The following is a 144,179-nucleotide window of genomic DNA, read 5'->3' as shown; positions in this document are numbered from 1 at the left end:
ATAAAATTTGCAGATTGTCTCGGTGGAGTTTAATAAACTCAGCCGTCTGCTCCTTGCTATCTAAAATATAACAGGACACTGAAGTAAATTCTGTACCATCACACACTTCTGTTTTCTGTTTATTCAGCTGTGTGAAAACTATAATTTTAATCTCAGTCAAACCAATTCACTCAGGAACAAATAAAACACTGAAAGCCAAACAATTACATTTTAATTGCTTATATCATGTATATATCATGTTTAACCTGAGTAGCAAAAAACTGTGCGGGGTCTGAAAACGATGTGCCGGGAGTTCACTGTTCTCGCCGGCTCTAGTGAGCCTTGAACCCCGGCTAGCTATCGAGCTGGTGGGTAACATCTCCGAAAATGTCAGAGCACTTTTGCAAATACATGATATCTTGATAAATCAAGCAGATATTTTAAGTTTACACAGCTACATTCTCGCCTGAAAATATTTTAAAAGTTTATTTCGTGACCCAGAAAGAGTAATATTAAAAGTAAGTAGTCGCTGCCATTGTTGGAAACTGGAATTGGCTGGGCCACACCATGAATTGTGGGATAGGTTGGGCCAGAAAGGACACACCTGACTCATCCTTCAATTCTGAGGAAAACTTGGACAGCCTTCGTTGCGTCGCTGTAACGTAACGTACAAATGCAGCCCCCCAAAGATCCGGCCCTTAAATTTGGACGCAGCTACGATACTGGAGACTGCTTCTTCTCCTTCTTCTTTGGCGTTTAACAGCAGCTGACATCCTTGTAGATGCATTGCTGCCATCTTCTGTCCATTATTACACTCCTGTCCATTATTACACTCCATTATTACACTCCTGTCCATTATTACACTCCATTATTACACTCCTACTACTTATTCCTGTCTTTCAGGATCTTACAAAGCTTCAAACGCAAAATTAAATTAGTCGTCGATGATTTTTGTAGTCGACAGTCTGTAAATGAGATCAGTGATATTGACACATTAAACTATGAGAACTCCCATGTTTTTGTTCAAAAACACAGATCTAATGAGGATAACTGAGAGTTTGCATTTTTACCTTTCAGATTTGTAGGGTAAGTTCTTATATTTTACAAAGTTGAAAACTTCCATGGAATACAAAAGTCTTGACCCAGCCCATGTTTCTTCCAAGAAGTCAGACTTGTAACGTTCTAAGTAGTATTAGCAGTATTTATATGGTTTTTCAGAAACACGGTGGCACAGGGGAAACCAGGAACGAAAAACAGGTCATGTGAAATCAGAGAAATAATAATAATATTCAACAGGAAATAAATACAGGATTTTAAAATTTAGCTAACAATAGGCATGATTTCAGGCTCCGCGGTGCACGAATACACTGAAAACTTAAATTTACTAACACCACTTAAGTAATTTATAAAACCGCCTGGTATAAAAACAGGAAACACAATTGTTTTTTAAAAATCTGTCAAATTATATTGTTTAAAAGTTAAAATTTGTTAAACCAAATTCACATTTTAATACTATTATATTTTTCTGTTCAGGAATGCATTTAAATAACTGTAATTTGACATTTAATAATTAAAAAGAAAAATTGATAATGTGCTTTACTACTGTTTTTTACTTTTTTGTAAAACACTTTGAATATTCACAGATAACAACACCAATTATAGTGTTAAAAATATAATTTCCATTAAAGAGCCTGCAGGAACATTAAAATATTATTTCTTTTTAATTTAGTAAATGTACATTGAGCGGTAATCTTATAAATTTGTTAAGTAAATATAATATTGCAGAAACAGCACATAACCATCAGAATATAATAAGAGTGAAGCAGAACAGCTCATTTTATTCATTCATTATAAATGACTTTATAATTTACTGCTGTAAGGTATAATAAAACACTTTGTTTTGTTTTCTAAAATGTCAAATGTAAATCTTCAAATATTTGTTAAAAGCTTTAAAGTAGGTGCAGCACAGTGCTGTAATGTGTGCTAATGTTTGCCTTCAGTATATAATTGAATAGCACCAGAAGGAACATGACACAGAAACTTAGTAAAAGTACATCAAAATCCTACCTCAGCACAAGAAATCTACTAAGATTTGTAAACAAAACCGTAAATCACTGAATACACATTTTTATTCTTGAATAATTTCATGCTAGCAAGAAAAAAAACACTGAAAAAGTTGTGACAGGAGCGTATTTACCACCATGTTATCAACCAGCTCGCTACTGTCAAATATGTCTGTATTTAGAGAAACCCTTTTATCGATTCTCCTCAATCTCATATTCAGTATTGTGCACAAGTCCTGAGCCATCCTCCAGTTCTTTATATTTTGCTTTAGAACTTTAGAAATGAGCAGTAGTTGAGCAGACTGGATTTGAATTATCTGGACCCTTTAAATAAACACTGTAAATAAAGGCTGAGGTCACAGTGTGCTGGGACAGCTCCAGAGGCTGGGCTGGTATTAATGATGACTTGGAGGCCAGGATCAGGAGTATGTTGTTAGCTGTAATGTATGAAAGAGCTATCAGAGCTACATGTGCAGTCTGTATCTGCATGTTAGCGTGCACGCCGTCAGTAAAGCATCAAAGTTTTAAAAGTTGGTTTCTGCTTATTTGAGAAATCCGCCTCTTTCTTGTTTTCTTTCATGACAACTGAAAATGTTGACCTTTGACCTACAAATATGTGCGTTCACCAGCTCGACCTTCTCAGAGTTTCTGTGGACATGAAAGCCCAGTGAGAGCTGAGCGCACGTTAACTTCATGTTTCATATCAGCAGCCTGGACTATGAACATACACAGAGAGACACACGTCTGCACTTAGAGTGTGGATTTAAAGGAGGATGTTTTAAATATTTCAGTATTTAATATGTTTAGTTTAATGTTTGAGTTGTACAAATAAGTGCAAATAAGAGTACAAATAGTTACACTCTCTTTTCCACACGTGATTATCTCTGTTTACTTTGTCACACTCTGCTGCCTCACCTGCGTCAGTTTGGTGGGCGGAGCCAAACCAAATCCACACGGCAACCTTAACTGACCCTGCAGCTCCACCCAGAGGTGGAGTGACAGACCTGATCGTTTGTGCCTGAGAGACCACATCCAGGGAAAAATGAACTCTTGAACACATTCATGAAAAGATGCTTTTTTAAAATTTTTGAGTTTGCTTCACAGGCTTTTCTTTGTTGTTCTTTACTTACCCCAGGGAGCTTGTCATTTTCTTCCATGTGGCTTTTGAAGCTTTTTAGTTTTTATTTATTTATTGAAATTTTATTTTATTTTATTTTAAATTTAGGTCACTAGAGCTCATTGATTGACTATTGTACATTTTATTCAATAAAAAAAATCCAGCAACTTTTTAAAAAATTGTATATAGTTATTTGTTATTCTATTTATAACTTCGACTTGTTTTATATTTTATTGTACTCTATACAGCAGCATTTTTATTCTATTTTTTTATTTAATGTAAATATATTAATTTATTATACTAAATTATTTTATCTTTAAGTTTATTTTAATATATCATTATTATTATTATTATTACGATTGTATTGATTTTTTTTATTTTCTCTCAGTGTAAATTAATATTTTGCTTGTTTGTTTTATTTCATTTTTATATTTTTTTCTTTTAGTTTTTCTTTTACTTTTTGTTTTATAATATTGCATTTTATTAAGCTATTAAGATAATCTATGTTTTTAACCATTATTTTTGTTGACTGATTTTCTGTTTTGACTTGAATTTGCAAACTTTTGCAGACCTTTGGCATATGTAAAGTAACCCATCTACTAGGTTAATTTTATCGTAGATATAAGTATATTCCAAAGAAGCATGGACTGCTGTCTGGCTGCACAGTTAGAGAAGCAATATACATGTCTGTAAACCTGAAAAGATCCACCATGGATTCATGAAAACACTGAGCACGGCTCTCTTTTTTTTTTCTCTCTTTGTACAAAGTTGTTTAGTAAACTTTACTATTATAAGAAAGTTGCAAAGATCCTGGCTAGAATGTTGCACTTTAAAAAACTTTGAGAAGCCATTAAAAAAAGCAAACATAAGAGCCATTTCAGTTTGATCATTTTTTATTTCACCCAAATGTGAAGATCACCTAAACTATTGCCTAAACTATGCAGTCGTCCACTCAGCTTGTTTGGCTGGATTTCAAAGGCTGCAGGATTAAAAAAAACAAAACTTCTTCAGTGAAAAAATAAAACGCTGAAACTACTGTAGCAGTGAGCTCAGTGTCAGGACAGAGCAACATACTTTCACTTTTAAGGCTCTTCAAAAGGACGGGCCTCTGCTGGTGGCCTGCTCTGCTGCCTGAGAGACACACAAAAAAACAGACAGCAGAGATTAAGCGACTTCAGCTTCTGCTCAAACTGCACATTGACTCGCAGAGGTTATAAGTTCGCAGGTCACGATGCAGGGTCTCACACTATACGGCCCGATGCTCTGATGCGACCTGAGTGCTCACACTGTGCGTCCATAAAAATGAAGGTTATAACAGAAAATCTGTCGCTCACTCTCCCTCTCTGTCTTTCACTCACACAGACACGCACACCACCATCATCAACTTTGCTAAATTGCTAATGAAAAACATTGATCAGGCAGCTGTGATTGAGCAGCAATGTAAATCCAACTATTTTCACGGTTGTTGTGGTCGTGATAATTTTGTGAGGCCACATCGAAAAGGCTCGGATGAGCTTTCCAAAGTTCTACAATTGCCTCCATCGCTTGTGTCCAGATCACACGCTGCACTGCTGTGCTACTCCGTCTTTTTCACTGACGTTTATGTCTTTGCGCGTGCGCAGTGTGAGCGGTTGCGGTGACACCCTCATGACGGTCGGGAGGATTTCAAACCTGTTTGAAATCAAGCGATTGATGATCGGGAGCTGGTCGTGAGGTGTTAATCGCTTCTCGTTACCCCACGTATACTACACGATGCACAACACACGATGAAGGCGAAACTCGGGCCGATCACCAAAACGGTCGCATGACTCAAAAATCGTGCCATCATAACATAAATAGTGCCGTCATTGCCAAACCTGGCCCACATCTGGTTGGCATACACTGTGCCATGACACCAGTCAGTCAGAAGTGCCAGCTAGATGCCAGATCCAGGGAAGCCCTTTTTTCTACGGGCCTGGGCCACATAAACCAAACCATAATCGAGCCAGATATGGCATGCCATCACATAAACAGTGCCATCTACGCCAGGCCTGGCCCATATCTGGATGACATACTTCTTATCATGCCAGAAGTCAGCCAGCAGTGCCGGCTTGATACCCGATCCGGGCCAGACCTGTTTGCTACGTGGGATGTCATTCAGCAGTAGTACGACTAATTCATCCACAAATCACTGGTTCAGGTTTCTGTTGTTTTTGTGTCTCACCTGGATTCACTGCACTACCAGTTTGGAGGCCCGTGGCCATGCCCACGCCCACGACCACGCCCACGACCGTGACCGTGACCATGACCACGGCTGGGGCTTCCGCTCCCATGACGATGCCTGTGTTTGCGCCCGTGTTTGCCATGTTTCCATGACCACCCTCGCCATCGCTGCCACTGCCACTGCCGCTGCCGCTCCCGCTCCCGCGGCGATGCCGACGAGGGCTGTGGTCGAGGTCATGTTCACGGTCACCATGGCGATCGGGGCTGCGTCTCCTCTGACTGCCATCATGGTCATTGCCGTGGCGATCACCTCCACGGTTGTCATCCCTATGGTGATCATCTCCATGGCGATCATCCCCTCCATGGCGACCATCTCCACCGTGGCGCCCCTCTTTTCCGTGGTCTCCTTCAGGCTTGTGGCCCCCACGAGACCCCTGGTCACCTGCCTGTGGGCCCAGGTTGTATCCCGAGGGGTGGTTGTCTGTGCGAACATCAGAAAATAATTTTTAAAAATTAAAAAATCAACTAGGTCAACATATTTTTTTGCACAAAACAAGCCAGCAGATTTGAGCTTTTTAAACGTTTAATGCATTCACCTGGAAAGGTGAGGCTTTTAATTTGTGCCCCACTGCACAGGATCAGGAAATGGGAGATAAGCTGCGTGTCTTACCTGTACTGGTGCTGAACATGCTTGTCAGTGTCAGACTTTGTGACGGATGATCCGCTTATTATGGTGCTAAATGAAAGAAAGCAGGGCGGGGACCCGTTCACTTCTCAGTTAAACCAGTTTGGCTGAATAGCTGTGTAATTATGGGTTTTGCAGCATGTTATTTCTGAACAGTGTCGATCTTTGTAGTAACCAAAGAGAGATTTTGTTGTTTCAATCATATGATCGTTCATGTTGTAGTTATTTTAAGTTTAGCAGTCAAAGAAAAAGTATAAACTTGAGATTGAATTATGACAAACAGCTGCATTTAGCTCTCTGCTGTGTTCAAGACTACTTCCAGCAGGTGCTGAATGTTAGTCTAATTAAAACTAAGTCTCTTACTCCCTCTGCAAGACAAATTTAGCTTGGATCTCTTGCTCTGCAAAACTTCCAGTACTTTTCCTTAAATATCAAACTCATAATGAAAGAAGATAAATGAGTGTACTTACTTGATGTGAAGGGCAGACACCAACTGTACTTTCTGTGAGTGTGCAACAGATGCTCTGAGGTTTATGGGCATGGGCTGGTTTGGCTGCATTTCTTTTTTTTCTTGCGTTAGTAAGGCAACAGGTAAAAAGAGAGGCGTTGTCTTTTATTTCACAAATTTGATTGATTGATTGATCATACTTTATTCATCCTGAGGGAAATTGGGTTAAGGCTGCCAGCCGTGCCAGTGCCATCTTACCCTTCCGACCATACATACATTACACAAACATCACATGGGGAAGACAGGTCAGAGAGGTATAACATGGAAAATGCACAACATGAGGAAAGATAAGGAGAAAAAAATAACTCCCCCCAGACTGAGCTCCAACAGGGAGATCAGTTTGAGAACAGAAAAAAAAACACCTCTGCACATAGCACATGAAAAAACTCTTAATACACCAAAGAAACACATGACAAGCAACAGGGATGGGTAATGGGTGAGAGACAGCCAATGTAGACAGTGCATCCGGGCCTGCAGCATATGCACTGGTCTCCATGATCCACCGTCAGCATCGGAAGGGAATAAACGTCGAAGGCGTTTGGAGGGGGGAGGGGAGGATGACTGTATATCTGCATGTGTATATGTCTGTGTGCGTGTGTGTGTATGTGTCCAGAGTTCAGCTGAGACAGTGTCCTTCGCCCTGCCAGGCTAAGTAAACAGTCTTCCAGCCAACCCAGGTGGCCTTGCGTAGGATAGGAAGAACAGTCTAAGCACAGTCTGTTATCAGGGTGTTTTTGTTCAGCTCCAGCCTTGACACCACAGCTGGCGCCGAGTGGTAGCCGCATGAAGTGATGATGGTTTTTACTTTAGTGCGAACAACTCATATAAAATGTCAAAGCTGTTCTAACAGTCCAACACTGGTCTCTCAATCTCCCGTTGGAGAGCCGTGAGCTTCTCCATGATGTTATCAAACTTACGCTCCGTGATGTTGTCATTCTTGTGCTCAAAGAGCCGATTCTGAGAACTCACGACCACAGTGAGCTTCTCCAAGATGTGATCCAATTTGCGCTCAGAGGTCTTATTCTGAGTGTTCACGGCAGCCGTAAGCTTCTCCAAGATCTTGGAGATATCCGTGCTGCACTCAATGAGCCCATTTTGAGAACTCACGCCTCTTCCCATTGTTTCAATCCCAGCGGGCAGTCTTGTGGGGGTTTGAACAGCCGGTTCCGCTTTCTTAATTCTTCGATAAGCCAGGGCCAAGCCAGCTCCGATCAGCAAGAACCCTGTTATCATGGTTCCGAATAGATAGATATCTTCAGCATCTTCGATCGACAGTCCCGCCAGGCACACAACCCTCCAGTTATGCCACCCGTCCATCGTGTATCCGGCAGGGAAAGTAGCTCCAGGACACTCAGGCTCACCCGAGCCCAGACTTCTCATTGAGAAAAGGGTGTCAATTGCATTCAGGGACCAGTTGATCAAATCCATAATTCCTCTTTTAGATTTTAGAGCTCCTCCACATCGAAAGGAGCCAGTTGAGGTGGTTCGGGCATCTGACAAGGATGCCCCCTGGGCGCCTCCTGGGTGAGGTGTTCCGGGCATGTCCCACCGGGAGGAGGCCCCGGGGCAGACCCAGGACGCGCTGGAGAGATTATATCTCTCGGCTGGCCTGGGAACGCCTTGGTGTTCCCCCGGATGAGCTGGAGGAGGTGGCTGGGGAGAGGGAGGTCTGGGCTTCTCTGCTTAGGCTGCTGCCCCCGCGACCCGACTTCGGATAAAGCGGATGAGGATGGATGGATGGATGGATGGATGAGGATGGATTTTAGAGAACAGACTGTTGGAAGACTGAGAGAGTGTTCCAGGGAAAAGTAATACAAAAAACACGAGACTAGACAAGGACACAAGAGGCTAAGCAGGGAAGCTAAGGGAGAGGAGAGGAGGAGAGGAGAAAAGTGCAACCGCTTTCATCAAGAGCAAGAGATAACCAGTTATCCTGCTTAACAAAGTTTACATCTTAGTTCAATCAAGTTTTCATATCTTAGTGAGGACACCTAATTGACATAATGCTTTCCCTAGCTACTTACCCTAACCATCAAAAATGAAGGCCTAACCCTAACCCTTGATACCAAAACTACATTTTGACCCTCAAAAATGCCTTCAAACTCATGGGGGCATTTTGTCCCCATAAGTAAGTGCTTCCCAACCTTTTGGAGCCACGGCACATATTTCACATTAGAAAAGTCACACGGCACTCCACCAAACAAAAATGTCACAAAAAGCATATTGATTATTTTCCCAATTCCACTATGCTCCAGGCATAGTGGAATTGGCTCAGTTTGTCCCCAATACACTGCATTCCAAATTAGTATGCAAATGATATTTCCCTCCGATTTTCCTAAACAGTCGATGCAAGTGACAGTCAGCATAATTTTCAAGTCATCAACCATTAGAGTATAATTCGAATGTTACTGAACAACCCTCCCAATGAAAACAGTATGTTTTACAAAAATAAAAAACTTAAAATGCACTGTTCCAAATGATTACACACAGAGTTCCAAAATATATTATAGGTTGTAATGAACTGAAAATGGTCATTTGTTGAATTTGCAGCATTAGGAGATCAGATTTACTGAAATCAAAAGCTATTTCAATCAAAAACATCTTAACAGGTCAAGTTACATATTTACATAGGAGCCCTTATTTGATAGCAGTTTCACAATTCTTGCATCCATGGAACTTGTGAGTTTTTGGAGAGTTTCTGCTTGAATGTCTGCAGGATGTCACAATAGCCTCCCAGAGCTGCTTTTTGGATGTGGATTCCTCCCACCCTCATAGATCTGTTGCTTGAGCATGCTCCAAAGGTTCTCAATAGGATTTAGGTTAGGGGAGGATGGGGGCCACACCATGAGTTTCTCTAATTTTATGCTGATAGCAGCCAATGATGCAGAGGTATTCCTTGCAGCCTGAGATGGTGCATTCTCATGCATGAAGATGATTTTGTTGTGGAAAGCACAGTTCTTCTTTTTGTATCATGGAAGAAAGTGGTCAGTGAGAAACTCCACATACTTTGCAGAGGTCATTTTCACACCTTCAGGGACCTTAAAGGGGCCAACCAGCTCTCTCCCCGTGATTCCGGCCGAAAACATCACCACCTCCTTGCTGACCTCGCAGCCTTGTTGGGACATGGTGGCCATCCACCAACCATCTACCACTCCATTGTTAAAACCTCCCAATTCTTTTAATCTTTGGGCTGAAGGAAGGACAATACTCGGTGTATAAATGCTCAATCAACAATTATTTATTTCCATACAATTCAACACTTTATGAGCATAGACCATCCGGATGGGGAGACATGCATGCAGAGGGTCACAGCAAATCTCGAAATGGTGGAGGGTTACTCAACCTCTTATAGCCTCTAGTGGCCCCCACCTAGTCGTAAAAATCTAAACCTTCACATGTTTTCGAATTCCTAGCGAGCCTGACTTATGGCCTTGGCTCCCTGTCTTTCTGCTCTCTGTAAAGGTGGGGGTATGGAATGTGGTCTGTCTCTTCTATCATCAGCACAAGGCCCTCTGCACCCAACATTCTCTTCATGGTTCAGCAGTATGAAATGTCAAGAAACAGTGTAACACATTCACAGCAGATCAATGGTACAGGATAATACACACCTATCTAACAAATCTAATGATTGTCACATTCTTTTAACTCAGAAGTATAAAGGAAACTAAACTGCATACACATCACACCATCTAGACCAGCGGTCCCCAACCTTTTTTGCGCCACAGATCGGTTTATGCCCGACAATATTTTCACGGACCGGCCTTTAAGGTGTCACGGATAAATACAACAAAATAAAACTAGTACCGGTACCGAAAAAAAGAAGATTTATTCATAACACACGTGAAAAGACCCAGGAAAACCGAGTTAACGATAACAACGATAACAAAATAACGCTGAAAACCAATAAAAACCCTGAAAAACATACATTTCACACCTGAGCCTCAACTCTAGCGGCCCGGTACCAAATGACTCACGGACCGGTACCGGTCCGAGGCCCGGGGGTTGGGGACCGCTGATCTAGACTAAAAGATGTAATATGACCTACAGCAGTATCACGATTCAACTACTTTGATTACAGATATAAGGTAACATATGATAGCATAATAATCTCACAATTCCCCCTTTTGATCTCTTAAAAAAGAGATCACTTACAACATACACTCCAGTGTTGCAAGGTCCAGTTCTTCTTGGTCCTGAGGCCCTCTGTCCCCCTTTAACGGGTTGACCATATGTGGGATGACCTCTGCGTTTCCGCAGTTCAGATGCAAGAAAAACTAGATTTACAACAATAACAGTAGTTACTAATGACACTCCCATCGCTCTCCAGTTCTCCCACAGCTTTATTTTGGTGCTCCCGTTTCCCACCCCCATTTTGGTGCCACCTTATACCTTTCCATGTCCATGCCGTGTCCCCCTTTTTACCAAGAGCCTCTCGAACCTCGTTGGTCTGGTGTTCCTGGACTTTTCGCCAACCCCTTCATGGTTATTGCTGTGCTTCTGGGATCCATCCTCTCGAGGTGACTAGCCGGAGCCCAAACTGCATGACCCAGTTGCTGTCCTGGTAGTCTCTATGTCTGTCTCTGCTACGAAGGATCCTCGTGTCTCCGTGACCTCATCTGGTGTCTGTTCCTTTCTCTCGTAAGGCAGAAAACCAAAACACCTCTCTGCCTAGCCTTGACAATCTAATGTTGTTATCCATTGTTCTTCTAGTGATTCAAATTTGGTTTAGAATATCATGTTCAGGACTCTCTGACCCAGGGACTTATTCTAATCATAATCTATGTGTGTAAGCATGTTTGCATTTACCCCTCTGCACTCAAAGCCAATACCTACAATATATCAGTCCGGACAATCACGCCGAACGAAGCTTATGACCTTCAAAAGACTGAGTGTCAACTCACTATGAGCACATTTGCAATGTGTGTATGAAAATGAACCTAACCGCTTAGTTTAGTAAAAGAAATCAAAAACAAATTAACCATTTTTAATTCTAACACATTATAAGCTTAAGTTTTACCATCGCTAAATTATTAAACACACAAATAAAGTCATAAAAATGTTCATATAACCATTGTTTGATGTTAAAACTCAACTTCTCAACTTCCCCCTTTTTGACACACTCCCATGTGTCAATTCACCGGAGCTAGAAAATTAAAAAGGTTAGTGACATCATATCTCAGAAAGCATCAGAAATTCTCCTCCCCAGTACCGTTGCTCCAGCCTTGTCATCCTGTGTTAGGGAATGAAAGCAATTTAATTATCATGTTAAATCTGTTAAACTCCTGGCTCCGCCCAGAGCCTGCATCTGCAGAACTGCCTAGAAACAAAACCTGTATTAATATGAACTTCATATTTGCAACTCCATTTTTCCCACTGTTTTTCCCTCATTGTCCACAGCAGGGGAATTTATGTCTTGATTCAGCCATGAATCCAGCTCACCTGATTCATCACTGAGCCCAACCGTCACTGGCATCTGACAGTGTGGCACTGCATATTATTCCCTCGATGTCACTATCTTCAATCTGTTAATTAGAGTCCTTAAACATGAAGTAGACTGCATCCACAACAAGTCAATATAGCTGTGAATGTGGCTAATTATCAATCTATTACCAATCAATAACAAAATGATAGCTTTTATTTTATGCATGCTTTAGTCAACCACTCACCCTGAGGATCTTCAATCCCAGAAAATTCCTTCTCCTCATTTAATAAAGTCTGTCATCCTTCCATGCCCTGGTAACTGGCCCCTCCAGAGCTGTATCACTTTGAAATGTACATACAACAAGCCAAACCACACCTTGGTTACACCAACCCTTTCTCCACCCTGAGGATGTCCAACGCCATCCTAGTCTGGACTGTGAAAGGTGACTTTAACGCCGACTGTTCTGACAATCCTGCTCATTACATTTCCTGGTCAGATTAGCCAACCCTTCCATACTAGAATAAACATAATCAACATGGTCAGCATTATATTGAGTGTTATTTCAAAATATTATAGATTCAAACCCTCCATCCTTATGTGGTTTGCCAAATTATGTTTATCCAGAACTCCGCTCTGTCTCTAAGTTTTGGAAAATTTTATGCTTGTTGTCAAAATTTGAAGAATTTTGACCATAAGTGAATTTTATGGTGTTATCACCCCCATCGGGGCTTACCTTTCCCACTTTTGGTGATATTCCTCCCTAGAATATTCGCAATTACCCTCCTTTAGGCGTGAAAACTGGTGGTGTGGTCAAGTGGGTGCCATAGGAAACAAAAGCTCAGGACAGAACAGCTATCAGTCATGTGCTTCATACAAAATTTGCATATGTTTTATCTCATATTGATCCTCTGAGTGTAATGGTACATTTTAATTTGAATTTATCAAAACTAAACGGAGGGCTTTCACTTCGGTGTCCTCAGAATCTCATCTCTGCTTTTTGCGGATGATGTGGTTCTGTTGGCTTCATCGGGTGAGGGCCTCCAGCTCGCACTGGAACGGTTCGCAGCCGAGTGTGAAGCAGCGGGAATGAGGATCAGCACCTCCAAATCTGAGGCCATGGTTCTCAGCCGGAAAAGGGTGGAGTGCCCACTCCGGGTCGGGGATGAGTTCCTGCCCCAAGTGGAGGAGTTTAAGTATCTCGGGGTCTTGTTTGCGAGTGATGGGAGAAGGGAGCCGGAGATCGACAGACGGATTGGTGCTGCGGCTGCAGTGATGCGGACGCTGCACCGGTCCGTCGTGGTGAAGAGGGAGCTAAGTGTAAAAGCGAAGCTCTCAGTTTACCGGTCGATCTACGTCCCTACCCTCACCTATGGCCACGAGCTGTGGGTAGTGACCGAAAGAACGAGATCGCGGATACAAGCGGCAGAAATTAGCTTCCTCCGAAGGGTGGCTGGCCTCTCCCTTAGAGATGGGGTGAGAAGTTCGGCCATCCGGGAGGGGCTCAGAGTAGAGCCGCTGCTCCTCCACATCGAAAGGAGCCAGTTGAGGTGGTTCGGGCATCTGACAAGGATGCCCCCTGGGCGCCTCCTGGGTGAGGTGTTCCGGGCATGTCCCACCGGGAGGAGGCCCCGGGGCAGACCCAGGACGCGCTGGAGAGATTATATCTCTCGGCTGGCCTGGGAACGCCTTGGTGTTCCCCCGGATGAGCTGGAGGAGGTGGCTGGGGAGAGGGAGGTCTGGGCTTCTCTGCTTAGGCTGCTGCCCCCGCGACCCGATCTCGGATAAAGTGGATGAGGATGGATGGATGGATGGATGGATGGAAAACTAAACACAATAGTTTTTCTTTCTTTACTTTGCTCTTGTTCTTTTGCAGTACCACATCCTATCACATGTCCCTGTTGGTTGTATTCTACTTTTAATAATCTACTATTTAAGGGGAAAAAACCTCGGTCACGTGGCCCAGTGTCTGTTATTACATAACTCTATTTTGAACATAAAAATTTACCTTTCCCGTTTATTTCACAAATATTGTTTTGATTTTGGCTATTTTCCTCTATGAAATTTAATTGACTTTTTACAGTGGCCTGCTATGGTTAATAGTAACATATTCCAATCATGAGTGAAATCAAACGTTTTCTCCACTGTAGCATTTGATATTCCCAACAATATAATGTGATACCTTAATCAAAACACCGCTAATAAAACACAGTTTTCTTAATGCAAACATCAGTAACTCAAAATTAGGAACCAAAGGGTTAAGTCTGCAGTTCCACACTCTCATGTGAAGCTACAGTCTCCTCCTCCAGTCTCTCTTATACTCCTGCTCCTGCAAAAACAAAACAAAACAAAGCGAAGCATCCACCCTTCTCTTGCCGGCTGGGTGAATTGTTTGTCGGCATTTACTAATCCTAAAGTTGGTGCAGTCTTTGTCTCAGTATCAAGTCAGTCCATCACCGTCCAGTCACATGCATGGTCCATCATGGGGGCGTGCATGGGGTGGGAGGGGTTGTCCATGATAGAAAGAAGCTTTTTGGGGCAGTTGGGGCAGTCCTTTCTCCAGTGTCCATGCTCACCGCAGGTGAAACCTGCATCTTCTTCTGTGCTCTGAGGTCCGTTCTGAGGTGCCTTTTGACCTCAGTTGCTCCTTCGGTCCCTGGCACGCCCTTTTTGCTGCCCGATCATGCGTGTTGGTCCGTCACTCTCCTGCACAGTGTTAATGCAGAGTTATCAATGTCAGCATTATGTTACTTGACCTCACTTTTCATTCGGGCTTGGCGGGCGTCTCGTCACAGCTCTGTCAGCTGAAGGTGTCTGAAATTTTTTCCCCCGTGTAGTGAAACGGGCCTTAGGTTTAGCGCTCTCCGTCTCCGCTGCATGAGATCCCTTTCCTGCAGCACTGTTGACATTTTCAGGTTGTTGTTGTGGGTCCAGCTGCTGCAGCATTTAGTCAGGGTCACATCGACGATGGGAGAGGGGAGAGCAGGAGTCCAGATCAGCTTCGGCTTTCAGGGCCGGCAAAGCAGCCTGTAATCAAGCATAAAGAGAAAAAACAAAAAACAAAACAAAAACAGACGAACAGGAAAATGATGTTGTTTTGGCTGTGTTATTCAGAGAGGGGAGAAACACCAGGCCAGGCCCTGTGTCAGCCTTCTCCCCCCCCCCCCCCCCCCCTTTTTTTTTTTCCTTTTTTTTCTTTTTTCTCACGATATAATCAACTCATAGCCCACCAAGTTGACAGGACAACATGCACATGTTCAAATTCTTAAGATCATGTTTAAACTCACAAAAGAGAAATTTCCTTCCGTCAGTAATCACTTGTGTTGTTCAATCAGCAGAAACACCACACCATCCATATGGACCATCCAGGGTTGCACGGCACTCATCAGTGAACAAGACTGTTTGTAGTTCATGTAGTTTTGGGCCCACTCTCAGCTTGTCTGCTTGTGAGCATTGGTTAGGGGTGGCTGAACAGTTTATGCATAACTGCAACTCTCTGGAGGATTCTACACCTTGACGTTTGTGGGACTCCAGAGGCATCAGCAGCTTCAAATATCTGTTTGCCGCTTTGTAATGACCTTTTAGCAGCTGCTGTCTTAATCCAGTGTATTTATCTGGCAGAAACCTTCCTCACTGTGCCTTTATCTGCACGAACCCGTGTGTGCTGTGACTCAGTCACAAATCTCTTAACAGTACGATGATCACGCTTAAGTTTTTGTGATATATCTAAGGTTTTCATTCATTGTCCAAGGCATTCAACTATTTCAGACTTTTGAGCAGCAGGGAGATCCTTTTTCTTTCCCATATTGCTTGAAAATGATGGTCTGCTTAATAGTTCGACTTCTGAAAGCAAAAGGCCGATGACTTGAAAGTCTCTACAAGAAAACCGGCCTTACTGTTCATAAGGAAATGTTTAATAATCATGTTCTGTTTTACAAGGAGCGTATCAATCAAACTAAATCTGCCTATTACTCTACCATTATCTGCTCAAGTGAAGATTCTATGAAGACACTGTTCTCACTATTCAATTCTTTTCTCAGGCCACCAGATTTTCTACCTGTTCATCTCTACTTGTCTAACTTCTGCCACTCTCCAATGCTATTCTTCACTGAAAAAAATCACAAGATACACCAAGATCTGGTTCCTGATGTTTCATGTAGCCCCTCCTCTGTAATCCCACCTCCATTACATTGCCTCTCTGCCTTCCAACTTCTATCTGTCACTGATATCTCTGATCTCATCTGCAAATCAAAGCCTTCTACCTGTCAGCTTGACCCTCTTCCTACAGTCCTAGTCAAAGCCTGTCTACCCTCTCTTATCCCCTCATATCTGCAATTATCCACTCTTCACTCACCACTTAAATTGTTCCTACTTCCTTCAAAGTTGCTGCCATTACCCCAATTCTGAAAAAAACAAAAAACAGGTCTAGATCTCAATAACCTTAATAACTTTCGTCCTATCTCCAATATACCATTTCTCTCAAAAATTCTTGAAGAAATAGTTGCTTCACAAGTTCACTTACACCTAACCAATAATAACCATCGGCCTCTCTCATACTCCACTAGCTTGGTTCAAATCATACCTGTCTGACCGCACTCAGTTCATTCAACTAAAATCCTTCACTTCTCAGCCTTTTCCTCTGTCTACTGGGGTGCCCCAGGGATCTGTTCTTGGGCCCCTCCAAACAAAAGACACATGCTACACCTAACTCCCTTACTGAAATAAACAGGAGAAGACAGTACAAGAGAATAATAAGGCAGCTCACCCCTTCTGTTTCAGTGTCTATTTACAATGTACTATTTACAAGTGAAGACTAATTTACACACTATATGCAAAGCTCAGTATATCTCAGGAACAACCCACGAATAACACAAGGTTTGGAAGCCAGGGTAAGGTCTGCTGCTGCTGTCAGTCACTGCCGCCAACAACTGCTGGTGAGGGATCTTTTAAAAACCGCCACATGATGAGGGGACCAATCAGCCGCCGCCAGCTCTCCAATCAGAAAGGACCTGTAGATTCTTAAAGACACAGACAGAAACAAACTCTAGACGGCCAGGGCTGTAACAATGGTTTTCTTCCAACTTTCTTAAACTCAACAGCAACAAATCAGAACTTCTCCTGGTTGGCTCTAAATCATTGCTATCTAGAACTACCTGTTTTTCTGTTACTATCAATAACCGGCCGGTTTCTATCTCTCCCTCTGTGAAAAGTTTGGGTGTCATTCTTGACAGTACACTATCCTTCAATTCACACATCAATAATGTCACTCGCTCAGCGTATTTCCATCTCTGTAACATCAATCGCCTCCGCCCCTTCCTCACTCCTCATGCCATTGCCATTCTCGTTCATAGCCTCGACTACTGTAATTAACTCTTATTTGGCCTTACACAAAAGTCCATCAATAAGCTTCAACGTGTCCAGAACTCGGCTACCCCTATTATCACTAAGACTCCCTCTACATACCACATCACCCCTATTCTGAAGCAGCTTCACTGGCTCCCGGTCAAATCTCGCATTAATTTTATAATACTCCTCCATAAATTTAAGGCTATTCATTCTCTCTCCCCACCATACCTTTCTGACTTGGTTCGGATGGCCATCCCATCCCGGTGCCTCAGATCATCCTCTTCCCTTTCTCTTGTTTCTTCCTCTCGTCTTGTTTCTATGGGGGGGGCTTTTAGTCACTCTGCCCCTCAACTTTGGAACTCCTTACCCCCTGACCTCAGAAACATCACTTCATTCCCTCTTTTTAAGTCCAAACTCAAAACCCACCTGTTTAAAATTGCCTACTCCATATAACTTATCCAAGATCTTAAACTTTCTATCTGCTATTTGTATTATTGTGTATATTTCATGTTTTTATGCCTGTTTTATTTGCTATACAGTGTCCTTGGGTGTTCTGAAAGGTGCTTTTAAATAAAATGTAAAATGTATTATTATAATGTGCAACATCTTTCTTTAGTAGTTTTTCATTTAATTGGGCTCACCTGGCAAACTAATTATTACAGGTGTCCGAGATTGATTTCAGTGATCCAAAGAGCCCTGAGACACGATGCCATCCATGAGTTTAATTGAAAAACAACATATTTAATCTTTATGACACTTAAATAATATTTACATAATAATTTGGAATGACATTTTTGCTTTCTTCTGACCGCTACTCATGCTAGGTCGGAATTTTCTCCAGGATCCCGGGCAGATTGACTACTTTTTCTTTTCAAATATTTATCTATTGCTATTACGCGCTGAGTTGTCGCATGACTATATGTTATTTCTTCTTCATCTCCTTCTGTTTTACTAGCAGTTGGCAACCCATTTAATTGGAGCAAGACGTTGTACTCCCCACCAGTGGAAGAGAATTTAATTGTTCTTCCTGTTACTCACATTCGCTTAGAGTACTAATCAGGTGAAACCAGATAATCTTCCACAGCACACCTTTGTGCTGCAGCACAGTGGTTACGAAACACTGCCATAAGTGACTGTTGGTCCCCAGAAGTATAGTAGCATGCCAATTTTCTGTCCTCACAAAGATGTCTAAACATGTACACACACTCACAAACACACTTGCCCAAGACATGTGCAACACTACAGAGCAATTTTGCACATCTATATAAACCTTGTATATTTGTACAATTGTATAGTTGGTATTTATATTTATAGTTAGCTATTTATTTGTTTTCATTTTTATTTATTCTAAATGCTGCTACCGGGGAGCTGCTTTTTGTTGAACCTCTGATGTTTAATGACAGTAAAAGGATTCTGATTTATCTGCTGTGACATGGTTTGCGATGGTTTCACATTCACATAGCCCGTCATCCGCCGGTTGGTGCTGTGCGATACTGCAAACTTTTGGTATCAATCCGATACCAAGTGAATACAGGTTTTGCAGATACCAATACCAATAGTTTTAACCTATAAAGGGAAAGCAGTGTGGAGACGTGGTTTGTAAATATGGCTCTCTCTAAGCCACTCTGGGTTAGTTACTGTTGTTTAAATGTCTTATAGGCTAGAAATACAATAGATGTGACAATCTGCATGTCCCTGGCCAATTAGTAGATTGCAGTCTGTTGACATCATGTTTTGGGCTTGACTAGGCTCGCTTGGGACTCCTAAAAAAGTATTTAAGTACTAAAGAAGTACCTAGTACAAGGTGCTAACACCTAATGGAAAACCCTAAAAACTGAGTCGAGCTGAACTAAGCCAAGCCGGCTACAGCCTAACATAGAGATGAAGAAGTGAACCATCACCTCCAGAGAGCAGCAGTCTGATGTTCAGTGTTCACTGCATCTGCTGATTTTCAGACCTTGAAGCTGTTTGTGAGTTCCCCTTTGACAGATCAGATCCACAGCAAAAACCAAAGAGAAACAGAACATGAGTGGCAGTTTGAGAAATTATGAAATCAGGATTTTTTATTTTTGTTTAAGCAGACGGTTAATGAGGAAGAGGAAGCAGGATGTGGAAATTAACAGACATGTCATTATTAGACCAGCAATGTTAAACTCATTTTACATTGTTGGCCACATACAGCCTACTTTAATCTTAAGTGTGCCAGACCTCTGAAACACCCTTTTCTATCAATATAAAGAAATTTAATTACACATTTATTTTCTGAGATATCTTAATATAAGAAAACAAAGGGCTATTTCAACATTAGGTTTCAGTTTTTTCCAAAGAAATGCTTCTGTAGTAAATGCATGAAAACTGCCAACTCTTAAATTGAAAACTCTTAAATTGTAAGACATACACATGTGAAATTAGAGAAAAAGTGTATCCATGTGTACAATGGAGAGTGTGCAGTGGATACACAGTGGATACATTGTGAAAAAACAAAAAAAACAAACCCAGAAATTTTTGTAGTGGTAAAAAAAAAAAACAGGAACTCCCAGCTTTACCCACATCCTCAAAAGATCTGAGGATCTACAAAAAAACTTGAATTTCACAGTGTTGGCAGTCAGGCTGCCCAAATTCACAGGCTGCATCCACCTGAGGACCCACCTAAATATAACAGGACACTGGCGTAAATTCTCGACCATCTCACACTTCTGTTTAATCAGTTTTCTGTTTGACGTTTATTCAGCTGTGTGAAAACCCCCGGAGGAACCCTACCAAGGGATTAATAAAGTTTTATTTAATCTAATCTAATAATTTTAATCTCAGCCAAACCGATTTACTCAGGAACAAATAAAACACTGAAAAAAGTAAAAAGCAATAACATTTTTAGGCTATCTAAGTGACTTATATATCATGTTTAACCTGAGTAGCGAAAGACCACGGGGGTTTGAAAACGATGTGCCGGGAGTTCGCTGTTCTCGCCGGCTCAGATATTTGAAGTTTACTCAGCTACATTCTCGCCTGAAAATATGCTAAAAGTTTAGTTTGCAACCCAGAAAGAGTAATAAGAGTAATATTAAACCTGAGTAGCTGCCGCCATTGTTGGAAACTGGAATTGGCTGGGCCATGCTATGAATTCTGGGATATGGTTTTTCATTTTTGTTGTCCGGGTAGAAAATCAGGAGAAATTCGGGAGAATGGTGGCTCCGGGAGATTTTCGGGAGGGGCACTGAAATTCAGGATTCTACCAGAAAAATCGGGAGGGTTGGCATGTATGCCTGTCGCCTTGACGTCTGTGGTCATGAAATCCCTTGAACACCTGGTGTTAGCCCATGTGAAGGACATTACAGGCCACCAGTTGGACCCTTTGCAGTTTGTCTACCGGTCAAACTGGTTGGTGGATGATGCACTGCTTTCAGCAACTTCATGATAGCCTCTAGAACAGGGTGGGGAACTCCAGGCCTCAACGTCCGGTGGGCTGGCCTGCAGGTTTTAGATATCACCCTGGGTCAACACACCTGAATCAAATGATTAGTTCATTACCGGGCCTCCAGAGAACTTCAAGACATATTGGGGAGGTAATTTAGCCATTTAAATCAGCTATGTTGGATCAACGACATGTCTAAGGACCTGGCCCTTGAGGTCTGGAGTTCCATCCATTCGCTTCCGCTTATCCTTTTCAGGGTCGCGGGGGGCGCTGGAGCCTATCCCAGCTGTTATAGGGCGAGAGGCGGGGTACGCCAGTCTGTCGCAGGGCTAACACACAGGGACAGACAACCATTCGCACCTAGTAGCAATTTGGATTATCCAATTAACCTATCCCCACAAGCTGCATGTCTTTGGACGGTGGGAGGAAGCCGGAGTACCCGGAGAGAACCTACGCAAACACGGGGAGAACATGCAAACTCCACACAGAAAGAACCCGGCCTGATGGTGGAATTGAACTCAGGACCTTCTTGCTGTGCGGCAACAGTGCTAACCACCGTGCCACCGTGCTGCAGGTCTGGAGTTCCACACCCCTATTTTAGAAGGTTCCTAGCATAGCACAAAGAAACAGGGAACCAACCCTTACTTCTACTAGGATAATAAGAAACAGGTGATTGATTTATTGAAATCTGTCATTCTTCAGAAATAGTTCTTCAGGTTTCTTGAAGAACATTCAAAGCTCTTCTTTGGATGTTTCTGCCTTTTGTTCTGTTCTCTGTCAACATGATCCCACACTGCTCCAATAATGTTGAGGTCCGGGCTCTGGGGAGGCCAATCCATGACTGATAGTGTTCCACTGTGTGTTTTTTCTATCCACGTATGTTTGTTGCATTGGCAGTGTGTTTGGGATCATTGTCATGAAGAAAAATTAAACTGTTTCCAATCAGATGCTTTCCAGATGGTATTGCATGCTGGATCAAAATGTGATGGTACTTTTCTATGTTGATAATTCATCAGTTTTTACAAAGATCTTCAACATCACTGACTGAAATGCAGCCCAAACAATGTCAGAGCCTCCACCATGTTTTACAGATGACTGTAAACACTCACTGTACCTCTTTTCTGCCTACCGGTCTGCATACTAATGATGATTAGAACCATAAACCATAAACATTCAGATCTGGATTCATCACTCCATTAGACCGGTTTCCACTTACTTTCAGTTCAGGCCTTTTCTTCCTGTTTCCCTTCCTGTTTAAGAATGGCTTCCTGACAGCCACCTTCTACTGAGACCATTTCTGATGAGGCTTCGGTGAACATTAGATGGATCAGCTGAAGGTCCAGATGCATCTACCACTTCTTTTTTTCCTCTGAAAGAATTAAGTGAAGTGAAAATTTAGCTAATGCCCAAAGAAAACCTTTGAGAGGTCTTTGGAAAGCCTGGGGAAATACTGCTCAAAACCACTTAGAAAATTACAGGAAATTCTGCTTCTTGGAAGAAATGTGGGCTGGGTCAAGGAAGTTTTCAACTTTGTAAAATATAAGAACTTACCTTACAAAGAAGTAATATTAGTGAAATAATTACGTTTTAAAACCGGTGATTTTTTGTTGTCGGTACAAGATTATAACTTTTTACGGAAGCGTAGAGCTGCCACCCAGGCAAAAGAAAAATAGAAGTATATCACGTTATAACGTGAAAAGTTTATTGTTCTAACAAGATACTTTTCATGTTTGTACAATATACTATCATGTTTGTACAATATACTACTATGTTTGTACAATATACTTTTGACGTTTGGACAATATAATATCACGTTATTACAATATGCATAATTATTACGTTCGTACAATATAAATATCACGTTCGTACAATATAAATATTGTACGAACGTGATATTTATGTATATTGTAATAACGTGATATTATGTTGTTCAAACGTCAAAAGTATATTGTACAAACATGAAAAGTATCTTGTTAGAACAATAAACTTTTCACGTTATAACGTGATATACTTCTATTTTTCTTTTGCCTGGGTGGCAGCTCTACGCTTCCGTAACTTTTGATATTTAGAGTGCAATAATTATTATTTTTTTCTAATTTTTTTTTAGTTTTTTGTTATGTTTTTTAAATGCGTCTTGTTTTAATCAGTTATTGTTTTCTTATTCCACAATTTTTGCACATGTCAACGATCAAACAGAACTTTTAAGTTAAGTTTCAGTTTCAGAGTTGTAGGCGTCCTTGCCGCTTTCTCTTTCTCTGAAAACACGTGGTCACTCTCGGCTCTTCTGTTTACTGACTTTCTCCCTCCGAAAAGCCTGCGTCATGTTGCTTTAAACTAGATTAAAAATACATTTTATGTACAGTGTCGTTCTCTTTAACTGTGTTCAATGACAAAATACATATTGACTCTTCATGTTATGCTTACAGGGGCAGCTTTAAATAAAAAAACACCCTCTGTGTATTTTTTTTTTAAGGCATGCTTGGTAGCTGTGAAGAACAGCCGTTTTTCCCTCTTTGTGATTGGCTGTCTCATGGAAAAGGGCGGGGGCTTGTCGTAAATGGTGTGCGGTGATTGGCTGATAGTGTTTCCGTAAAGTAAGCTGCGCCACTGGAGTAGAAAAAAGGTAGGAGAGCTGTGTGGCTTGTTTCTGGCACATTTAGGGACTCAAGCGTTTTCGGAAACACAACTTACTTCCTGTGGAAGCTTATACACGTTACCTTTACATTAAAGGTAAGTTACACGACTTACATGTTCAAAAGGTGACGTTGTTTTATATAAATCGCCTCTGTGACCTTTTATTTACACAGCAAGCCGTGCTAGGGGAGCATTTAAACTTGACGTTGCTAATCGGTAATGCTTAAAAAAACGACTCCTGGAAACACTTAACGGTAGTTTACGCGATATAAGCGTTCCTCTGTGTATGTTGTAATATTTGTGTATCTGTCCGTAGCCGTTATTTAAATCAAATCTTAACTTTTTACACGCTTATGTCCATACCGCCCACCATTAGGGGTCCGAAACGTAAATAATTACCCGTCAACCAAGTGTAAAATGGGATCTTAGTCGATGTGTAACACCAGATGAATTATTGTATATGCCGATCGCTCAGGTGAGGCACCAACATGTAGAGAATCTATTGAGTCTTGTATTGTTAGACGTTAAAATAAGGGCCTCTGCTTGAAATCCTTAAAAAGACACATTACCGATTAGAGTTTGGCTGAGGAGAGCTAGAAAGGACCACAGGGCTGCCTTAAGTGACTTGGGGAGCCAGAAAGGGATCATGCTCTAAAAATGAAAGCTGTGAAATTGACTTATTGGCTATGATCGTCTTGTGAATGTGGAATTAGGTCATATATCTAGATAGACATACGTTTAAATACTCTTAATGATATATTTTTAAACTGATGCTGGAGGCAAAGTTGCATTTGTGGGGAAACTGAAACCTAAGCTGACCTTAGACGCCTCCTACATTCAGGTTTAGCCACTTAGAACAAGATAAATACAGATAAGATTGAGTTTGATTTTTAAAAAAGTAAACAACAAAAAGGTTAATTTGTCTCTTCTTTAGCTGTCAAACAATCCTGTTTTACAATATGGGAATTAATCTGTGGAGCTAATTACAGCTTATGAGCTTCAGTGTCTATGAAATCCAGCTGCTTTTAACAGAAATCAGTGTTGGATGTTCCTTTACATCATCACACACATATCTTTCTTTGCTTTTACTTTCTGATCTTAAGTCAGAGCAGAACTGAGCCAGGAAGGAGGCAGGTGGCAGCCCGTGACAATCCTCGAGTCAGCACTTATAATTTCAGAATTTCTCACACTAAACAAGCAGCTGGTTTTCTGTAGTGAGATAAATGTTTCGGAGCTTCCTGACCTTTGTCTTCTGTCCACAGTGCTGCAAGGAGAGTCAGAAATAAAAAATTATTTTCAGTTAGACCTTCAAATTATTGAATTATCCTCATATATTTATGGGTTTAAGATGACTTCTTGGAAAACCAAGCTCTGAACAAATGACTAATAAATGTTTCCTTTATTTATTCAGGATTATTACACACATCTACATTGTATATAAACTTTAACTGGGTATCCACATCTAGCGAATTCTCAAAAAGCATAAATTCCCTTTAAAGGGTTTTTAAAAAGTCTCAGATTTCTGCCACTTTTATCTCACAGCCTCATGATAATAGATTCTGTATGTTTTTATTAACTGTTGTGTGTCTACAGCTGGAGACTGCAGACAGAAATGTGACATACATGTCAATAAATTCACACACATGATCTGCATTTGTGGGCATTTAATAATCCGGCTAGAGTTTTCTTCAATCTTTGATGACACACCAGTGAAAAAGTATATAAAATCAGACTTTTTCTGCTCATTTCCAGCTCCATATTTTCACTCCTGGACTCTGCTAGAGTAGCTTTGCATGATTCCCAGATCAGAATAGTCCTTATTTATCTCATACTTGGTCTCCAGTTCATCCTCTGTCTAAGCTGTTTTTGCTCCTTCACTTTTAAGCTGGCTTTCCTCTGATTGGCTGCCCCTCACTATCAAGACTTTTGTTGCACATGTTAAAGATATGTGCCCTCCATGACATAAAGATCAAAGAGTAGGAAAATAAATTATTGAAACTGAGTATTTAGAGCAGTCGGAGGCTACAGTGATTACTCGCACATACACTGTCCTCATTATTTGAAGCTCTGTTGGATGTTTCATATCAACATCCACCACAGAAACAGGCTATGTATGACAGCAAAACCACTTTAACATTTCTTATCTGTGACACTAAAATGGCAGATAATCTTGCCTGATGCTCGGTAGAAAAACCTGTATATATGTAGCCACCTTCTGTTTTTTTAGGAAAATCATGAAGCTGAGCATTTTGGCCACCACCTACCTGTTGATTTGAAACTGATTACCTCTTATTTCTGACACTAATACAGCTAAAAAGCAATAAAGTTAAGTTCATGTTATATTAGCAAGATGTGAAAGTACAGATTTAGGCAAATAAATTCACCAAGAGAGTTTATTTTATTGGCATCACTGAGCAGGGGAAGAGGCTACCTGCTGGTCATTAGTAAGAATGCAGCTTTTAGACTCTCCCGTCTTTTATGTAAGCTGTGGCACATCGTGCAAAAAACGTCCTGACAGAGCTGCTTTCATTCACCAGAAGATGGCGCAGTGGGGCCAGCTTCAGATGCTGGACAGCAAATACCTGGAGCAGGTGGATCAGCTGTACGATGACTCGTTCCCCATGGACATCCGGCAGTACCTGAGCAAGTGGATCGAAAGCATCGACTGGTAAGAAGTCCGAATAAAGGGCAGCGTCTTTTTTTTTTTGCCAAACGTTTCTCATCGACTCGTTTGAACCATTAAAAAGTTGTATTTATTGTAATACCTGTACTGATTTACCTAAATTTTTTTATCTGGCATATCCCCTCCATACAAAAAAAAAAATAGAGGAAAAACTAACACTGAAACAAGAAAATCAAAGGTTGCAAAGTAAATCAAAGCAAAGGTTAAACCGGATGTCCTGATGGAAAAGAAAATTGTAGGTGCATTTATATCGGGATCGTAGCCCAAACAGAAGCGAGCTCACACTTGTGGACGTGGATCTGGATCTATGCTCCTGCACTGGAAACACCAGGGTCACCAAGGATATGGAAAGCTTCATGACATTGTATCCACAATGCAGGGATATAATAACATGGACTGAACCACCACTCACAACCACTAGCATTTTATATAGCCTCTGTAGAAATTATCCATATATCTCACTTATCTTAACTGCACTACTGTATAGTTCTGTGTAAATAATCATTCTGTACATATGATAATTTTTAATCCTACAACTGTTCATAACTTGCATAGTTCACATTTCTGTATAACTGTATATCTCATATTTCTGTATAGTTTTTTATTTCATATTTATATCCTTTTCATAGCCTGTACATAGCTTGTACTCACTACAGCCTGTACATACTTATAGTTATAGAATATTCATAACATACTTCACACCGTGTATAACATACCATAATAGACCCATTTCTGTAATATACTTACATATCTATATTATTGCTAATATATATTGTAATATATCTATATCATGGCTAAAGCACTTCTGGATGGATGCAAACTATATTTCGTTGCCCTGTACCTGTGCAATGATAATAAAGTTGAATTCTATTCTATTCTATTCTATTCTATATCTTTGCGCATATTGAGAGTTTTGGTTCAGCTGCGCAAAGTTAATTACATGTGGGAAAAAAGTCCTCACAGCCCATAAAATCCTGGTTGTAAAAGTGCAGAAATACCTGTCCTTCGTCATCATTTCAGCATCTGTTCATTAACGGTTCCATTGCTAGATTTTTATCAGACCAAAGCAAAAGTGTTTGAGCTAATGAGACTGATAATCATGGACTTCTCAATATTTGGATAAAGGTTTTGTTGAAGCACAGCATTTGCTGAAAACCAATTTGTAACCCTTTCAAGGTTAACCCCAAACTGAGCGTCTTCTGTTCATGCTACTCAAAGACTTACTGTGGTCTCCTCAGGGACACGGTGGCCATGCAGGACTCTCTGGCCACTGTTCGTTTCCACGACCTTCTCGCTCAGCTGGACGACCAACACAGCCGCTTCGCTCTGGAGAACAACTTCCTGCTGCAGCACAACATTCGCAAGATCAAGAGGAACTTGCAGGTCCGACCCTGGATTCGAAACACTTCTGTGTGAGCCAGGTTAAATTCCTTTATGTAACTAAAAGTACGAGCGGTTCTCTCTCCAGGATCGCTTCCAGGAAGATCCCGTCCACATGGCCATGATCATCTCCAGAAACCTGAAGGAGGAGCTGAAGATACTGGAGATTGCAAAGAGCACCGAGGTAAAAGCTGCAGCTCGGTTTCGTTGTTAGAACAGAACTATGACACCAGAATAACACCCGACAGATCTAAATCCTTCCGTTAATCAGACTGGGGTTTAAGTTATAAACAAGTGTGCAGGATCCAAACAGCTTATAGGTGGATTACAGCCAGCTTCTGGTGCTAGTAGACCATCCTGAATCCTACCAGATGAAACTTAAAGCAAGAGAAAAGATGCTTTCAAGACAAAAATAGCTGAACAAATGATAAGAACTGTATTACTTTTCCAACTTAATGGCTGCTTGAATGCTCCAAAATCATGCTGATGCACGGTACACATGTCTGCATGCTCTATGAATCAAAGCCCAATATGCACACAGGGACTGAGTTCTCATTCTTCAAAATGAAAAATCAACAGAAACAACCTCAGAATCAGCTTTTTTTCTTATGTACTATAACTTTAGTGCATTAAATAATGCTATAAAAACCATTTCATCTTCATGCTGTTTATATTCTCTTACTCTCACAGAGTAAAAAAAAAAATCATCCTATGTTTGTTTGTTTTTTTCCTAGTAATATTTCATCTGCATGATCTCTTTCCACTCTTACACAGAATACATGACCACGGATATTTTCTACTTCACAGCCACAAGCCGTAATCAGAACATTAAAGCGACCTTCTCCTAGATCTAAAAGACAGAAAGAATTGGAAAAGATCTACTTCATTACACCCCTTATACCTAATTTTTTGTCATGGACAAAACTGCCACGCTTGTGGGATAAATTACTTTTAATTTAAAAGGAAATACCATCTGTCCATCCATCTATCTTCTTCCGCTTATCCGGGGCCGGGTCGCGGGGGCAGCAGCCCAAGCAGAGATGCTCAGACCTCCCTCTCCCAAGCAATCCCCACCCACCTCCTCCACTTATCCGGAGGAACACCAAGGCTTTCCCATGCCAGCTGTGTCCTGGGTCTGCCTTGGGGCCTCTCCCGGTGGGACATGCCCGGAAAAGGAAATACTTACCTGTGATATCCTCAACGATCCCAGAGTGATGTTTTTGGCCCTGATGAGAAACTGGCTAAAATTTGCTCCTCTGTGGATTTTGTCTTAAGATTGAGACACTTGGAGTGGGTGTAATCTTGATCTGATTTCCTTGTTTAGCAAAGCTTTAACCTCTATGTCTAAATTAATACTTGAATTCAGTTTTACTTTTAAAGATCCCGAAGAGTCTAAACCTGTTTCTGTTTCGGAGACGCTAAAATGTGTGACCTTTGTTTCGGTAGGATGAGACCGATGGGGCAGTGTCGGCCATGGTGGTGGAGAAACAGAAGCTGGACAACAAAGTGAAAGAGATGAAGCACATAGTCCAGGTAAAACTATACGCAGCGTGTAGGTCCCAGCTCGAGGTTGGCCCGGCTCTGCTGGAAAATCTCTAACGGGTCCGGTTCCTTTGACTTTTTCAGGTGGTGGATCAGAACATTAAGAACGTAGAAGACCTGCAGGACGAGTACGACTTCAAAGTCAACACACTGAAGAACAGAGGTGAGGAAATCAGAAAACTCGTTCAGGCTCAGCTGTAGAGCCAAACCCCAAAATGTGATTGCAGTGATTTGGATGGCTGAGGAAATACTTCTGGCAATACAGTGAAGATCAACATGTCAAGGGGCAATTTGAGTTCTTGGAGACAGAGAAATAATTTCAGAGAGCCGACTGAGTTTTGAGGTTTTGATCTAAAGCGCACTTGTTACCAAATGCAGTGATCTGATTGGTCCGATCTGTTTATTCTGATCTTAAAAAGTCGGAACAAAGGAGCTCGCTTTGGTAAAATTACAGAGTGAAAGGCCTTTTCCAAACTGACATATATTAGATGCTCTTAAAACTTCATATTAAAATTTAATCTATGTTGCTTCCAAGTTTTAATTGTGTGGATTTTTTTTCCTTCTTCTGCAGAGAATGAAATGAACGGCATGACGGTGAAGGAGCTGGAGAAGGAGAAGATGACAGTTGGGAGGATGTGCTTTGAGCTGAAAGCCAAGCGTCAGGTGACGAGAAACACTGAAACATGACTAACATATAATCCCTCTGAGGTCACTGGGTTGTAACAATAAAGTCATTTTGAGGTTATAAACAGTTTCTTTCTGAGGAGTTTTAAATGCCATAACAGGACATTTGATGTGACTGATGCGATGGACTCTTGGGTGTGGGGTTTTTTGTTTTGATTTTTTAGGACGCTGTAGTCGGGCTGAACGAGCTGCTGAACATCACTCAGGCCCTGCTGGCAGAGTTGATCTCCGAGGAGCTGCCCGACTGGAAGCAGCGTCAGAAGATCGCCTGCATCGGTGGCCCGCCCAACGCCTGCGTGGACCAGCTGCAGAACTGGTGAGCCGCCCTTTCCATCCCATCTCTTCCTCTTTAACCGCCTCTTTCTTCACTTCCTCTTCTACTTAGCCATCAATCTTAGTGTCTTTTTCATTCTTCCACCTATATTTAATATTTCCCTCACCTTCCTCATCGTCTACCTCTTAATTTTTCCATCAGTTTTTTTTCATCAGTTCACTTTGATTAAACACCTGCGAGGATGTGAACCTGTTTGAGAAGAAAATTTAAAAGGGTTTAATAAGATGTTAAAATAGTTTGATAAAAGATGTAACATTGTAGATAAACAGATGAAAGTGGTCACTAAACGATACGGAAAGCTCCTAAATGGAGGAGATAAATGACTGAAATTAAATGGAGAACCAAAAGTAATCCAGGTCCAGTTCATGAATGGTTCCTCGGTCGACTGGGTGCATCATCTGTTGACAACCTTTTATGTTGGTGTGTTAGCTGATCTTCTGTCCTCGCCCTCCTGCAGGTTTACGGCAGTAGCGGAGAGTCTGCAGCAGGTCCGTCAGCACCTGAAGAAGCTGCAGGAGCTGGAGCAGAAGTTCACTTATGAGAACGACCCCATCACAGGGAAGAAGGCTTACTTGGAAGCCCGAGCTCTGGAGCTCCTCAAAAACCTGCTCTCCAAGTATGAAACCCTTCACTCTTTATTGTTATTATTATTATTATCATTATTATTGCTGAGTGTTATTATTGGCTGTTAACCTGGATTCTGATCTGTGTGAAGCTCTCTAGTTGTAGAGAGGCAGCCTTGCATGCCCACCCACCCACAGAGACCACTGGTGTTGAAAACAGGCGTCCAGTTTACGGTGAAACTTCGGTAAGAAGTTAAATGTGACGTGTGAAGTGTTGACGTGTCTTTCTGCCCTGACCACTAAATCATTTTTACATTTATATAATTTATATAATAATTAATATAATTTCTAATTTATATAATTTCTAAAAAAACAAAACAAAACCCAGGTTATTACCACTCTTAATCCTATCATGCTGGTATCGATCCAATACTGATACTAAAATTGGTATCCATACTATCTATACATCCCTGAGCCTGGTTCTGCTGGAGGTTTCTTCCTGTTTAAAAGGGAGTTCTTCCTTCCCACCAAATAAATAAAATAAGAATTGAATTTTTCCTTCTTTGTTTTGTACCCAAATGAAATTAAAACGCAGAAATTGCGTCAGGTGATGTTTATCCGTTGGTGTGCGTCAGCTTCCTGTTTCAGTCTCGTTTCCCTTCTGTTCAGGTTTCTGGTGAAACTGCAAGAGTTTAACTACCAGCTCAAAGTCAAGGCCCTGTTTGATAAGTAAGCTTTGCTTTTGCCGCTTTGAATCATCATACTGGCATATTTCCAAATATGTAACACTTTTTCTTCCTCCTCAGGGATGTTACAGAGAAGAAAGGGTACGTCTGAAATCCATTCATACACATTGAAATATAACGTGTTATTCAGTAACGCAGCAGATTAATAACTTTCCATTGATCATCTTTGAATCAGGTTCAGGAGGTTTAACATTTTGGGGACAAACACCAAAGTCATGAACATGGAGGAGTCCAACGGCAGTCTGGCAGCAGAGTTCAGACATTTGGTAAAATCAGTGTCTTAGTAGTAAACCCACATTATTCCCTTCCACTGGTTATATATTGTTTTTATTATTTAGGGAGTTTTCTTAGACACCCTAATAGTGATGCCTTTCCAACTTAATCTCCATACAGCAACTCAAAGAACAGAAAGGACCTGGAAACAGAACAAATGACGTAAGAGCCTTTAAAACTTTATTCCATATAATACACAAACCTGCTCTGTGTGTTTGAGACTGCAGGTCACATACTGGGTGTTTTACAGTCATCATAGAGGCCTTCAATATGCAACAAAGTCGTCTACCTGGATGTTTTTTCTTCCTCTTCCTTAGCTGTAGGAGCGCGCCCTCCTTCTCTGTGCTTATTCTCTTGTGTGGTGGAATATAACCATTAAATTAGTAATACTGTCCAGGCTGAATGTCACATGAAAATCACAGTTTCAGCTTCCCAGGGCATGTTAGTGCGAATGCTTCAAAATAAAAGCCTCTTTAGAAAAAACTGAAGGGTTTTTATAGAACTAACAGTGGCCTAAAAAATCATTTTATATGTAATGCACACTAGAAAAAGATAAGAATTCATTGTCCTGCATTACAGCTTACATAGCTATATGAGGAACCTTATTCCACTTTATATGTAACCTTTGTAAATGTGACGTATAGACAGATATGGACACACAGTTTGTTTTGTTGGAGAAAGATTGTAAACTACATTTGATGTGGTTTTACGTGTAGATTGGTGATGTAGAGTGAAGTTTAGTTACAGGAACGTTGCATGCTTCCTGCAGAGGCTTGTGTAAGGGTCTTGTGTGTTTGGAGTAAGCTGAGTGTGTCTCTGGGTGTTCAGGGTCCTCTGATCGTCACCGAGGAGCTCCACTCGCTCAGCTTCGAGTCGGAGCTGCAGCTCAACCAGTCCGGACTCGACATCAAACTTGAGGTGAGACCCGCCGCCTGCCCTTTGTTCATGCTCAGAATTAAACTGGAGTTGATGGAGGAGATTAAACCCTGCTGCTTCCTCCTGTCGTTTTTTTTTCTAGGCCATTTCTCTCCCCGTGGTCGTCATCTCCAACGTCTGCCAGCTACCCAGCGGCTGGGCCTCCATCCTCTGGTACAACATGCTGACCACGGAGCCCAAAGTGAGAACACGCTTTGATTTCAGTCTGCTCCTAGCACCTCCATGTACCCTCGTTTTTGTCTCTTATCGATCTCCAACTGTCATGTTTTCCAGAACCTGAAGTTCTTCCTCTCCCCTCCTGCGGCGAAGTGGTCTCAGCTCTCCGAGGTGCTCAGCTGGCAGTTCTCCTCCGTCACCAAGCGAGGCCTGAACCAGGAGCAGCTCAACATGCTCGCTGATAAACTGCTCGGTGAGACGCACAAAAATAACATGTGGTAACATTTTAAGAAAATTTAAGACAACTAAATATCTTTTAAAGTCTCTGTTTTATTCATAAGAGGCTTAAACCTTAACTATAACTAAAGATCTTAACCCTCAATCTGTCGTTTCTTTACTACTGATGAAATATAAGACGATCCGAGGCTCAGAGAGCTGCAGACCAAAACGGATGGCTCAAAGCCAACAAATGGCCGACTCTCACTGCTGTGCTAATAAACTTCTACCTGCAGTACACATGAATAACCTGCAGATGTTTGTGCCTGATTGTTTTTCTGTGAAGGAACCAAAGCTCAGAGGAACCCGGAGGGACTCATCCCCTGGACCAAGTTCTGCAAGGTGAGCCATAGTCTGATAAGCCTCATTTATCCAGCTGATAATGATTTAATTTATATTCAAAACCAGGAGACTCAGAGGGCAACGTAACAATCGCAAAGGTTAAAACTATTTAAAAAAATGCAATTATGCAGGTGCCGATGTAAATAATTACAAATAAAAATAAAGTCTGTAAAGATTGTTTGATACACTGTACTGCCAAAAGTACTAACTCGCCTGCCTTCACACACATATATCAACCTGAGTGACGTCCCATTCTTAATCCATAAGGTTTGATATGATGTTGGCCCTTTGCAGCTATAACAGCTTCAGCTCTTCTGGGAAGGCTTTCCATAGGTTTAGGAGTGTTTTGAGGAATTTTTTACCATTCTTCCAGAAGCACATTTGTGAGGTCAGACTGTCGGGTTGAGGACAGGACTACCAGGAAGGGAAACGTCCACAAACTGTTCAAAGCTGAGAACGTGATATTGTCCAACATGTCTTGATGTGCTGAACCCCCTTTGTTCCTTTCACTGGAACTAAGGGTCTGAGCCCAACTCCTGAAAAACAACCCACATCATAATAACCGATCCAACAAACTTTACACTTTGCACAATGCAGTCAGACAAGTACCGTCTAGACTGAAAACTGTGATTCTTCGCTCCAAAGAACATGTTTCCACTGCTCCAGAGTCCAGTGGTGGAGTGCTTTACACCACTGCATCTGACACTTTACATTGGCAGTCTGCGGCATCCCACAGCTGACTGTGGAATATTTATTAGTAAGGAAATTTCATGCCTGGACTTGTTGCACAGGTGGCATCCTGTCACGATACCATGCTGGATTCATTCATTTACTGAGCTCCTGAGGGCGTCCCATTCTTTCATAAATATTTGTATAAACAGTCTGCATGCACAGGTGGTGGATTTTTTCCCGTCGTGGCCATGGAAATGACTGGAACACCCGAATTTTATGATTTGGATGGCTGAGTGAATACTTTTGGCAACATAGTGTATTTATATCAGTGTCTGCATCTATATCCATCTAACAAGTGGGTATCTTTGTCATCAGCTTCTTTTCTATTGGCCCTAAGTTTACTCCCAAATAACATTAAAACAATCTTTAAAAGCTTTGAGTATAATTGACGCTTGAGCCATGTTCCCATGGCTGCAGCCTCCTCAGGCAGCTTGCTCCAAAGCCTTGACTCTGGAGCGGCCGCCTCGTGATCTGAGCCAACAAATATTCGCCTCTAATCACTTTTATTCATCGTGCACTGAACCAGACTTTCTGATTCGTCCAGCAGCAGAGCGCAAACGAGAAGGCGTTCCCTTTCTGGTTGTGGATTGAAGGTATCCTGGATCTGATCAAAAGACACCTGCTGTCCCTCTGGAACGATGGGTGAGTGGCGCTCCGGTGAAGCTGTGAGAGTCCGTGGGGGGAGAATTTAAACTGTAAACGTGAGTTTGTTTGTTTTCTCCTCCTGCAGCTGCATCATGGGATTCATCAGTAAAGAGAGGGAGAAGGCTCTGCTGACTGACAAGTGTCCGGGCACCTTTCTGCTCAGGTTCAGCGAGAGCAGCCGGGAGGGAGCCATCACCTTCACCTGGATCGAACACGACGTCCACGGTAATGAGATAAAGTCACTTCATTTGACCTTCATTTACACTTTCAACAACACAAAACTTGAAATTTTGAAGGTTTTCATGATTAAATGTCTCTAAAGATGTGGCCGCACTGTAGTGGCTGATGAGACATTTTTATTTTGGGAGATTTCTCTACCACTTCAAATCAAACCACATGAACCAATAGCATTGATGTCCTGTGCAAGAAGTAAGTTTGAAGGAGGTTTAGTCCTCGGATTTAATATCTTCGGTCTCTTTTTCCACGCAGACAAGCCGGTCTTCCACTCCGTGGAGCCGTACACGAAGAAGGAGCTTTCCGCCGTCTCGCTCCCCGACATCATCCGCACCTACAAGGTGATGGCAGCGGAAAACATCCCAGAGAACCCGCTTCGCTTCCTCTACCCCAACATACCCAAAGACAAGGCCTTTGGGAAGTACTACCCCAAACCATCAGAGGGTAAGAGCTGCCGTCACGCTTGGTTTTCGCCCATAAATACTCTGATACTCTGCAGACCTTCATCCAAGCTTCATTTACCTTCCAGCTGCTGAACCGATGGAGTTTGAGGACACGGACAAGACTGGCTACATGAAGACGGAGCTCATTTCGGTTTCAGAAGTGTAAGCAGAGAGAAACAAACGCATCATGACTAAAGAGAAAGACTTAACGTGTAATCAGAGTTTGTGTCTGTGTGGTTCAGTCATCCGTCCAGGCTGCAGGACAACATGATGCCGATGTCTCCGGACGACTACAAGGCTCTGGAGCAGTACGTGAGCCCCAGAGACATTGACGCTGTGGTGAGTCAGCACTGTTTAAACTATAAATTTGGTATTAGCCGAGCAGTAGTAAAAGTGGTAAAGTACAACGCAAACCAGAAATGAAGTCTGTTCACCTTCAAAGTAAAAGTTGCACTCTTTGTAACCTAGGGTGCTTGGAAAGAAAAGCATCTGGACTTCTTTAAATTTCCTTTAAGATGTTTCACCTCGTATCCAAGAAGCTTCTTCAGTTCTAAGAGCAAGTGGTGGAGAGTCCCAGATTTTAAGCCCTGTGATATTGTCCCCAAGGGGGTCATGGATGTGAGTGGGCATTAAGGCGTCTGGGATGGGATCTCAAAACTGGATTATAGATGGCAGACAGTTGGTGTCGTAAACCACCGCCTCTGTTCAAAGATGGTCGCTCACAGTGGATATAAATGGCTTCTTTCACTCGTCTTTCAAACCATCTGTCTTCTCTGTCCAAAATGTGAACATTGGCATCCTTAAAAGAGTGACCTTTGTCCTTTAGATGCAGATGAACAGCTGAGTCTTGTCCCATGGAGGAGGTTCTTCTATGTTGTGCCATGCGTTTGTGAAGTGGCTTTAAGTCCAGACGCGTTTCTTTCCAAGCTCTTTAGACTATGACCTGGATGACTGAGAACCTTTACAGATACTCTTTGTAACCTTCTGCCAGAGCTTTTATTTTGAAGGCAAATGATCTTGAGCAGTTGGACACTGTCTGTAGACAAGTCCAACTGCTCACAAGGAGGTCTTTGCCAACTGGATGGGCAATATGCATTTTTCCCTAGCAACAGGTGGTTGTCACTGACTCTCTAGTCACCACGTTGCTGCTTTCTGTGTGGATGGCCCTTTCAGCACCACCTTGTGGCAGTATGCAGATTGCAGCGGACGAGCAGGAGTCCGAGGATTTGGGCTGATTCTGGTTCATCTTCACTTTCATCGTTTCCATTCTTGAATATGTCAGTAGTTGTGTGTGTGTGTGTGTGTGCACTTATTTTTTGGTGAGCGATGTCGCCACAAAACCGAGAGGTCCTGTCGGCAAGACCATCAAGTTTGGTACAACCAGGAGGGTCAACCTGAAGATCATACGTCCTAAAACATGTTACTGTTGTCTTCTGTCTACGCAAAGATGCAAATTAATGGAAATTTGCTCTGCATGCTCTGAATGGGGATAAATACATGCCAGTCCAAAACCCATCAGCAGTGATTCCCCCTCGCTTGGCCATCAGTTAGAAATGGAGGAGGAGCATATTGATGGCGTCTGAAAGCAGCTGGAGCTGAATCTTTAAACTCTGATGTCATTTAGAGAGAAATTTAGAGCAATCTTTGGCTCTTTTTTTAAAAACATGGCAGTATAAATGACCTTCTGCCCCTGGAGAAACTGTTTTTGTTTTGTTTTTTCCTCTTGGCACTGCATGATGTCATTGAAAAGGGACTTCCTTTTATGGACACCAGTTTCTAGTGTTGGGACAGGCTCCAACCCCCCTTTACTGCATCAGCTGTTCCTGTTGTCTATCCCTCTACAATGTTTCTGTCTGTCTTTTAGGTCTGCTTTCAGGCCAACAGTCTGCTGGATCTCGAAGACTTTGACCATCAGGTAGATGCAGCTTCAGTGTTGCGCTGCTGTGTGTTAAAGTTTAGTTGGTGTAGCTTTGACACACCTGCTGCATGTTGCCATACTAATGTTAAAACTCCCTCAAGTGTTTAGTACATCATCCTCACTTGTGTGGGCCAAAATAAATCCATCTGACAGGACAACGCCATCCATGATTTATTTCCTAGTGGACAGCCCTCCTTGTTCTTATTTTCAAAGTTTAGGGTCCGGCATGATTTTGGAAGGGTTTCTAAAGATTTTAACATTTATTTAGCAGTTTAGCAGTCAAGACTTGATAGGAAGGTGGGCGAGAGGGTGCAAGGAAAGACGCAGCAAAGGATTGCTGGTCGACCAAACCCAAGCTTTCAGCTATAAGGCATGCATGCCTGCTAATCAGCAAACTAAACTGCACCATTGGTTTTTAGACTGGCTTCTGACATGCCAATTTCTGATATGACTTTGAACTGGTTTCGGACCCGTTTCTGACACGCCATTGGACTGGTTTCGGACCCACTTCTAACATGACTTTTCACTGGTTTCTGACCTGTTTCTGACATGCCGTTGGACTGGTTTCTGACCTATTTCTACCATGACTTTGAACTGGTTTGTGACCCATTTTTGACATGAGTTTTGACTGGTTTCTGTCTGTTTTTATTTTTATTTGAGTCGGTAGCTACACTTGGTCTCAGTATTGTATTTTTCACGTAATCCAGTCTGCCTCTATGATGTTGAGCTCTGTAGTGTGTGATTTAGACCACTGGCTACAGGACACATTGTTCTTCATGTGGCTGAGAATATTTCCCAGATGTATTTTGGCCTAAATTGTCTCAATTTTGTTGAAATGAGAACATTGATAATGAAAGCATGAAGCTCTTCTTCCTTGCTAACCCTGTTACCCTGTAACTGCCTGCACGTTTTGTGTCAAGAGTTTGTCTTTTGGAGTTTTCTGTGTAATATTGTAGGGTCTTTACCTTACAATATGAAGCACCTTGAGGGAACTGTTGTTGTGATTTGGCATTATATTAAAAAAAAATTAAATCAAATTTTACTTATTTCTTTTCAGATGAGTGCAGCAGACTTTCGAGATGGAAACTGAAGGGAAGTCATATTCCTTTGACCTTCATTCTTCTCCTTGTACTGTACTTTTCACCAGAGGTCATCAGATTATGTACTCCTCTTAGATTCCTGTACGATTTTGACAGCACGGTCACCTTTCAGAAACAGAAAATTTTCTCCTTTTTATTTGTACATAGTGTTTCTTTTCAATTAACTGTGAACTTTAAAGCCCTCAGTATCCCCTGCTGTAAAACTGTAGCATTTACAATGTGATTCTGCTTGCTTCATGAGAAATTATCATCATAAATGACTGTTTGGATTCATTTTATCACTATAATAAATGCTTGTATTAAAATGAGTCAGTGATGCTTTGTTTTTAAGGTATAACACCCCCCTCCCTGATCCTGTTGTGAGGTTTCTTCCTGTTTAAAGGGAGTTCTTCTTCCCCACCATCGCACCATTGCTCCTCATTGGGGATCATTTGATGGTTAGGGTTCTTTCAGTAATACTGTCTGGTCTTTACCTTTATAATAAAAAGCATTAAAACAACAGTTGCTATAAAATTATATAAAAAGTATAAAACTAAATTAGCCTCCTGGGACCTGGCGTTCACACACGTGGACATCACATTCTGGGTTGTCTAGACCAAAATACTAAATTTTGCTCTACAAGGGCCTGATGTCCACTTACGAGGACGTCATACTGCCGCTGTTCTATCAAAATTTAAAACAAATATCCTCTTATGTGGATCTCATTTTTCTCAGAAACAAAAATTGGGTTAAAAAAAAAAAAGGTAGTTCTTTGTTTTTACATTCATCAGGCCCCAATCAGCCCAAAGAGAAATTAAAAATGCATGCCGTGAAAGAGTTTGGGTCTTAGGAGGTTAAACTGAACTAACACACTGTTAAGGTTACAGGTTTTACACTGATATTTTTCAGCTGCTTCTAAACTGGGCCAAGTAACATCAGTATCAATAGGGTATGTAATCATAACTATTGATACATGTACTGTCAACAGAGCAACTGATTTTACAAAGATGAAAGTTGAAACAATGCAGACTAAAAACACAGATGCTGCAGTGTGAGAGGAAAAGCATTGTGAGGTGATATACTATTCAAAGGATGTTCTTCAAACGTTTAACAGCAAGACTGGAAAAGATCTAATACATTAATAAAGTTTAGACTTTGTGAAGGCAGGAAGTGAGTTGAGACTCACAGCTCTATCACTGATGCAGGAGAATCTGAATTATTTGAGTATTTCAATAAACTCTTAAAAAAAAAGATGGTTTTCAATTTTTAGTCTTTCAGCTGCTTTGGCGCTATGTACAGTAGCACTCAGTGTAAAGAAAATAAAAACAAAATTCAAATATGCTTAGTCTACCTGCAAAGTACAAACAGATATCCTCTTTTAGGGTCCTACAGTCCCAATCAAAAGTTTAAGACTGGAAAAATGGCAAAAAAAAAAAATCATATTTTGCATGGTTGGAAGGTTTGCAAGGTTCCAGGTAGAGCTTCAATATGCAACAAGAAGAAATGGGAGTGAGACAAAACAGTTTTTAATTGGTCTTAAACTTTTGATTGGGACTGTATAGTAATGTTTAAAGAACAATAAAACTGTTGAACTGTTTACAGCCAACAGGTGGAAAAAAGTCACGGAGTAAAATTGTGTTTTAGAAAAAAACATTTCACAACACAAAGACTTTAGACCTTCCTGGTGTTGACACACAGAGGTCAGAGGGAGTGGCGATGCTAGTCATTTAATTTCAAACCTGTTGCTCTGAAACGAGTTATCTAGATAAGATGAAATCCTGCCTACTGGCCTCATGTGTCTGCCACCATGTTTCAAACTGGTTTTAAAGTCTATTTCTTCCATTATTCTGAACTGGTTCTAGACTGGGACAGTTGCTGTAAATTTATAGGTCAAACTTTAGACCAGTTGTGCACAAAAATGTTTCCTACAAGCTAAATATTCTACAGCACACATTCCTAAAGTCAAGAGTGCTGCGGCTCTCTTAAAAACCAAAGAAATTCCATGGGGCCCATCAAATCCTAACCTTCACTCTAACCAAAATACAAGAGAAAGTGAAAGTGATGCATTTCACTGAAAATTGTATTTAAAAACAAACCACACATGCTGTTGGCTATAAAATGCTAAAACTACTCAGTCATAAGCAAAGTGTTAACACCAGGTGAGACATGAGTAATATCACCAAACCAACCAACAACTACCATATTGCCTGTAAATACATTTATACAAATATGTTACTGTACATACTCGAGTAATGGCAAAAGTTGAAGGCTTTGAATGTGAGGAAAAAAAAATCTGTTTGATCAAATACAAACAGGTGAAGTTTTATATTTTAAGACCTACTGCTCTCTTATTTAATCTCAGCCAGTTAAACGTCAGTTTTATATCATCACATTAGAGGTACTTTTTTCTTTTCTTTAGAGTTTTAGCACTTTTTGTTGTCTTCGGTCATTTGCGGCATTTGTCGGTTATTCTGAGCTTTGGGTGGAATAAAGAAAAAAGCGTGTGGTAGCTCTTGTATCGCCTGAGCCATCTTTCCAGACGAGCAAAGAGATATTAAAACGTGACGATGGAGATGGTCATGGGTTTAACCAGCATCATGACGGTGAAGGAATCTCCTAAATCATTCATATAAAACTCAAACAGCCAGCTGGTTTTTTCATGTTTTTATTCTGTGAATAAATATCTGGGCCGCCTGCAGTTGCTCAGTGAGCTGCAGCAGCTTTACATACACATGAAGAAGAAACAGAACAACACCAAACACGTTACATTCAGAATACTTTGGACTTTGATTTGGATCAGTTCACCTCATCCTACAATCACGTCATCTCTATTGCTACTAGTGTCAAAAATATTGGCGTTTTGTGCTTCCTTTAAGTTCCTTTTTTAATTTGAAATGTAAACTGGATGAACTGATCCAAACCTGAGGAAAAAACAAAAACTGTTTTTGTGGATTTTCTAAATTGTGGATTATGTCGCAGACTGTCTGGTTCAGTTTGTTCGCTCACAAAGTAAAAACAGTCAAACACGCTTCAGACACACAAAAACACATCTGCTTTTCAAGTATGACTGCTCCTTTAAAATAAAAGCCTTTAAATTTGAACAGCAGAAAATGAGAGGGTCAACAAAGGAAGCAGTTCACTGGTTATTAAACGAACGCTGGATGTTTTTAATTCCAACTTTAGGTAGCTTAAAATGCAGGATTAGTTAAGATGTAGATCCGAGGATTTTCACGTCTACAGCAGGAAAGGAAAAAAAAAAAAAAAAAAAAGTACTCAAGCAGATTCTTTCAAGACTTCATTTAAATAACACTGTATTTAAATGTTGCTTTGGGGGATTTTACAATTTGTGCCTAGAAACAGAGGCTGTCCTCAGAGGCTGGTAGAATTACCAATAAAGTTTTAAAAAGAAGTTTAATGAGGAGAAAGATTAAGAACCATCTATAAGATATATAGATGATATATAAAGTCAAAAGATAAGTAAGGTGAAACTGTCAAGTTGCTCTGTGTTATCTTAATCCTAGAGAACGTACAGGTTGCTAGGAAACATGCATATTCATTTTAAGGTTGGTTACAAAGACTAGTGTACCGAAAACCTCGCTTTAGTGGCCAACAGGTTGCTGTATTTGTGCAGTTTGTATGAAAGACTCCAACTTATCTGCCGACACTTGCCAGCTGCTCACTGAGCGGTAGAGAAATTATGAGGACTGAGAATTGACCTCTGCAGATCGGTCGGCATCTTCAATGCCAACAACAGGTGATCCAAGCAACATGTTGGCTATCAGAGCAACACGTTCTTTGCAACCAATTTCAACTCAGTGACAAGTCTCTAGGTCTCCATTAGCAAGACCTTAAAATGTTTAAACTGATTTCCGTTTTCAAACAATGCCACTAAAGGATTTGTGATAATAACTAGAATAGTAAGAGTAGTAGTAGCAACTCTCACGGTACTCTTCAGCTACTTTAAAGCAACTCACAGGGACCAATCAGCTCACTGTTTATGCCACATACTGAAATACACTAGACAGACTTTCAAAATAAAAGTATTGAAATATCTCCATTGCTGAGTGCATCCATTTTCTGCTGTGACTTCTTTAAACTAAGACAAAGTGTAAGAAAAACATTTTCTTGCATGTTTACAGTCATTCACTAGGAGCCCTGACAGTGTCGCGTCTGATATGCAGAAACACTTTCAATGGTCAGGAGACGAAGTACGAACTGAACTTTGGCTGGCTTGCTTTACGTTATTACCACTTTAAAAAAATAATAAACCTGAAATAAATAGTAAATAAAAGAAAAGACGGGTGAAAAATTCCAGTTTCAGTGGAAAAAAAACAACAATAAAAACAAAAAATCTTTTAACTCATCTGTTGCCACATTAAAAAGCTGCTTACCAAAAAAAACTAATAATAATAAGAATTTTATGGTTCAAATACTTTCCAAAAGTGACTGAAACGCACACTGTTATCAAATCTGAACCCATCACCACACGAGACTGATCGACTACACATTTGTACACCTATTTACAGAGACTCGCCGTCCTCGGTTAATATACACAAACACTACAGTAATGTACAGTTTATCTTACATCGATTATCACAAACGCACATCAAAAACTGTTTGTGGGGGCGGAGTTACACTCCATAACGAAGGTTTTATGCAGCTGCTGCTTCCTGTTGCTGATGTTCAGAATAAAAAGAACCGTCAACGTAAAAGCTGAAACACGGAAAATAAGAGTACTTCCACACTCAGAGCACACAAGCGGCGATACAAAAACACAACGACACCTAAAGAGAACATGATGAGGAGCACTTACACTCGGAGGGAGGCAGCTGCTGCGCTAACAGATACTGTAAAGGTTTGTTTTCAGTTATTTCAGCGATGCGTCTACTTGCGATCTTTCCAGTTTTTTGTCTAAAGCACCGCCTGATCTCTTCCCCTCGCTGGTGGAGGCAAGCGCCCGGCCTCACACGGCTGAGCAGCGCATTCTCCATCACAGCATCCCGTCCAGGTTCTCTTCGTTCTTCTTGGCCGTGCTGCCTTCCTGATGGGTGTACTGATTGTGGTAATCGCGGAGGATGGTGACAACGTCATGGTGGCCGAAGTGCACGGCCTCATCCATCGGCGTGTTCCCCCACCTGCACCAGACACGAAGAACTTTAAACACAAATCCACCTCGTTTCATTTAACACATCTGGCTCAAAGAAATTCCCTCCATCTCTATCTAGATAAGTTTTTTTTTTTTACATGCATTTGTTTATTAAAAAGATAAGTAAAGTAAAGTGTGGTCTCTGGTACCTGTCTTTGGGAACTGGGTTGACCTTGCAGGCCTCCAGCAGGAAGCGGACCACCTCAGCATGTCCTGAAACACACAAACATCGGGTCAGCTGACCGAACAGAGTAACTGCCATGCCGACAACCTGACTATACGCATTTCACCTTCAGCGGCGGCCACGTGCAGCGCTGTCCTCGAGTCGTAGTCCCTCTGCTCCATGTCCATGGAGGACAGCGCAAACCTGCACAAAGACAGAACAGCCAAGCAGGAAGGAAGGAGTGAGAGCCATGTGGAAACAACCAGGAGTGACTGCATTTAGTTTTTATATTTGGACTTGATTCAATCATGTGGGTTTCTTTAAGTTTCAAGCTCTTTGCGATGGTGCTGAAGGTAAATTACCTGAAGATTAGAAGTTATGTTTGCAAACTAAACTGGAAAAAACAAAGCCGTCTAGTGGCTGACATCTTCATATCAGACCTCTACCTCCTTTTCCTTGGTGGACACGCTGCACCTCAGCTGTTCAGAAGAGACTCAAAACAGGCAAAGATGTCTTTCCCTTTTTGCAAACTCCCTGATTTCGGCTTCCCACAATTGCATGAGTATTACTGACTGATACTTAAAATGCGGGCTCTGCCAATTAAAATGCAAAGAGCTAATTTAAGCGGTCCCTACATCAGTACTGATGATGTGTCCCCATGTGCTAATCACAGCTTTCCCCTGCATTGAGCAGCTTGAAGTTTACAGGACTAGTCTGAAGACAGACAGACACACAACAAAAAATAAATGTGGATACAATACATGGTGTGAACTACTCCCACTAAGCAGTTCCCATTTAATGCAAGTGATGTTAAACAATAAAAACATTGCAATGGTTTCTAACGTAAACTGTTCATCAGTTCAGACATCCATAAAAGCGAGTCAGTATCCATCCAGCTCTCAAAGATGGACTGAAATCAACCAATCACTTTCCACTTGGCCATAGACAACTATCCAGTAAACATGATTCGTTAGTTTCAGGAAAATGATCGGTTTACTGGACTAAAGACACATTATCCCCCTCCAAATGAGTAGTCTTATTCACATCCATCATGGGAGCACAATGAATGGAGTGAAAGACTTTATATTATTAGCCTGCAAAGATTAATTTAGAAATATTAATTTACAGGAAAGTAGCAGAGTGTAAAGATGAGAGCAGGACCCTGTTGATTTAATTTGGTGCCAAGTTTTAGTGCAGTTTTTTTTTTTCAAACCAACAAGTCAAATAATCCAATTGGTGTGCTTGGACCCAAGTAATGTAAATTCTGTCATCAGATGGTGAGCACTCAAGTCTGCACAGAGGTCTGTGTACCTGCCTGTTATCTGTGTGTGGTGGAAAAATGAATGAATCCACAAGTTTATCCTGGTTCTTCTGTTTTCCTAATTGCTGAAGGCCAAAATTCATATTTGAAATTAAAATCAAATGAATGTCTCTGTGCTGTCCAACGGTCCTGAGTGTTACTGACACTAAACCTGAGAACTGGCGTACCTCCTGAGAGCTGAGACGTCTCCTGTGTAAGCAGCAAACAGCAGGTTGATCACAGACTTCACCTGAAACACGAGAAAACAAAGCAGAGACTGTGATGTTATAATAATGCATCGTATCTTAGTGTTACTGTGTTTTTGAAGTATGGCAGAGCTGAAAAAAACTAATATTTGTTGTATTATGCTTGATTTAAAGTACAGTGAAAGACACCAATGATCAGGTTGTGCAAAGCTGGAAAATAACACATCTGATGCAGTAATCTTCCAGCAGATGGCGCTGTGGATTAAGCTTCCACAAACAAGGAGGGTAATCTGCCTTTTATGGTGACACTTTAGAGTCAAAATGAACACAAACTGCTCTAAACTGTAGAAAATAACCAAAATAATTACATTAATGATCTTTGTTGGTGTGTTAAAAGGAACTTCCGCTTATGTTAGTTATGTTGCAGTGCAGTCTGGGTAGTGATGTCTGGTGATTTCTCATCAGACTTTTTCAATCTGAACCCCACAGTAATGTAACTGAGACATTACTCACTGTGAATATGATTACAGCACACAAGCTAACGGCAGCCTTTATGGCTCAAAATATGCATCAAACATTCAGGATTTTAACACCGCACTCCAGCAGAAGGACATTTACAGCATGTAAAGGTCAAAATAGTCGAGGTTGTGAAAACGGAGAAGGATGAAGGCTGATGGTGCTGGCGCTCACCCTCTGGTCTCCTCCCTCCCTGCGAGGATCCAGCTTCTTTGCAAAGTGCCTCAGGTTGTCGTAGTTGTGGAAGTTACACAGGGAAACCAAATCCTAAAAAGAGAAAACATGACCCAAATTTTTAAAAAAGAATAATAAAAGTATCTTAGGATGAGATAAAGGATTATTTTGAACTTTGAATCATGCAAAGCTACTCAAGCATAGTCCAGGAAATGACTTTAAAGATGACGTTACCGTGCAGAACTGGATGCCTCTGACGCTGTTGCCCAGCTTGTCGAGCGGAGGAGACCAACACATGATGCCCATCACGTTGGGAACGACCAGCAGGATCCCGCCAGCCACACCCGATTTAGCCGGCAGACCAACCTGAAGCAGAAAGAGAGAATGTGTTCTAATTATTTGAGATTACCTGTTAAAACTGTGGCTCACATCTGTCTTAAAGTAACCAACAGATCCCAAACCAAAGAAACTCAAAACATTACAGGTAACATAAGTCAGGGTGCTGCTGGTCAGTTGAGACCCAGTTTAGCCATTTAAAACAGTTTTCTGTGAAGATTTGAATGTTTAAACTTTAGATCGTGTTCAGCTCTGGGATTTTTCTGCATTTAAGAAATTTTGACGTCCACCCTTTTGGGGGATTTTGGCCCTTTGCCCAAGGAAAATCCCCAGGCCTGTAATAAAAATATTTTCAACTCGTTGTCACTCAAGCATAAAATATTTTAATTGTTTAAATGGCCTGAAATGACAGGAAAGTCTTATCTATTGATTAAAGCAACACAAAGTCGCCACCTTCAACAGGCTCAAAGGTAAATTTGAAGAGATGAAAAGTCCTGGATACTCCCTAGCCTGAAAGCAGACACACAGTCTGATTTTGTTTCCATTTCTTCATTGCTTTATTTCAATTTAGTCCAGAACGTTTAAAAGAATAAAAAGAGTTTTTCTTGTAATTATTACAAGTTGTAAATATTGTTGGTTAACATCCATCGCTTGCTGTTCGTCTTGTTTTGAAAAACATAAAATTAGAGATGGACAGAATCAGCAGAATTCCAGCGTTCTGGGCCCTGACCGGAGATCAGCCTCATGCATGTCTGATTATGAGACGGACCCTTTCAGGCTTGCTAACTACAAGTTAGCATGGAAGCTCCCCACTGTGAGTGAAACTGCAGTCATGAAAACCTAGTCAGACACTTAAGTCACCCTCACCCTGACGAACAGGGACATTTAAAAGAAGCTAACACAGGCAAAGAGCACAAAGCTAAAACTATCCAGAGCTCAGAGTCAGCCACAAGCTAGCAGCCTCGGTATGAGCAACAGATCAAAGCACTTATGAGGAAAATTATGGAGATGAGTGAAAAAGAAGTTACAAACATAGTGACGTAAGTAAACCTGCTTTTTTGTTTATTATTTGTAACTTTTCCAGTAGTAGAGCACTTTATTTTCAATTGTCTAAGTGATAGGAAACCCTGCAATTTTCTGCAGTTTGGGGAAAATTGTAAAGTTAAAAATGTTTTTTTAATGTAAGTAAAATTAAATAACCTTTTTAATGACAAGATGAAGACAGAATGTGCAGATTTTTAAAGTTCTGGTGCAAAATGGGAAAATGGAGATGGTAGCAGGTTGAACATGAGATCAGGACGAGGAGATACTGACGTGAAAAGCGAACTGTCCGGAGAAGTCATACATGCCGCAGGAGTGCATCAGACTCAGAGTGTTTCGCACAGACTCAGGGCTCAGCACACGCTCGCCCGTTATTGGACAGAAACCGCCGTTGGCCAGAGTTGCCGCCATAACGCTGGCACTCTCACAGGTCACCTCGATGGAGCACAACTGATTGAAAAACAAAGATTCGTCAGTGATTGGATCACAATGACAAACAAAAATCCCGTCGCATCAGTGATTCCACTGCATCGGGATGAGCTCTACTCACCTGGAAGTAGAAGTCCAGGATGGACGTCATGTCCGTCCCCTCTGGAAAACACTGTTAAAGATAAAAACACTTTAAAATGGAAACTGCTTTTCTTCAAACAGAAAAGAGGAAAACCAAAATGCAGACATCAAAGGATAAACCAGGTAATAATGTGATAAACTGATTAATTACTGGAACAGAAATCCTAATATTTATGCAGAAATACCGAAAATAAAATTCAAACTACAAATGCTAAGAATGAAATCGCAAATACAGTGTGTTCACAAAAGGAAGAAAAACTTCCTTTTAAACAAAAAAATCCCGGCTCAGTTGTCAGCACCATCTAATCTCACCTTCTTCTCCTTCAGGTAGTAGCCAATGGCGAAGTTTCTGTCTCCAGACTCACGCTCTGACTGGAAACTGGGCCACACAGAGAGCAGAGAGAGGTTTATTTTGTGATGTGACTCAGATCCTGTTACATGAACTCAAACTGAACCAGGAAGTTGCTTTGAGACCTGAGATTCACCTCAGAGATGCAGAACTGTTTTGTAAACAAGAAATCTGTCAAAGACGTTAAAGTGCTTCATTTCATCTAAACACAGAAAATCTGTTTTATTTCTAACTCTGCTGCACTCACGTGGCATTGCTGAAGCCCACATACTCGTTTCCTGCCAGCTTGTTCATGAAGTTCATGACCTGCAGAGCAGAAGAGCAGATTAAGAGTAAATACACAACACAAACACAAGACTACGAAGAAGGCTCAAGGACACTGAGCATACATATAATAAAATAAATAAATAATAATGATAATGTAGAGCAGCTGACGTTTTTGTAAAAAGTAAAGTTAAAATTAGAAGAATAAAACTGAAACTTCTACAAATACGTCACAATTTCTGGAATTAACACTTACTCAATTTAAGAAAAAAAAAAAATACAAATTTGAGTAAAAAATCATTGTTGTAATTTCATCAGTTATACATGAAATTACAATTAAAATATCCAAAATAAACTTAGAATTTTAGTACAAAATCATAAACTTAAATCTAAATTTTAACCAAAATATTGCAATTTGCAATATAATACTGAAATTCTACAACTAAAATAACACTTTAAAAAGTAAAACTTTCACAATAAAATCATCCTTTACAGTTTAAAGATTACATTTAAAGACAAAGGGATACACAAAGTATTCAAAAAAATAATGTCATTTTTTTTTAAAATAAAGTCTAACTATTAAGATTTAAAACTAATTTTTGAGACTATAAAAAATGTTATGAATAAAGTAAAAACTACATCAAAACTAAAGTCAACAGAAAAGTTAATATTAAAGAAAAATGTTAAATGAATAATGTCGAATAAAATTACTATATATCGATAGATAGATAGATAGATAGATAGATAGATAGATAGATAGATAGATAGATAGATAGATAGATAGATAGATAGATAGAAATAAAACTCGAATTTGACAAATGTCAATGAAATTTTGAGTATGAAGCTAAAATTTCAAGAATAAAATTTAAAATAAAGTCAAAATATTCACAATTAGAATCAAATTTTTGAGAATAAAAACTATTTTAAAGTATAAGTGTGGAAGAAAAAGGTATAATTCCAAGAATAATGTAGCCCTGACATTTTATTTTATAACTTCCGTTTGGAAACTTCTCCTTCAATCAATATTTAAATACTCACGTAATCAAATTTCTCGGCGTTGCTCGCCCCTTGCTGTAACACAAACAGAACCAATCACAATATTCATAAAACAAAAACTTCAGTAATGAAAGCATTAAAAACAGTCACCCGTGTGACGATATTAACACTACCACGTATGATCCACGTCTCTATGAAATTAAGCTACGGCAGGAAAACAGTGCAGGTTTACATCACTACTCATGTGACCAGTCAAAAAGGCCATTCAGGCATGACGTCAGATGAATTAAGATTAGAGGTGGGAGACTAGCTGGAGATGGAGGAGGTGAAAGAAAAGTGTTAAATCCACTCTGGGGCTTCTGCTTTTTTGAATAGAGAATTAAATAAAAGGTTCATTTAAATAAGTGACTTAAGAGCACAGCTACTGATTACTACAGGCGTGTTTACTGTATGGTTACGTGATTGGACTTTAAAGTGCAATCACACTGCGAGCCACAAAATTAAGTTCATATTTATCAATCTGCTTCTCCTACAGCTTTCCATAGTCGTTTCCTGTAACTGGTGCGTTGGTGGGGCAGAGACGATGGGGAATTGTGTGAAATATGTAAGTTTCTTGAACACTGAAGCCTTTTTTTGCATTTCTTTTCACTTCCAATCACTGAATCTCTACAAACCAGATGTTTGTAAAGAAGACTTCATTACAGTTTGTGTTGATTGAGTCACCAGATCATCTAGATTTGGTTTGTTGAGGTATTTTTGAATGAATTATGCATCACAGTATGTTTGTATCATTTAAGTTTTTCTTCTACTTGGATTAAAGTATGAGAAACAACAGCAGAGTCATTTTAAAGATGTCTGCTTTATAAAATATAATTTCACTCCTTGGTCATTTTAGTCCCTAAAATAATTGGTTAAGGGTTAAAGACTCCGGTTTTACAGGTCAAAGTCAAAGAAAACTTCTGGTGCATTGTGGGAAATGTAGGAGCCACTGTATTTTAAGCCTGTTGCTTCAGCTTTTCTGAGGCTAACATTACTTTGTCTTACCTGTTTACAGATTTTATTGATAATTACAATAACTGACAAATACAGATGCGGATGTAGAATGAAATCTGACTTATTTTACACTTAATGTCATTTAAATTCTTTCAACTCTACTCGATTCTATTTGAGTCCTTTCATTAAATCATGTTTCCCTACATTTTTTATTATTACAGTAAAATTATAAACATTTCCAGAAATATTTATACAGTTGATCCAGATCAAGTTAGGGATATAGCACTAATGTATTTAAACCTATAAATAAGAAATTTAAAACTTTACTAACCACTGCAGAACTTCATCATTATTACTATAATACAGCAAAAGTAGTTGGAGCGAGTGACCGTTATCTCTCAGATAACAGACTCAGTCATGTGGTTCGCAGTGTGAACTCACCTCCTTCAATTTAAATCAGACAAAAACCAAAAGTTTGGCCAAATGTGACAAGAACAACAAAGCCTGAAGCACGGGGAACGTTACTGCCTTTATTCAACAGCCTGAGCATGAATTCTCATTTTCAGGTCATGTAACACTCTCCCTAAAAGCTGCTGCTCTACTTTTAAACTCAGATATTTATAATTACTGCTGCCTGCAGAGTTTTTCTGGGCTCCAGCTTCACCTTTACTCTTTCATTTTGCTTGCCCAAAGTGATGTATGAATCTGCTGTGACCATAGGTGGAAATCAAAGGTGGGACCCGGGGGTCCCGATCCCCTATTTCTAGGAAGACAGTGTTGTCCTCCTCAGTACATCACTCTAAATATGACTGTATAAGGTTAAATATTATTATATGAGGCACTGAAAGCCCTTGTGCTAATTACAGATGCAAAACAATAGATCTACAGAAGTTCAGTCCAGTGCTTACCAATCCCTAACTCTCTGACATCGTGAACAATGATTGCTTCTGTAAATAAACAAGTGATAAAAATAAATAAATCCAGTTAGGCACTCTGGAGATGGCTGCGAAAACATTCTGGAGTTATATTGTCCTTGTTGCTCATGACAAATCTTCACTCTCAGAGAATTAAAACAGATGTTTTAATGAATATATTATGACTAATTTGAGCCCATCAGTGTGTGACTCTTCCTACTGTTCTCTAACATATGATGGAGCTCTTAATCTGCCGCCAGAAAAGTTTCTCAAACTGACGGACCACACTTTTGAATAAAGACAGCAAAACATCCCCATGAATTTACGAGCATCACTACTAACACGACTTATTCTTTCATACCGATTACTAAAGACAAACAAATTGCTTGAAAAGAAACATATGCACAAAAAAAAGAGCTCCCTCTCCAGAGAAGAATGGAGTATGATATAAAACCAGTGTTTGTGCCAGAGCTGCACTGTTTATAATCCAGGTGTATAAACAGTTTGGTTTTTTTGAGGGGGGGAGGGGAAATGCAGGCGAAAAAGTATAAAAAGCAACATTAAAACATTCATAGACAGCCATGTGGAGGCTAAAGCTTCTCACAAATCCAGATCAAATAAGGGAAAAAAATAATTAAAAAGGAAAAATTACCAACGTCATTGACCTGAGGCTGTGGTCATAATTTCCCAAAGATCCTAATGCTGTAAAATATGCAACAACACATAAAACCACACAACGAGCCTTGAAAAGGTACATCACAAATGAGAGCGTTTAAAGTGATTTAAACAGTGATTGGCTGGGACTCAAGAAAGCTGATTTCACATCTTGTGGGAATGATTATCAGAAGCGGAAAAGTTAACCTTTTTCCTCTGATGACGACATACATTATGTCCACTCAGCTGGATTTTAATTTGCAACAATCATCTTCATACAATGTTTCTACCAAAAGAGATACACGGGATGATTCATCTTTTCAATCCATAACATTAACAACATAAAATGTTTCTTTTTAAGGATGGAAAGCTGGGCTGTTTATAGTGTTGGAGGAAGGAGATTTGGATAAGGAAATCAGCAATAGAATAGAATAGAATAGCTGACCTCTCTCACACTTAAAACTATTAAATAACTGGGTCATAACTAAATGACAAACTTAAAGAACTCAGTTTCATTTTTTTAGAGATATCATTTTCTTTTTCTGTGGATTCCTGTAGATGAATCCTAAATCCTTCCTCCCTCGAAAGTAAACCACCCACAGTGTGACTCATAAGGACCTTTTCAATATAAAAGCATAATGATGGACACAAAGAATTAGTAACCCTGATGTAATATAATCCTTTCCCTAAATCTTTGACATTTCACTGAGGTGCAGTCCAGTAGATGTGTTAACATCATTTTCAAGTTGTGCTGCTGTTTTTAAACAAATGAGGAAGCAGTGTTAGTTTATGGAAATCTTTTCAAACATGTCAAATTTCCCTTTATGAAAAGAGATGGTACGATAGTAGAAAGCACAGCGGCTTTATTTTCCTTTCGTTGAGTTAATTGTGCAATTTTTTTGCTCTTCTCTAACATCAAGTCTGAGGCTGAAAACTGCTGTGATTTTGCTCTTTTAGGATAAGGTGGAGTTCTGGACGCGTTCTTTCTGGCAGGGTATAGGTTAAAGATTTTTGTATTGGGTGTTACGGGCAGCAGATTTTCTTCTTACAGCTAGTTCAGGAGTTTGCAGTGTTTTGAGTTTTTCTCTACATCTCCAAAACGAAAACTGCAGAGAACACAAGAGCATCCGCGTGTTTCTTCTCAGCAGTCGGCACATGGAGCTCTGCAACATCACAAACTCACTTTCATGTAGTTTTCTTTTTACTTCCCTCTAGTATCAGATCTGGGAAGTAACATAGTGAAATGTCTGCCAACATACAAAATACAGCCATCAGTGGAAACACTTTTCTGCCCACAAGTGGCTATGAATCAGAGTTCTTCCTTTGACTTTAATATTATATCTGGGCCCTCGCAGGGCTGGCAGAAATAGGAGCTTTGGCACATTTAGAGTTGTTGCTCAGCACCAGGTTTAGAGGGCAATCACTTTTTCACACAAAGCCTTGTAGGTTTGGATTTTTTCCCCCCTTAATAACAAACACCTTCATTTAAAAACTGCATTTTGTGTTTACTTGTGTCATCTCTGGCTAATATTTAAATTTGTTTGATGATCTAAAACATTTACCTGTGACAAACATACAAAAAAAATAGAGAATCAGGAACGGGACAAACACTTTTTCACAGTGTTGGGTCAAAATATAATGGTAATAAAGCCTGGTGTGTTATCCTGCAAGTCAGCTATTATAGTTTGAGGAGTTTGACCTCAGATGTGTTCTCACTCAGCTGCCTGTCCTTGATCTGAATTGCTGTACTGTTTCTGGAGATAAACATGTATAAAACTTGCCCTTACCCTGTATCTCCCTCATCACATTTGCTCAGTTTTGACCTGCTAATTTATAACCCACTGCACTGTTAGTAGCCTCACTCAGTCTATTTCTATTGTCTATGTAATGGAAATACTTCTTCACCTTTCCAGCCATTTTGTTGCAATACTGTATTTATTTTATTAAGCTAGACATTTTTTGGCTGCTTTAACCATTTTCCAGCTTTTGGGAAAAGTAAAGTATGCAGTGCTGTTTCCTACAAGCACTCCAACATGTTCGCGTCCAGGATTTGCCTGAAGATTTTCCAACTTGTTTGATTTTGTGTTCCATCTCTCTCTTATTGAATGTAATTAAACTCCTCTCTAAAAAGCCCCCCTGGACTCATCCTCACCGGCCAAATGAGGAAGGAGTTTTTAATTTTGATTCAATCAGCAGGTGGTGCTCTTGTATTCACCCCAGCTCCCTGTGCATCTGTACGTAGGTCAGAGGAGGATATTTAATGAAACACTCAGGTAATAGAACAGTTCTCTGATTAAATATGGTGGAGCTGACCTGCCTGGAAGTAGCTGCTCTCCAGCTCCACCCACTCTGTGGGCAGTGTGTGTGCGCAGGATCTCCGAGCGATTCCGCTTTCAACCAAATCCCCTTTCAGCATGATTATCTATAACCTTAATCTCCCTGTTTACACTAATCTGGCGGAAACACGTTCTGCACACGATTATAATTTTATTCCATTCAATTTCTCTCCAACTATTTTACTCCCTGCTCCACTCAGACATCCACAAAAATCATCTTTAAGGGAGTAAAATGTAAATCTACATATGTGGATTTATAAAACGATAAAGAAGCAAAAATCACAGGGGCCTCAAATCAAATTTACAGGGTTGAACATTTGCTTCCACAGAGAGAGAGAGAGAGAGAGAGAGAGAGAGAGAGAGAGAGAGATAGAGAGAGAGAGAGATAGAGAGATAGATAGATAGATAGATTAAAAGCTTACCTTAATGAGGGAGGTGCAGACAATAGCACCAGCATTAACCATGGGGTTGTGTGGTTTATCTGCAGGACAGGAAATAGAAGTTAATAAGAGCAGGTTTTAGCAAGCTAACGCTGCAGGAACACCTTCATCTGAGCACATCACAACCACATACTACTCAGTTGTATATAAACTGATAGTCCACAGTTTATTATTCCAGATTATATTGTTTGAAGTTCTTTTTAAAAATTGGCCACTCTGCTGCTGGTAGTCCTGCTCATGTTTCTGATTAGCCAGATGCTGCAACCTCCGCCTCTTTAATGTGAACACACTCCAAGCTAGATTGGGAAACGCTGGGTTAACCTTATGAACCCAAACACCTTTCATGTGACGCCTTAGGATAAGATATCCTGGATATGTTGAACCTGACTTGTTCTACAAGCCCTTGGAAAAGCAACTTGGGAACACAATAATTTGTGAATTATTGTTTACTTTCTCAAAAAGTATACAGTAAAAGAAAAAGAAAGGAAGCCTTTTTGTGCCAGAGATCAAAACATAAGTGAATAATCTACTGAGTGAACTAAAAAACATATAGGGCACAATTACAACACTTCCCCTCTGAGTTGTAATCGTCTTAAGCAACAGGAAGAGTGATGTTTCCTTCTTTTCACTTGTTTTTAAAGGGAAAATAAACAGCTGGAATATCTGTGCCACCACAGACTTCTCTGCTCGGTTTGTTAACAACAAAGAGAGGAAACCTGGAAACGTTCTCACACCAGTTTCCGCTCAGAGAAGCTACAGACACAATAAAACCCAACTCTATTCAGGTTGAACAAAAACTACTAACTGTATTTGTATCCAACATATCACATTACTTCACTTGCGACACAAAGTTACTGCTCTTTAACATTTCGACATGCTGAGTATTGCAGTAACATATGTTCCAATGTATAAGCTTTTTTCAACTGCAAATAAAATCCTCAAAGTTAAACTTTGTCAGCATCTCTTTTATCCAATAAATCTTTTATCACTTTAGTTTTTATTCATGCAGAAATATTACGATACTACGCTATACTTATACAAATTCAAATTTATTCACTCAATTCTTGTTTTTTTTAAATTGATTAAAAACATATGCTTCACAATCATTCAACCAAAACCCCAAATCACCATGACATTAATGCCCACGATAGGTGAACGTAACCTTCTGACCACAGCTGTATGAGGATTACTTTGAACTGTGCAAGATGCAAAGTCACTCTAGTAGAGTCCAGAAATAAAGGGTTTTTTTGAGCTCATAAGGCCTACTGTGCTCAAAGAACAAATGACCTGCTCTATATTGTGATTACTGATATCGCTTGACATCCTCGGTGTATTTCAGACCTGTGGGAAACCATGCTCTGATTCCCCTGCACTGCAGGACTGATACTAAAAGAGCGCCTCTGTGTCTCGGCTGCTCCGTTCTGCCTGCTTTTTAAGGAACCACATGCCAACAGCTTGTTGTTTTTCAGGTTTTTTCTGTCTCCGTTACACACTGCCCACTTTGTTTTATCCAGCTACGCTCCTTAACAATTTATCATGGCGCCATGGAAACCAGGCCACGTGAATGGCTCCTCTTACAGAAAGTGCATGCACCTGTGCGCCATGTGAAGGTGTGAAGTGACCGTTTCCTCACCGTCCTCGTTCAGGAAGAGCTTGTTGAAGCGCAGGCCGCTGGGCTCTTTGCCGATGAAGCGATGCACGTACTCAGTGCCGTGGTCGTGAACGGCGATGGCGTATTTCAGCGGCTTCACGCAGGACTGCAGACAGAAGGGAACTTTGGTGTCGCCGACAGTGTGCCTGCAAAAGACACAAGTGTCTCACTGCACTGCCATTCTTATACCTTCAAACTATTAAGGTTTATTTCAATAGCTTTTCAGAGTGAGAGGAAATAGAAAAACTCTCTAAATCTACGTAATGATAAGTCTGGCTTTTACCATTTCCTATACAGATAAAGGCCTGACCACATCCCCATTCTCTCATATCTGACAGCCACTTGTGAAAAATACATTTACTACAAAGCCTCTGGTGAAGAAACCATACTCTGTAGGTTCTTCTACACGTAATCAGAGTACCTCTGTCCGTCGACTGTGCACAGGGCGACGGCCCACAGGTCTGGGCTGAAGCGTGCCAGCTGGGGAATGTAGTCTGCCACCTACAGTGTGAAGAAACAGTGAGGTTTAATCTGACCTATTCCTCACTCCCAACCATCTTGTCCTGGCTGTTATTTAATATCACAAAGTATTTAACAAACAGACAAATGACTCGCACTGTTAAAACTGGTCTATACAGAATGGTTAGATACAGTTCTACTCAGCTCTGCTCTCACTGACCTGCCCTCCAGACATGTTTTTGGCGTTTTCGTACAGCTCGTCGATGTGAGCAGAGAAGGACTGGAAGTCTGGAATAACAAACTTCTTCCTGAAGGCCTGGGTGAGCAGAACGATGTTGCTCTGGACACATCTGAGGCAGGAAAGAAGACAAATATTTAGGCTGAGGAGTACAGAACGTCCTTATTGACCTTGACTGCTTCAAATCCTCTGAGACTTTAATGACAAGTATGGAGCTAGTTAATGAACACAAAGCTTTTAAGGGCACGCATTACTAAATATAACATTAGATATAATTAGGGAAATTTCTGATTTTTGAACACGAGATAAGACTAAATACAGTGAGTCTGCGCTCCCTTGCTCAGCTCTTTTCCTCTTAACAACACCTAAACTTGAGGAGTCTGAGTAGAGAGTATAGCCAGGTGTGCTTCACAAGTCATCCTGCTGCTTCTGTCAGCAGGCACATCATCAATAAACACCAGTGGTCTGGTTCTACTGGGAGCCATACATGCCCATAACCATAACACTACGTCCACCATGTTTGACAGATGATGTGATATGCTTCAGACCAGGAGCCGTTTCTTTGGTTGAAGCTCATTTTGGTTTCATCTCTCTAAAACATTTGTTTCCAGATCTGTGGAGTCTCTTTCAGATATTCTCTGGTAAATTCTAATCTGGCCTTGCTTTTTTTGAGTGTAACCAGTGGTTTGCATCTTTTTATAAACCTTATAAAGGCTGACGGGCTTGTCAGTCAATTGTACTTTTCAATATCTAAAAATTGTAAAAAAATAAAAAAATAAAAAAAAACACTGTGTAAAAATGTCTAAATAATAAAGAACTAATGCAATACTTTTGTTAAATCCCTTGAGTTAAAGCTGAAAGTGTGCATTTCAAAGACCGACTGTGGTGCTAGTGTACAGACAGACCTGACTATATTTGCTTTTCTGGTTCAAAGCTTCTATTTCCAGGCTAAAATTTTCCAGTAACTGTTCTGTGAGAGCTGTATCCTCAGCTCAACTCGGCCAACTCTGTTGACCTTTCGCTGCGGCTGCTGTAGTTTTAGGAAAAGATCCCCGCTTGTTCCCTCGCAGCATGGAATTAAAATTAAACAATAAAAGAAAATATGTACTCCTTTTCCCAACACGTTCTGTACTCTAGATCACCCTTAAAGCAGCATGCTCTGGCTTTTTTACCACTTATAGATTTTGTCCTGGGCCTTTTTATACGAGTGATTATGGATGCAGACCTTGTAGTAAACACGGCTCCACGTAACAAGGCGGTGAGATAGAAGCTCTCCGTTAGCAGAGAGATTTACAGCTTGGCTATCTCACTGCATCGAGCGGTCTAATCCCTGCAGAGAAAACACACGCTACACTCCACCGCCCGCTCACGTGCTTCCCTCTGAGAGGCTCTATAAATAAGCCCGGGGAGCGGAAGTGATGGACGCCAGCCAGGAGCGCCGGCTCGGGGTCTGTTCAGTGAGGATTTTTCGCTCCCCGGTGAGCCATCATATGCCCAATCTCACCAAGCTGTCACCCAGTTCTGTCTCAATGTCGTTTCCTCCGGGGAGGGCCAGACAGCAGTGATGCAACAACACAAGGGGGTGAGGGTGGAGGTGGGGATGTCATTTCACTCCACATATCTTTGTTTCCTCTCCAGCTGTGTTTCAACAACAGGTTTGTGTGGCTAAAAATGTTGTGATTACCAAATAAACATGAATTTGAAGGTCGTGTGATGGCCTTCTGCACGTTCCAGTTTCCCCACAGCAGGCCCAAGTCAGCAACATTTACCATCACAGAACAAATCGGCCGTGATCGAGTGCAGTTGTATTCTCTGAGCACTGCCGTTTTTCCTTTTCCTCAGTCCTCAGGTCAAAGTAAAGTCATGTGGAAAAGGAGGCAGGAGGTAAATTTGTGGACTTTTTAAGTGCACCATCATTTTAAGTTAGATTACAAGGAACATTGTTAAGTTTTATGCAAAGTGGAAACCAAAAACACCTTGTTTTTTTGTTTTTTTTCCCCTTTTCAGAATAAGAAGCCAGTGTCAAAATGAAACCTCCAAACACTGGAACATAGCCAGATTGCGCCAAATCTACTCCAAATCTTCACCTGTGAATCTCCTAATTAACAATTTGATCTCAAGTTATTGAAGTCTACCAGTTTTCCCTGAGCAGATTTTTTCTGGGTGATGAAAACCTGAAGATCGGGTTGCTGACGTGCAAAGCGAGGGATGATGAATGATTAATGGCATGCAGTGACCCTGTTCTGCTGCAGGGACAAGCAGAGGACTCTAACCAGCTTTAATAATTCTTGTGATGAAACATTGATGCTGGTCATAAAGGTGGGACAGCAGGCAGGGCATTAAACACAGGATACAGCTAAAAAACACTAAATATTTATATATAAAGAATATCCATATAGTCAATGCAAGGTTCTGTCTTCTTATACATAACAGTAAAATCCAACATCTGGCTTTTGACTCAAGCTTCACATCTGGACCTTTTATTAAATTTTATGGAGTTAATTAGGCTGCAGTTTGTTAAATGAGAGTGCAGAAAACTCCCACATCAATCCATCTTTGCTCAGTAAATTAAAGGCAGGCATACTTTTTGAAGAGGTGTCGGTCCAGCGCTCCGTCTGAGGTTGTCTTCAAGGTCACCTTCAGCATCTCCATACATTCTTTCAGCCGCGGGTCTCCCGTGCGAAGCCCTGTGGCCTTCAGAGCCTGTGCAGAGAGAGAAGAGAGAGACACCAGGATTAAGACAGCCTGACAACAAAATCAATAAAGCTATGCGCTGTGATTCCTCCAGAGCCTGACAGGAGGGGCTCATAATTCAGAAAGCTACAAGGCTGAATCACTGCCAACAAGTCAGTAATTTATGTGTGACACGCATTTATTTAGCTGCTATACTGTAAATGCTTTTTGTCATACATTTTATGAAAGTCTTATTTCAGTTAAGTCACCACAGCATTATTTATCCATTTGTCAACATTGTGTGGATTTCCCATCTTCTTTTCACCTTCATAACTGATTCAATTCAGTTGTACTTATATAGCACCAAATCACAACAATAGCTGCCTCAGGGCGCTTTATATTGTAAAGACCTTACAATAATACAGAGAAAACCCTAACAATCATATGAACCCCTATGAGCAATGAGTGGGAAGGAAAAACTGAATTTTAACCAGAAGAAACCTCCAGCAGAACTCCAGCGGGCTAAGCAAGGGGTGGCCATCTGCTGCAGCTGGATGGAGTACAGCGAAGATGATAACCACAACATCTAATTGGTAGTTTTTATGGGTCATTTATCCAGGGGAGGAACTGTTGTATAAAACCACCCCGAAGTTCCTGTTTCAAGCTGGTTTTAGACTGGCTTCCAACACTGCAGGATGGTAGTACACCACTGTACTTTCACTCCAAGTGGAATTTAGATATAGATATCTTCAACAAGTTTATGTGATTCTAAGCCAACACCTGATTTCACTTCTAAGATCTATCCAAATCTGCACAATGTTTAATGACTTAATCTTCTCCATTACTCCCCTAATGAAGTTTAATAATAAGTGAGATCTGCTTTGTTACTCTGTCTCCATTACTGTGGGCGATTTGAGCCCATTTTCTCTTGTATAATTTATTTCTAGTAATATTTCTATTTAACAAAGGTTCCGACGCCATAAATATCCAACTCTCAGACATATCACTGCTGTGATAACTCACTGTGGTAAATTTGTGTGCAGGGATTTTTTCTTGGCCCTCTGCGATGGTGTAGAACAGCAGATCCTCCAGGCTGGGCAGGATGCCCGCCTTTCTTCTCCTGCAGGAAGCAAAAATAAACACGCAGAAACAGAAAAATGAGAAAAATAACTCCACAGTGAGGAGCTGTGGTGGAAATGTGGAGATACAGGAGGAGGAGCAGGGTGGGGGGGGGACTGCAGCAGAGGGAGAAGAAAAAGCTTTTTCACTGCAGGGAGAAGCAGTGAGTAATAACAGTAAGGAAAACACGGCCTCAGCTTGCCTTACCTCAGCATTAAAACCTGTGGAAAAGTATACTTCCATACTTTTAGTAACATACTTTTCCAGGAGGTTAATACGCTGCTTTGAGGCCACAGGAATTGTTAATTGTACCTTGCTTGAATACCAGCCAGGAATGTGTTTGAAAAGCTCCCAGCATGCAAGCTAACAAAACCCAAGATTTAACGATTTACCCAAGTTTACACAGAATTTAACCCAAAACGCTTCAAGCCAAGGAGAGAATTTAGTGCTAAATTTCTTTCCTAGCTTTAAGTTTAGAGACTGCAGCACAACAAAAACTACCAACACTTCATGACAGACAACCCTTACAGCCCTCGTCATTCACACTGTGTGAGGTCGCAGTGTTGGTGCAATCAGCTGGATAAAAACACAGTCTGGGATGTGATGACTGGGCCTTAACTGTTGCAGCTGGGAAGGGAGACTAGCCAAGGCCTCCGGCATGCTGACGGTGTTCAGTGGCTGGAAGAAAACTAGGGGAAAAAAAAACAACAAAACAAACAGCAACAAAAAAAAACCACACACACAACCAGAGTGATAGGTTAGCACTCGGCGTGGCAGCTAAAACCCTACGTCAGACTTGCAGCGTCACCAGAGCCCCATTTTTATCCTTCAGAGCTGAGTTAGCAGCAAATAAAGAAATAAATGAAAAACACTTGGCAGAACCAATTAGACCTTGTTTTGTTTTCCCTCTATAAAATGGTAACAGTTGAAGATGAACACAAGTCAACAAATTTGCACAAATGCCTCGCAACTCACAAATATAAATTTAAACGATTCAACATTTAATTGGGGGCAATAATGACGATTTAATTGATTGATACCTGCAATCTTGTTCTAACCCTCCAACTTCAACAATCATTTATCAAACTTCACATACTCAAACTTGGAATATAACTGAACTGAAGGACAAATAGACAGTGATGGGGTCCAATACTAGTCCCACACAAGAGGAACTACAAACAGTTATTGTAAATACCTAAATATTAACAACAACACTTGGTCAGTCATCTTTTACAGTTAATTGGCTCAGATTTGAAACACTATCTTACTAAATTTTTAATGTAAATGGAAGATTATAGTTTAAACAAAAGCAAATCTGTGATCATTAAAATATATTTTCTGAATGTTTCTATTTGTATTAGTTTCTGTATTCCAACTGTCTGATTTTATATTTGATATGGTGCAGCTTAAAAGCCTAACCAGGGACAAGGTCTGCAAATTAGCGGTGGCTACAAGTCAGTTTTTTTGCATTTTGGTCAGTATGAGCTTTTAGTAAAAGGTAAAAATCATCACAGTTAACCGATTCTGCTCATGTCCACCTCCATGTTTTTTAATTCTTGGCCTTTACCAGAGCAGCTCTGGATAATTCATAGTTCAAAATAATCCTTCTTTAAATTATACTGCAGCCCCTCAGTTCACCCTCTGTCTAAAACAAACTTTTTAGCTCCTCCCTTTTTAGACAACTTTCTTCTGACTTCCTGTCCCTAAGGTTCTAGACAGGAGGTGGGTGGGGATTTTGTGCTGAGATGGCCTTATTAAGGGTTATCCTCTCTGAGAGAGCCACGAGTAGAAAAAACTACCTGAGTGTGAGTGTGAAACATCGCACACGTGACCGAAATCAAAGCAGAAAATGTCCCCTTCAAGGAAACCTGAGAATCTAGCACTGTTTCCTGGCTGGTATTCGGAGCAGAGTGTCCACAGGAAGTCGTCTCTGGGAGGAAGGTTAGTAGCGTGTCAGGAGGCAGACGGGACGAACGGCTCACAGCAGGCTCTCTGCTATGATTCATACCAACACCAAATTGGATTTGTGCAAAGCTCTGGGTGCTCACGATGACCTGCAATGCATCATGGGGGGGCGGCTTGGTGCTAGGAGAGGATGTCTGAAGGTCAAACTTGAGTTGGCAGGCAGCTCCTCTCAGCAGACAACCAGAAATAAAGAAAAGGAGCCAAGTTTGGATACATGAGAGCAGAAATGTACCAGATTATAATTTCAGCATCAGCAGAGCTTCCTCTGGAATCATGCAGCAGCAGCAACCATCAGAAAATTACAACATCTAATAGAGGAAATGGACAATTAACAGAAGCTTTCACTCTCAGCTTCTTGCGCTCACTCTTTGTCGATGGAGACAACATGTCACATTACCATTAGCATAAAAGCTTCCCATCAGTGTCTACTCCACTCTGTGTGCAAGGAGGGGCACTCACAGTAAAGGAGAAACCAGACTTTATTTAAGCAACAGTGCTTTTTACTTCAAGCTGCTTTCGTCCTTGTGTTGACTGCACTTATAGAACTGAATTAAACTGAGTCTGAACTGAATTCCTGAAACTATAGTTTGCCCTTCCAACTAAAATAAAAAGGATTTCCTCCCAATAATTTCTATTTATAGATAATGTTTTTTGTCGAGTCTCATGTGGTTTTAAATATTAAAGAATGATTCCCAGTCTTTTTCCTCAGGGTAGGGAGTATAGCTTATTATTTACATGGGTGTGGGAAGTAAAAAAGGTTGGATTGGAGCATCTCTAACATACACACATAGCTCCTGAATATGTGAGAAACACAGAGTGACTTGGACTAAAGTAACAGATGTGAACGGGGGTTTTCCTGAGGCCCACTGCTGCAGAAACCAAGAGAGGAAACACTGGCAGCGAGTTGAAAGTCAGATTTATAGCTTTTGTGCCAAGTTCCACTCAGGGTGAAAAGTCAGGAAGTCTCAGCGAGGAGCACATATATTTTAAAAGTGTGTCTGTTTGAATAGATTACATTAGGTTGCACCTCTCAGAGGAATACCGCCCCATACTTGAAAATCGGATTCTTTAACGGTGCCTTAGGAGGAAGCTCTGACTTTCCAGCATCAGTGAAACGCAGCAGTAACACTACAAACAGTTCACACGCCGTCTGGGTTCGCATGTCGGGGTCGCTGCATCGTGCTCCACCTCTGACCGCATTAATGCAGGCTGCTGGTGAGGAAGGAATACACATCAGAGAGTGTGTGATTGAGGAAGAGGAGGAAGACAGGATGGAAGGATGGAGGGTGAGGTAGAATAGAGGGGGACTGAAGCGCAGCCACTGGGAGGAAGTGAGGTCATGTCTAAGTAAAAGCAGTTGGCTTTCTGTAGAAAACCTCTACTTCTACTGGAAAACAGATTTTATTTTGAAAAACTTAAAAAAAGAGAGACTAAAACGACAAATAGAAAGATACTTACAAATGCAAAGCAAGAAGATCAACAACAGGGAGACAGAGAGTGAAGAGGGATAACACTGAATTAGTAACAGTGGCATTAAACTGAAACTGTAACAGTGAGCAAACATATGATCAGCACAGTGCACGTCTTCAGATCACACTGCTGTCAGGACAAGAAATAAAACAGAAGCTGTGACATTAAATGCAGCGTTTCACAGTGAATCACATTAAAAACATGCAGCATTGAAATGCACTATGAGACATACAAACGAATAGTACAATCTGAAATGACTACTATGACTGAGTACTACTACTACTACTATACTTTTTCCCACCACTGAAACAAATGAGGCCCAGCCGGCTTTGGAGTCAGAGGTCTCTGCTCTAATCAAAAGCAAGCAGCCATTTCCATATAAATAAACATTTGGCCTAAAATGAAACAGAAACAGCTGCTGGTGGATTTTAACCGTGTAACACTTGAAATGAACATGACACTGTAATCAAATAATAATGAAGTAAGAGGGTCCTTCTTGAGTGAGAGACTTCCCCTGTGGGAGCATCATTACCACAGGCAGGTTAGAGGTGGACACTGGAACATCTGGATGGTCTCATTAATCTACCTCAGCTGGTCTCATTAGTACTCTCGCTCACACTCTCCCTCCCCCTCCTCTCGCTCTGTTTGTTTTTAAAGGTCAACGCAAAGAGAAGCTGAAACAGCAGCAGCCACTCCACAAAACTCTCTCCTGTACTGCAGATGAGCGAGCCTCTTCCAGAAGAGTCATCGAAATGGCATCTAACCGAACTGAAGCAGGAATCTGGAGAGGTTTCCTTCACACGTGACCTTTCTGTGCCTAGACCCCCACAGGAGCAGTATTTTACCCGTCACTACTAACACAAATGCTTCAAACCTTTGTCATCAATGTTAAGGCAGCTGTTTAAACAGATGTAACTCACCCACATTATGTTTAAAAAAGTTGGGAGCTTTATGGTGAAAAAAACCCTGCAAATTAACAAGAATTTACTGGCAAATTTGTGAGAAAAAACCAAATTCAATTTATGACAAAGAAACTGCCAGACATACGGGGAAAAAGGCAGAAACTTACCAAGAAAAAGCCAGGAAAATTATGCACCACCATGGCTCACCTGAATAAGCAGGTGAGCTCTCTGCCTGCTCTCCTGAAACCAAAATTTGCAAGAAACTCACAAAATTATGAGGACAAAAAAACAACAACAACAACAAAAAAAAAAAAAACACAGTATCACCCTCACATTACATTGTTTTCTCCAACCAGGCCTTAACACTAATACACCACCATCATATTCCCACAGATCTCCCTCTGAGCCCACCATCAGATGGTGCGACTCCCTTCAAGTCGGGGCCTGAGGTGTTCGCACTGACAGGCGGAGGTCTCTGTGTGAATTGAGCCGTCAGTATCTGCTGCATTTATTTAATCTGATCGATGGCGCTGGTTTCACCGCCTCACAGGCATCATGACAAATTGTTGCTGGTGGGTTGGAGAGGGCGGAGGCAGACATTAGACTGGGAGCGCTGAGAGAGAGGCGGTGCTGCACGAATCGATCTATGCGACTGACTCATCTGCTCAAGGCCCTGACATCTGCTGGGCGGCACGCCAGCTCACGGTGCTTAAAATAAATAAATAATTAAAAAGCGAAGACATGATTTAGGCAGGGTGAGCTCCTCTGCATCGCAAACAGCTCTGAGCCCTTACTAGCTGAAGCACGGCCTCAGAGCCCTCAGAGTCAGAGTGGAGCTCAGGCTGAGCCTGTCTGTCTCTTCTTTTCAGACTTCAGTGTTTGAAAGCAGCAACAAACACCAGGATGTACATCTTATGTGTTGAACGCCAACAAAACAGTCCAACAACCTGACTGAAGAAACCCTGATTAATATATATGTAATACTGTTATGTCTTAATAAACAGCTGTGGGGTGGTTGTGTAAGAAGGTGGTCTGCATGTCGAGGTATCCTCAGGTGAGACACTGAGTCGACCCAGATGCATCCATCAGAGTGAATGTGTGCACGAATATTTCGTGTTGCAAGCTAAACATAGGACAGCAACCTGTTTACATCTACAAAAATAGAAGAAAAAAAATGGTTGCTTCCTGGTTGTATTAAACCCTGTTGAGGGTGACTGACTTCTATCAGGAGACCTGTGCAACCTTTCTGCAAACAGCTGCAGTCTGACTTGGACTGTTTCAGTCACTCTCAGAGAGACTGCAAATAATTGCCGTCTAGTTTTTAAATGCCGACAGATGCCAACACGTTGCCATTAATCTGGACCAGTCTTTGTGAATGAGCACAACTCGACTGGTTGTATTCTGGTTATCTGAGGACAAAAATGTAAGACAGCAACAGATATGTGATTTTCCATGATTTATCAGTTCATTGCCGTTTTGTCAGAAACAGTTTGCAAGTAATTGCCAACTTGACCCCATTCAATCCCAGACTGATTGCAGACCGACTCATTTAGAAGTCAGATAACTTTATCTTACTGGATAAAACAGATACTGACTGAGGTTAATTTGAGGACATAATTTGGAGAGCAAAAAGGTGATAAATCACAGTGTGTGTTTCTGCAATAGTCAGCATATCACAAAAAGTAAAATATCGCATATCATGTGGGGTGTCTGGTGACTCCCACCTGCAGTATTTAGTTCAGAATGTGAATAAAAACATTCTAGAATTGAAGAAAAAAGCTGGCGATGTTGTAGTTTAGGCCTACAGAGGGGCAGAGCCACAAACGAGACAGACTGTAGTCACAATCAAAAACTTAATCAAACTGCCTGATCAGCAACAAAACAACCGATATTACAGATTAAACTACAGATCTTTACATTTTTATGTTTCTGATTCGATTTGCTGGATGTTGGAGACTGCCATTTAATGACCCACAAGAACCCTGAAATGCTGAAAAACTAACCCAATAATCAATCCCTATTATGGACATAAACTGATGAGTGTGGCTATGAGAAGGTTTTACAATGTGTGGGAGTATGGCTGGAGGATTTTTAGACTTTCTTTGCATATCTTCTTATATTACTCTCTTTTATAAGGCTTTATATTACACAGGATATTTAATATTGTGAGTAGCTGTCCAGGAACTGCAGATGGAAATCACCTGGAAGCTAAATGTGCTGTCTATGTACGATCCCTGACACGTAAACAAAGCTCCTTTAAGCTGCCTAATAGAGAGAAGTCACTGAGTTCCTCAAAAGCGTTGAGTTTTTCAAGAAGACGATGAATCTGCTTGCTCACCGTGATTCACGCTGCAGATAAACTTCACACAGTGATCTTCACAGAACGAGCCGAAGCTTGGCTCAGACTTGGATTAACCTCCGGGGGAGGCATGCTAGTGCTGACAACCAGTCAGCTGAGCAGAGCGACAGCCTGAATGCCGCCGGTAGCTTCAGCAAATTGTCCGTGAACAGAAACAAGTGGGGCAACTCTGTCCTGGAGGGGCAATGAGGCATTTTATGACTGTGGAAGCTCTCTAAGGAGACAGGCTGGTGTCAGAGCTGCTCCGAGGGGAAGAAATGATCGGCCGGCTGGTTATCACGCTGGATCTTCAGCAACTATGTGCATCTTTATATATTTTCTTAATGAGTTGCCTCTAAAAATAATGAAATTACAAACCCTCCACTGTGGCTGTCCTGCAGCCCCCTCTCCTGATGATAGTATAAATTAACAGACTTATTCAAAATTCTGACACTCATATTTTCATTCACTGTATTTCTACGGAGGTCCAAAAGACAGCAAATTTAAATTAAAATGACACAAAAATCAATTAATATGCCGCTACATGAAAACACAGCACCTCATCTCTGTACTGCTTTTTATCTCCAAGATTTTTCTATTTTTTTAGTCTGTATTTTCTTTTATGTTTTTTCTATTTATTTACTTATTTATTTGATAGACAATAAGCTAGTGTAGCTGAATTTCATGATATTAAAGAAAGATGATTCATGACAGTGTATATCTGTGGAGGAACCACAAACACTGAGTTTAATTTATTTAATTCTAATTTATACTATTCTTGATACAACCTATTAGGACTTATTAACTTTTTTTTAAATTTTTTTTATTTCTATATTTGGAAGATTGTTTTTTTTTCCCCAACTGGCATACATACTTTTTTTTTTAATTCTGTATTTTACTTTGACCTTTTTAAAGACTGACATTCATAATAAATCTATTGAATTTTTTTCATATTGCGCCAAATCACAACAACAACAGTCACCTTAATAAGCTTTTACATTGTAAGGTAAAGACCCTATAAGAATAGAGAGAAACCACAAAAACTAAATAAACCCTTGCATTTGGCAACAGTGGGAAGGAAAAACTCCCTTTTAACAGGAATGACCTCCAGCAGAACCAGCATGACCATGGGGGTGAGGGGATGAAGACAGGACAAAGACACACTTTTGGAGAAAGAGACATTCAGGATTCAGGGAAAGGAAAGGAAAGAGCTCCTCAAACTGGAAGCTGGTTCCACAGAAAGAGAGGCCTGAAAGCAGAAGGCTCTGCCTCCAGCTTTATTTTTAAATACTCTACGAACCACAAGTAAATCTGCAGTCTGAGAGCATAGTGCTCTACTGTGGTGATATGATACTATGAGGTCTCTAAGATAAGACAAGGCCTGATTATTCAAGACCTTGTGTGTGAGGAGCAGCATTTCACATTTGATTCCGGATTTTACAGGACGTCTGTGGCAAGAAGCCAACCAACGTTAATGAAATGCCAAGAAGAGTGGTCAAATATCAGCCACAATTATACCAGAAGCTTGTTGATGGCTACCAAAACCACCCAATCAAGGTGCAACACGCTAAGAAACATTTAGTGGGAGTTTATGTATATATTTGATCCTGTATGTATACTTTTAATCCTGTGTGGATCAGAGAAAATCCCAAATAAATACAAATTTGTGCACTAAATTCTTGTTTTCTAAAGTCATTAAAGATGTGTGCTGTACGATCGTTCCACCCTAGAACATGCCCACAACTATATATGTGTTAAACATTTAACATGGGAAAAACTGATTTTAACTTGTGTCTATGTTTTCATTATTTTATCTTTATTTTGATTCATTGTGCTATTTTTTACTATTAGTAATGTAACAGATTAATTTATTGTTATTATTAATGTTATCAATGATTTATACTGGATTTTTCTACTTATTTTTTATTTATGTCGCTAGTTAGAGGCATTTAAAATAAAACTTTGTTTCAGCCACTGAAGAAACATTTTTGGCATCCATAAGAGAAAATTTCAGGTTAGTATCTCAAAATTTTTACTTGGAAGTTGTGGCTTGGCTCTACCCAGCAGTTTGTTTATATATTTATTTATAATGTATATAGTTTTTTTTCTTTTTTCCCCCCAGAGGCAGAGACAAGCGTCTATACTTTAGACTTGCTTTACTTTGCCTCTCATCATGTGGCATACACTGTGCTTTATAATTAATTATAAGTGTATTAATTCAGGTCAGTAGCTGCACTCCTATGGAAGCAATCGTGGGTGACCTTGAATATGCATGGAGCTGATGCTCGGTGTGGAGTGGAGATCCAAACATTAACCAGGCTCAGTTGTCCTTAATTTTTCGTTTAAACTGACCCGGCTGGGTAACCTGGTGAAGGCTGATGCCTCCCTGAGTCTGGATGGATGGAGGCATCAGCCTCTAGCAGCTGGTCACGATATCAGGCTTGCCCCACCTCATGTGCTTCCATTCCCGGACACGTCTCAAATTTACTTCCTTTCCACCAGTTTCCATTGAGTACATTCTCACTAATCGCCACCCGCTTAGAGCAAGTTAATGCCACAAAACATGCTTGGGTTCATACTGGAACTACTAAGTCATCTTAGGTATATTACACTTGTCCGATAATAGCTGTTGGATTTACCTCCATCGCTACCTACCGGAGCTCCTCACTGACCTGACCCCGTAGGTGGGCGTACTATCACCGGTCACTTGCACCCATAATCCCCCTCATCTACAGCCCCTGACCTGCACAGTTCCCCGGAAAACCCAACCTTCCTTGCCAGCCTTTAGCAGGCTGAGCTAAATGAACATCAGAGCTAGCAGCTAGCCACTTCGTGTGATGCGCGTTAGACCCTTTGCACCAAACTACGTTGTAAAAAGCCTAAATTCAAATAACGTCCCTTTTTGTGCAAGTGTTATATATAAAGTGATTAATTTTTAACTACAACGAGAAATTAGCCGCATTTCTTAAATTCCGCGTATTTTCTGTAAGTAAAACTGGTTCATTTTTTGTAAATGAGAAGCCTCAAGGTAAAGGCACCTGGATGTCATGATTGTTTACCGCCCCATTAAAAATACTCCTTTTTTTCTATTGAGTTCGTCCTACTGTTAACGTTACTCACTTCTCTGTTGAAGAGTCCTTGCCGGTAGAGTCATTGGAGCAAAAGCCTCTCAATGCGTACTTCCTGGCCAAGTGCTGAGGGGCTCTCCAGCCAGAAAACCGTCCTCTGCCCGGTGACCGTCCATCAGGACTCAGGGTGCTGAAGCAGGCGGCGGGAGCAGGTGCTGCTTTAACGCCGACCCTACCTGTGAGCGACCGCTTCAACTGAGTCTGGAATAACTCCTTGAGCGTTACTGTAGACCGAAGATGTAACATTTCAACCCTGTGGTACAGACGAATTGTGCAGTGGAGTTACTGTAAGACGGTGTGGACGTATCGTAGAGGTCTGTTCCCGGTGAGAGCGCCGCTGTCTCGGTCGAGTAACGGTTCTCCCGCTGACTCAACAGCGGAAAAAAGCTCCCCAGCGGGATACAACCAACCTTATCCACCGCGTGAGCTGTGATTGGACGAGCTTGACCCATGGGCGCACCTAATTGGTGAGAAGTCCTAACAGTCCCGCCCACGGTTGTGAATCGTGTTTTGGTCCTGTTATCTCCATCACTTCCCGTAATTAGCGAACATTTTTATATTATTTATAAGTATTTGCCCATTTTTTATATGTTTTTAGGCACAGTTTGAATCTTTTTTGTCTTTATAAACTCATACAATAACGAAAACAATCATATTTTTGAATTTACTACATTTAATGGCTGTTTTTATTCTATTATAGTTTAGCTTTTTAGCTCTTTTACTTTATAGAGCCAATATATTGTATTACGTCACGTTTTTACAAATCATTTCACTGTATTTTATTTACAGTTATTATTGTTTATTCAAATAATTTCCTATTTTAATGTTTTACTACACGTTTTCTATTTATTTGAACTGCTTTATGTTAAGCATGATACATTTTAGACCTATTTGTTCATGTTATATTTATTTTTTACTGGCCCACTCTTCTTTATCCACTCCATTTTCATGTAGGCTTTGTTTGTGGCTGCTGTAGCACAGACATAACTTTTGGAGAGACAAAAAGTATATATTTTAAGATACGATGGAAGTTAGCCATCCAGTTTTAGTTAAGTAGGAAAAAACAAATTATAGGATGAGTCACAAGTATGTAGTCTGCATTAATTTTAAGTTAAATGCACATTTTGCACTCTTAGTTGTAGAAATGTTATTATGTGTGCCACATGAATGCTGGAAACCCCATAACACATATACAAGAATTTAAGAATAAACACAATATAAGTGAAGTAATGTCATAAACATCACTAAATTGAAATATTTTAAGCCTAATATTTGCTGACTGACTCATGTGCATGAGTCTTCATGCTTGGCCTGCAGAAATCATGTGCAGATGATTCAAATAAACAAGTTTGCACAGCTATATAACTCACACTGCTGTGCAGAAATCTTGAGTCATCCCTCATTTCTTTATACTTTGGTAGGAAAATAGGAAGTGATTTATTGAAGCATGTGCAAACATACATGTAAATACAGTATATAAGGCAAAATCAGAGATTGTACAAGTAATGAGTTTGAAAGTCAATATTTGGTGTGACCATCTTTATTCTTCAGCACAGTCTGAACTCTCTTAGGCAGCTTTCTTGTCATTTCTTTAAGTAGTCTTCAGGAATAGTTCTCCAGGCTTCTTGAAGGACATTCAAAGCTCTTCTTTGGATGTTTCTGCCTTTTGTTCTGTTCTCTGTCAACATGATCCCACACTGCTTCAATAATGTTGAGGTCCGGGCTCTGGGGAGGCCAATCCATGACTGATAGTGTTCCACTGTGTGTTTTTCTATCCAGGTATGATTTTACTGCATTGGCAGTGTGTTTGGCATCATTGTCATGATGAAAATGAAGCTGCTGCCAATCAGAAGATCTCTAACACCACTGGCTGAAATGCAGCTCAAACCATGACAGAGCCTCCATCAGACCTGTTGTCACAGATTTTCAGTCCAGTTCTTGTGTAATGTGAAGCTTCAGTGAACAGTTGATGGATCCACTGAAGGTCCAGATGGATCTCTCAGGTTCTGTTTCAGGTATTTGCTGGATTTGTTCCTGTTTCTTAAGGACATGACGTTCAGATACCGTACATCTGCTGTAGGTAGTTTTGTTGTTGTTGTTGTTGTTTGTTTTGTTTTTTTTGTTTTTTGTTTTTGTTGTTTGTTTGGTTTTTTTTTTTGGGGGGGGGGGGGGGTACGCCTGATACTTCTGCTTTTGTGCCCCACTTCTCCATTTTCCTCAAATTTTTTAAGAACACACTGCACACCATGCAGACATAAAACAAGTTCTCAGCTAATATTTCTTTGGGAATCACCTCGTTGGTGCAAAAATACTATTTTAAGCTGTCAAATTGTGTGTGTGTTTTTGGTTCAGTGTTAAATGGCTTAACCAACAAACAAACAAACACACAAACAAAACATTCTGGACCACACTGAAAATGAGTGAAGCAAACGTCACTGAGTTTATGTTAAAATATTCTGCTTCTCCCTTTTTTTAAGCTTCCTATCCATTCAGCTGAGTTACAGTCCACACTCTCCACCAGTTGTCCATGCCTGTGACCTGTAATAAATAAAAATGAAAACTAGACTTCTATAAAAAATATTATATAATGCAATTATAAAACCTTACAGGGATACAAGTAGAACTTTAAACAATAAAAACAAATAAACAAAAACAAGGAAACACACCCTGGAAGAGACCTGAGATATAAAAGTAATTAAATAAATATTAAAGCATCATGTCTCTGCACAGTGGTGAGGAATAAAGAGGCTTAAAGCAGCACTGTGCAGGACTGTCACTGATGTTTTGTGCTGCTCTGCCACCTTGTGGTTCATTTTGGTGTTGCACACATTCAGGGTTTTCTCTGCAGGCTCTCGCCTTGTGTGTGTGTGTGTGTGTCCTTGAAAAAAACATTTACAGCGCCATCTCCTGGTTAGAAAGTGATGTGAGACTAGTTTACAGGGGTGTAGGAGCAGCAGCCTCTTTCCATTCATGAAGTGACAGATTGATGATTTGCAGATAGAAATCTGGGAACCACATGCACGCTCTGCAGAAAAAACACAGAAAAACACATCAGAAATTTCCCAAACAGTGTCACACTCAGGTCTAATTCAATCTGCAGAGCTCAGTGTACCAGATTACAGATTATCGGCCTCTTCCTCCTGAGTCAGGCAGCATTTTAATGCTCGTTTTGACCTCCTTTGCGGCCCGCGTGGGTGTAGCTCGACGCCCATCACTAAATAATGACCTACACCACAGATTACTCACCGGAAAGTGTTTGCTTTACTTTTCCCAAACTTTTTTTTTTTTTTTTTATCTGACTGTATCTTGGTAAACTCCACCCACCTGGAGAGCCAAAAGAGGATAAAACAAACAAATTAGAGCTGACTAATAAAGCCTCCACTGCACTTGAACATGAAACATTCATGAATTTGGCCTGAAAATCTGATTTCCATGTGATCAGAAGCAAAGGGGACTTCCAACCAATTGCACACAGAGGGTTTTTACTTGACAGGAATCGACATTTTTACATTTAAAAAAATCCCTTTTTATGCAGATTTGAGCTAAACTAGATGATCTGACTGATGATGGCTGAGGAGAGGTTTGTCATCAAGCGGCGGCAGATGAATACCTGCTGTTTTACTGCTGTTCATTTGGACTATATAAGACATCTTTTGGTGTCCACATACTTTTGCAGCCCTTGCAGGCGTTTTAGTGAACAATCATGAGCTTCTAAAAATAAAACCAGTGGGATTAAATGTGCCCCAACATGTCCCAGACCATGTGCACATTTCTGACAGAGGATTCTTTCTAAGCCGAGAGGTTTGAAAATACAAGCTCACTGATGACCTCCTACTTACTGTAAAACCAAAGAATATAAAGAACGTCAGGCTTTTAATGATACAATGTGCTTGTAATGTGCTTGTTTGTGTTACAGCAGCGTCTTTTATTCTCCTATTTTATTTCTCTTAAAACATTTAAAAACACTCATGTGAAAGAAGGCACACTCTACCTCTTTAAGTCACAAGATTGTACCAGCGCAGGACATCATGAAAATACTCCCTAGCGGAACTTAAAATGAGATAAATACAACCTCAAATGAACAACAGCACATGACATAGTACACCGTGTCATTATTTATTTAACAGAAACTGAGCCAAAATACACAAACAGTCCTGTGAAAACCCATAGTACCTCTATAAAGCAGATGTTTTGCTAGTTTGCTGGTCTGGAGCATTCAGGTGCATGTTAACAATGCCACAGTCTTCCCAGAAGTGGACGTCCCAGCAAATTCTCTCCATATGCTATGTGTCAGACTCTACAGGCCTCAGTTAGTATGTAAAATGTTAAAGTTTGTGACAGTACAGTCAGAAAAAGACTGAACGAGTGTGGCTTGTTTGGAAGGATTGACATGAGACAAGCCTCTACTCTGTAAAAAGAGCACGGCTTCGCTGCTTAGGTTTGCAAAGTTACATCTGAACAAACTGCAGGACTTCTGGATCAAGGTGTTTGGTCATAATGCACAAAATCAAAGACCTCATACCAGCTGTTAGCACAGCGGTGGAAAGGTTATGATTTGGGCACCTTGCAGTCACTGAGTCGACCGAGAACTCCTCTGTATACCAAAACATTGTTGACTCAGATTTGAGGACATCTGTCTGACAGATAAAGCTTGACCCAAACTGAGTCATGCAACAGGATAATGATCTGAAGCACAGCAGCTTATCTACAACAGAATGACTTAAAATGAAAAAAAATAATGGTGATGCAATGACAAAGTCAAAGTCCAGACCTGAAACTGACTGAAATGCTGTGGTGTGGATTTAAGAGAGCTGTGCATGAACTTCAATGACCTGAAGCAATGTCCTAAAGAAGAGCGGGCTAAAACTGCTCCACACTGATCAAGTGTAAAGTTACTGCTGCGAAAGGTGCTTCTACAAGCTGCTGAATCATGGGGTGCACTTAGTTTTCACACAGTTTCAGCATTTTTGTTTGTTTTATGAAATAAATAATGTCTAAACATGTCTTATGTCATGTGTTGCTGTTCACCTTGAGGCTGTATTTACCTGATTTTCAGACCAGCTTATTCCTACACTTCCATGTGTATCTTTTCTATGTTCATGATCAAACCAAGTCAAACGTTCACTCTTGGTAAAAGTCACATACTGATGTGTTTACATTGACTCTAGTGTGACCCTGACGGCTGGGAAATTTCATTAAAGGGGAGGGGAGGCAAGAAAGACTGGAGACAGTCCTGCTTTGCTTTTCTTCACTTCATCTAGTAATTTAAAAGCTACAAACAGCTTCTTTAAAAGCCTGGCTTCCTGTTTCTTTCTTTCTCTGCTATAATGCATAAAACATTTAAAAAAGCAACTCCAGGACTCATGAAAACCGGCCAACTCAAAGCAGCCCTCAAAGTTTAAGCTGCGTTTTCTCTGCATGCGGCATTAAAAGCAGAAGACAAAGGAAGAAAAGAGAGGAAGGGAAGGAAGGAAGCAAGGAAGGAGGGGAGACAAACATCCCTAACGAAGCTGCAGGGAGGAGAGGCGATAATTCACCAACACCCACACCTTCTCAAAAGCAGTCGGCTTCCTGCTCCTTTCAAAATGAGGGTGATGGGTGCGCTCGGCAGATCCCTCCCACGCCGCTTAGCGGCTGGCTTCCGCCCACCGCCCGTGGAGCCGCCCACCTCCTGCCGTTGCCGCGGCAACACATCATCATCATCATCATCATGAGCAGTGACTTGCACTGGAGGAGGAGGTGGAAGGACAGGGAGGGGAGGGGTGGCTGTTTGAGCAGGGCTGCCACTGTGAGCAGCAAAACGGCGTGGGTGTTCATGAGCTGAGTTATTCTCCTGAGAAAATCTGTCCACGTGTGTGTGTGTGTGTCTGTGTGCGTGCGCGTGGAGAGACAGAGGGGGAGGAGAGAGGGAGAGGATGATGGGAGGTATGCGAAAAGGACCTGCGTCAGAGTGAGTCATCGGCCGGTTTCACAATGTGTTGATGTGACGCTCATGCAAATGGTCGGCGCAGGGATTCATCTCTATAAACCAAAACAAATAAAAAGAAGATGAAGAAGAAAACAAACACAAGAAGAAGAAGAAGGAGAAGAAGAAGAAAATTCTTTAGAGGTGTCTCGGTGGCACCTGGAGGACGAGCGTTCCTCAGGGCTCAAGTTCTCAAGTAGCTTTCGGAGCTCCGCCCTGCAGCGGGAAGCTAATATGTAATCACACTAAACATTGTTATCACTAAATGTTAGGTTTGTTACTATGACTACAACCTGTTATTGGAGGACTACAAAGAGCTTGCTGCGCCATTAGTCACATACCTTCTTATTCTGCCTTAAGCAATGGCTCAAAATGCTGTTTTTGGCGTGTGCGCGAACATGCCAGACTTTCTTAAGAGGGCTTATTTTTTTAAGTATGCTTCCTTTTAATTACCAGGAGTTTCAGTTTCACTCAGAGGTGACCATATTTGGGCAAGAGGGTGGTTCAGTTTCCTCTGATTAGGACAATGTTTACCATAAACCCATGAGGAAAGCATTTACTGAGGTCACAGATTAAGAGAAAAGCAGTGCTTTTTTATCATCGACTTCTATGCAATCAGACTTACAGAGGAGTGGCCCCCTGCTGGCCATTAGAAAGAATGCAGGTTAAAGGTACTGTTTGTCATTACCCTACTAACCTTTTCACCACCAGGGGCCAGCATTTTGCCATTATTGAGTGCTTCAGATGTGTGCTCCTTTAAACTTTTAATATTTCTTTTCAGCTACTCCACATTTACTCAAGAGGGTCTGCGGTTATAAATAAGGACGTGTTCTTAATGAGTTACTCGTTATGGACCGGCCAAACAGGTCACTGTGCTCCCTCAGCTGAATTCTGATGCACTTTTGGAACTAAAAATATCAAACCAAGTGATACGATTTGGTAATGAAAGTGTTAAAAAGTCAAAATCGACTGCACTGTAGTACCCAAGCTCAAATTAATAATTGGATAAACAGTAGCTTAGTGCAGTGATTCCAAAAGTGTAGGCCAGGACTCCCTGTTAGGTGGTGAAGATTTGGTGGGGCCCATGGGATTTTGGGGTTTTTAAGTGGGCGGCAGGACTCTTGAAAGGCTGGTGACGGATATAAAAGTGGCAGCATTCATCTCTACTATTTTTTGTTGTTCTTGTTCTTTTATGTTTTTATTTAAATGAAAGAACCAAAGTGAGTTGCTCTGGTGCTGACCCCGTGACTCACTGCACCGCCTTGTGGTTCTGAGTGGCATTACATGAAATTGCAGCCTGGCCCTTTTTTAACAAGTTGATATCGCTTCAACGCAACACATGGAAGCTGTTACCTTGAACTAATTTTAGAACCTTTCAAACTATTTTCGAACACTGCAATAAACAATAAGAACCTTTCAAAAATAACAGTTAAAATTTTATTTAATTTTAAAGGTCAGCAGTTTTTCAGGCGCAACAAATAACGGAGACATTCTGATATATTTTGAGTATTATGGCTGACAATAAGCTCAAGTTTTGGGCCAACACCTGTTTTTTTCAAGGGAATTCATCAAGTCTCTGGCAAATGGGCAGACGATCAGTTATAATAATGAAGTCCCATGACCATCCCACAGATGCAGGCATACCTTTCACGAGCAGGTTCAAACCGGATTTGGACGACATTGATCACAGAACTCGCCACACAATAGAGTTCAAAAAAATAAAGTTTAATGTTTATGTGCTGTATAACAAATAAAATATATTAGTGTTTAAAAAACAGGTGCATAACTAGGTGAAGCCTAATCTATCACTTTACAATAAACAGTGAGGAGAAGGGTGATCAGTGAGACGGCAGCTCAGACATGCGACAGTCACGCCAACCAGGCCAGTGTTTGAGCTGATCGGGCTGGGAAAAAAACAAAACAAAACAAAAAATTCCCCAACGATATATATATATATATATATATATATATATTTTTTTTACAAGCCCAAGTCTTTGCTAGTTAAAACAAAACCACCTCATGGAGTTTTTGTGAAAAGAGAATGTCTTTAAATACAAACATGGTGCTCTGTGCACTAAAAGTGAGACAACACAAACATTTCCCACCCTGATGACAGACATACAGTTACTGAGCACAAAAAGATGAATCCATATAAATGCAAATAGACTTATTACTTACATAAATATTGCATTGGCCTGTCGTTACGCCGAGTGAGACTAAAACTATCTGCAGAAGGGGACAGAGTAAGAGTCTGACCAAAAACTGTCTGGACGTCATCATCATCATCATCATCATCATCTCGGACCAAACAGACGTATTTACACAATGTGGCGAACACGTAAAAAACACAGCGAACACTTAATTGTTATGTATCTACCTCTAAACAGCAAAAACACATCTGAAATATGCACCGATGGCCATCACAGGTGGATTAAACACTGTTAAGAGCTAAGGCTAACAACATTATCATCATGTAAAGCATGTTTTTTATATACCAGACACGTTCACGTGGTTGTATTTTTTTTCCTCAGTGACACTTAAAAGATTTCTTTTTCTTTGTTTTTAAATGTTTTTGCTTTACATACATAAACACTGTATTGACACCAAAAATCTACAGCAGAGTTACACTCGACAAAGGAAAAACCCTGGTTTGAGAGATTAGGCTAGCACTATTTGTTATCACGATACTATTTACAGACCCAGGCTGCTGCTCCACGCACAGCAGCGGCAAACAGGAGTTTTCCTTTTTTCCCCCAGCTGCTGTTGAAATTAAAATTAAAAAACAAAACCTGCAAACCTGCAAGATTTTAATTCTGTCTTCAGAAAAATTTCCTTTACCCGTGGGGCTGCTGGGAGCTTGTTGGATCTGTTCTAAAAAACCTCACAGGCATCTTTTTATTCCTGAAATACTCCCTGTTTGCAGATGCGTGGTTTTGGTTCAACAGCAGTGTTTTGCTAAATTACAAAGTGAAATGAACCAATTAGCTCGGCCTCCGGCATGCCAGCCCAGCCATTCTGCCAAGACGGATGACAGAGGTCCCCTGGTGCTACTCCACAACAGCTCTTGTACATCCTCTTTTTAAATTACCTCCCATCCCATAAATATACACAAGACAAGAGCGAGGCAGGGAGGATTAATCCCACCTCGCCTGTTTCCCTATTTGAAGTGAACGATAAAAAAATGAAAAACACAATAAAAAAATAGGAACTGCTACAGGGGCTGTATCTTAACTCAGTCTCCCTACAGTACTTACACCTTTGTTTCAAGTTACAGTATGCAGACACCTACGTTAGGATTGGGAGAGTGACGGAGGCTCAGAAGATGACACAAGCTACACGCAGCTAAAATAAAAAATAAATACATTAAAAAAAAGCTTCTTGTTAATCTCAAAAGTTAAGCTTTGCTTCTAAAGACATCAAAAAAAATCTACCTTTATCACATTTATCTTAAAATGCTACTTTAACATATTTTACAATAAATATTTATATGTTTTCAAGTTTGGTCATTTTTAGACAGAAGGTTTATGGATGTCTTGTTAACTTCTGTTTAGTATTACACTGATTTAGAGACATCCTGTATGTGTGTTGCTTTGAGCTAAATGCTGGTATTAGCAACTAAAGTGGTCACAGTGACATTAAGCCACCATTTTGCTAAAAAGCACTAAATACAAAAGCAGCTGAACGTGATGGGAAGGAACTGACTAAGTGTAATTTATCTCATGAACAACAAAAACGTTTGTCTCAAATTTTGTGCTACTTTATCTCCTTGTTATAGAGCTTTTTTGACTTTATTCAGACTGCAGACAAATCAGATCAGGTAATGACTTTAGCTACAAGTGGTGATGCCTCCATGCCAAAGTACAAACAGATAATTTACTTGGGAGCTCTCCACCAGGTCCTCCATAGCACTTGACTAGTATTAGCACAGATTCTGCTCAAGTATTACACTGTGAGTGACCAGAGTATCCACACGAGGAATCTTACTGGCAACTTTCGCTGCAAATGTCAAGAGATAAAATCTCTTCAGCATGACCTGGGTCTAACCCAGGGCTTCATTCCAGGAGGACGTGCCTAAAACACTTTACCTAGGAGAAGTCCAAGAGCTATCCAGGTCAAATGAATCGGATCAATTGGCTCTTTTCGCTACTCTGAGCTTCCCCCAATTGATTGAGCTCCTTCTGCCCTCACCAGAACATAGGTGAGGGCAGGAACATAGATCTGGCGGCTGAAGAGAAGCGTGGTGTTTCTTCTTTTTTTCTTCTCTTGTTGCTAGTCAGACTTTCTAAAAACTAAACGGCAAATGTCCTAAAACTGAACTAGCTGTATAGATGTGCCCCCTGATTCATCCTCTGGGGAGTATAAATGTCCAAATTTGATGCTAGTCCAGAGATATTGACCAAAGTAGGTAACTGACTGACTCATTGAAATTCCCATTCCTACATATACTGAATGAAATACTCAGACATGACACATAAAATATTTAGCTATTTATCCTGAGTTTTGGCACAGATATCATCGCCTTTAAATATTACTTTTATAAAGCGTCACCAACAATGAGGTGAGATTAGCCCAAAATTAGCTTTTGAAAGTCTACTTAAATCACTCATTTTAAGGCACCTCCAAATGGGGTGTGGTTCTGTTTGGAATAATCACATTTCATGAGTTTTTATTTTCCAAATTCTGAACAGATTTGAACTAGCAGTCTGAACAAGGCCTGAGATTCGTCCTCTGGGGACCATGAATGTCTTTTCCAATTCATTTATACTATAGAAAGTTATCAAAAACGTGTTTGTTAAATATTTTGTAAATAAATGCCAAATCTGATGATGTCCTCTTTCAAATTTGGGAAATATAAAGTGTTATCAAGAAGCTAAACTTAAAGCACCATGGCAAAATTTCCTCTAGAAATTAGCTTTTTTCCCCATCTCTGAATCTACACGTGAGTTAAGATTCAGCCCCAGCATCACAGCCTGCACTCTGGCTGTCCAAAAAAAGCAGGAAAACCAACACCAAGGCAGAGGTAAAGAGGACACAAATGTCTGCAACAGATTACTCTTGAATTACAGGTACATCTAATGTGTACAACTAATCAACAGACAAAGACCAGAGAGCACTGAAGAACTTCTCAAAATGCTCTTTAGGTGCTTTGGCAGATACCTTTGAAAACAAAGAAACAAACATACTAAATCAAAGAAAAATAAATGCTATTCATGAGGCAACATTGGTTGTTAAGGCTCTACTGTGGCTGTGCTTGCTTAGTATCTATTGATGGATAGTAACTGCATACTGTCAAGTGTGAGTAGAATGAAGTGGGGCGGGGTACTAAGGGGGGGTCGAATGGTGAGGCGGGAGGCACTATGTGGAGTCTTCTGGCTCTGACTTGATGGTCTTCTTCTCTGCGTTCGTGGACGCCCGCTGTGACGTTCCATTTTCTGAAGGAAAAAGGAGAATGTCATCAGCAAAGAGCTTTATAATAATAAACAAGGCCTGCAGAGTAGTTATTCTAAAACACATCTGTTGGTGAAAAATGTACCCTTTCATGAGCTTAAATCTTGTCCAAAGTGTCTTTGAGTAAGGCACAGCCTTTTAACTTCCTGCTCATTTGAAAAATCATTACATTTTTTGTATGAATATCATTTCAGGTTAGTCGCCTTTACTAACCTGTTGCTGGTGTTTTGGTCTCATCTGTGTTGCTGTTGTTGCTGTTGTTGTGGTTGTGATGACGCTTCAGTTCATTGGCTAGCTGCTTGCCCAATGGGAGGTCGCCTTCCTGCATGTTCTGACTTACCACCCGCAAGTTGATTGGTCGTTCATCTAGAAAAAATAAAAAATAAAGGCAAAAACTCAGATTTTACATCTTGAATACAGTTAGCTTTGCCAATCTGTTCCTTAAAGAAAACTGAGCTAAAGAACCTTTAAAGTACCTTAAACTGTGTTTTGTAACTGCCCTGTTCACCAGGAATTTCAGCTGTTTTTGGTTTTTAGGAGCCAGAAGTGACAATATTTAGAGACAGTGGATTTTCCAGAGAACCAGAAGACACTATATGTTTAGTTTTTACTCTAATTAGAACAATGATTTCCAAATTGAAATGTTTTATTAAATTAGACATGAAAGTAGCAACTGAGTCGGTAAACTCAGTGTTTGCTGACAGGCTAAATAAACTAAACACTGCCTCACTGCACCATGTTGTGGCACAACTGGTATTAAAGTACAACCCACCCCTAGTTCAACTTCAGTTGATATTTCTTCAGCACAATACATAGATGTTTTGGACATAAGGTGTTTGTTTCTTTACATAATGTTGATAGCTTTAGGTTATTTTGGAAGATTCATTTTGGAACTATTTTTAAATAATTATTTTCCAAAAGTACTTTTAACGTATAGTTTTTTATCGGTTTAAATGTTTTAAAACAAAAACAAAATCTTACATATACTGCATTTTATAAGGAAAACTGACAACTGTGAGCTTTTCCAGGGAAGGGAAGGGAATAAAAACCACTAGTGACATAAAAAATATTCAGTAAGTAACAGCCCAGTACAAAATGAAATTTCACCTACTATCTCTGAGATTAAGCTAAAGTAAATCCACTGGGATAGAAGTCAACATCAGCCCAGATGTTTGATGTAACACCGGCTTTGTTTTACATGTTCAATATTCCCAGTAGCAACAAAATGAGTGTGTTTGTGTGTGTGTTAAGCTGCTGATCCCTCATGTTTGCCTTTTATTCCCTCTGAGAGACAAAAAAGAAACAAAGACGGAGGAGAAAAGGGTGGATGAGGGGAAGCTGTGACAGTATTTTCCGCCACATTCGACTGCTCGTGCCCAATGCAGCTGTTATTTAGTTGTTTATATGCACATTAGCCTCCTGTCTTGGGATCGTTTTGCTGTTGTTTTATCATGTATAAGGTATTAATTTTACACAGAATACAAAGAAATGTGACATTAGAGCCAGATGACTGTTTGTCATTTTTGTAGCTATTTGCTAATAGTGCAGCTTTTAATCACACAATATGTGCTGTACTAAAAGATACGGCCTTTCACATATTTCCTTCTTGCTAAAGTGTCCATATACTTTTTCCAGGGGAGATCTTCAAAACAACAATAAATTCCAAAAACTTTATAAAAAAAGAGCCTTGTGCATTACTAACGTACATCTACATCTATATTATGTTCAAAGCAGCAGGACTGCCAGGACTGCATATACAAGCTGTTTTTTTCTCAATGCAGTCGAGTAAATATATTTCTAATTTCAAAATGCCAAAAAAGGAGATAGAGTTCTGTTGTTGGGCTAAAATTATGGAATTATGCTGAAGTAAATATAAAGGTCCTTTTCTTCCCTTTGGAGAGTAGATGAGCCTTAATAAGAAGAAGGTAGGCCAGGCATCGAAAAGATTGACTTCTGTCTGAGCCTGTTCAACTGGACTTCATATGAAGTGTTTACACTGTCTGTGTAATCTCCGATGACTGCATAAAAAAGGCACTAAATAAACTTAGAGGACAGTGACACTGCAGCTTTTCACTTTCATTTTTAAGGCAGTGTCACACATAGTGTGTAAAATAATACATTTGCTATTACAACTAACATATTCAGGTTTAAATAGTTTATCCAGAGACATTATAAACAGTGGTGTTTGATGTAATCACAGTACATTACAGTAAACTGTAAGCTACCTGACAGGATCATCAAATGTTCATCATCATAAATCTCCATCTCTGCCTGTCTGATCGTCTTCCTCACTTCTCTATGTGTCTTTTCTCTCTCTTTTTGTCATGTTTCTTAAAAGATAAAAGTAAGTCTGACATTTATTTCCTCAGCATGTTGAGGATGTCCACCTCCCGGCCTGTGACGGCTGTACCCCCTGATCATGAGACCCCAAATTAAATAAGCTGTTAAGAAAATGAATGCATGTTTCCTAAAATGTTTCACAATAAAAGCTTTGTTAAGCAACCAAATGTACTTTATACACTATTTGTACAATGCTGAGTTTGTACAAACAGCGTAATGCAGTGACTCTAACAAAGTAATTTACTAAAATTAACTAATCGATTAATATAACATCACTGTTTGATTACCAAATAAATATGCAGTAGACTGAGGTTAATTATAACCTTATAATGAGGTCTGCCATTATAACATGACATGACATACAGACTTCCTAGTTTTGGTCATTTTAGTTCTGCTAGAAAAATAAAGGTATATTTCGCAGACCAGCAGCTGCTCCAAGTGTTGCTTGTAGACTGACTTTGCAAGGATGCCATGTTTCATCTAACCTTCCAGAAAATCGGCAAAATATCTGAAAATATCCAGATGCTTTAGCTCAAACGTTCAGAAACAGCAGTTATTTTCTTTCTTTTTTTCAAATTAGGTGAAACAGACTTGCCTTATTGGCCATACAAGTCTCCTATATATGTGAGTCCTCATCCATTGCTCTTATGGAAATGTAAGGAGCTGGGTGCCATTAAATTATTGTGTAGGAAGATGATGAAATTAAAAGAGCTGCAGTCAAATCTCAAATGATGGAAAGCCAGGATGGACGCTGCATGTACCCCATGATTTAATCTTTAAGCTTCTACAGATAAATCAACTCTTTTATCGAAAGCCAACTTTTTAAAAACTATCTCAGCATCCACGCTGTTTAAAATTTCCAGATTTAACACTCAACATTTCTTATTGTTTTTAATTTTAAAAAATGCAAAAGGAGAGGTGCTTCTACTGAGCAGTTTGTTGTTAAATTTCAGGGTTTTATCCCAGTGGAATAAAACATAAAGGGGCAGTGAAAGAGAGAATAAAAAGGAAACCTGCAGGAGAAGAAATAAATGACAGAAGGGGGGAAGAAGAAGAAGCAGAAAAAAAGAAAGGAGAGCAGTGAAGAAGAGGGGGAGGAGAGAGAGAGAGAAGTAAACAGCGAGAGAGAGATAGAGACGCCCCCCTCCAGGCAACTGGCTGGAGGTAAACAGGCGTGGGCGTGATAATTACAGGTGCATTGTGGGATTTGTGGGAACAGCGATATAATGAGCTGTCGGGAGTGGGTGAGGGAGGAAAAGGATAAAAATGAGATGAGGCCCGGAGGAGAAGTAAGATCCTGAATAATGATGCATCTTTTTTTCCCCTCTCTTCCCCCCCCCAACGTCTCTGTTTGAGAAGTCGGAGTGGGAGCAAATGGAGATGAAGAAAAAATACAAAATAAAAGGTGACAGCTGCCACGGCGGCCGGGTGTGGAAAATCAGCACCTATAGGTGTTGTTTCCATCCACGCATCCTGTGGCATTTATGACATGAAGTATGTCTGATCTGCAAATTACTTGGTGCACTCCAAGAATGTCGGTCTCCTATTCAGCTTAAAGACCAACAAAGAGCAAAGATTTGGCTCAAAAACAAAACCCCAGCTGGGTGTTTTCTCTTGACTGGACACAGGGGGCAGCAGTGAGTCACTAAAACAAAAACACAAAAACAAGAAAAGATGCTAATAATGCTTAGACAAGCCAAAAAAAGGGATATTTTTTTTTCTAGACTCAAGATTTTTGATTTCTGCTCATTAATCACAAAAAACTGACTGGGCGCCAGTTTAGCTCAGTGTGTTGAGCAGACGACCACATGCAATATGGCTGAGTGCGGCCGGCCCGGGTTCAAGGCCAAAAATATATTTAATAAAAAAAACGGACTGATTTATAGGTAGGGCGATATTAGCTAATTACTAATATATGACTAGAAATTTTAAAAATATAAAAAGACGTGACGAGAGAAACCCACTTAAACCATTTTTTGAGTGTTGATTTTGCATAGTTTGTCCACCAGAGGGCCCTGCGCAACTTAGGGTAAGCATGTGCTTGGATCGCAACAAACACAACAGCTGATCCATGCAGAGTTGATAAGAGCATAACTACACTAATATCAGTTTTAAAAATCTGAAAATTAGCCAGGCAATTTTTGTTCAGTTATGTTTCAAAACGAAAATATTAAAATTACCAAGGAAAGACCTGCTGGGTGCTACACAGGGGGCAACATTGAGCCAACTATAACAGTCACGCAAGAATCTAAAAAGACTCGAACAAGCCAAACAAATATGAGGCTTAGGTTTTGCTAAAAACAGATGTTAGTGCCTTTAAATGTTATTAAACTGTTATTATATTATTAAATTATATTTTTTACCTCATTGACAGAAAAAATGCCCAGCATAGTCTCCATTTATTGGAGATTATCATACACTAAACATATAAACTACCAAGGAAGCTACACAGGAAAAAAGACCAGGTCAAATCAAGCGTATTAGGGTTAGATACAGTCCGTTTGCTTCCCTTTGAGCTTCTGACCAACAATGTGGCTCAAGCCTGGAGCTAACACTAGGTGTTTTCTCTTGATTAGACACAGGGGGCACCAGTGAGCCAGCCACGACCAACAAAAGATACTAAAAATACTTGAAAAAGCCTAACAAATATAGAGTTTTTCATTTTCTGGAAGCAGTTCTGGGTGTTTTTATATTAAAGGTTTGTTTTTGGCTGGATCTTCTTTTAGTGGATGCAGCCATAGATTAAAAAATGAACATTTCCAGTGAATGGCAAGGGGTAAAAACAATCAGGTCAAAGTTTAGTTACTCTGAGATATACTCCTTTTGCTTCCAACTGTGATTAAGACCAACAACAACTAGCAAAAGGTGCTGAAAATACTGCAACAAACCAGAGTGGAGATTTATGCTTTTGCGGAAGCAGTCATGGGCAGTTTTGCATAAAAAAAGCTTTTCTTCTGCTAATATGTGACAGAAAAACAGATTTATGGTTTACTGGAAGCAGTTTGGGGCTTTTTTTTAATATTCCTGAGTTTCAATTTGCTTTCAGAGTTGCATTTAACTTCATTATTCAGTCAGGAACCTACAAAGTTAATCACAGTGAGGAAAGATCGTCTTTCGCACATGTCCTGGGAGATTTATTACTAGATAATAATGTGCTTCAAGAGAAATGTTTGGTAAACTTCACATAAACATTTAAATGCCAGAGTCCTTTGACTTTATGATCACACCTTAAGCGTTGGATTGACTGGTTTGGAGTCAAAAGTATTTTCTCTTTGCACAAACCAAAGCAAGGCATCATAAAAATTTGAAAAGACTCCACCTTTTTAAATTCTTTTGTTGTGTAATTTTAGTTGTGTGTTATCTGCTGTACTGACAAGTATGACTTCATACTGAGGAGGTGTGCCTGTTGCGACCAGAAATGTTGTTTTGGTAAGTTCAGGTTTCCACTGATACGCATCAAAGATGGCGGGATTTCATGAGGGCCGTGGGTGGTTTTTATCTTCATCCCTTTTTAAAATGTAGCTTCATTTCCACGTCATATTTGAATTCATTCCTTATGTTTTTGTAATAGTACATACAACAGCGGGGGTGAAACACGCCTCTGTTAACGGCCGCCCTACCTTGGCTGTCTCTGCTGGCGTCGACGGCTGCGTTTCCGTTGGTGTTCTGTGCATTGTTGAGGTACTTTAAGGCAGCGGGGGGGATCCTCCAGTCCAGAGCCTGGAGTCGTTCCTGGACAGCGGCATCCTGCAGGATCTCCATCTGCCTCGCCAGCAGACGCTCCAACTGCATCTGGTGGACACAAAGAAACAGCAGTCAGATATGAACTGTGGGTAAAAACATCTTCTGCAGTCTCTTGATCAGGGGTCTCCAACTCCAGTCCTCGAGAGGTACTGCCCTACTACTGTCCCTACTCCAACACAGCTGAATCAATGGTTGAATTACCTCTTCAGCATGCCATCAAGTTTGGAAAAGGCCTGGTAACAAGCCATTCATGTGATTCAGGTGTGTTGGAACAAGGATGCATCTAAAAGCTGCAGGACAGTAGCTCTCGAGGACTGAAGCTGGAGACCCCTATGCTAGATGTTACAAAACACAAGCTTTTATATAAAGATGTGACTTTCATCTGTGGACTCTCAGTAAGACTGCGATAAATGGGTCTGCTGAGACATTATAAGTAGATAAAAAAGTGGATCCTGAGCTTTACTGGACTTATGGTCTTTAAAAGGTAAAAATAGAAACTAGTATGGTCCAAAGGTGCACGTGAAGACAACCTTGAACGTGAGAACAAACAAATTTAAATCCAGTTCTTGGTTTAAAAATCTTCAAAGAAACTTTTAATCAAGTACCAACCACAATGTGGACTTTGTTCCAATGTTGTAAAATAAACACAAGAGGAATTCAATGCACCTTTAAGAAATAAAGGAAATTATAAATGCAAATTACATGTAACTGTTGGATTAGGATTACAAGTAATCTCTAAAACAAAAAAGAAACAGTGTTAAATCCAATAGATTTGGGCCTCATTCTTAAATTTTAGACCTTTCATAATTAAACATAATTAGCCTTTTTACATTTTAAAATATAATCGAAGTATCAGTTTAAGTCTAAACCTTCACTAAAGTAGGAGTTAATGCATAATGGCAGGAATTTTTCACTATAAATTTGACCTTCAGTTATTGCTAATACCAACTACAGAAATAATGACTCAAGTAAATACAGTGACACTCAGATCGTTGGGGAAAAGGTCATGGTCTCACACACACGGGCATTTCCAGGATTTTCTCCAGGCACAAAACCAGTCGGTGGAGGTGGGGAGGCTCCGTGGGAAATAAAAAACAAACCAGTTAAAACTATTTAGTCGTGGATAAACTTACTGCCTTCATAAACGTGCATCAGGAGACGTCGCTGCCCTCTAACAATATGGCGGCTCGCCTAAAGCATGAGATTTAACGGCGAGCTAACCCAGTGTTTTAGTTTGCTGAGTGGTAGAAGTTAAGAAAACATCTCACACATAAGAAGTCGGGAACGACAGGCAAAATGGACTCATTTATTCTTCTCAACTTAAAAAAGTTTTTTTTGTTGTTGTTGTAAATTAGCTTTCATTGCATATTATTATGTGACTTGACATTTGTTATATTTTGTGAGGAGGACAACACAGCTTTTCCTAAAAAGAGAATCAACACCTCCTACAATCGCTGTAACTTCCACACATGGCTGCTCTGGTATAATTATAGGTGGGCACCAAGGCCACCCCAGCTCCCCCTCTTTAGCTACACCTCTGCATATAATTGCTAAATAAGCTGTGAGAGCACGAAGAAGCATCTGAGGTTAAACCGGTTTTACCTTCATACACAGAATAACTGATACATATGAATAAATCATTTAAAATCCACCGATTTTTGCTGAATTTTATTCTTTTTGAGAAATGCAGTGTCCTAATTTCAAAATTATTAACTTCTAGTTTCTGATATTGTACTTATTTAACATGCAGGTTAAGTAGAAAACAGAGAAAACGCTTTCTGATGTAAAAAAAAAAATACTGTTTATTGAAGGGCAAAGGAGCAGCATGTGAGCTAAAACTAAACATAGCCTAATGTAAATCAATGCAAATGTCTCTCTGCCTCACTGTTGTTGTTTTTTTTGCTTCATTTATAATTGATAATAACTAGAGGATGACTATGAAGCACGATGAAGATTTCTAGATCCTTTTTTAATCCTGTCAGCCACCCTTGTGTGAGGTTTCAGACCTGTAAGGTAAACAGCATGTGAGATATCTCTGAACTACTTTGAGGTTTGACCTAAATCTGAGTGACCTGAGCTCAACCTGACTCAGGGTGAACTTTTGCCCCCTGCATTTGCTACCTGGGTGCATTAAACCAACCCGGGGAAAGAGCTTGAATTTACAAAGCGGGAAAATGACCGCCTTAAATGAGCTTCTTCAGCGAAGTGAAGGCTGACAAACAACAGCGCTGCGTGGTTGCTGTCAGTCGGCACGTCTCTGTCACTTTAAATTACTGCAGGACACGTCCATGCGCGGAGAGACGAGCAGCGGTTCAGAGGGGCCCGCAGCGCGAACGCAGCCGTGAAATCTCTTCTTCTCCTGAATGCCGTTTGTGGAAATCACATCAGCTTGATGGGTGTAACAAACACTGAGTGATCAGCTGGAGTACATATACATTAGGCCACACGTGTTCACACAGGGAGCAGGAGCTGAAATGTTCTGGCTAATGAGTGATCATAAAGCGGTCCTCCTACACTCCGGCTCTAATTATGAACAGCAACAGCAACAGCAGCGCGAAAACCAGTGAAGAGTCTAACTAGGACTGCCTCAAACATCTGGCGACATGGTGAGGAACGACAGACGTTCCAATAAGACAACTCTGGGCGATCAACCTCAAACGACACCCAGATGAGGAAAATAAATACAAAGTGGTGACGTCTGCTCTTAGGAAACAGCCTTTCTGAATGATCACCACTGCAGTAGATTTAGCCACTTTTTATAAACTCTTTAGTCTTAAAAATAACAGCTGCTTCTCTGGAATTGAGACGGCGAGTGTTTGTTTCGGCTACCTGCAGATTTCGTCCAACGGTTTCCTCTCCTTTCGACTTGGCGCACGCCAGCTGCTCCCTCAGCATCTCCTGTCGCATGTGGATGGCCTGCAGCGCCTCCTGGATGTCGAAGAAGTTCTCCTGTTGGTGTGACAGACAAACACGTATACATGTCTTGGGTTTTCATTTTATTGTTTCTTTAAGATTCATTTGAAGGTTCTGGTTGGTTCTCAGAGCCAAGAAGAAATGGAGTTTCTCTCAGTAGTCAAGAAAATATGGTGTTTTAGTATGAAACTACAAATCCCAACCCTGCAACTGACAGCTAACATCTTGCTGAAGTGTCAGTCACCAGCAAATCTTCACACAGGTAGAGTATAATGAGGTCAGTGTATGTGCAGGTAATCCCCATGAGCCAAAGGCTCTTTAAAAGCTGTTCCAAACAGTTTTTTCTACTCATGGGTCTTTATGATGTCAGTAAGAGGGAATTTCCTTGTATGCTCCACCCACCTGCTTTTTAAACCTTCTGTTTGGGAGAGGTAGCCAATCAAAAGAAAGTTGGCTTGAAGGCGGAGGAGCTAAATCAACATGTTTTACGCCATGGGGCTGCACAGAGGCTCAGTATGATATAAAGATGGATTATTTTAAACTGTGGTTCATGCAAAGCAACCCTAGCGGAATATTTTCAAAGCACAAAGCTGTTTTTTTTAACTGACATCCAATGTGTGGCTGATATTTTTTAAATAACATTTAACGGTTAGTTTTATGTTTCACCCTTCACTGAGCACATGAAACTGAATACAGCAGAGCAACAGAGCAGCAGGTCAAAGACAGTTTTCTAAGAATTTTTAGAGGTTAAATTTGCACAAAATACACTGACGCTGTTCAAGGCTTGTTCTGGTATTTAAAAATGATGAAAAATGATTAAAAAAAATGATAATAACTCCAGGCAATATAGAGAACATTTTAAAAGAAAAGAACAATTAAACAATTAAAATAAGAAAACAATATCATTTCTGGAGGCTGATTTTATTAAAATTATTAAAGTTGCTAAGAAGCAGTTTTACTCTGCTATTAATTAGTTTGAACTTATTTTGTTAACATATAAATAATTGCAAATATTTTCTTTCATGTTACGATTTAAAAACTAATTATTAACAAACTAATAAAGCTTATTTATTTAAAAGAAGAACTAGTATTGCTGCTATTTCTTGCTACCTATTTCGGTTATTGCGTTTTATCAAAACTTATACAATACAATTTCCTTTGATTTGTTTATTAACAGACTCGAGGGAGTTTTTCCTCACTGTGGATTTCTGCAGAAATTCCCCCATCTTTAAGAGCTCAGAGTAGTTTTTGTGAGCAGGTGTCGGCTTATCTGCAGCTCAGAGGTCCCAGCTGAGTGTGCGTCCGCCACATGTTTTCGATCAGGGGTCTACATGCTGAGAGGAGCTATTCAAAGACAACTCTCTCAGTCAACAGTGTCAGGAGAGGAGCACTGAGAGTCCTTTGTACTCTATTCAATGGTGATGCTGATTCGCCCTTAACGTTCCTGAAAAAGTCTCGCAGAGGAGCTCCAGCTGCCATCTGGCCACGTCTTTACATTTCACACATTTTAAATACTGGAAATTAGCGAGCAAGACAGTTCCGGTCATCATGTTTTCAAATAAATGGTGAATTTAATGAATAGGAAACATTTCTGTAACATCCATCATCAAGATCAAGTAAGTTAGGGATTATTTTCTCATTTTAAAATGACAGTTTGGTAGAAGACAACCCCTGAGGGCTCCAGAAACTGTCCAAAACCCCAAATATATTCAGGTTGCAATCAGTTAGGACAAAAAAAGTTAAAACCTTTTATTCCAACAAAAAAATGAGCTCTTTCCTGAAGTTCTCATTGCCTCTTCCTGTTAAAGGGTGGTTCTTCCTCCCCACAGTCACCAAGTGCTGCTAATATTGGATTATGTGATAGCTGTGGTTCTTTCTGGTTCTTCTGTAATATTTTAGGGTGTTTATGTTACAGTATGAAGCACCTTTTAAATATTACAATGATGTAAGATAGTGATTTTTGGGTATCAGTAAATTTTATAATCGAACAAGGAAAACTAATAAACACCATGGAGAGTGGGAGAAGCTTTTTTAGCTTGGAGGAACAGTCCAGAGTAAGGACAGTCTCTTGATAGTTTAAAGGAAATAGAGACATCTCAGTAAAGTCCAAAAATATTCGACAAATGTTGAAATCAAGACGCAAATTGACAAAAATCTGACCTTACCTCTGTTTTAATTCTTTTAGGTGACGGCTCGTCTCGGTCTCCACAGCGAGACCTGCAGAGAAAAGTCAAAATGCACACATGTCAGTTCCCTTCCGACCGCTGACATCCAGTTTTTATGCCAAGAATTCACAGAGCTGACAATTTATCTGGGGAAAGCTTTTTAAAAATGAAAGCATCACAAACGCCAAGAAATGTGGACACGTGATTCATGATGGGCTTAGACAGGTGGTCACATGTGTAGTCCAAAATCTGTCGGCTCATTTTAGCTTTAAAACCAAACAACTTAAATCTGAAGTCGGCTTCAGTAAGGAAAGTGGCTCTTACTTGCTGGTGCGGTAGGTGTATTTGTAGGTGACCTCCCTGGAAATCTGCCGGGCGAGTCCGAACAGCTCGTCACGGCGTGTCAACAGAGCCATGTCCCTCATGCAGAGCTGCGCTGCCGCCTCATTCACCGTCAGCTGTGGGACACGCACGTACAGATCAGGTTACACAGGAAGACCCCCAGAGGACAACATTAACCAGACAAATGTGCGTTCACCCACCTCGTGAAGCGTCAGGTGCTTGCCGTCCCTCCTCTTGGAGTCAAAGCGTCCATAGATGGCGCTGTACTTGCGGATCTCCTCTTCCCTTCGCGGATCATCATCGCTCATTTCAAAGATGTGTCCAATCATCTTTCCCAGCTTCTTGTTGTTCTTCAGCTGCTCTTTAACCTCAGCCAGGTCCGCCTTTGGGAGTCCGGGCGCCATTCTGTCCACACACTCCATGACCGACTGCACGGCGGCTGCGTCCAGAGCTTCTAAAGCCTCTCTGGGCGAAGACGGGGAGCCGAGGTCTGACGGAGACAGGCTGTGCTCGCTATCGTTGCTGTGGCCCGACCAGAACCTCACCTCGCTGCTGCCCTGCAGGGGTGATCCGGCCGACACTTTGTCTCTCGCCACATCCAGCTTCCCCGGGTCAGAGCAGGCGGCGGCGATGGCTTTGGGCATCTTGACGCTGGCGGTGCTTGCGCGGTCCTGAGCGCTGAGCAGCGTGGGCGAGCCTTCGGGCAGTTTGTACACGGGGATGCTGCACACGGGCAGTGAGGTGAGGGGCTGGTTAAAGATGGCGGGGTTGGTGACCCAGTCTCGCAGTGCCTTCTGCAGGCGGCGCACGTGCAGCGGCTTGCTGGCCATGCCGACGAGGGCCATGATCTCCAAGAACTCCTCCTCGCCGGCCTCGCAGAGCTGCTGCACGTCATCACCGCCCTGCTGGATGAAGGCCTCGTAGTAGTAGAGCAGGTTTGCCCGCTGCAGGATCCTGTAGAGCTGCAGCTCACCCAGGGTTCTCGGCAACACCGCCGCCATACCTAAGAGAGGGCAAACAGAAGGCCAAAGGTCACTCAGACGCTAAGCTAAGCTAACAAACAGACACACTTGAGATTTTGATGTGAAAAAAAAAAATACCATGAACCTATTAATATAGTGGAAAGCTGTATGGAGGGCCAAAAGTGCCAAATTTACCCCCCCCCCAAAGTTGAAGGTGCTACATAAATATTGCAAAAATAATAACGATAGAGGCATTGATCCAAATAATAATAAATAAATATCAGCAATTAAATATGTTATTTGTGATGATTTTTATACTGTATTATTTACATATTATTACTAATTGGTTCAGTAGTATGGAGAACTGACACTGTCAAAATTAAAAAGAAATAAATAAAAAGAAATAAAAAACAATAGAAAAACAAATATTGAAAAATAATATATAAACAGAGGCATAATACAAATTAATATTTTCTTTCTTTTTTGTTTCTGGTGAAATTTAGTTATAAAATTGCCTCCATTTAGATTATACTCTGTAAAATGTGTGGGTATAATAAGCTAAAGCTACACCCTACAATTTTACAGTCAATAATTTTTGTTTTTTCTGCTTTATTTGTTTGTTTAGTTTTAAAAGCATTCTCCGATTGTTGTTGAAAACTGTAAATATTCACTGAAATACAAACCCCCCATTTATTTTTACTTTTGGCAATTTTAGACTTCCGTACAAGGAAACAATCTTCCTTAAATTTAAATCCATAAGCTAACAATAACAGATTGTGGTACTTCTTTAAGATCGAATTGTTGAAACGCTTCAGATGTAGAAATGTCAAATCAGTCACGTTCTGACTGAAATCCTCCTGCTGAGTGCCAAATGGTGAGAAACACCAATTTGCCCTTTAAGAAGAAAACAGAAAGGGGAAAAAACGAAGCGCTCACATGACACTAACTCAGTGCTTTGTTAAGATCATCAGCAGTCAATCTCAACAAAGAAGTAACATGTGAGTTTCTCTCAATGAGCAGACACTAAAACTGAAAAGAGAGCATGAGGGCTTTTGACCCTGGAGACAAAAAACAGAAGTCAAGTTTGTCACTTGAATCTTCACAGCTGAAGAATGTGAAGATGAAAAAAAGAAAAGTTGTAAAAATAAATATGCAGTTTTTACTGTCTTCACTGAAGGCTCCATTGCTCATCTGAATTAGCTGCTGTGAGCCGACATGGAGACACATTTCTAAGAACAATGCACAGGAATTATATTTGGACTGCACTTTTTATCCTTGGCATGTGCAGGGTTCCTGTTTATCAGGAGTCCACAGGTGCGTGGATAGGTGAAATCTGCCTCCACTTTTCCGCCAGAAACCACAAACAGTTTTTGCTTTGCCCTGCTTTAACTAACCTACGTCGATCCAAGTGTCTCAAATAAAGAAGTAAAAGTTAAAACCAAAGAAAAGGGCAGAAATTAAGTGAAATAATAATTATGAACAACAGTAATCCAGTAAAACTACTAAAACCTACAACTGAAACTTACTTACTAAACATCCAAAACACAATCAAAAACAAGGTAAAATCATAATTAACAGCAGATGCAGGTGCGTAGGCAGCTCATTAAGTGTTTTTTTTCTTCCAAATATCGTCGAGCTTCTGTGCCATATTTTGCTTGAATGAACATTATTATTGGTTTTAGTTGATAGCACTGCATCAACCCAATCCTGGATTCTCTCTATTCGATCCCTGTGTGGTTTACAATTAAAATTCTGGGAGAAATTTTGGCTGTTTTCAGCCTCCGATCCTCAGGTGAGTCCTTCTCCTGCTCCAAAGTGGAGACTTGAATCTACAGACCCATGCACGAGCAGATAACTCTTGTATGTAGCATTCATACAATACATGTAGATAGATAGAAATTTTTACTGGAAGACATCTAAGATTTAACTCCAGTGCGTGGAGGAAATTTGAACTTGATCAAATGAGCGTAGAGAAAACGCGGTGCACATGTTGGTGATCATACCTGGATATGGTCTAACAGTATCTTCTAGCATACTACTAAATCAGACACATCACAGGTAGGTTGCTACAACCTGCCCATCCAGCATACAATATCTGCACTGGGAAGGTACAAGAAATATGTACGTTGCAACAAACTATTTACTGCATTGCATTATTTATTGCAATAAATAATGCAACAATTACAATCCTGTCATGCCCTTTGCTTTCTTGTGTATACACATATATACACACCAAGGTGCTTTGTTTTCTCCGTCTGAAAGCTATAAATCACACGGATATAGCTTTAAAAACTGGGAAAACAGGAATTGTGCACATAACTGTGTAAGTGTTAAAACACATTTTTACAGGGCTGTTTAAGTGACGTTGTTATTTTACTGTCTGTTTAGTGTTTTTTTTATTTTACTGTTATTTTAATCTTTTATTGTTATTTATTACTGACATTTTAGGTTCTTGTTTTTTTAGTTTTTTATTAAAAAAACCAACTTTTTCTTAACTTTAGTTGTTTTTTGTTGCACCCTTCTATTCTAATTTGCCCTCTGAGCTCGCCTGCCAAAGCACTTTGCAAACTCTGTTCTCAAACTTGTTATTACAGTAATAAAACTTACAAAAAATTTGGTATTTTTAAATTGCTGTTTTAGCTCTAAATGTGGGTCTACAAACATCTGTGGATCCCTGTGAATAAACGTCTTCTGCGGGCCCACTCGCCATCCTTTGACGGTGACCTTGCTTGGCCTTTAATTTTAAAGAAATGATCGAATCTTGTCATTTGCCATCTCAAACTCAGAGAAAGCAGGAGAGAAGCTCAGAAACTGCCTTGTTTTTCAACTCTCCCTGTGTGCATGTGAGGCCCTGCGGAGGCCTACAGCTAACAGAGGAGTGGCAGTCAGCGAGCCTGGGTTACTGGGAGGACCACATGCCTCTCTCCACCCCTGCAGGATGTGTAGGTGGTGGGCTCGCCTCGCCCAGAATAGGCTCTGAGAGCTTCAGCCCAGGGAGCCAGGCAGGCAGGCGTCGAGTGAGCAGGGAGAAAGACAAAAGCTGCCTAAGACAAAAAACTGAAACCATCCTCTTTAAAATACATGGATTTATTCAGTCTACACAGATATCAGAGATCACTGGGACTCAAGGTGACCTCCAGAAGAGCTCCTCTAACTCAGTTTCCTTCTATAAAAACGAGTTTTAGGCAAACAACCCAATAAATGAAAAAAAAAAATTAATTCAAAAAAACAAAACAGAATCAGCCAACTTTTTAAACTTGTTCTCCACGTCCTTACCTTAAACTCACAAATTCTGCTTAGGATAACAACTTTTGAAGCATCTACACAAATGACCAACTGAATAATAACAGTGTCCCTCAGCAAACCTGTAAACATGTCTAGACTAGACTTTTTTTTCTTGCTTCTTCCAGCTACAAACAGGTCAATGTGCTTTCTGGTTGTAGAAATCTCTCCATTTAACCAAAAAATAAAAATAGACTTTCCTGGAGTTACAGTTGGGAAAGGAGGAACGATTACGGGCGGTAATAACAGGTAATTAAAGTTCACAGGTCTGCATCACATTCACTATAAAACTTTTAAAAAATGTGGATATAACGTGCGATGTGAAACTCGAGAAAGGCTTGTCGAGCACAACTTCTCAGTGCGCTCGCTTTCCATTTATGTCACCTCAAGGGTTTACGTTAGCCTTTCCTTACAACTACGGTGGCTTTAACAGAAAGTAATGACGCGGCAAAAAAAAATCACTGTGTCAAAGCAAGAGTAAAATTTCACACGAAAACGTGACTGTTTCCAGTCTTTCAATGACAAAAGGTTTGTTTATTTAAGCTCAATGTGAATAAAATGTGACAAAAACTGAAACTAAATGAAGCTCGAGTTCACAAAGAACTCTTGAGCTTCTGTTTTAGCGCTTACACAAGCTTCTTATCTTATGAAAACAGCAAAAATGACTGATCTTAAGGATTTGGTTCATTTATGATTCAAAACATCCTGATTTGGCAGCTCGCACACAACATTTGATTTAATTCTTGGAATAAAGATGTTTCTTTCTTTCTTTAAATGTTATTATTTAGTACTCTGAGAAAAGGTGCAATAAAAACCTGAGATTTTTAGAATAATTTGGCTCATTCAGCTCTGAACCTGCAGACGCTTCAGAGCTTTTGCTCGTCTGCGTGTGAATCTGTAGGCGAGGGATTTTTGCTTCTGGAAGTTTTCTGGTTTCCGCCTGTAGTCTGACTTCTATTAAAACAGGATTTGGCTGCAAACAGGTGAACAGTCTGTGTGCACAAACTCAGTCTCAAAATCATCCTACTATCAGGTTATTATTAGCTTCTTTAAAAAGCCTTTATAGATTGGGGATCCTAGCCCGGATCTTGAATAAAAACCCTGAAAAAACTGCCCGTTGCTCCCACAAACAAGTTGGCAGACTGTCCGATGGCGCTACTTTAAAAAAAAACAAAAGAGTTTGGTTTTACACATTACTTTCCATTTTTATCTTGTAAAATCTACTAGGTCACCCAGGTGACCCATCTAGGGTTAGTGTTCAGTGAGCCAATATTTGCCTTTCTGGAAAATAGAAAGTCCTCTCAAAGAGACTTTAACTGAAAGGTAACAACATCCAATTTCTTTTCCCAAAACAAAACCCAACCATAATCGTAGACTCATCTCTGAAGTTATTCATTCCCAGTTCCTTCTTTTATGTCTTCTTTGGAAATGTGCCATCAGCTAACTAGGCTAAAGACTAGCTTACATCCTGCTCCTGAACACAAAGCCGAAAACCAGCCCGAAGAGCACCTTAGTGATTCTATGATAGAAGGAGGTACAAGCAGAAAAGGGCGGCTACGATGCTGCGTGACGTACTTTTGAAAATAAAGCTCTGGCTGCTTGGTTTGGGAGTTCGTCTAGGGAAAACGGCATGTTCGACGGCTTTTTTTCTATCTGCCTCTCATGCATTTAACTGAGGAACTTACCATAACTGTTTGATTAGTAACTGTAATGTGATTACAGTTGTGTAGCACTGCCCACTTGGCCTAAAGCAAAGCTTTCTGAGGAGCAAATTCTCACCATGTGACTGTGACCAACCAATCAGGCATTAGGCCAGAAGAAACACTGTAGCAACATCCCGCTGTCCGCATGTTATTTGTTGATACATGTACCAGTTTTTTAATGTGTTTTTAGTAAATGTCGGCCTCTCTGTTCTGCTCAAGACTTTTTCAAATTGATTAATCTGAAACCATGCAGCAACTGATTAATGATGAACCTCCAGTTGCAAATGGATAATCTCAGACGTGCTCTAGGCTATGAACTGGGAATTTAACAATTTAACCCTTGTCCTACATCTATCTGTGCTTATATTAGCCTAACCATACCTCTGTAGCCATCCACCAGGTAGAACATCATGTTGACTTACCCCTGAAAACATTGCTGGTATTTAGCTTTCTATGTTTGTTTGCATGCATGGACGTTAAACTTTACTGTATGCCCACTAAAAACAGCCACACTGCTCATTTAACTCTAAGTGCTTCAATGTTTGTCAATTTCAATTCAAGTTAAGTCAATTTTAGAGCCAAGTCTTACCAACAGTTGTAAGCTAAAGACCCTACAATAACAGAGAGAAACTCCAAGAATCAGACAACCCCCTATGAGTAAGCACTTGGCGACAGTGGGGAGGAAAAACTCCCTTTTAACAGGAAGAGACCTCTAGGATTCCTCCTGAAGGAGCGTTTTTACCCAGAAATGGCTAGCAACATCAGATTTATTAGGGGCTGTCTCGAGTTTTGAGGGCTTGGGGCATTGTTCCCATGGGTTCCCCCCTTTTTTGCATTTAAAATAATTTACTTCACAAGTATATAGGCTGAGCTGCTCTCATGTGGTGAGGTCACTTTGTTGAGTAAAGGTCTCCCTGTGTTTGGCTAACCTATTTCATGGGCTCACTTACTTCTGAAAATAGCCTCTATTTGCACGTCTACGTATTTCTGATATGATCGTTATGTTTTTGGGGCAGAATGAACCCACATTTTGAGCCTTTAGAATTGACCCCATTAACCCCCACATACACATGCTTATTTCTAAATGTTGGTTTAGGAAATGGAATATTTGAGGATAAACTCATTATTGTTATCATTTTTCAGGTCTACTGCTATTAAGCATGTTGCGCACCCCACATAACTAACATATAAATTAAGTTTCATTTTCTGATGAACACGAACGCCTCTCCTAGCATTTTAGTATTCATGATAAAACCACTCATCCTCCTTCAGATGCTCAGGAGGCACTCGCCAGCCGAAGACGGGCATTTACCACATCTTAGCCCCGCAGATGCTTCATTATTAGACTGATAGGTTGGAAAAAGTGGCAAAACATAAATAAAATTGACTGTGAAAAGGCCCAACCCTGCTAGATCATCATATACTTTGGTGTTTTATTTATCTGTTCCTTGGCATTAAGCTGCTGTGACTTAAATGCAGCAAAAGCTGGAAAAGTTGAACAGTATAGGATGATTTCTTTGGGGTTTTCTCGGTGATGTAAGATAGTAAAATGAATACCAAGCATGCCTCCTTTCAGAAAAAGAGAATAACCACCAGATGAACTAACAATGAAAGGATTAGAGGAGTTTTCTTGTTCAATAAGTGTATTCAGCAGCAGCAGGTAATCTGGGTAATCTGTCCATCTACACTGCGGTGTGCCTACAAATAGAAATCCTGAATTCATTCACTCCACTTCAGTTCCACTTGTTGTCAGTTCTTCCAACCATCTGCAGAAACACTCCCAGCCATCTTACTCTAGTTTTATCACAGCAGGCGTATATGTGTGTGAGCGTCTGTGTGTGCGAGGATGATGAATGCTGTGAGCGTGTGTGAATGGCAGAATCTTAAGTGAAGTCCTGCTCCACAAAAGCGAGTTTTGCCAGTTGGAGCTTTTCACCTGGAGAAACGAGGCGTGCGCTGGCACAATGGCACACACACAAAACACACATACACGCATTCATGATGAGTGGATTTCCAGGTGAAGTGCCACGCAGAAGCAGCAGCAGCAGCAGTCCTCCCTCAGTAAGCTGAGAAATCCTTTGATTTCACTGTGATTCAGGAGGAAATTCCCAGAACTACTGTTTGATATCATCACCCGAGCGGCCTGGAAACCATCAGCTCATCTGCCAGACTGTCTGGGATGTTACTCCAACCCTTTGTGAAAAAAAGCCACTCAAACCCGGCATTCGCTCCAGTGATGAAGCAGCTAAAAACGGCACAAAATGACGCACAATACATCGGAGATCCTCTCGCTCTTTCCTCAAATATTCCTGTAGCAACTTGTCCGTGACGAGTTCACAACGACACTCTCCGCAAACCAACCCACCCTGCATAGGATGCTAGAAATTTGGATATAAATGTATATTTAGAGGCATTCCCATCCCCTTTTTAAAAAATAAATAAACGGTTTCTAATGGAATGGCGCTTTGGTTTGTGTTTACCTCCCGCTCATGTGGATATTATTATCCCTACAGTGTTATAACACAGACACATAGTTTTGCTACAGCGCGTAAAAATGACTTTAGAGCTGTTTTTACGACCCACATAGAATTTTTAACCCGACTTTAAAGCACATTCAGTCATGTTTGCAAGCATTTCCAAGAAAATGAAAAATAAAAAACATAAAATGTGTCTTTGCAAAACATTTCCAATCACCATTATTATTATTAGCAGCAGCAGGTTACATGCACGGTCAAATCGTCTTTAATTGAGCCTACCTGGTGAGTTTTTGCCCCCCTCTGGTCCGCCCTGGTCCGGTTCCTCTTCTTCCCTTTCTCCTTCTCCTTCTTCTTTTTCACACTACCCCTCCTGAGTGTCAATTTGCGCACAAAGAAACCCGCAAAGGAGAGGTCCCGCAGCAGCAGCGAAGTGCGTAAAATTCAAAAGAGAGGAAAAAAAAAAATCTAAATTCAAAAGACGAATAAAGACAAGAATTATCTCCAAGGCGCACACAGACAAAAAGAAGCGCGCCTGCTTGTGTTTGCGTGCTCAGACCGAGCCACACTCCTCTCCTCTCTGTTTCTGGAAACTTTTCTCTCTCGACTGCCGTTAAGAGAAAGGAGGGGAAAAAACCGCAGAATATGAGTAAAAAAGCCGCTGACCTTCGTGCGTCTTTCGGTGCGTCTTCTTCCTCCTCCAAAGTGTGTGTGAGTGTGTGTGAGTGTGTGTGTATGTGCGAGGATGATGAATGCGTGTGTGTGTGTGTGTGAGTGTATGTGAGTGAGTGTTTGAGTCCTCTCCCAGCGTCTCTCCACTCCCCCTTCCGCACCGTCAAGTCGGACGCTGTAGCGCGATCCCGCGCTTCCGCCTGCGTTTACGCAAAAAAATTAAAGCACAAGGTACTGGGTGAAGGTGCGGGCGCACTTCTGAATGGAGGAAAAGTGGGCGGGAAAAGAAAAGAAAGAAAGAACACGTTTAAATAAGAGCTGCAAAAATGTTGGATGTTTTATGGTTTATGGATCTGTGAGGCACACACGATGACAGGAGAAGCTGTGGTGAGCCCTAAAACAGAAAGTAGAAGAAGACGCAATAATGTGTTCTCTTCAGACAGTTTTTGACAAAAGCGTCTAAACCAGGGGTGTCAAATATAAGGCCCAAGGACCAGAATCAGTAGTAGTGATTAAGTAAGTAATTAAGAAAGAGATAATTAACAGAAAATTCAGTTTTTGGTGATTTTTACTGTTCAGTTTTTTACACTTGTTAGAGAAAAAAGAACATTTTCTGTGAAGTAACGGAAACTTTCTCCGTTATAATCACAGGATCATACGGGCAATGAGCTACCAGGTATTTTTTCTGCAATTTCACACGTTTATTTTTTTGCAATTTAAGCCTAAAGATGGTGAAAGGTTTCTTTCATTTGCTACAGCAGCATTTCTTTATCTTGTGGAAAAACTGAGACGTACTGTTGAAATTGTAGTTTTTTTCTTATATTAAGACATCTCAGGGATTAAACTGGATTAAATCTTATGCATGCAAATGAACAGTGAACCTGAGTGCAGGGGTTCCTCTGCTTGACTCTAGAAAACGTCAATCACATCAGTGACACTCCATGGCGGACGTAACAGGGAACCAGATTTCTATTTTAAACTATTTTACTGGGAATAAAACCAGGGAGTGTTTTTAAAAGTGGCGACATGCCTGAATATTTAATCATCAATAACTCATGCAGACGTTTAACAGTCACAGAGAAACTGCACAAAGTGTTCAGACTTTTTTACTTTAAGCACAGAGAGTGTCTGTAATTTTGCAAAACTATGAAAAAATGCAGAAAAATTACATTAAATTAAATAAAAAACCAAATAAATAAAAAAACCTCGACTAAACGTTCACTACATACATTAAACTGCCTTAAAGGGAGCTCAAATTATCTGAAACAGAACGACGCTTTTATTTTGTCAGCTCTTCCTGTCTGACGCTTCGTGAGCGCGCACGGCTTGACGCGGCAGCCACAGAAAGTGGGATATTCCGCGCGGTTGCCACAGAGCCTCTCTCTCTCTCTCGCTCTCTCTCTCTCGCTCGCTCCTTCTCGCCCACGCTGCTCCCTGCGTGACGCAAATCCGCGCGTGGGCGGACACACGGGGCGTGGGAGGCTTTCTGCACGGAATACCAAACACAGGCAGGTTCAACACCCACAGAGAGACAGAGAGACACAGCAGTTTGCACACTTCATGCTCTCAAACTGAACGATTACTGCGGATGTTATCTTATTATTTGATCCTCAGCTGTAAATATTGTCAGAACTGGTAGTCGGTGAATGCTGAACCTGATCACCGTGCACTCTTACAAACTGCTCCACCTTCAAACTTTCTTATATGTTTTAATGTTGTTGTTTTCTTTTTCACATTAAGAGTGTGCATGCCTGTGAATGTGGGCATCAGTACTGCATCTCTATATATAGTCATTGTTTTACGTGTAAATGTGTCCCTCTCAATATATAAACCGTTTAATATGCATCTGCATTGTATTCCTATACACCTGTAAGGACTTGTGCTGCTATAGACACTAGCTGTGCTGTGTTTATGCTCACTGTCCACTTCATTACATACACCTGTTCAATTCTGGTGAGGCTGTGTTAACTGTAGCCCCTGTTTCCAGTTCTTACCTGAAAGGAGTAGCACCCAGTGTGGTCTTCTGCTGCTTCTCTTAAAAAAGCCCTAACCCCCCCCCCCCCCCCCCGAAAAAAAACAAATGCATGTCTTTATATTATATATAACTTAAAATGTTTCTATAAAATGCACTTTTATACCTCTCTTAATGATGGACACCTGTAAAACTGATGAGCGTATCAGCGTAACCTTGTAATATCTATAAAATACTTTATATTATTTTCTGTATATACAGTACATTTCCTCCATACATATATTTTTACATACACACATGATTGGCAACACATCACACAGTGAGTTTTTTTTTAAATTGTACATAACATAACATTTTTAAATCCCTATAAATGTCTATATTTTGTGTAGTTTTTTATATTTCGCTACATAAAATACTTTCATATGCATTTTCTTCATGCAGTGTGTACATTTACATTTGCATTATCTATGTTTTATATGTACAGTGTGTCCAGTGTAGACATTTACCCAGAAAAATGTATGTATATATTTTATAGCTGTGCATTTAGTTATTACATATTGTCTATGCAGGCGACACATTCACTGACTTTTACAATGTTACTGCATATACATTTACAATATTTACAGTATGTTTATTACATTTATTTTTATACTTAGATATATATTATTTGAACATTGTTAACATTGTGTATATTCTACATTTGCAAACGTACATGTAGAATATACTGAAAAATACTAGTATGTCATCTTAACCTGTTTTCACACATGACTTTGGGCAATTTGGGGAAAATCCTGGCTGGGTATTTTCCACAGTGTTCCTCAGCAGTTGGCAGGTTAAAGACTGTTTAACATCCTGTCAAAGTGCATTAGATGTTAGCGCGTCTGCTGGACAGCTGTCTAGAAGAACTCAGGGCTGCGGTGCAAGCATGTAAACTGCTCTAAATGAGGTATAAAAAATGTAAAAGTTAATGTTTTTCAATCCATAAATAGATTTTAGAGAAGTGCATCCTCACTTCTTAAGTACTACTTTTACTGTCATAATGTATTATAGCCTACTGTAGTATATACACTGTGTCCAAATGAACACGTAGTCCAGAATAAAGTGTATAATGTGTAATAAATATATGTTATTAAAAGGGACACACAAATATTTGATGGCATTTGGGGGAAAATATTAAAAAAAAACTGTTGCATTTGATATATTTTACATTGTAAAGCTACTTTAATATATTGCATTGAGCTTTTTTTCTGCAGCATTTTACTTGATTATCTTTGCTTTATTTGTATTTTATTTATATTTTAACTTACCAAGCACCATTTTTGTTATACTACAGAGGTATCCTACCTCTGTTATAGGTCGTGTTTAATGTTTTGACTACTTATACATTGGAATTTCACAACATTTGGGATAAAACAGTATCTCGTTTCATCTGATCTTTAAAAAACTCACAGCTTGTTTCTGAAACGAATAAACTGCACTTTTCTAATGTGTCAACTGGAAATTTTCTTCCTCCTCGAAAAAAGTTGGTGGAAATATTCCAGCCGTGGTTCTTACGGTTCCTACTTTGGGGTGACTGTGACAGGAAGACCCTTGCATAAGTAAACAAACAAAAAAAAAAACATTCCCATCATCTGATAAAAATAACAGTGAGTTGAACCCGGACAGAGCTTTGATTTTGACTTTCAAAGGCGTCACATTATGACTGTGGCAGCAGCACGCTGTCGTTATCGCTGAGTGATATCTGAACAGGCAGATTTGGTCACGTGCGAGTCTGTAAAGTTGTGCACCACGCAAGTGCGTCAGTGAAACACGCCCGTATGCAAATGCTCAATTGAGATTTCACAATTTTTCATTTGGCTACGGTGTCACAGGGCATGCAAATGGTTTCCAACACAGGGAAGTGGGTAGCAGGAAGCCCTCTGAACAGTGTGTGTGTGTGTGTGTGTGTATGACTATGTGAATCTGACTGAGCATTTCAAGTGTTTCCCAAAAGTGACTTTCACACATAGCATTATTATTCTGAAATTTTTTATTATTATTGTACAACAGTTACTGACAGCACAACCACTACTGTAGGTAATTTTTACTGAAGGGGGTAAAGCAGCTGCAGCTGTGGTGTCAGTGACAGTAATACTACTATTAATACAATTACTATGACAACTACTGGTACTTTTGCTATTGCTTGTACTTAACCCAGTGCTTTAATATTGCTACTACTAACACAAATACCCCAACTAGGTCTGACAGAAACAGATACCAATGCTTCTTTTGTTGCCGATGCTACAATTTTGCTAGTACTAAACAACACATACGTCTACAAGTAGTAGTCATTCCAATGCTTATTTTACTTTAAAGTGTACTATTGCATTACAAAACCATAAATACAAACTTTTTATTTGTAAAGTACTACCATCATAACAGATTCTATTACCAATATGCATAGTATTTGCATTACTAGAAGAAATTCTAGCATATTACACAGTACCATTACTACTATTCCTGCAACTGAAACTATATTCTCTAATACTGTTACTACTATCAGCTTGAATAATTAAATCTAAAATCATGCATTAGTTAGAATGAGAAAAGTTGGATGTAGACATTGTGGTGTCACATTTATTTATTTCAGACATTTGCAGAATTGACCACAGGGGAATGCCAAACTATTAACTAACACCAGCAAGCTTGGTAAGACCCCAGTCACACAGGCCTAGAGACCAGTTGGTGACCACCTGGCAACCACAAGCTAACTAGGAAGAAATCTGTATTCCCTGATTGGTTTTGAGTGGTTGCTGTCATAGTCCTAGTCACACAGGCCTGGAGACCAGTCAGTGAGCCTGGAAACTAAGAGTAGGTAGAGAAAAAGGTATAATCCCCAACTGGTTGGCAAGTGGATGCTGGAGGTTGCTAGTAGTAGCTGGATGAAATGGTTGCAAAGAGTTATAAGGTGCTGCAATTAGAAAACCTCCTTGTAGTTGCTTTGGTCACCAGCAGATTGCCATAGTTGTCTATAGGGAGCATGGAAGACCCCAATTTGTCTGCAAACACTTGCCAACTATTTGCCAAATGGTAGTGATAGTTGAAAAACTTGCATAATCAGAAATGTAAAACATTCATCTTCATGTTAAAGTTGTTCCTTTTGAACTACACTAGTATCAGTGGTAATGCACAACTTTAACTTTGAAGGAGAATGTTCTCCTTTTGTGGTTTTCATCACAGTTTTTCAAGTTTCACCACCACTCAGCAAGTAGTTGGCAAGTGTTTGCAGACAAGTTGGGGTCTTCCATGCTTCCTATAGACAACTATGGCAATCTGCTGGTGACCAAAGCAACTACAAGGAGGTTTTTAGTGCTTAACCCTCTTTGCGACCCAACAACCACTCATTAACTAGTCAAGGAATACACATTTTCCCTTAGTGACCGGAGGTCACTGTGGCTGTTGCCTTTAGATTTACTACCTGTCTGTCATTGTCATTTTTATTGACGTGTCTGTTTTTTCTTAATGAAGGGTGAAGCTTGGCAAGCCGAGTGGAGAGCAGCAGCAGCACCCTTGGCTCAGTTTTCATTGTTTTTAATGAGTTTTATATCAGTTACAGTCAGAGAGTATAAAAAAATTGATGTAACTAAAACAGTATCACCAACTGGTTAGTGAATTCCCATTATCTTGGTGTTTTAAAACCAGACATGACATGCTAAACAATACTCTAATGGGATCTAATGGGGGTCCATAATTGGCAAAATTAACTTCACATTTTATTCATTAAATCTTAAAGTCTTAAAGTCTTAAAATCAGTGATTAAGCCCATAAATGCATCAGGAAAGTGTTTACTAAGGTCACTTAGCCAGTGAGGACTGTTTTCCCATAGACTTCTATAAGACAGATTGGTCAGTCTTTCTCACAGACACATACTGCTGGACAACAGACAGCAGCACAGAAGCACCTGATCTCTGGCAGCTTTTCAACATAAAATCTCTCATTGAGACACATAAAGTTATGCAGTAGACCACAGTCGTGTCTAGTTTTCCAAATAAAAGCCCTGGGATAGTTATAGGAATTCAAAAGGATTATTTTTTCATCTCACAAAAAAACAAACAAACAAAAAAAACAACTAAAAACTGAAATAAAAGCCTGTAGTCAGTTGCAAAAGTTTATCAGATAGGTTAAAGGTGCCAGATCTTTAAAATAAAAGCCTCCTATTTAGTTTGTTCAACTTCTAAGTAAAGCTCCATTCTGTTGGTCAACAGGGTGTAGCGTCTCCTCTGAAGAATCTGGACAACATAAATTGTGCAGACATCAAATACATTTCCTGTGGAAACACATTAGTGTGTTGACAGTGTTCTTTATAAAGTATATCATGAAAAACAAACAAACAAAATTAAAAAAACAAGACAAGTTCATAGACCGGGCAGAAACATTGAGGCCAGCATCAGTCAGTTTAGACAAGGAGTCCTTTAAACGTTCTTTTCATGTTTTGCCACGAGTCCAGAGTGGATGTTTCGGTGAAGTGGATGCTAGCTGGTTCATTGGCTGAGTTTGCCTTTCTATAAAAGCCACTGCTTATTACTGATTTTCATCTCACACTCTTGTGCAAACATCAGAGGAAGTTTCACTTCCTGAAGCATCATCTTTGCAACCAACAAGTGGGTCATGGGGTCATGGTGTCACAGTGTCCGACAACCGTAAATGAGAAGCATTACTGACACTGAGGCAACGAGATAAAGCACGTCTCCTGCAGCTTTTTGAAGGATCGACTCCATAAAAAACTGCAGATAGCGCTCTCACACACTAGGTGAGGCTTTGTGTATTTGCATGTAAGAGGAAGCGCGTAAATGGCACTCTCCCGGTAGATTGCAGAGCGACGGCCTCGATGCTCATCAGGACCGCCAGCAGCTCACATCAAATCTCCATGCGATCTCTTTGACTGTTCCTGATTCCCCATCAATGAGCTATTTTGGGGAATTAGGCCACCCGCCACCAGTGAAACACCCTAGGGACAAGAACCAGAGCGGCTTCTGTCAACGCCCCCTTGCCCTCCCACCACCACCGCCATTACACCCTGAATGCAGCAGAATAGAATAAAACAAAATACAAAGAAGTACAATTTACACAGAGCTGCAACTCCTTTCATGTGCTTTCAAAAAGCCCAAATGATGAGAAAACTAGTATTTGCAGAGTGGGGGAGTGAAAGAGGGAGTGAAAGGGGAGGTGGGTGCAACTGCTTGCTTCTCAGATCCTTTTAATTAATTTCAGAAGGAAAATAAAACAAATATCAAAGCTAAACTGCAGATTAAGCTGGAATATAAAATCCTGCAGGAATACTGTGTTGATAACAAAATGTAACATTAGTTTAAAAAAAAGAAGGTCGTTTTTGTTCATTTACATAAACTCAATAAGCTGCTCTGGAACAGGGACAGGAGAAGAAGAAGTTACAGGATTGTGACTTTATGGTAACAACGGCTATACAAGTTATAGCACATGAAAGGTCTTGTTTCTCTTTACATGTTGAGGCTTAGCATCTTCTTTTTCCAAATACTTTCTCAGTGGTTTGAGTATGAATGGCAGATGAGGAGACTTCACCCATCACAAGTGTCACAGCAGCTGGAATATCCCCACTAAAGTTATAAAGTAAGTAAACAGGATCCCACCTCATGTCCAAACAAAAGGGTCACAATGTGAAGGGGGCATCTACTGATCCAGGGACCCTCTGCAATCCAGGCACTTCAAAGATTTGGAAAAACTTCTTCAGGACTTAAAGTTGTGTGATCTGTCCAAATTATTATAAAGAACTCGTGAACACCAATGTTTCACGGCTGTAAGCTACATCCAGAGTGTTCTAATATCACTACACTGGAAAATTATTCTAACAAAGAAGGAAGACTGACAAAAAGATGATCTCGGTATCCAAGTGTAGGTAAAAAGGAGATCTTTCAAATGCTATAGCTTGCTTCTGCCAAACACATATCCCACATGGTGATATGAGCCCTGAACTGAAAGTTTACCCAAAATGTGTTGTTTTAAAAGCAGTTTTCTCCAGTTAAAGAGGTCAAACATCCAGGGTAGAAATTGTTTAAGTTTCTCTACATCACAGACATTAAATTGGTGCAGGTCTGCTACTGAGACTATGATATATCCCATGATACTGATGTGGACGTCTCATCTATGATGGAAAAAAAAATCACTAAAAAGCTTCAAATTTCAGTCCACCCCTGTGTACCTCAAGGGCCTGCAAGTCTGACAGCATATCTGCATGAAGGTATTGATTGGCTCTGTTAGAAAAATCGAGTGTTTCTGTTGTAATCTGCCTCTGACATGTTTGTTTGTTGTATGGAAACATACTTTGTACAGGAGACAGCTTGCGTGTGTTTATCGGTTGAAGAAGGCCATGTCATGTGTCTTAAAGCTCAGGCAAACGCTAATAAAAGCAGCCTGAGTTGGACTGTTTTGTCACACAGCGTGCATCTAAGGTCGAGGATGAACTTTGATGCTCGTGATGTATTTTCCAAACGCACACATGGAGCAGGTAGGCAGGTAGGATTCCAGTCCGCCCACCTTCAGCCTCTAGATCCACGTCTGGCTGCTCACTGTGTGTGTGTGTGTGTGTGTGCGTGCGTGCGTGTGTAATTATGCAGATATGACCTTCTAATGGCGTTCCCATGGATCAGCTTCCGAGCAGACGGGGATCAAATCAAGCTCTGAAATAAGCGAAGAGGAGAATATCAGCTCCATATCTCTGTGATATGACCTCTCTCCACACCCACTTCACTCCCCCAGTCTCTCCCTCCTCTCACCTACACACACATATTGCGCTTGATATCTAACAACCAGCACCAAACAAGAGCAAATTAAAACACTGGCAGGAAATAGGATGTCCACCCACACAGTGAGGTAGGTTGACACCCAGGCTGCCTGTTCCCACAAGTCCCAGTTTCCCAGTTTACCACATTTTACACAGCTGCCCTTATTCAGCACTTAATGAGGGTTTATTGCATGAAAACTGTACCGCTTTACCCCCCAAACTGACTCAAAAGCATGCTTAAAAATAGCATGACATTTTGGAGGATCCTCTGGTTCACTTTCTGGCTCATAGTCGGATGAGAAGATCGATTCCACTCTCATGTCTGTCTAGTAAATAAAAGGCCACAGCCTGCTTCTGTCTGGGAATAATTGGAAAAACAATCTTATATCATTCTCCACAGTTTTTGGCAGGGAGGAATCATTTGTAAAGATGGTTGGGTGTAGGTTGATACTGCAGCTACTGTACACACACAGAAGAGTATAAAACAGTTTTTTGACATGTTTGTGGAAACTGTTTGTGAAGACTGAAGCTGCCGCTGTAGGTAATTTACGCACAGAGGAAGGTCATGCTTCTGGGAGGGTATCAGGGAGATGGACAATGACTCCCAACTACTCATTATTCAACATGTAGGGCAACTGTGGCGAAGGAGCATGTTTTACCCGCGACTACCAAACCTAACTGAGCAGTTGCTATTACCTAAACTGTTACCTCAACCAAACCAAGTTATTTTTATTACCTAAACCTAACCAAGTAGTTTTGTTTATGCCCAAATCTAACAAAGTAGCCTTTAGTACTTTTAGTGAGGTTTAGTTACGAATAATTACTTTATTGGGTTTATTTCACCAGAAACTACTGTGTTAGTTTAATTGTGTTAGTTTTAAGTAGTTTTTAGTAACTAAACATCATCAAGTAGCTTGGTTATTGGTGAACCTAACCAAGTAGTTTTTCATGTCTAAACATACTAACTAAACTAACCGATTAGCTTCTAGTACTTATACCTAACAGAGAAGTTTTTGGTCATTAAACCTAACCAAGTAGCCTGTGGTGCCCAAATGTAACCAAACTATTTTTATTGCCTAAACCAAACCAAGTTGTATTTTATTCCTAAATATAACCAAGTAACTTTTACTAATTAAACCTAACACAGTAGTTAATGGTGAATAAATCTAACCAAGTAGTTTTTTGTGCCTTAACCAAATCTTTTTAATGATTAAATCTGAGTTATTTTTAGTATCTAACATGTACAAAGGATTAGTAATGATTACTAGGGTTACTAATATAATTATTAGGGTTAGTAATGTAACTGAGTAGTTTTTAGCATTTAAATCTAGTTTTTAGTGTCTAACAAAGGCAGAAAACAGTCCAATAGTTTCCATCTAGTCACTGCCGAACTGAAAAAGTTGTTCACATCATGATATAAAGCAAAAACCATCCTGTTTCATAATTTTTTAACTTAATGAGCTGCAAATCAAAGGTCATGTTCAGACCAATGTCAGCTCTGACTCAATCAATGGCGCAATGCAATGAAAGCACTGCGTTAGCTAATCAAACACATGCAACACGCCAAACTTTGGGTGTTGAACTTGCAATCACAGCACAATGAAAGACAAAAGCTTTTTGTTTTTCTCTGACTGAGCCAACTTATTTCATGTTATGACATGGCACCAGGCATTGACCTAGATCTGATTGCCCAGTCATGGGCTTTAAGAGAAATGTCTACATTTAAGATATTTAACCTTATTTTAACATGGATTCATGTTTAAGTCCTGATCCCTTTTTGTTTATTAGTGGTCAAAATGTTCACTAAGAAGTATAAAGTGTTCAAGGCTAAATGAGGGTAAATTCAATTTAAGTAAAAGTTTAAAAGTAAAACATTTTGTAGATGTTAAGCTCACAGCTGGCTGTTGTTTTATATATATATTTTTTTGTCACTTGAAGTACAAACTGGGTTATGGTGTAAAAAAAAATTGCTGTTTATATTTACAAAGACAGTGCAATGTCTTTGTAAGGGGTGCGAACTTGAGATTTTTGTGACTGACCCTGTTGCATATGTCTTGCTGGGAGTTCTTTTGGGAGGAGAATGTTTAAATTAACCACACAAAATAATTTACTAACATTTAATACTAATTACACCCCAAAAAAACATGTCTTATGTTTTGTACTTAAATAAATACCCCTTTTCTATCTTCTGAAGTCAATTCAATTCAATTTTATTTATATAGCACCAAAACACAACAACTGTCACCAAAAGGACACTTAATATTGTAAGATAAAGACACTACAATAATACATAGAAGTTCCAATAATCAGACGACCCTATGAGCAAGTTCTTTGGCGACAGTGGGAAGGATAAACTCCCTTGCAGATCTAGGCTTAGGTAGAGATAGCCATCTGCCGCGACCAGTTGGGGGTGAGGTTCTGTAAATCACCCGTAAAACTAATCAAACCCATGAGTGCTGTTTGGGAATTGCACTCACGTGGCCCATTTAGTAAGTCTGGACCTTGGTGTGTTAAAGATGATGATAAATTCACAATCAAGATTTTCTTACAGGCAGTCTTCTCATTACCGTCTTCTACTTTGCGTGGCCGAAGGCTCAAATAGTGTGTCTAAGACCCCCTTTTATGTAACCCTCTGATGTCTACGTTATAATATGTGCTAACCCTAATCCTACTCTACACTTTGGGAGAGCAGCACCAACCACTGCCTGCAAACAGTGCTTTGCAATATCAGACTAAAACAAATACCAGAATCCCAAACGTCTATTGAGATGATCTAAATTATAACACTAAATGATTTAGAACATTTTTGCTTTTTGTATGTGTTATTTGACATAGTTTAACAGTATCATTATCACAGCATAAAATATCTAAAATGCTCCTGTGTTACTTACAGTAAGATGTTTCTACAACCCAGACGACTTAAACATGGTTATTTTGTTGGTTTCAATATATTTTTGTGTTGTATACATTAAACTGTCAATAAAATCCATAATACAGCACTGTTACGATTAAAAACTGGTATTTAGTGTGAAGTCTAATTTTTGACACAAGTTTAAACAGAGGCTTGGTGAGGCAGCGTCTAGCTGCTACTTTATCTTAAATCGCTAATGTGATTTGGACACGCCAGCAAGTCTGTAGAATCCAGAGGATTAACAGATCGAAGCTAATAATGAAAGTTGATGGCCATCGTCCTGATACTTTTTATCTCTGACTGGGGTTTCACGTTTCGTCAAGCCAGCTAATGCAAAGAAATCCTGGCTATGTTGCTTGTGCTAGCACTAGCCTCAGGTCAATGAGGACGATGGAAATAAATAAATGTGCCAGTGCATGACATTATTATTCTGCTACTCCGACGGGACAGCCTGATTTATTTCTGTCTCATGGGTACTGTAAGCAACACATACCCACCAGCTTACCCAACCCATACATTGGAACTACATTTTTAGCACAAGTCAAAATGTATAGCTCCCTAGAGAACAATAACATATAGAAGAACTAGTAAAAGTATTTCTTTTATAGGACTGACTAAATACCCAAGTCACAGTGAGCACTAAGAGTAGACTGTATATGCCCACATCTTATTATCTGTAATGTTTAGACTTGAAGAGCTACTGCTTTTGGCATTAATCCTTGCATCCCAGGTTCATCACCTTTTTTTTCAGTTGATGCGATCAGGTTTTGATATGTTTCCACAAACTAAAGAACTCGACTCGTCCTCCAATTCAGTCCTAAAAACATTAAAAACCCCCGAGAGCAAGAGTTAGAAGGTTTCCACATGACAGCAGCAATCTGCTTTCATGTCGCTCTGTCAATCATCTCCGCAGAGTAGGCGTTACTTTTTTTTTTTTTTGCGTCCTCCCCTCCCCTTCCAAGCCTCCAAACAGTGGATGTATCTCATTTGGCAGGGAGCCTCTTCATATTTCACTTTTCACGAGACGCCTGTTCGTTTAATTTCTCCACCATCTTTTCTCTCTCTCCCTCATTTTCTTCTTCTCCTTTTTCTTATTCCCTGCAACTTTTTTTCCCTTCGTCTTCTTCTCCCCCCTGGAGTAGAAACACATTTCAATGACACGCCCACGCCTGGGCCTGTCAGCCCCTCGCCCTGTCAGAGCGCCCACGCTGCTCTGCTCCCCTTCTCCCTCCCCTCTGTCTCTTCCCTTCCCCTCTCCTCCCTTTCCCATCAACCCACATCCTCGACACTTTGCGCTCTAAAAAAGCAGCTCTTTTCATCCAAGTTCCTCTTTAGGAGGAAAGGAAAGAAAGAAAAGAGGAAGAACAACGGAGCGGCATGATTCAGTCTCCAGGCGGTGGTAGTGCTTGTCATGGAGTGTCCCTTTTCATTTGGAGGGAATATGGGTTACAGGATGACTGTGATGCCAAAAACAGGAGTTAAAGAATTTAATAAAGAGAGAGAGAGAGAAAAACTAAACAAATGTCTCTCTTGTCTGGAGTTTGGTGCCTCTTATTGTCGTCGACACTCAGAGTTGTGTTGGTGTCTTTTTCCCTGGGTGGCAGGCACATTTTAGACGGGCGTGGATGTGACTTCACATTGTGAAATTGTTTTTTTGTTTTTTTTTGTTAAATTTCACCAGAAAGTTGCTAAAGCAGCTGTGCAGGTTGTCTTTCAGCAAAAGCAGGACATATTCTTTGAGTTTACGATGCAGTACGAGGCCACAGCTTGTGTGTACGGAGGGAATATGTGTGTGTGTCTGTGTGTGTGTGTGTTTGCACAGCCTCCCTGTTAGCAGAGTCTTACTTTGTGTCTGTTGAGAAAGTGTGGGATGGTATGAGCGGCTTATGTCTGACTGAACACGTGTGTGCCTGCGTGGGCGGGGAGTGTGTATAGGGGCGATGTGTGTGTGAGTGTGTATGTGTGTCTTTGCACACATTACACTCGTGTGGGCGTTTTGGGCAAGGATGTGTGTGGGTGTAGTGAGCGTAGGCGGAGGTTATGTGACATACAGATAGAGACTGCAGTGTTCCTGCAGTGTGTTTATGTGTGTGAAACTTTGGTGCAGAGTGTGGACTGCACAAACAGCTATAGGGGCCGAGCTGCCTGCAAATGTGCCAGCATGGAAATCTGCTGCTTTCACTTCGCATCTACTGCTACTTTAAGTTGAAATCACCTCAGAGAAGAAGAAACACTCTGAAAATGTGTCACGGCAGAGTGCTTAAAAGGACACCACAAATAGTATTTCTTTTGCATTTGAGGATGAAAGACTGGACTTGTCTGGTCCTGACAGGGGCTCCATTTTAGATCTCTCTTCCAAAAACTACTCCAATATTCAAATCAATTTTTTCACTTTCAATCACTATGCTCCATTTTGTCTCTTTTTGCATTTCTCCCTGACACTACAGGGATTAGTAAAGTAAGACATATGCAAAATAAAATGGCATCCTGCAGTAAAAACCCCCACAACTGTTAATTCAGTTTACTAAACTGGACCTCTCAATATTTCTGTGGGCCCTTTGGAGAATTTTTAATACAATTATCAGAGTCAATAAGACTTTCCATGTGGTTAAATAAGGCTAGCAGCGCTTCCAAGAAGTCTATGATCGAGTTTTGGTGAATATGAATGCAGCTTGCTATGTTAGTGATCCATAATCTTATCTAGATATAGCTAAAAAAAAAAAAAAAAAAAAAAAAAAACAACCATCATGGCTGCAGAGAAAATGTTGATGCTTAAAAATGTTCAAAAGCAGTAGGTGAAATGATGGTGGCTAGGACCATATTTTATATGTAGACTATGATAGAAATGCACATTAATTCGGCAAAAACCTGGAAGATTTTTAAGTGAAAAATACAAGTGCTATGCCAAAGTGTTTGTTTTGAGATCCTCTTTTCCAGAAAATGATCCCCAAGGTTGTTTGTGCAAACTGTTTTGGCCTATAGATAAGAAACCTTCAGCAACCATGTGAAAAAAGTATACAATGTGCAAAGCTATCTGACACTGACACTACTTTGTAACCCAAACCAAGTGGTTTCGATGCATAAACCTCAAATAGAGAAAAAGTAATAACAAAAAAAGACATAAAAACAGTCAACTCAGAGGCTGTTAGCACCCTACAGGGCTTCTAATGTTGTTGTTTTTTTCTCTATGAGAAACTCTTGGTGAAATAACAAGACAATTTGTCTCCATGTACACAAATAAACAGTTTCCTTTGTGGTGACTATTGCACGTTTTCCCATGAGAAAATCATTAATACAGAGCTTCACTTTTCATAGCCCTATTATAATTTAGTAGATGGCTTTGTGACAGTAAAAAAGCAAAATGGCTTCATGACTATATTTCTGGCAGAACTCAGGCATTTCTAAAGATTTGAGGTTAAGTCTCCTTGACATTATTTAAGGTGTTCCACAGGGATCCATTCTTAGTCCTCTTATATTCACCACATATAAAAATTATCATTGCCACCCAAAATTGTTGCACATTTTTTTTTATGCAGATGATTCTGTCCTATATTCACTTAAGCAAACTAAAGTCTGCTTTTAATATATATCAGAAATCTGTCAAAAATGGATTTCGTTCAAACTCTTTCAGCCTGCTATACATATTCAAACCCTTCATGATCATAACATTGAAACTGCTGATTGTTATAAATACTTTGTACTGTGACTGGATGCTAGCTAAAGACCACTGAAGGTAAAACTTGGATTTATATACAGGATTAAGCCCAGCGCTTGCTCATAGGGGGTCATATTTGCAGGGCCCTTTACCTTTCAATATAAAGTGCCTTGAGCCAACTGTTGTTGTGATTTGGCGCTGCATAAATAAAACTGAAGATACATGAGAAAACAAATAACCAAAACACACTGACAGATGAAGCCGAACACTCAATATGAAGACAGAAATGGAGGAAAATAACACAAAGAACAAGAAGGAAGGAAAATAAGCCACTGTTACACATACTGACTTACTGAGTCCCACAACTGACCACTTTCATCATGTCTGTGAATGACCTAAAACCACACATTTCTTTTATTGTCCGTATGTCTGTTCTTTTAATTAAACTGTTTGACATACAGAACAAGACACAGCAGATTTTACATTCTGGATTTTAAACTGGGAGCCCACTAGGGTGACCAGATGTCCCATATTTTGATTAGCTCTACAGGACATGTACTTTTCCAATGTCTGGCTTTTACTTGATTCACACAGAGAGCTCAAGGACAGGCATTTTATCATAGGTTAACCTGTCTTTTGCTTCCCAACTGGGAAAGCTGCAGGTGACCAAAAAACTTGCCAGCTCTACCGGTTTGGGCTAAATAAATTGGAAACCACCGCAAAAAAGAAGTAAAGTGAAAGTTTATATTGAGATATACAGTTTTGTCTTTTTTGCTAGAGTTGTGTTTCAGTTTCACACAAGGGAGATATATATGTGTGTACGTCCCATAATTTTCTAGACATGACTCAAAACAGGAATATCTATGGATGCATCCCTACTGATGTTTACCAAAGACTAATAATGGTTACCATTGATTTAACAATTATCTGGGGGCAAAAAGGGAATACTTGAATAATATAAAATTAATATCACATGAGAAATGCCCCTCCCCCCACAAAAAAAAATCTACTTGATCTTAATTTTTGTGATTGTCAGCAGGAATTTGTGTTTTTAATTAATAACATTACAAATAATACAAATAATGTATGAAAATGCATGAGTCAAACTTCAGTCTCAGGCATGAGCCCTGAAATGATTCACTCCACCACTGACCTCGCCAACTCTCAAATGTGGACTTTTTCGCCCTTTAAAAATGGAAAATATTAATTTCATATACATGGATACAAACCAGAACATAAGAGAGTGGAAAGAAAAATGAAAAATTGTGTTCAGGGAGACAAAAAAGATTTGAGTTCAAAAACAGCAGATCTGTAGATCTAATCAGTAGATTAGAATTTGGTACTAATTCACAAACTGCTGTGAGACTAAAGTCTCAGTCATGAAGGATTATAGACCAGTCAGGTCTTAGCATCTGGCAACCATAGGTTGCTAAGGAAAGTTGTATTCCCTGACCAGTTGGGGAGTGGTTCCTGGATGTCGCCTGCTATGCCTGGTGAAACTGGTTGCAAAGTGGTGTATGGGTCTGCACTGAAAACCTTATTGTGGTTGCTTTGGTCGATAAGAGATTGCAGCAGCCACCTTTACGGCCCATTTATGCTCGCCACATTGGTCGCTTCACATGCTGACAAAATGTCATAAGACAGCCACATCCATTTGTATTTGCAGTCTTCTCCACCACCATTGCACATGAGGTTACAAAAATTAAGAGGAGCACAGCTGACCAAAATGACACCAGTTGTGCAGTCGTAATTCTGCCGGCAGATGGGGCGCCTCTTTTGTGCCGTTAACAAAGGCCAGAACGTAGTTTGCATAAAAGATGCCAACTTGTTGGCAAATAGTTGCTAAACACTCACTAACCTGTAGAGAAACTGTGAAAAAGTGACCACACTGTAAATGGGAGTCTGTTCACTTTTAAAGTAAAAGTTGTACAATCAAACCAGCATGTTTAAAAAGGTGAAGGCAAAGGTTCTTAGCTTCACTTATTTAGGAACTGTTTTTACTGACGAGTTGGGTCTTCCATGCAAACTGCAGGTAGCCACGGCAACATGCTAGATTCGTAGTTACCAAGGGGTCACTGATCAGTCTGTAGGGCTATGTTACTGGCACTTTAGTGATCAATTTCACAGCGACTGTGTCAGGGGTCGTGTGTGGATGCGAGTAAGAGGACCCAAGCGCAGGACTCACGGTGTAGGATAATGGTGTTTATTGGAATTGATGACACAAAGATGGCTGGCTGGCTGGCTGACTGGACTGAACACATTGGATTAACAACATCAATGACAAGACAAGGGATTGATGAAACTGAGGAACTTAAATACACAGGCTGAATGATGAATGATTAGGGGCAGGTGAGTAAACAGCTGGACTTAATCTGACTAATGATAAATGGGAAGAGAACTAGAACATAATGCACACAGACTAAGGCTAACACAATAAAATAGGAAGTGGAACATATGGAAGATAAACAGTGAACATGAACTGAAAATACTGGGTCAACGACCCAGGAACCCTGACAGACTGTGGTATCCTCCAGTAACTACTCATAACTGGTTGCGGAATACAAATTTTTCCCTAGCAACCACATAGTTGTTCTGTAATGGGGGCTTTAAATGAGCTCTACCTAAATGACTTATTAAGTTTTCTTTTTTTTTAAGGTAGACATCTAAATTTCAGACGAGCCCTGAGCATCATGGTCTCATGGCTAATTTGTGTTCCTCAACACGAATGTCCCTGAGCACAACCTGTCATCTGTCCAATTTTGTTGTACTGGCTTGAGTCCATGTAGAAAAAATTAATAATTTCAATTTTCAAAAGGAAAAAAAAAGTCTGCATTTGGAAGTTGGAGGGGTCACATCACAGATTTTGGTTTACACAGTCAAGTAAACAAGCAAAAGATCCCTGGTTCGATCTCCGGAGGAGGCACAAATCCCTTTGGAGTTGTGTCAGGAAGGACATCTGATGTAATAGTATCTTCTTCTTTAATTTTCAAATACGATAGGATTATTAAGTTAGGTTTAGGCACAAAAAAGGACTAAAAACTACCAGGTTCAGTTTAGAAAAAGATCACAGTTTAGTTTAAAATACAACACTTGCCACATCTTTTAAAGTATTGTTTTCTTGGTCACATGGGTTTCTGACACAAAATGTCCTTCCTATTAAAAGACATTACTTACACATATGTGCTCACTGTTTCACATTTTGTTTTGGGACAGGGCTGGACACATTGTCCTCCAGAAACACCACTGGGATCTGGTCACTTTAGTGCTTTTTTCGCCTAAAAGGAGAGCGTGGGCGTTCTGGCGGCAGGGCAGTGATTGCTCCACCTCTGCCTCGAGTTGCATGAAGATCTGCAAGGTCGTTTTTGCACGATCTTGCTGACGAACAGACCTTCACATAACTTCAGTGAGCCGAGAGGCATAAAAAATGGCACCATATACTAATACGCAAAGGCGGTCTATGCCTGCTTTTTGTAGACAGACCCTCAACCACAAAATGACTAAAATACCAACTGACTCACTGGCAAACGCAGCATGGTTTAAATCCCAACATGCAAATTTGCAGCTTTAATATCAAGTTTTTGAGGGAATATTCAAGGTGCCTCGTTCCCATGTGTTATTTCGATGTGACACATGTTGAAAGTGACTCATTCTCCTCTGAAGTGGGCTCAGTGTGTGGCAGAGTGGCCTTGTGATTAGAAAGACTGAACTGTAGCTGAAAGGTTAAATCGCTACAAAAGCCAATCGACCGTCACACTTCCTCTGATGTGTCACTCGAGTCGGTGCTTCTTCATCAATATCAAACCTCAAGGTCCACTCAGCATTGCACACAATGAGTTTAACTCATAACAAGATGCTTTTGAAAAAAAATACCTATATTGAAATCTATAGCCTTAATAAATGGTTCTATGCGACTTTAGCTAAAATACAACCAAACAAAAACTGCAGTGAGTGGAGTAAGTGTGGTAAATTCTCAGATGACAAATGGAAACAGCTTCTTCCTCCACCTCCTCTCACTACAAACTCTACAAGGTTCGCTTTGTTCCCATTTTCTGCCCTAAAGCAATCGAGTGCCTGACATACTGCTCGTGAGATATCACATATGTATACATCACATATAATCAGAGTGTGTCTGATGAATAGAATAATCACATCCCAGAGATTAGTCATTTTTACTCATTAAACTGGGGCTACATTACTTACTCCGCTCGTGTACTTTGCTATATTTGTGAAAATGTTTGTTTTTTAACATAATTTACAGAATACACAGCTGTAAAGTTATGTTCATTTAAAAAAAAAAGATGATTTGGTTACAAAAATATGAAATACTGGCGCTGATTTGGGTCGGTGGCGCGTCAAAACTTTTTTTTAAGTAGGTGGGGTTCTTCTGGGGGATTTTAATTTAATCTCATCTACGTATTGAACTTTATAAGCACAGCACATTCTCATCTTGTTCCCACACTGTGTACGTTTGAAATTTTACAGTGTGATGCACATTCATAAAGAGAGAATAAGCAAAAAACAAATACGTGGATCATAACAGATGCACCATTGAGACGTTTAAGGATTTATCACAACTGGAAAAATCTTGACATTCAGAGGAACATGGTGCTTTTTTTTTTATTTTTGCGAATTAAAAAGGTCACTCTCAGGATAAACCTGCATCATTTACTGTGTAATGAAAGTCCTGGGTTTAGAAACAAATAGGCCAAGCCTCACTGAGGCGGTGGAGTTTTTCTGCTGGTCTTAAAAATGCTCTGCATAAACACCTGTAAAGCTTCAGTGGGAAGCCCTGCAGCTCCCTGCTGACAGGCCGTGGGCTGACGTAGAGGGGATTTGCCCATTTTGGCCACGTACAGGCCTCAGCGACCCTCACCGCCCACGGCGTCTTCACCCTGAGAACGCTGCTGACGTCTGACATGTCTGCTATCTCCAGGCAGAGGCTGACACTCCCTCAGCCACGACCACACACTGCAGTCAGAGGGAAACCAGCGGCCTCCAGTGTGGTGTGTATCTGTGCGACAAACACCTCAGCTCTGAGCTGATCTGAAGGTGTGATTAATCTGTTAAGTATATTAATTTGGGGCTGCTGAAAAAAAAGGTCACGACTGCCTATCAGATCGGCGTCTCATCTCGCATGCTGACAGGCTGAAATGCGACAAAAAGAATGGGGGGGGGGAAAAATCCCTTGCAGGAGAGGAAGGAGTAGAGAAGAAAAACTGGTAGAAATGATGAAACAATGCAAGCTACAAGGGTGTGAGCAAAGTTGAGGCAGGCTTTGAAGTGCAGCCACACATTTTGCATGATTATTGCTGTTAAGTTTTTGATCTCGAGCCAGCAGGCACGAAAAACAACAGCAGCTTGGGATTAGTCTCCCCCCCACTCGCACGCCTACCTTGCCAGCATAAGTCCCTGACTCAATTAGAAAAAAACCTCTGCAACTTAGGGCTCCTCACGCACAAGTACCCACATCACCCTGCCCACGTCCCTGCAGCACATCACAACCAGCATCACTTTAATCGCCAAGCACAATGAATGCACAGGGATTTGTCTTGGTGACATTAATGCAGAGACGTGCTGACAACTAATGTACACACTGATAAGACAGTGCAGGGACTAGAGGGCCGAACACACACAGGAAATAAAGATTTATCCACCTTTAATTAAATATCAGATATCATCCATGGAGATTACTGCCTGCAAGGGCTGCACAGAAAGCTGACTGCTGCAAACAAATGCTGTTAATGTCTAAACTGGTCAGAAGTGTTTGTGGTTTTAGAGTTTTAAATATGCATGCACGTTGAATATGAAAGCATTAAAAAATGGTACAGTTCAATGTGTTGGAAGTCTCTTATGTGCATGGAAACTGTGGTGGGATTTATGGTTAAGTATGGTGAAGGTCTGAATATTTAGTGTGTTAGAAAGTTGTATATTTGCACCTTAGGTCTGCTTGATCCAGATGAGAGCAGATGCAGATACAGTAGTTTTCAGGTCATAAGCCGCTACTTTTTTCCCACACTGTGGCTTATACTGACGTGCGGCTAATGCATATTTTTTTTCATGCGGCCAAAAACATTTTGCCTGGTAACAGTAGACCAATCAAAATGATAAGTAGTATATATACGGTATATATTTTTATCGGTTGTTAAGAGACGTCGTAATGTTGTTTGTGCACTGTTCCGTAAAAAAACATAAGCAACGTAATTTGTGTGTTACCGATACGTACGTATACTTAGAGGTAGCCGTGTTACAGGCGATGTTCGAGGAAAAAAAGCATTTGCAGTATGTGTTTTTGTATGTTACCATAACGTTTATGTTACCTTACGGATTAAATTTAAACGTTAAAAATCCTCACGTGTAATATTTCTGTGTAAATATCTCATATTACAACTGAAATGCATACGGCTTAAAATCCGGTGCGGCCTGTACAAGTACAAAATTGATTTTCTTTCTACAATTAGAGCATGTGGCTTTTAATCAGGTGCGCTCTGTAGTCCGGGATTTACGGTACATATAAACTGGGTTGAGTCATAGTTTCAATTTAGTCATGTTGTTCTAAGCTGCAGTTCCTCTAAAGTCCACTTGAGGTTGGCTTGAACAGTGAGTCACAGCACATAAGCTATGCCCAATTCCTAGGCTGCGTCCTTCTAAGGACCCAGCCTTCGCGGTCAACGTGGGCCGGGTCCTTCGAAAACCGAGAAGGCCGGAAGTGCGAGGCTGTGACATGGGACGGTCTAACCTTCAGATATGCGTCGCCATGCTGTCTCGGTGGGGTTTAATAAACTCAGCCGTCTGCTCCTTGCTCCGTAAAATATAACACGACATTGGAGTAAATTCTCGACCATCTCACGGTTCTGTTTAATCAGTTTTCTGTTTGACGTTTGTTCAGCTGTGTGAAAATTATAACTTTAATCTGAGCCAAACCAAATTACTCAGGAACAAATAAAACTGAAAAAAGCCAAACAATAAAATTTTTAAGCTATCTAAGTGACTTTTATATCATGTTTAACCTGAGTAGCGAAAGACCGCGGGGGTCTGAAAACGATGTGCTGGGAGTCCGGTGTTCTTACCGGCTCTAGTGAGCCTCCATCTCCCAGTCAGCATTTGAGCTGGTGGCTAACAAATATCTCTGAAAACGTTGGAGCACTTTTGCAAATATGTGAAGTCTTGATAAATCGAGCAGATATTTTAAGTTTACACAGCTACGTTCTCGCCTGAAAATATCTTAAAAGTTTATTTTGTGACCCAGAAAGAGTAATATTAAAACAAAGAGGCTGCACCATTGTTGGAAACTGGAAGTGACTGGGCCGCACTATGAATTCTGCGATAGGTTGGGCCACGAAGGATACACCTGACCCATCCTTCAGATCCGGGGAAATGAAGGACGCATTTGTCGGCCGCATTTGGAGCAGCCTTCGAATTGGGATAGCCTTCGTTGCCTGGCTGTGATGTAATTGGTCTTCAAATTTGGCCCTGAAGGATGCGGCCTATGAATTGGGACACTGCTAAAGACTGCCATGTTAAAATATCCAACTTTATATCAGAAAAGTATATCATAACTCATTTGACTGCGTTTTATTAAAGCTTAAAATTAGAGTGGCCACTCTGAGTGACATGATAAGTACATAATAGCTGTCTGCTAGGTTTCACTTCTACTAAACCGCTGAACCAGACCACTTGATATTTAATATTTGAGATTTACAGGCAGTTTTGTGATAAATAACACAATTGAGTTCTATTTGTACTAACAGGCCATCCGAGAGGTTTGTGCTTCAGTTTTGGTGAGAAAAGTTCTAGGATTTTATTTGTATGTATGCACTTTAATTTAGCAGATATCTGTGTCTGTGTGATGCACTCATACTGTTTATGTATTCAGCTTGCTAACCAAACTAGCTAGCATTGCCCAGTACCTTAGCAAATCACATTGTTGTCTGGGCACTCCTGGCTCAAGTAAAACCAACATGGCAACAGATTTCAGTGCAGTAGTCTATATGCAGAAGATCCTGTGTTTTACTTATAAGGTGTGGATAAGACCAAAATCCTTTGAGAAGCAAATATTTGTCAGCAAACCAGGTAAGGATGTTTATGGCGAGTAACTTTGAAGTCCTGTTCACCAAGATATGAAAACAGTCCAAATCTGAGGTAAAACCCCACTTAAAAACATTGCTAAGGCCTAGAGTCACACAGGCCTAGAGGCTGGTTAGCGACCCTTTGATAACAACAGTGTGTATTCCCCATTGGCAAGTGGTTGCTGGAAGTTGCTTATTATCACTGAGTGACACTGGTCGAAGAGGAAGGAGCTGCACCAAAAACCTCCTTGTGATGGCTTTGGTTGCTAGCAGATTGCTGTGGTCACATGTTTGCATGGGAGAAGCTGGCTTATTTGCAAACACTCGTTGTTTACTCTCTGAGTGTCAGGGAAGCTTGAAATAGTACAACACAAACCGCAAGTGTGAAATGTTGCCATTTAAAGTAAAAGTTTCACCTTATTGCTGCCACCAACAAATTTCAGAACGTTCATCTTTACGTTGAAGAAAAATGTTCTACATTTCTGGTGTGCACTGCAATCTTTAGAGTTTCACTCGTGCTTAGCAAGTTGTTTGTTTTGCACTACTTGCAACTATGCTAATCTGCTAGCAACCTTGCAATCATGAGGTTTTCCATGCAGCACCATATACCTCTTTGCAACCTATTTGATGTTAGCAACTGCCAGCAAACTCCAGCAACCACTCACCAACTCCTGGGAGAATGGGCACTTTTCCCTAATGACCAGGTTATGACTGCCAGTCTCTAGGACTGTGTGAATGAAGCATTAGCATTAACACTTTCATAGTGACTCCCAGCAAACTTCAGGAAAGACTCAGCAACCAGTCAGGAAATACAAATTTGTCCATAGCGGATGCTAATTGCAAGCTAGTCACTGACCAGACTAGCCTGTGTGACTGAGGCCTAACTTTGCCCTAAAAAGAAGATTTTTGTCCAACACTTATAGGTCTAAAATCTTCAAAATATCACTCAAGCTCAGCACAGTCAACAACTCTTGCTCCTCGCACGAGAACAAACGTGATACTAAAATACCATGAATACAGATTCCTTTTACTAGCCAAGACAGTTAACTTTACTACATTAACAAGTCGATATCTCTGCCACTGCACACCTGAAACTGTGGTGAACCACTACCCTCAATCCAACAAGGTGACTGACTCTTTGAGGACAGAAGCAGGACAACTGCTGCCTTTACCAAATTCTCTGAGATTTCTTTTCAAGAGCTGTTGAGTGCCATCCCTTTCTCTTATACCGTGTTGCTGTCATTTTACACCTCCTTGACGTTATAGTTAGTTTTTCTGTGGTTGTTTTTGTCTGTCTGTAGACATCAAGTAATGCCGGCAATAACTTAAAAAACGGGGCTCTGCCCAAGGTGACCTCACTTAATTCAGGTATTTCATTAAAACTCTTCATAATTAACTATATAAATAGTTATATAGTATATAACGGTTATATAGTATAAATAAATATACTATAATATTTAATATACTATATTTAATTCCTATAAGGGAGTTTTTCCTTTCTACTTTTGTGCTTGCTCATAGGGTGTCCTATGATTGTTGATGTTTTCTCTGTATTATTGTAAGGTCTTTACCTTACAATATAAAGTGCCTTGAGGCAATTGTTGTTGTGAATTTGTGCTTTTTAAATAAAATTCAATTGAATATGTACTACAGCTGCAAAAGTCCCCTCCAGCTGCATCAGATACTTATGTCTTTGTCCATTTTTGTCCTGAACCTGCAGAGGTGGGATGCTGTAGGTGTAAAATCGAGCCCCTTTCTCAGTTCTGCATCATAAATCAATTTATGATCGTTTTCATATTTTCCACAGAAATTCAGCTTCCAGCTTCCCCGGCTTCAGGGTTCTGCCTGTCACTGTTTCCTTGTCATATCAGTGATCTAGGAAGTAAAGCAGAGCTACTTACTGGAAGTTGCTCCAGGTAAAAAAGCTCCAGCTAAGTGAGTAAAATGCAAATGTAAATGCGAACGTCCTGACTGTGAGGGATCAGTACATTTAATCTGCTTTCTGTTCGGTAGAGGAGCGGCGAATGACTAAAATGTAAATGCAAATGTGCCCGCTGTTTGTTGGTTGTGACGTTGGTGCTCCAGGAATTTAAGCTCACTGTAATGTCTTCCTCATTAGGAGCGCTTTTGAATCAAAGAGTCAGCTGTAACCAGACGCCTAAATTACCCATTTAAAACTCCTTGTTGTTATTAAATTGTAAAGCTTGTCACCCAGGAAAAGAAGCTCGTTCTGCATAAAAGACTGAACTGTTAAATGTTCCAGTCACTTGCTCGATGGATTTTTCCTCCTGCACATTTTTTTAAAAACAAACTATAAAAACTATATGAACCTCTATGATGCTCTATATGAATGACTCATTTATAAAAGTTTACACTTTTATGGCACTGCAAGATAAGGCCATTTAAATGTCTATATGCTGCATGTTTAATCTTTAACCTTCACCTATTCTCTTACTGTTTTCATCCACTGACAGATGATCAGTTCAGTGTCAGCTAGGTGCATTGAATACAAAATTTTTCAGCTGCAGTTTTTTATGTTTCAAGACCTAAAATGTGTTTTTCGTTATGAATCAAAGTCACATTTCTAAAAAGAAAAGAGTTTTGTGTTGAAGAATAAACATTTTTACAAGGTACTCTGAGATTTTGAGTGTCAACATCAGAAAATAGAAGAATGAATGAACTTTAAAGCCAGCATAGGCGAGAAATCTTAAAAAATCTCATGTAGGAGTTCTCGAACTATGAGTGAAATCATTTTTAAGCATTTTCAGTTTGTGTATAAAAGATGGACATAACTCCCGGGTCTGAAAAGTGAAGCTGACACTGGAGAGCTTTAAAGCTGTATTATTTCTAATAGTCATGAGGGGCTGAGACCTCGGTGGATGCAAAAGATTTCATACCTGCCACTCTAAGACCATTTCCATTCTTCTGCATGTGACCCTCACACTTTATTATCAATAATTATAAAAGAGAATTAGTGAGTTTTCTGTGTTCATCTAATGCTACCATTAATTTCCAGTCTACACACCTACAACCTGGCAACACCCAACCCGATTCTAATCTGAGCAGACAGATCGGTGGATACTTAGCTGCTGTTTGACGATCCTAGGTCAGTAAAGAATGGGTTTTCACAAACACACAAAAATAAATAGCAGTCTTGATTCACTGCCATGTGTGTGCATGTGTGTATTTGTGTAATGGTAGGGTTGTTGACTTTGGTAAAGTTGGTTACATCTTAATGGTGCAAAAAACAATGCAAATGCAGAAACGATGTGTCTTTCCAACCATAGGCAACAAGTGTTTCCATCAAAATTTTCCAACGTGTTGTGAGATGAGTGTGAAGAGACTAAGTGCAACATTGTCAAAACTGAAATGATACAAAAACAAGAGATGGTGATAATGGTGATAATTTCAGACATCACTTAAAAGGTGTTTTAACTTTATTAAATACAATATTTAATAACTGCATGGGTGTAACTTTCATTAAAATGTCTTCACACGTCGATGGTCTGATGAATAGACTGGATAAAGAAAGCCTTGAATCATGCCCCAGATCTTTAAAGCTGGATGTTGGCATGGTAACATTTCCTTCTTCCCACTTTAGTTGATTTTGTGCGTTTTGGTCCGATTTAGATCTGCCAGGTCAGGTTTCTCGGTTTCCCAGCTCCACCCTCACTCGTCATATCTACTTTTAAAAAGATGATTATGGTCAAATTGGTTATGACAGGATGGTGACGTCTTTCATATGGTATATATTAACAGCATGGTAGTGAAGGGAACTTTAGATTTTCTTTGGCCAGTTTTCTGGAAATTTTGCTCTGTATTACTTGGAAATCTCACAGCTATAAAGTTAAATTAAAAAAAAAGCCATATTTTACACTTCTGCAGCCTTTCCCATTGCTGAAAGTTTGGCTGTATGTCACTGACCTTTCTGTCTTTCATGATTATATTTTTTTATTTATAGTCTACTTTATGAACCAATAAACAAATATTTACAAAAGTAGAGAATAGGAACACAAATTAAGTTGTTTCTCTGCTTGCTGAACCACTCATGCAGTGGTACCTTTAATTACTCTTTTTTTTTCTCTTCTCTGAAAGCTAAAATGCAATTAGAATTTTTAACAGAGACCTTGTATCTTTCTCCCCCTCACATCTGATTGGCTGGGAGAGATCCCTCCTTCAGCAGAAACTAGATCACAGTAAAAGAAGAGCTGTCCTTCAGTGACTTTAAAGTTCACTGGAGTGTCAGCTGAAAGCTTTCAGATGTAAAGCGTGGCTCTCCTGCTGTGCTGGCCCTGCATGCTGCGGGGGCCGGAGGAGGGCCCAGGCGGGCCGGACTGGGCCGGCCTGCTGGGCTGCTGGGCTACCGGCCGCCCACGGAGAGGCCTGGCTGGGTGGGCGTCATCTATGGAGCGATTGATCCCAGCCAGGACAAAAAGTCTCCCTGTTGTCCTGCTTGAGCAGCAGTAGCAGAAAAAGTTCTGAGAGTCACTGAAACAATGATATACGGCTGCAGTATTTTGCGTGGTAAAACAGCATTGCTTGCTGAGGTTCAATACCACTGCTAATACTGCTTCTTTATAGGCTAAACCTATAAAACAGCTTTTGGGTTTTTTTCTACTATTAACAGTGCTATCACTACCATTAAAACCATTCATAACATTTCCAGAAATAACTATCAATTTACTGTTTGATTGTTTTCTTTGTTGACTATTTTATATTTACTCGATTGCTGCCTATTTCCAGCTGTAAAATTTTACTGTACTCTACCAGAGTAGCTTTGCATGAGTCACAATTCAAAACAATCCTTAAATATCTTATATTGGCCAAGTACTATATATACCAGCTCCTTCCTTATTTTTTTAGGTTTGAAGCCCCACATATGGAAAAGATTTGATCTGTATCTGCGAGGAACACATAAGGATGTCTCCTCTAATGCAGGTCCAAGACTAGAAAAAACTGTGTGAAACTGACCATTTAGATCACTCTGAAGCTTTAGCCTTAAGCTTAATATGTGTGCACACACTGACCTCATTCATTATTTGAAACGCTAACCTTGTTTAATATAAACTTCCACCAACGGAACAGTTTTGACAGAAAATGAGAAAAAGGAAAATAGGTCAACTTTAAATATCAGCAGTGAGTTGAAAAGCATGAATCGAGTGGCTTTTGCCACGTCATAAACAGAGGCAGGAGTTCCCCAGGGCACCTGTTTTAGTCCTCTTGGATTTTATATCTTTTTTTGTCAGACTTCTTTATAAACCAGTTTTGGCTTGTTGTAACGCTTTTATATTTCCACTTCCAGCAAGTTTCATTTTGTTCTTTGTACATTTTTCATCACTGTGTGGTTTATTTTGTCCTTCTATTCTTTGTCTTTGCTTTTATGATTTTATTTTTGATTAGCACTTTCAGACTTTCTCTATTTATACTTTGCAGGCTTCTTTTATGTTGTCTTTGTCTTTTTAATGACACGTCTGTCTCCTTCTAAACGCAGAACAGCCCCATTACCATGAAGTATGTAATTAGTATTAACATGATTAAAACTGCCAAATGACAGCTGGGATAGGCTACAGACCTTTTGCGACCCAGAATTGGATAAGTAGTTAAGAAAACTGATGGCTGGATGGGTAAATGATTACATCAGAAATGTGTTGTGATGCAGTCTCTCATGTTCACCTCGAGTCACCTATCCTTAAATTTGCTGACCTCTTAGGGGAAACCTGGTTTGTATCTCATAGATATAAGATTACAAACGCAGCAAAAGATTTTGCAGCCTGATTGCATTTGTGCGAAACTTCAAAAAACAGTACTAACCGTACAGGTCAAAGGTGAGAAACTTCAGCAGATGGAACAAAATGCAAACCAGTTAATACCCTTTTTGCTAAGATTAACGGTTTCCATTAATGTGGAAAAAGTGAAATGAGAAAGGAGACACAGAAGGTAAACTTTGTGCTGCAGTGCGACTTTGCCATCGCACCACTCTTCCTCCTTTGAAGTCCAGGCAGCTGTGCCTGGGGGGTGGGAGGGTGGTGGCTGCTGTGAGTACGGTGTGGAGGTGTTTGCCTGTACAAGGGGAAAGGTCACAGCTACAGAGCTTGCATCTTTTTGCACTTTCTCCTGTACGTCAGAGGTGTTTGTTTAGCTGCTGAGAAAAAAAAAGCACCTGTAGTTTTTGGCGGTGTGGGCTACACGCTGACTTTTATACACTGACAGAGTTTTGGAAACTTTAGGGCAGGAAACTGAAAGCAGCTTGTACAGTCTTTATAAATGACTTATCTCATTTTCAGTTTGCAGCTGCTTTATAATTAGTAAATTATGTCACGGTTTACTCATGTCACACGTTTAAAAACCTTACCTTTCCTGACATCACCACACAAAGCACCTTACATCATATCCTGTCTCTCTGCTAGATGCAACCAGAACCTCGACCCTTTTATCCTGAGAACAAAGAGGCCCTGTAATCTGACAACTGACTGTTCAATCTCTATGTTACCTGTTTGACTTGTCAATCACAAGTCACTATGAGCTTGCAGTGTCCCTCAGTTTCTTAGTCAGGTCTCCCGCTCGCCTCTTAAAGCTTTAAAATAAAAAGGGGAACTCAAGGCTTTAAGATGGAACTTCACAAACCAACAGGTGACTACAAACCAAACCAACAGGTGGCATGGTGACTACATCCATATTTTATATACAGTCTATGTAATGGTGGGAGTAAGGGCAACATTTTAGGGGTTTTCAATTTGTTTTTCGCTTCTGGACTTGAAATATAATGGATCTTACTGACAGCTCAAAGTGCATCAGAAAAGCCACTCAAACATTAGATTCCTACACTGGTCAAACTTTATCCACCTCAAATCCACAGCCAATTTGGAATCACCAGTGGCAAACATGGAAACTCCCCACAGAAAGGCTCTGAGTCACCACCATGCCATCCTTCAAGCTCTTATTTGCAGAAATCTTGCAAAATGTAATTACACAAAGCTACGAAAATAAGAAACAATTTGTACTAAACTTAAATGAGAGATAAGCTGAGAGCCATATTTTAACTAGAGCAGGATAAAGGGCTTTAAAATGTGGCGTGTATTAAGGTAATGTTGTAGATACTCTAGATATTCCCCTTTGATGATTCTGCTTTTGTGCAGATGTGGGTCATCTACTCCGTCTGACAGCAGCATCTGTTGGAGGCCGCAGATGTTGATACATCTGGAAAACAAGTTTTTTGTCATAATTAGTCCACTCAGTGACACTATGCACTCTGCAGGCTCTTTAAAGCACTTCTTTCTCATCTCAAGTTAATTACTGTCATAATCCATCATTAACCAACCCATTGAAGAACACTAAGCTCACAGGCAGCCTGCTCTAACTGATTTTTAATGATTAATAATGCATATCCATTATAAGCACTATGTCTGCTCTCTAATCCATATAGTCAGGCTATATCTAAATGGTACAAACAGCAAAGAGAACAGAAAATGTGACTCTGAATCATTACATTTCAGCTTTTCTCTGCGACTCCTCTGATCAGCTCACAACAATCAATATAAAATGGAAAGAAACAACACTGCCTGAAAACATTAATCTGTTAAAGGTAGAAAAATACCACCAGCCTGCAGCTACATGCCTGTAACCTCCCATTCCACCGAGACTCCTTTACAGACATCATATTTGGCTGGTGAAATGGTGAAAGGCTCTGGCAAAATTTGGAAGGCACCAACTATTGTGGCCGGTGGATGAGAATGTTAATTTCCTCCCTTGATAATGATGCATGTCGTTCCCAAATGTGATTATACAGACAGAATGGTGTGCGGCACGCTCGTAATGTGCTTAAGATGTTTTAAAATACACCATCATGCCTGCTCACTGTGAAATATGAAAGGCCCCAGCAGAAACCTTTAAGGTTCTCCAGATTAAAACCACAGGGGTACCGGGCCGGTTCCCTGAGGAACTCCAGGATCAAAGGTTTAAGAACATAAAGGGAATTTGTGGCATTTGTAACACTTAAGGAGATTATTATTACGTGCAGGGTTAAATTATGAGAGGAAGGGGTGAAGAATCACAATTTTTACATGAGTGTACATGTTTACAGCACCTCAGTCACAATTTGTCTCTGGCCAAGAAACAGAACAACCAACACTAGTTGCATAAACCGCTAAGTTAAGTTACGTTTTGTGGATTTTGCATCTGACTCCAGTAGGCGGGTTCTGTAAATGTAAAATTCCCTTCTTTTTAAATTCATTACAAACCTTTTGGGACAGACAGAAGGGAATGAGGACAATAACTTCCTTCATGTTTTGGATGACTGTAAGTCAGCAAGAAAGATTTATAAGCCTTATAAATAAGAATGTATCTGCCTCATTTACAAATATTATTACACATGTAAGAATATTATAGCTGATATGATTTATTGGACACAGTGGTGCCGAGGTGCAAAATACAATAACACAGAAAACACGGTTCAACTGTTTTATTCTGTTTTGTTATTGTTGTGTTTTTTGGTTTGTTGTTTTCTTTTAAACTGTGTTTTCTGTGTGTGTTTCTGAAGTGTCATGTTTTCTAAACTGTTCCGCTTTTGATTTGGTTGTTATTTTGTGGTGTATTCTGCTTTTGTTGTTGGGTTTGTGTTTTCTGAAACTTTCCATCACTGGTGTGGTGTTGCTCATTCCTTTTTGTTGATCTAATGTTTTGGTTTTGTTGTGTTTCTGAAATGCCATGTTTTGTTGTGTAGTTTTTGTGTGTTTTCTTTAAAATGTTGTTGCTTTGTGTTGTGTTTTCTGAATATGTTCAGTTTGTGGTTTTGTTGTTGTTAAAATGTTGCAATATTTTTATTGTTATGTTTGTGTTTTCTGACACTTTTGGTATTTTTTATTCATTTTTGATGTGTTTCTGTTGTTGTGTGTAAGTAGAAGTAGAATTAGTGGATATTGTCTACAAACGTAAAAACGTGCAATCTTTAAGTCACTGGATGACTTTGACAAAAGAATATAATAACAGATGAACAGAGGTGATTTTTTTAAAAAACATATAACAGCAGGCTAATACTGCATACACACAAATACACAAAAATGTATGTCTTCTAATATCCAGTATGCATGTAGATTTGTGATAGCTGGTTATATTTGCTCAGTCAAAGTGGGTTTAATTTAACCATAAGCTTTAAACCCAGCAGCATTTGTACCTAAACCAAAGGAAACATTAACCACAAGCACCATCAAATCACAAAACTAATTTCTTCAGTAATCCCTACCAACTAGTAATCCCACCACAGTGATTTTACACAGTAACTGTGTGAATCCCAGGTTTGACTGGAATAAACACCTTAAATAACTCAACCATAACCTCCAAAGTGGAGATGACTAAAAGACTTACCCTCCATTTGGCCCAGCTGCAGTCATGAATATGATAAACGTCTTGACTATAGAGCATCACGATCACCCAAAGCCTCCCTACAATAAGAAGAAAACCCAATTATCATAACATAAGACTCATGAATTTGACTCTGGGTTATACAGGAGCAGGGGTGTGCTCTCTGGGGACAGGTAACACTGCTCTGCCCTCACTTTGTGCAAACAGAGGCGAGGTTGTGTGAACGCAGCCAGTGGGTTGATGCCAGACCAACCATGACAGCTGTCTGCTCTTATATATCGTAGTCTGCTGCACCCGGTTCACACTACAGCGCTCTCACTGCTCTGCACACAGATACTGTTAATGTTACTGTAACAGGAGGCGCTAATGATGTTAAGGGTGGGGGTAAATACCATATAAACACAGGCCTTCAGTTTCATTATGGCAAATGTTTTTCCAGCAAACTGTGCTCATAAACTAGAAAATTATCCATTAGTGAAAGAGACACAACCAGCTGTCTGCTTAAAAAAAGCTGTGGTGGATCCACAGCAGTAAATGCCCATGCTGGTCCACTAATGGTAGGCGTGGGTTTTCTGTGGGGCAGCATGGTAGGGCAATCACACAATAATCCCACTCATTCTAGGGGTGCACACTGTATCCAGATGTGCCCAGTGGGCCCAAACATTAACCTCAGCCTGCACACACTTGGTCTGCTTTGAGGCCCAGGTGTAGCCCTAAGTGTGGGCCTACACTGTGGATATACGGCCACTTCAGAGCTCCACAGTCACATGTCCTTAATAATTGGTGGTAACATTGCTCAATATGGTCAATTTTCTACCAGCAGTGGCTCCACAGGGGCAGTTAATCTTTTGTCAATTTTTACCAGTACTTCACTAACTACTACTAATACTTGTGTTTTATATAATAAATATTGTAATCAATAAATATATATGCAAAACCACAGCAGCCTCCTATAGCAGAGGACCAAAAGAATTCTTGTTAGCAAAACTTCCAAGTATTTTATTTATAGCAATCATAAAACCATAATATGAATTACTGAAAGTAAAACAAACAAAAAAGCAAATATTAACTTGTTTTTTGTGGGTCTTTGCTTTGTTGTATAAAAAAGATACAAAGCATTTGATTCTTGCTTGTAATAAATAAATATTTATTGTAAGAGATTTGACCCCCTTTCCCCTTCAAACCAGTTTAAATTCTTTATGGCACAGATTCAACAAGGTGCTGGAAACATTCCTGACAGATTTTGGTCCATACCAACATGACAGACAACATGTTGCTGCATAGTTTGAGGACTGCACATCCATCATGTGAATCTACATCAGAAGGTGTTTAAATGATGTGTAGTTAGTAATAATGGGCCCAAAACGTTCGCCCGTACAATTACACCACCAGCAGCCTGAACCCTTGATACAAGGCAGGGTGGGTCAATGCTTTCCTGCTATAAAAGTCACATTTAGACCCTACCTACAGTTTGCTGATTTTAGCTTACAGGAGTGGCATTTGGTGTGGACTTCTCAGGCTGTAGCCCATCAGCTTCAAGGCTGCTAATAATGCATCATGAGTGTAAATAATATAATATATAATAAGCGACTTCTCTAATTCATGTCACTTTCATTGACACGTATCAATGCAATATTTACTTTTTTCTTTTTGACTAGAGTTTCTTGATCGTTGTTCTAACTTAAAAAGGAATTGATATAAGTTTTATCAGCTGTGAACTCATTTTTCCAGTTTATTCCAACACCGCATAAACGCAAAATAAGCCAACCTGTGTCTTTTATTGATTAGCTGAATGGCCAAGCCACAGGATGAGGGAAAAATCCCTTTGGGGTTGTGTCAGGAAGGGCATCTCAGTTAGCACTGGATAAAATTAGCTCTATAAGCTGATACAGAAAAAAAAGTGCTGCTGCCTAAGGGAATCCCATGTTAAGCTAGCTGATAATGACTAAAAATATTAAGTTAATTAACATTTCTATAATAGTTAGGTTTTAATAATACATGAATATGATAAATGTTTAACTTTATTTTCAACATTTGACAAATGAATGGTGACACGTGTTTAACCTCCTAGGACCTGACGTGATGGGGACATCACATTTTGGGTTGTCTAGACCACAATACAAAATTTAGTTCTTTCAAATGAGCCATATTGCTTAAAGGGGCACAATTGTTGTTTCCCATTTTGTTTTTGTACTCAGGAAAAATGCTGCTGTGTTCAGACACCCAATAAAGAGGTTTTCACATCATTACTCAATTTTTTTTCTAAATGTTTGACTGAATTTCATAAATATTTTCTATATAAAATATTGCAAAATTTCAAACGTATAAAGCTGACTGAAGCGGATAGCCTCTGCTAGGTGTTAGCTAGTTTATTACCCAGCCAGCAGTTAAAGCAAAAACAGATAAAGTAAAATAATAATTACAAATAATAGATTTAACATTTATACAACATTTAGCTATTAATAGTACATAAATCTGATGAATTGAAGAATCAGAATTTAATTTCAATGACTAACAAGTGATAGTAGATATATATGACAATATAAAAGAGACCGATGGCAAGCTGAGCTAATTCTATTACAAATTACTTTTTACATTAGTATAAATTAATAATTCTATTACATTAATATAGACACATCTTTGAAGGAAATTAATTTAAAATTAATCCTTAAAAGAGTCAGAAGCACAATAAAAAAAATTTTAAACACACAAAAATGTGATTTAAATTACACATGTAAGATTTTTGATGCTCATCTTTTTGGTTTTAGTTTTAGTACAGTCATCATCTTTATATTTAAGTATTTAGAGAAAAGGGAGAGATTCAAGATGGACTTTTTAAAAGAAACTGTACTCAGTTTGATAAAATGAGCTCGAAACATAAAGGCTATAGAGGTGCTGCTTTCCATTGAAAGAGTTTTCTTTTTTTATTTCTTTTTTTGCTGGAGATTGGTTGTCGTTTGTTTTCTGTGTAGCATCACAGGGCAAACACAAACAGAAACTGGGATTTTCTTGTTATGAAATTTTCTCACGATAAAGAACTGTGGTGCAAACTATACGGAAATTCACCACCTCATGGGACTTCTTTTTGTGTGTAGCACTAAAATGAGCCTGTGTTCTAAAATAGGCACAAATTTCTCAGTCTAAAAAGAGAACAAGAGGCATGCAGCCATGTGATATTTTGTCTGCAACATCCTGCCAATAACATGACTCGCTGTGGTCTTCAGTCTGACTCAGACTTGACTCAGGTGGTCCCGATCACATCGCTGCATGAGGTCTAACCGGGGGTCGTCTGGGGGGTTTTGGAACGGCGTCAGCGCCGGGCTCATCTTTAACCCGTGACCTACTCTTCTGTCTGCTCAGTTACACTTCACATTTTAGTCATTTAGCTCGGTGGTCTCCAGCAGTTTGCCTCGCAGGGCCAAGAGTCTGCAGGTTTCTGTTGTGAGCAAACACTGTAGCAGCAGCAACAGCAACAGCAGCTAGTTTCACTACCTGGTACAACTCAGAGAGCCTCAAACAGTCAAAACAAGACGTGATGGTGTAGCTGTGGCTTTGGCTTGGAATAAATGAGTGCAGTTACTCATTATATGTTTAAGTATCATTAAACCACATTAAAATGTGAAAATTATGAGCATATTTTATAACTGGTAAGGATATTATCTTCTTCTATTATCTCAACAACATTCAGTCATTACTATTTTTTAGACTTCTCCTTAAATACCAAAACCTATTCCTTTATCAGGCCTAAAAAGTCCTTCAAATCGTGCTAAATTTTGGCAAAATACATATTTAATGAGCAAATCTTGCTTTACTTTAAAAGGTCATGGACTAAAAATATGCTACTTTCAGCACATTGTACAGTAGGCACTGAAATAGGGTTTCAGCTCAAGATTCCCTCAGAGGATTCTCAAACAATTTACTTCTTCTCTTTGCCCTTCAAAGTTTTCTTATTATCTTTCAGTTTTCTCTTACATACCTCTAATATATATATATGTATATATACTGTGCGTACGGAAATTTGATGAGGAGTTAGGAGCAGATTTTGCTTTCTTTTAAAGGCCACAGGGTTTAAAAAAGGACCTGGTGCCTCACAGAGGTCGAATGCAAATATAATCTAATTTCCTCAGGTTTCAGTGCATCAAAGTCTGCATTTCTGAAGTCTAATGTTTACTGTGTTCATCAGCAGTGTGCTTGTTTAGGCATGTAAATACTGTTGTAGTGAATCTTTGTGCTATGACCCCAGTTGGATGGCTTGATGAATGGATTTTTGGATGGATCGTCACTCTTTGATCACCTTTGGGGAACTTTGATGCGTCTGACACAAAAATGCGCTGCTGATGGTTTCTAACTACAAAAATCAAGAGTGACTAGAAGAATAAAGTATGATCAAACATACTCCAGTTCAACGCTGTAGCTTGGTGTCATTTCCAAGCTTGAGTTGAATTAACTGAAATTTTTTAGGGTCTTTTTTGGGGAGGGGATTACTTTCAGGTGTTTACTGTCGTCACTGTTAATGAGAAGCAACCCTACCTCACTACTTCTATGTTTTTAAAAGATGTTTTTTGGAGAAAAGCCAGAAACTGCTTGTTCTGATAGCATACGGATACAGAGACCTGGTATTTGTCCTTGATCCTTCTAAGGCAGGAGGCCTGGAGGCATGTAGGCCCTACAAAGACACTAATCTGGTCTCTTGGACGGCTTTGGAAAACGTAAAGGATGGCATAAATATTGGACTTAACTATATTTTCATGAGTTCTACAGCTTCCTCTACCATTAAAGACCTCCCCCATAGTCATTTGACACCAAAGCAACATTTTCTGTTAATGAACAAAAACTCTCTGTTTTATGATTACAGAACAATCTGAGCAATGAGCTTCCAGAACTTCTTCTTTAATTTTACACGTTTATTTATGTTTATAAATATTAGACCCAAAGTCATGCATACAGATTTCTTTCATTTTCTATTATGAAGAAAAACTGAGACGTACTGTTGAAATTACACTTGTTTGTTTATAATTATATATCTCAGATATCTAATTGATCAAAATGATCAGTGGACCTCATGTGGAAGAAGGGTATGCCTCTCTTCACTAACCTGTGTAATCAATACTCTTCAGCTGTGAACAGCTGTGCAATCAATAATGCTACAACACAAACGCACACACACACGCACATTTATTTATATTTTTATACTGTTTTTTGTTAGAAATTCTCTTGTTTTATTTTTGTACTTAGAAAAAGTTTTAATAAGATAATGAGACTGCTTACTCACACTGAATGGGACTGCACACGGTTTTGTACTTTTTGTATAATGACAATAAAGATTGTGATTCTGATTTTTTTTTGACGTGGCCCATGATGTATAATCAGTTTGAGAGACTGAAACTAGCCAATTAGAAAGCGATAACAGTAAAGGTGACTCAGCATTCAATCACTTTCTTCATTTTGATTTTCAAAGTCTTTGATGCATCTACGATATCTCTCTGACGAATTGCACCGCTGATGGTTTACAACCACTAAAAAGAAGAAAATCAAGGGACTGAAATGAAAATAGTTTGGGGGTAACTCAGATCTGTTTTAACTCCTTTCTGTGGGGGTCTTAAAACCACCTTCGAAAGCCTGGTAAACTTCCTTGGTAAAATCATCATAATGATGAGAAGCAACACTTACCCAAACACTAAACCATAAATTCTGATAGCTCAGGCTTAGAGGCACTAAATGTATTTGCAACCCTCAAATTTCAGGACTGGGTATTTGTCCCTGGTCTCTTGAAGAGGCTGAGAGGACACTGGCTGCACACACTTCAGATTTGAAAATGCTGGAAACTAGAATATGAGTGCAGAAAAAGGGGAGAAAAAGAAACCTAAACTAAAGCAATGACAGCCAGCGTGACTCATCCTCTCATTACTTTCTTCACTGCGATTTTCAAAACAGTATTCAGTCTCTGATGACATCATATGATGTGTGTCTCACAAATCAAACTGCTGATGGTTTCCAACCACAAAAATCAAGAAAGTCAAGGGACTGGAACAACAAAGATTATGGGTTAATGTGTTCATATTCAACCCCATGAGATCTAAGTCACCATCGATCTTTTCTAACCCTGACATGTCAGAATATGATTTTATTTATTTATGGTTCTTTTAAAATTGCTCTCCAAAGTCTTGGCAATCAGGGGACACATAAACTTTTCTTTTTTTTTTTGCTTCTCGCCAACACTCAGGGTTAGGGATAGACCGCACTTTGATCTCATTTTTAAACTCGGGTTTATTTAAGCCAGAACTTTTCAGAAGATTTTGAGGCTCAAAAGTCGATTCATGTGTCTGGGAAATCTCCTTTAACCCTCTGGAGTCGTCATAATAACGAGACGCAACAGTAATCCTAACCTCTAACTCTGTGTTTTACAGAAAAATAAAAGAAAATAAAAAGAAAGACAATATTTTTACTACTATTGTACTGATAGCACAGGGTTAGGGTTACTAAAGGCTTGTAGCTGTATTTGCAACCCTCGAGTTTCAGGACGGCGCACTTGTCTCTGATCCCTCAAGGAGTCTCGGTGGACATCGGGCGCCGTCGTCACCTCGACTCAACAGTTCCTCCTCAGGGTGTCTGTCTCGCCTCTCTGTCACGGCACAGTGAGGCGAAGGAACTAAAAATAGCTTCAGGTTGTATCTGGGCAGCAGCTGGCCAGGACTGAATGCTCTTTAATATCAATGGTAATTGGTACAATTAAGAAAATAGGCTCTGGATGAGGCTCTGTAGCATGTACATTAACATTAGCTTTTGTTCTTCAGCTCAAAGGGAACAAAGCAAGAGCAAAGGAGCAGGTTAGGGGAAAAAGAAAGTAGACGCTAAGATGGTGAGGCAGTGGAAAATGACCTTCGGGGTGTGAGGGCCTTATTTGACTCCTGAAAATTAGGAGAAAGCTGTTAGTTTACAGCAAAATGTGTTTTAATGTGGCTTTTGGGGACAAAAACTAAAAACTGGCAGCATTTATTTGCATTTTTACCCCCTCCTCCCATAAGTCAAATAATCAAGTTGCAAGATGCAGTAATGACCAACATGCACGACTCTCTTTGTTCGACTAATTGGAAACGTCTGCAGGTCAGCGCTGCAGTAATTCCCTGCAATTTTCAGAGACATGTCAGGGAACAGAAAAGCCGGCCTCTTCTCGACCTTCCGCGTCATTTGAATTAAAATGTGTGGCATTGTTCTGCAGCTCGCGGTCATGACACCTCAGAAGAAAAACAACACCATTATACTGTTCATTATTAAGGACCACGCAAGACAAAACAACAACAACAGCATCAACAGCACCGGGGCTGATGAAATTTCTCCACGGATATCAGACAGGCTGAGCGTGCCAAGACGGGTTTTGATTTTATTATTTCTTTTTTCTTCCTTTCCTTTCCTTTTTTTTTAACGACAGCACATAGTCTAGTTTTTGAGGAAGCCTATTACTGTCCTCCCACACACACCCATCAGTAGCAGGCGCACCACGACCTCAATAACCCTCCACACACATATAGAGGCTGGCAGAGTCCATTTAAGACTCTGTAAATGCACCAGAGCGCTACTGCCATCAAGTGGCTGCTTTAGCACACAAACGCTGAGCACCAGTGCAGAAATACTTCAGTGTGAATCCTGCACACTTACACAGATGAACTATGAAACATTAACGTACTTAAATGAATCACAACACCCCTCATTTAAATAAAAAAATAGTCATATAGATTACACTGGAATAATGAGGGCTTTTACCTTTGGGGTACTTTTTACTGAAGTAGATTTCTGAATATACATTTCTACTTTTACTCATGTGAAACCATCTACTGCAATAAAAATTGCACTCATTTTAGCCACATTAAGGCATCCTCCTTAAAGGAATGTTTGGTTTTTGCAGGTGATGTGGTCTTTCTGGCTTCATCAAAAGGTAGATCATCTCTAACTCACTCAGGTTGAGTGCTGAGTGAGTTGCTTTCGCAAGATGAGTTTTTGTATCATTGGGTCTTGTTCATGAGCAAAGGGGAGGTGTAAGTTTTGATTTACTGGTGGAGTTACAGTGCTGTGCAAAAGTCTTGAGCCACCCCTCATTTCTTTATGCTCAGACTTTCTTGTCATGTTTTCTTTAGAGCAGCCTTGAGCAATAGCTCTCGAGGTCTTTTAAAGTTATTCTTTGGACATTGGCTGCTTTTCACTTATTTTCAGTCCAGTCCTTGTACCCGACCAGTTTCAGAGAAATGACTTGATTGTTAAGCCATTTAACACTGAGCTATGAGTCATTTAAGTATTTTTAAAAAGGCTCCTAACTTAACAGACATTCACAATTTGACTCACTCTCCAGTTTGTGTCTTTAGAGAAATTTGGGGCTTATTTTCATATTTGGTTTTTGATTCAGTGCAGTTCAAATACATTAAAAATACCCCAGAATATTTCAAATTACTCAACACCAAACACACCTCTGAAAGAAAAGCAATATAAGGCTATGTTTTTAATAGGAGAACAGACTCATTTAGAGCAAGTTAATTAAAACTGGATGATTACTGTAATAAAGGAGTGATATTGGCCTTGTTTTCAAAAAGTCCTTTAATTGACCGCACATCATTACAGTACATAGAATAGCTTCATCTTTAAGGCTTTCCTACACAAACGGCACAAAACCACTCAATACTGAAAACTATTTGGCATGAAAATAAAAGACAGGAAGCAGAAAGCGTGTCAGCTGTTGGCAGTGGAGTGT

The 144,179-nt window shown here is 40.1% G+C and overlaps 5 protein-coding genes and 2 long non-coding RNA genes across 19 annotated transcripts in view; 1 reads left to right on the top strand and 6 right to left on the bottom strand.

The window, feature by feature from the left end:
* Positions 1-4,034: 4,034 nt before the first annotated feature.
* Positions 4,035-6,653, bottom strand: LOC100706282 (hyphally regulated cell wall protein 1-like). 2 transcript variants are annotated; one of them, XM_003446574.4, is made up of 5 exons: positions 6,517-6,653; positions 6,032-6,097; positions 5,363-5,842; positions 4,234-4,290; positions 4,035-4,138 (listed from the first exon to the last, which is right to left on the bottom strand). In XM_003446574.4, the coding sequence occupies exons 2-5, from the start codon at positions 6,048-6,050 to the stop codon at positions 4,053-4,055; spliced, it is 642 nt and encodes a 213-aa protein (XP_003446622.2). In that variant the 5' UTR covers positions 6,051-6,097; positions 6,517-6,653; the 3' UTR covers positions 4,035-4,052. The 2 variants fall into 2 exon arrangements, with proteins under 2 accessions (XP_003446622.2, XP_019206709.1); XM_019351164.2 differs by having other exon boundaries at positions 4,045-4,290.
* Positions 6,654-23,305: 16,652 nt separating this feature from the next.
* Positions 23,306-38,660, top strand: stat1a (signal transducer and activator of transcription 1a). Of its 7 annotated transcripts, none has more exons than XM_005452305.4 (25): positions 23,306-23,461; positions 25,903-26,033; positions 27,287-27,431; positions 27,517-27,612; positions 28,875-28,961; positions 29,055-29,133; positions 29,542-29,633; positions 29,819-29,970; positions 30,446-30,604; positions 30,704-30,796; positions 31,221-31,280; positions 31,358-31,378; positions 31,473-31,563; positions 31,691-31,732; positions 32,399-32,488; positions 32,589-32,687; positions 32,780-32,915; positions 33,225-33,280; positions 34,557-34,654; positions 34,743-34,882; positions 35,147-35,335; positions 35,421-35,496; positions 35,577-35,673; positions 37,199-37,249; positions 38,310-38,660. In XM_005452305.4, the coding sequence occupies exons 2-25, from the start codon at positions 25,906-25,908 to the stop codon at positions 38,340-38,342; spliced, it is 2,310 nt and encodes a 769-aa protein (XP_005452362.1). In that variant the 5' UTR covers positions 23,306-23,461; positions 25,903-25,905; the 3' UTR covers positions 38,343-38,660. The 7 variants fall into 7 exon arrangements, with proteins under 7 accessions (XP_005452362.1, XP_019207487.1, XP_005452364.1 ...); XM_005452307.4 differs by having other exon boundaries at positions 23,314-23,461; positions 25,850-26,033; XM_005452306.4 differs by having other exon boundaries at positions 23,316-23,461; positions 25,906-26,033.
* A 2,320-nt stretch (positions 38,661-40,980) lies between these two features.
* LOC100706550 (glutaminase kidney isoform, mitochondrial) lies at positions 40,981-71,146 on the bottom strand. Of its 3 annotated transcripts, none has more exons than XM_025902817.1 (19): positions 70,995-71,146; positions 70,665-70,896; positions 60,774-60,870; positions 59,662-59,780; positions 57,060-57,189; positions 56,802-56,881; positions 56,363-56,526; positions 54,712-54,770; positions 49,435-49,467; positions 48,380-48,438; positions 48,096-48,162; positions 47,764-47,814; positions 47,487-47,663; positions 46,071-46,202; positions 45,837-45,929; positions 45,129-45,190; positions 43,768-43,844; positions 43,627-43,690; positions 40,981-43,466 (listed from the first exon to the last, which is right to left on the bottom strand). In XM_025902817.1, the coding sequence occupies exons 1-19, from the start codon at positions 71,122-71,124 to the stop codon at positions 43,322-43,324; spliced, it is 1,971 nt and encodes a 656-aa protein (XP_025758602.1). In that variant the 5' UTR covers positions 71,125-71,146; the 3' UTR covers positions 40,981-43,321. The 3 variants fall into 3 exon arrangements, with proteins under 3 accessions (XP_025758602.1, XP_025758603.1, XP_005452370.1); XM_025902818.1 differs by having other exon boundaries at positions 43,322-43,466; positions 60,774-60,864; XM_005452313.4 differs by lacking the exons at positions 70,665-70,896; positions 70,995-71,146 and adding exons at positions 61,489-61,558; positions 62,669-62,822 and having other exon boundaries at positions 43,322-43,466.
* A 1,840-nt stretch (positions 71,147-72,986) lies between these two features.
* LOC106098340 (uncharacterized) lies at positions 72,987-77,198 on the bottom strand. 3 transcript variants are annotated; one of them, XR_003216461.1, is made up of 3 exons: positions 76,222-77,198; positions 73,611-73,697; positions 72,987-73,210 (listed from the first exon to the last, which is right to left on the bottom strand). It is a non-coding gene; the product is annotated as an uncharacterized LOC106098340 (long non-coding RNA). The 3 variants fall into 3 exon arrangements; XR_001224541.3 differs by lacking the exon at positions 76,222-77,198 and adding an exon at positions 74,664-74,821; XR_003216462.1 differs by lacking the exon at positions 76,222-77,198 and adding an exon at positions 73,785-74,137.
* Positions 77,199-78,346: 1,148 nt separating this feature from the next.
* On the bottom strand, positions 78,347-102,837 carry LOC100706822 (NGFI-A-binding protein 1). Of its 2 annotated transcripts, XM_005452314.4 has the most exons (9): positions 102,677-102,836; positions 102,293-102,383; positions 93,790-94,592; positions 93,572-93,705; positions 93,248-93,299; positions 90,999-91,118; positions 88,046-88,217; positions 82,299-82,451; positions 78,347-82,069 (listed from the first exon to the last, which is right to left on the bottom strand). In XM_005452314.4, exons 3-9 carry the CDS (start codon positions 94,588-94,590, stop codon positions 81,993-81,995), a joined length of 1,509 nt encoding a protein of 502 aa, XP_005452371.1. In that variant the 5' UTR covers positions 94,591-94,592; positions 102,293-102,383; positions 102,677-102,836; the 3' UTR covers positions 78,347-81,992. The 2 variants fall into 2 exon arrangements, with proteins under 2 accessions (XP_005452371.1, XP_003446624.1); XM_003446576.5 differs by having other exon boundaries at positions 102,293-102,837.
* Positions 102,838-108,471: 5,634 nt separating this feature from the next.
* LOC112843793 (uncharacterized) lies at positions 108,472-135,524 on the bottom strand. Its single transcript, XR_003216301.1, has 3 exons — positions 135,443-135,524; positions 133,181-133,279; positions 108,472-111,346 (listed from the first exon to the last, which is right to left on the bottom strand). It is a non-coding gene; the product is annotated as an uncharacterized LOC112843793 (long non-coding RNA).
* Positions 135,525-144,007: 8,483 nt separating this feature from the next.
* The window catches only part of mfsd6a (major facilitator superfamily domain containing 6a), a 24,253-nt gene continuing 24,081 nt past the window's right edge, over positions 144,008-144,179 (bottom strand). The window contains exon 7 of the mRNA XM_003446577.5: positions 144,008-144,179. This exon is cut by the window's right edge and continues 3,120 nt beyond it. The gene's annotated coding sequence lies outside the window, so the exon portion shown is untranslated.

The sequence above is a fragment of the Oreochromis niloticus genome, linkage group LG23, assembly GCF_001858045.2.
Source record: "Oreochromis niloticus isolate F11D_XX linkage group LG23, O_niloticus_UMD_NMBU, whole genome shotgun sequence".
NCBI lineage: Eukaryota > Metazoa > Chordata > Actinopteri > Cichliformes > Cichlidae > Oreochromis > Oreochromis niloticus.
This window is presented reverse-complemented; position numbering and strand designations above follow the sequence as displayed.

Bases quoted from the DNA above. Each gene is read 5' to 3' on its own strand.
- LOC100706282 (XM_019351164.2), bottom strand. The intron at 4,291-5,362 runs GTGAGACACAAA...TGTGTCTCTCAG, and splicing joins TGGTAGTGCAGTGAATCCAG to GCAGCAGAGCAGGCCACCAG.
- stat1a (XM_005452305.4), top strand. From the start codon at position 25,906: ATGGCGCAGTGGGGCCAGCTTCAGATGCTGGACAGCAAATACCTGGAG. The intron at 26,034-27,286 runs GTAAGAAGTCCG...TGGTCTCCTCAG, and splicing joins TGGATCGAAAGCATCGACTG to GGACACGGTGGCCATGCAGG. The intron at 31,379-31,472 runs GTACGTCTGAAA...TCTTTGAATCAG, and splicing joins GATGTTACAGAGAAGAAAGG to GTTCAGGAGGTTTAACATTT.
- LOC100706550 (XM_025902817.1), bottom strand. From the start codon at position 71,124: ATGGGTCAAGCTCGTCCAATCACAGCTCACGCGGTGGATAAGGTTGGT. The intron at 59,781-60,773 runs GTGAGTTATCAC...CTCTCTGCACAG, and splicing joins CTGCACACAAATTTACCACA to GCTCTGAAGGCCACAGGGCT. The intron at 48,439-49,434 runs GTGAGTATTTAA...TCTGCTCTGCAG, and splicing joins ACGCCGAGAAATTTGATTAC to GTCATGAACTTCATGAACAA.
- LOC100706822 (XM_003446576.5), bottom strand. From the start codon at position 94,590: ATGGCGGCGGTGTTGCCGAGAACCCTGGGTGAGCTGCAGCTCTACAGG. The intron at 93,706-93,789 runs GTGGGTGAACGC...CGTGTCCCACAG, and splicing joins AGCACCTGACGCTTCACGAG to CTGACGGTGAATGAGGCGGC. The intron at 88,218-90,998 runs GTAGCCGAAACA...TGTGTCCACCAG, and splicing joins CCGTTGGACGAAATCTGCAG to ATGCAGTTGGAGCGTCTGCT.